This window comes from Brachycentrus maculatus, unplaced genomic scaffold, assembly GCF_059751285.1.
Source record: "Brachycentrus maculatus isolate JH-2025_06_01 unplaced genomic scaffold, ASM5975128v1 h1tg000090l, whole genome shotgun sequence".
In the NCBI taxonomy this organism is placed as follows: domain Eukaryota; kingdom Metazoa; phylum Arthropoda; class Insecta; order Trichoptera; family Brachycentridae; genus Brachycentrus; species Brachycentrus maculatus.
Window position 1 is genome coordinate 208,556 of NW_028280844.1, and position 144,179 is coordinate 352,734.

The following is a 144,179-nucleotide window of genomic DNA, read 5'->3' on the forward strand; positions in this document are numbered from 1 at the left end:
AAAAAACGGGTGTGTTTTGCCTTACTCGGGGAATTAGCTAAATATGAACCCCATTGAAAACCTTTGGGAACTAACGAAACGTGAGATTGCTAAAGAAGTCATCATCACCAAGCGGCAAATGATAGAAACTCTTAACAGAGTATGGCATAATAACCCTAATCTCTGGCACAATGCAAAAATCTGCATTAAAAAGTATGCCCTGACGTTTGGAGGTTGTAATCGGAGCAAAGGGTGTTATTACTAAAAATTAAGATTTTTTTTGAAATTGTTGAATAATCACTTTTTATGATAAAAATAAATTAGTATTATTAAAGGCATGATAATAAAGTTTCTAAATTCTAAATAAAGCACCCCAATCAATAAAAAAATATTCAAAAAACCAAATTATTTGCTCATTAAATTCATTTAATAATGAAAATTACAGGAAATTCGAAGTGTCCCTAATAATATGGCCACTCACTGTATATATATATATATATATATATATATATATATATATATATATATATATATATATATATATATATATATATATATATATATGTCTGTCTACCTCTGAGGAGAAGTGACTTGATGGTTGGTTATTTTATAAACATTTTTATGTCAGGTACAAGTATCAAGTTGTCCTTCCCGCTGAATGTCCAACACCTCTAATTAATGAACTCCCAAATTGTCAATAGTGCGGTCATAAAACATTTAAAAAAGTATGTCAAAAACGTTCAAGTAACTTCAAGTAAAATCATTAAAAATAAATGTTTAAATAAAATCATTAGTATGGCATGTATCAATCAATTTTGGGTGCTTTGCCAATAAAAATAATATTAAAAATAAATAAATAAAAAGTATCAAGTAGGTATGAATCAGTATTAATGTATTCCCAAACCTCTCGAGACATTATTCAGAAGCTACGCCGTGTAATGATAATTTTATTATTGGAGAAAATTTATGAAAATGGTTTAGTGATTTGCTAACTGGTGTTTCAAAGTTTTACCGGCAGGTGGAGTAAAAAGTTTAAAATAATAACTTTTGGGGGGGTCGACGGTGGCAATAAGGTAGGGGTCGTATCGCCGGCATATTTTGTGGAAATTAAAGATTTCCGCTCGACGAATCGTGATTTGAGAAAAAATCTTTTGCATTTATTTCCGCAAAGAAAGCAGTAAACTTATTTCAACTTTATCCATACTTCTGACTTATGATATTTTTGTTCATTGAATTGGAATATTTTACAGTATTTTAGAAAAAGAAACAATAGATTGAAAATCAACATAAATATTCCAATGAAATGAATCTACATATTTTAAATTAATTCATCTCATGTATGTACTAGCGCAAAGTATTACCCCAAAAGGAATATAAGTTGATATCATCAAGAATTTCAAATACTTGAAACTGAACAAGTTAGGGGTCGGAATAATGGGCGGGTATGTATGAGGGGATTCATGAATGTGAAGGAGGCGAAGATTGTTTCTAAAGACAGGTTGGTGTGGCGTTCTCTTCTCTTTGTCTACCCCTATGGAGAAGCGACGTGATAGTCCGTTGGTTAGTTTCGGAATATAACATTTCTACATTTGTTCGCCTCCGTAGTGTAATGGTCAGCACGCTCAGCTACCGTACCGGAGGTCCCGGTTTCGATTCCCAGGGGGGGCGTCAAATAAATATAAGTGACTTTTCACTCTAATATTTATTTAATGTATCCCTGGACTGGTACCTTAAGCGGAGGGCTGATCACCTATCTTTTCATGTGTTAATCGATCAATATGACACTGCGTTTATATAATGCAGTGCACTATGCACCATTGGGTGCGGATAAGGGTTAAAAGAACATACATACAAAAAATATATTACAATGAAATAAAACAACATTTTCGCATTACAGCAATGTTTTTATTTGAAAATGATCACATTATACAAAGCATTTTTTAATCCTATTTCATAATGAAAAAATACTTGATTTCACATAATTATATGAAATTATTTTTATTTTGATTCATACCTAATTAATTTGGATGGTAAATATCTACTACGTACATTGTGACTAGATATTAAATATTATCAATACAACATTTTTTGCACCTGCAGTAATGGAATGTATTCTGAACACTTTTAGAATCTTGCATTCCTAGTTCGATTGATAATTTTACACGTAATATAACACGTAATACAAAAGTAATATAATGAAACAAAGACATCTAAAAAAATACCAAAAAAATCACGGATACTACAGAAAGATAATATGATCAAAGGCATGGCCTAGGTTTAAGACCAACAAAATCAAGGATGCTACAGAAAGATAACATGATTCGAAAGCATGGCCTAGGTGACGTTGTATATGACAGAAGGACCTGACGACAAGGAGAGCTGACCCCAACAATCTACAAAGACGTTACGAAATAAGTTGGGATAGAGCCAGGAAGAAGAAGAAGTAATATAATATGTAATTAAATATTTTAATCAGAAATGAAAGAATTGTCTTTTATAATATTTAACATTAAATTGGACAACATAATTTTAGGGATATTCCAACAAAAATATTTAATGAAGCTAATTGCCTTTTTTTAATAAATACCACAAAATTGTTCAAAGTCTAACTCTGTAAAGAGTTTCTTTGTCAGTTTTCTCTTTTCTTTAAAAAAAATACTGAAAATATGCCAGTAATGAATGGTAACCCTATTAACTGGAGCAGGTATTATAGTTTCACTGTGGTGATTGGGGAAAATTAACAAAATTAAATTTTTGAATCCTTTAATCGTACTTTTCAATGAGATGTTATGGGTATATAATATTTTATTACTTATTTTTATTTTTTAATGTTTCGCACATTTAACAAAATCATGTTTAACCCTTAATTTGTACTTACTTATTGTAACTGCAGACAGTTGGTAGAATTTCAAATTGAATTGTTGGGTAATATATCCAAAATAAAACAAGGTTTTTGTTGGATTGAATTCTACATTTATTTATGTATATCTTAATACGTGACGCGTTTCGTCTTCTTAGGACATTATCAAACACCTATGTTTAATAATGTCCTAAGAAGACGAAACGCGTCACGTTTTAAGATATACATAAATAAATGTAGAATTGAATCCAACTGAAACCTTGTTTTATTTTGGATATATTACCCAACAACTTAATTGGTACGTTTGAAAAAAACGTAAAAAAACGTAATAAGTAAGGAGCGTCTGTCAAATGCCGATTTCAAAAGTCGTCTTATGAATTTGTACACTATAATTAAAAATGTACTTATTATCAATGAATTGAAGTATAATTTTATTATTTTTAAAATAATAAAAAAATTCAAATAATACAAATTAAAAATGATAGAATTATTCCATTTAAAAAAAAAACATTTTCATCGAAAGTTTTTTATCATATAAAATTTAAATATGATTAAATTTCATATATCATTTTGTTAGGTCCTAATGGCAAATATGACATTTTATAATGTTTAGTGTCTAAATCATTGTACTACTTGCACACAAGTGTCCAGAATTTATTCCACTAGGGTACATATATGTACTTGCTTCTGTGTACGCTTATCAACATACACTTTACAAATTGACTAGATTTTTTTTGTTCATTTTGTTTTACTTGAATAACGGATGGCCTGAATATAAATGTTACTATAAATGTTACCTTGATCTGACTAATGATAGTTTTTCCTAGTGAAAACTAGATTTGCTATATGTTTTTCTTAGGACAATTTGTAACCGGGGTAAACTAAAATGACTGTTAATTTTTTTAATGTAACAATACGTTAAGACAAGTTGTAAATTGTTCACGTTTTGGATAAAACACCCAAAAACAAAGACATTTTGTCACATATCGCTCACTCCTTTCAACAACGTCAAATATCAAAAATCGTCAATTTTCAGTTGTACATGTTTTCGGATTGCCCAGAAAATGTACTATATCCCAGCAAAAGCGGTATATTTTTAACTTAATATTTACCCGCTACATGGCAGAAAGTGTTGTTTTTGCATTTTGAAGAAAATGTATTGTTAAATTATTTTTTTAAATACTAAATATTTTTCAAATAAAGAAAAAACGTTAAAAACAAATTTAACCTAAAAAGATCTCGGCTGTCCAAACTTAAAACACAGTAAGGGACTTTTTTTTGGAGTACGTTTTCTTTGCATTTTTGAACTAAGTAGATTCTATAAAGTCCAAAAAAAATGTCCCTTACTGTGTTTTGAGTTTGGACAGCCGATCTGTTGCACGGTAAAAGTTCAATAAGTGGCTTGATATTTATTTTTAATACATTTTATGAAATTTTTAAACTTTAAAAACGATCTCCTGAAAATTCAAGTTTTTTGATATATATGACGTCGTTGAAAGGAGTGAGTGATATGTATATCTACATTAATATTTTACATCTGTCATTTGAAATAACTACTTAACTACTACTTTTAAGAAATAATATTGCTGATCTCAAGTATTTATTTGTATTCTTAAGTTATTCTCGTTTTTTAACAATATATATATACAAGATAACAGTTTTTTTTTTCAACTAAGAAATTTTATTTATATAATCAGAAAGTCTTTTTTGTCATCTAGTGATGACTGAATAAAACAGTAAGGTATTTCATATTCTTTTTTTATGAAAATGTTGTTAATACTACGAATTTAAATACTAATTTGAGTCACATTTTATAAAAGAAACTCTAATGACTAGTTTGCATAATTCTCGTGATTTTGTTCAATAAATACTAACATCCTTATCATAGACACCACATAGAAAAAACCGTCCTATGCTAAATATCTTTGGCTTTTTTTTCTAAAAAAAAAGTTTTTCAACGATTGCAATATGTATCGTGACCTTATTGGCTGACTTCTGTTATATTAGTAAAAATACTTACAGTTACAATGTTATTTTATGTTATGTTATGTTATGTTATGTTATGTTAGTAAAAATCTTCATCCAGGAGACCGCATTCCACTGCTACTTGTTCTGCCGACACAGGATTGAGGAACTCTGAAAAACGAATTTTCAAAAATATAAAACGAGCTTAAAAAACCATTTAGGAGCTTTCAATGTGAAGAAAGTGCTTGGAGAGGACCTTACATTGTTGTTAACTGAGATTGCGTAAATGTCTTAATTAAAAAATAGTGTCACACATTCTTTAAAGGGACATTCAGTAAGGTTTAACCTATATGTATGCATTTGAAATAGGATACATTATGTATTTAAATCGTAATGTATTACTTCAAGTACATTAAAGTGCCTTTATGATGTGAAATGGTAAATTTAATTAAAATATTTAAAAAATTAAAAAATAAAAAATAATTTCGTTTTTATTATTTACACAAATATTTCAATTTCATACTACATATTTCTGTGAGCCTAAGCGGCTCATTATTAGAAATGGGTATCAAATTGTGGTACAGTGGGTTCGAACCGAGAAACTCTGACTTAAGAGTCCGCGACACTAACCACGAGACCAAAACCCGACACAATAAATATTGTAAATATAACATATTTTAAAATAAACTGTATCACAAGTATGCGCTTTTTTGTACAAAACAAAATCATGTCCATTTTTTCAAATTACGTATTTGCGTTTTACAAAAACATTGTGGTTCTATAAATAATTATTTATTCAATATTACCCTGGACTGGCACCTGAAGCGGAGGGCTAATCACCTTTCCTTTATATGTAAACGATCAAGATAACACTACGTTTATATGATGCAATGCCTTACGCACCATTGAAGTGCAGATAATGGTTTGATTTTTTATTTTGATTTAAAATAATTGGAATAATATTTCAGTAGAACGCATATTTGACTAACCGGGTCATTTCTATCACAGGTTACCGTTGGATTTTATAATGTGAATGTATATTATGAATTCTTATAGTCGATATACATACGCGTTTGTGTGCGTGATACACGAAAACAACAAAGGTACCTGCTACTCTTGACCTGTTTATTATTTATTTAGTTTTGTCTCGTGAATTCCCCCCAAATTTATATGTTTTCTGAAAACAGCTGTCTTGATTAGTTCTCATAAATTGTTATTTTTAAAATATTATAGTAAAGTAAATAAATGAACATCGTCACTGTAATTTATTACGTTCGTGAATAAACAAATTATTACATAATTCGATAAACCCTACAGCAAGCTGAATAAATTTAAAATCGCCAATCCAGCTAAAATAGCTTTATATAAAAATCAGTAAATAAATTATCGTAAGTCCCTTTCCATTTTGAATCAAATATGGCATCATTGTCTGTGCTCAAATCATTTTATTAATTTAAATAATTTATAACTTTTATATTTACACTGTATCTTTTTACTGTCTCTACATCCGATTATTTTTTTATATCTTGTAAGTACCAATAGGTAACCAAGCAGTTCTTATTTCGATATCGGTGTGAGGCTGAAAGGTATTTAATATTATGTAAATTTACTCGTATTTCATAAACTTACATTTTTTTTACGAGCATTGCATAACAATATCATTTTGCCCTTAAAGTAGTATTTTATAAAAATGGCACTATGTAAATTAAACAAATTTATTTTTACAACATTTTGAGTGTGTCCAATTTATTTTTACATCTCACCAATAGATGTCTCTAGTGAAGTTCTAGTGATTCAAGAACAAGGTTTTTAAATTGGTTCATATATATAGAACTTCCAAGAATTTGAGTAGTGTGATTGTCAATTACGGGCGGAATTGGTGAATGTTACACGTGTGTAAAGTGATCACCTAAACCAGCCTATGACGGTCGTCAGCCCCGTAAATGCCCAAACATCCATATTCTTCTTCATCTTTGATGAGATGTCAAAAGATAAATTTATTTTTATTTTTATTACTTTAAAGTCTCCTCTGAATATCTACTCGTGAATTTGGAGATACAAGGCTGAGAAAATAACACGGCCATACGAAACAATGTCACGTACGACACAAAAATATTTTACATTATACCATAAGTACGGTAATTGTCTGGTAATGCTTTCCTCTGTTATTATCTAGTGTGTCGTTCGCACTTGTTATTGGCCATATGTCGGACCCCACTGAAAATTCAACACTGGTTTACAATCCCAGGGAAAACCAATAGTTTTGCGAAAACTAGTTTCTGAAGACAACTCGACAATATGTAGGTAAACCACGTTTGTGGCAAAGGATCAACATATATTACCTCGCGCCATAGGTACAATAATTGTCTAATAATGCTTTCCTGGGTTACTATGCCGCGTGCCATGAGCACGTCTTGCCGGAATTTCAGCTACCACTGTATAAATGTAGACACTGGTAATCATTTCCCCGTGTTTCGTCAAGATGAAAATTATATTTTCTATGAAATTCTATGCTTGTATATGTTAAATATCCTAAAGGAGAATAAAGTAAATTGGTGTTGATGTCAAAACCTTTTTTTCAGCATAAAAAACGGAGAAATGGGAATAAACGATCATTTAAAATTAAAAAAAACTACGTCATTTGCATAGTTTTTAGAAGATTTTATCATATATTTGATTCTAAAACTTGTGTTATTTGAGCAGGGTTGCCACATATTTGATCTTAAAATAAATTGGTGATTTTCAAACCATTTTTCAACATCGAAAATAGCAAAATGGGCTAAAACGGTACTTTAAAAAAACTAAGTCATTTCCATAGTTTTTCTAAGATTTTATTTGCATCTATGTTTGATTCTAAGACTTGTGATATTTCTGCAGGGTTGCGTCATTTTTGATTTTTAACCGGATTAATTATTTAAAATCAAATCCAATTTTCAATAAATAAAAAAGGTAATATCTGTATTAACATCAGCATACACAACAGTTCCTAGCTGTCTCGAGTTCACTGGGAAAAATATTGTAATTTCTTGAAGCAGTTTACTTGGTATCGGACTATGAAAATAGCTGACAATATAACGACAGCTTGAAATGATCTAATGAGATTAGGTTCGGAATGTTAGAGGTGTCAGGTTTGAATGCGACCCTGACCGCTTCAAGCTGCCAGTATACTTTTGCACTTAAGGCCTAGTATTCGTTAAATATCAACTTAATTTTCTTTAAACCCAGGTAACATTTAATGCACTTGTTTTTTTTAAACATCGTAAGTATTTGTATTTAAAAAGATAAGTTTTTTAAAATTAATATCTGGTTTTAATTTAGTAAAAAAATGCATATTCTAAAAAACAAAACAAAAAATCCAAAATGTATTCCAAATATAATATTGGTGTGAACTGACATCCAGCACTATACATTGTCAGAAGCTAACTAAATTTGTTAATTGCGAATATGGCCTCAACTTCTAATTTTGGTTTCAACGTTGTTATATTATATTATATCGTTTCGAAATACGTAAATAGACACCAAATACTAAAAATAAAAAAAATAAATACTGAAATGTAACTATTAAATACAAACCTGTAGAGTGATGCTGTAATATGCTGGCTGCTGCCGCAGCAACTTCCTGCTCCAAATTCTGTGAAGCCTGAAGTCTTCTCTGAAACATGAAAAAAATGCAACTGTTATTTTTCAATGAATTTGTTTCAAATTGTTTTTTGTTATTTTTCCGATAATATGGGAAGAAAATTATCAGTGTTAGTCAGTTGTGATCCCGTGGTAGTGTAGCGGCTTAACGATCTTAAAATCTTTTGTTCGATACTCGCTCTGCCACAGCTTTGTTTCATTCATTTTTTTAACAGTAGGTATACTCAATTGATAATACACTCAAAAGAAAACAAATATTTGTTGTTTTCATATTCGTTTAATGTTTTTTTTAATGTAACAAAAGTATTTTAAATTTAAATATTTTTTTTATGACCGTATAACAACAATTATGTTTAGACATAATTAAACGTATTAAATAAATATCTAATAACTGTTATGTGTTACTTACTAAATACCACTTTTTCTTAAAATCTATTATGACACGTATTTTGATGTATTCCGCATCATTTTCAAACACTGTATAACTTACTACTACGGAAAACTTAAATTAAAAATGGATAGATTTTACAACAAAGTGACTGCCGAATTAATCAATGAAACTATTTTGTAATTTTAAAATGTGTTTGGGGACATTCAATTTACAAGATTATTCGAATATAAGTAAAATCTAGTACTTAAAATTTAGCTCCGATTCGATTTTCCATTTCGACCCCTACGTGAAAAACTTATTGTAGTAAATGTCTCTCTTCACATTTCCTGGCCTGGGTCAAATTGGGGTAACAGTAAGGTGACCAGTCGTTTAAAGATCACCGAAAAGTAAGAACATTTCCCAAAAGAGATGAGTGGGAAGTCGCTTCATCTTATTTAATGTAGGTACCTGTCTGGCGTCAAATCGCTGCCCGAACTCACGTGAACTATCACGAAACGTCGTATTTCATTGTAGATAGGGAAGAAAAATATATGTCTTTATTTTATCACCCTGTCTTTTCCAATTCCGAACTCTTATTTTTATCATTTTTCTAACGCAGTAGCCATTACCATGAAAAAACTACCCATTTATTGAACTTAGGACGTTCATAGTCAGATCAAAATTTATACCCACGAGTTGTAAATGTAGGCTAAAGGATCTTCAAAATGTAAAATCTTTTTTTATTAACGAAAGCCGAAAACTTTAATATCTTTCAATATGATTCTGACCAATATGTATCTATCATTAGAATCCTTACTATCCATCAAACCTCCTCCCTTAGTTTTTCCCTCTACCTCCTTCCCTAAACTCCCTTTTTCTTTTGCCTTCCTTATTATCATCAATTTGTAACTTGTGTTTTTTTTAATGTTCAAGTACTGTCTACCCTCTGAATACAAACAGCTATATATGGTATCAAACATTTTGACTAATATCACTAGTCTGTTTTTGTTTTGGTTGGAAGATATGACTTTTTAGCAATAAACACTCGCCAATGTACTTATTTCTTTTCTGTACATAAAGTTTAAATAAATAAATATTAAATGGTATGCAATGCGAAAAATTAGAGATTGGATAACATTTGCTAAATACATTTCAGGAGTTTTTGTTGTTGTTAAAAATTGATTTTCAAAACATATTTTTAAAATACCTCCAGTATAATTATGTCTAAATTAGTAGATTTTGTAAAAGCACATGTCGTTGAACTCTGCACTGTTGTGGATGTACGTAATGAAATTGAAAATGAATCTTCTCGCCTAAAGCGTTCAAAAGCAGTTAAATCTCTCGGTTTTCTGTATCATTATCCCACCTTCACAGTCCTTATCGTTCATGGTATCAAAACGATTACTCAACAAAGCGCCTACTCGGGAAAGGGAATTGTCAAGATAAGTACGTAACACATCCGATAAATGGATTCAGAATAATGAACACATAAGACAAAATCACATATCTTCGAGGGTACAATGGCCTTCCCGACAAAATATGCGCTTATTCAAAAGAATTAAAGTTAGATCATCAAACCAACATTACTTTCAAGGACTTAAAAAATATCCGAAGGAAAAATATCGCGTAGAATAAAAGTTTTTACATTTAATATAAACACATAACCTAAAAATAATATTGTTGAAAATATGAAAAAAATAAAAAATAAAATAAAATAACAAAAACAAACAAAACAAGACGAGACATCTAGATATGTCGCATATTGGCGATAGCTAAGGGAGCTGTTGTGGCCAATTATGTTTTTAAATACATGTGTGTGTGTGTGTGTGTGTGTGTGTGTGTGTGTGTGTGTGTATATATATATATATATATATATATATATATATATATATATATATATATCTTTATTTATATATATATATATATATATATATATATATATATATATCTATATTTATATATATATATATATATATATATATATATATATATATATATATATATATATATATATATATATATATATATATATATATATATATATATATATATATATATATATATTGAAATAGCGGTAGCATTTGAATTTTCCAATCTTTGAAAAAGTGAGTTGAAATGCGTGTTGATGGAAACTCAACTCCTAAATATTGGTAGCTACATATTTACTCGTGTATACCGATCAGCGGGCACTTGATAGGGCGCGCACTCAACCTTGCAAACCATTTAGGGGCGATTTGCCGACTTATCGAACCGAATCCGTTACACACCAACCGCCATATCGATCATAGACAGATTAAACATTAATATGTCGTACTTTGATTACAATACATACTGATTGCCTCAATTCGCCGATACTGGTCTCATTCCGCCGACGGCTGATTGCTGATTACTTAATAACTTTGAATTTATGACAAGCGATCGTTATGCATGTAATGAATAGAATATTAAATATTGCGTTTCTCATGTGATTAAAATCTATTAAAAGAGTTTCTGCTTAGTAAAAGGCTTCATTCTTCAGTCTCTAGTGAAGTTCTAGTGATTCAAGCACAATGTTTCGAAATTGGATCATGTATACATATATAGAACTTCCAAGAATTTAGTAGAATAGAGTAGTGTGGTTGTCATAATGAGTAGAATTGGTGAATGTTACACGTGTGTAAAGTGATCACTTAAACCAGCATATGACGGTCGTAAGACCCGTAAATGCCCGAATTTCTATATTTTTCTTCACCTTTGTTGAGATGTCAATAACTCCTATAATTGGAGATAATCCAGATCTCTGAACAAGTATTTGGACACACGCTGTAGTAAAAGAATATTGATGCGAAATTTTTGCGCACGGAGACAATCTAGAGAGTAATGAAGATTTTTTTTTTCAAAACAAAATAACCAATTAATTTTTTTATTTGTATTTATAGTGAAAACAAACAAATTTTACTAGTGAAAAAAGATGGATTAAAAATATTACTAAACATAGAAAATATATATACAGTTAATATAACATTGCCACTGTTAATACGAGGAAGTAGTAAAAAAATATTTTTGCGTGAAAACGAAAAATAATGAAATGTGAGATGGCGAATTCTGACCACATTTGACGTATTTTTCTAGAGAACTTTCAGTTCTCTAGAAAAAAATGTACTTTCATAATGTATTGAAATCTATTATTCATTGTCTAAATAATCCCAGCTTACATTTTTTTTTAAATCTTCTTTGGAGCTCTAAATCTTTATATAACATAAAACTATAAATATAAAATAGAACCTTACCTTATACTGTCTAATCGTCATAAACTATAATCTACAAAAAAATGTGATGTTAATTGCACAAATAAAAATCCTTTCTCAAAGCTTTCACACTAAGCTGAGCAATAACACGGAGCCAAGTAAAGAACAATAATTGCGCATGAAAGCCTTGTTTGCATCCAATTAAGGATTTTCGCCTTTTATGCAGGAAAATTTTCACTGATTTCACAAATTTCCTGAGCAGATACGATAGATATAACGAATTGCAACTTGCATTCGACAATATCTTCGATCGACAACAGCGAAATTGAAAATCTTGTGGATAAATCTAATAAAAATCCCATTTCTATGTCACAGATAATTTCATCGAAGTATTTCGGCTAGTTAATACATTTACACTGGTTGTATTACATATTTATATATATTTATTGTATGTATCACCATTTTAAATGTTTATTTTTTTTACACTTATATGTTTTCTTCTTCTTATTATTTTTGTACATCCTAAGGATCTGTGCCTCCGCCTGTCGCTCTTGGGATGTTGACTCCCAGCTGTCCTTCCACCTTTCCGGAGGCCTGCCTGGGGGTTTGCTTCCTTCAGGGTTTTCTTTGAAGGGCGATACTTGGAAGTCTGTCTTCTGACATTCTGTTTATATACTCATTCCAGTATCTACTTCGTTGTCGTCCCCACCTCACGATATCCTCCGTCTTACACATGCTCCGGATGTTGGTGTTTCTTACTCGGTCTCGCAATGTGTTTCCGGTAATAGATCGGAGAGTCTTCATCTCGGAGGCGGAGGTTCGAAGTCGAGATTTCACTTATATGTAAAGAGTCAATAACTAGTACGAAAAGTCTTCTTTATTCTCTTGAATGCATCTTTATATTCCTATTTATTGTAAAAACAGCAATAAAAACTCCACACCCCCTACCCCTCTAACTCCAAACCTAACTTAATTACCCATTCCTTACACCCTCCCACTCACCTTACTATGAGTATTTCAATGTCTTTAAAATTAGTACATGTTTAACCCTGATGATGACAAGGTTCATGTCGAAACCGGTTGGAGAAAAAATGTACAAATAAAAAAGTGGTTAAAAATAAAGTTGTTTTTTTTTTTATAAATTGTTTCTTATAATTATATTTTATCTTAATAGTAAATATGACGTTCAAAATAAAAAGTATAATGAATGAACTGAACTTTGTCCAAAAAACAGCAATTATTATGTATTATATAATGAATAGTTTAGTCTCCAATCATTATTTATGGAACCAAAGTGCGAATAAAGAGGCATGTCCACTACCCGGAATTACACGGAATTTTACCGTCCGGTACGTCAGTTAGCGTTTTAAAACGACGATTGGCTTGGATTGGCTTGTGCTTTTGTCCATATTTCTTCGGATCGTTGCTCTTGATCGGTGCGTGAGTACGTTGCGCGTAAATTCGATCACGCTAAAGTAGTCGTTTTCATTTTTTAAAACCGGACTGCCGGACGGTGAAATCCCGCGTAGTGGACAAACGCCCTAACAGTGTCTTTACCCTGATTGTTTTACATTAAAATTCAGAATAAAATAATTAATCATTTAAGTTAACTTTTTAAAGAGGAACGGTCGTTGCTTTCTGAACACCACTCGTAAGAACTGCCGAATAATGGAGTACGGCTCTAGGTATCTAATACAAATAAATTGCGGTCAAGTTTATTTCAAATTAAGTAAAGTATGTAGCCTCCGTACAAGAATACAGCCCCGGCTAATGAGGAACCGTAAAACTGCCTCCAAGTCGTATCTAATTTTGTAAATGTTTTTACACGCTTTACGGCATTGGGGCTCACTCGAACCGGACCTAAATGCGACATTTATTAACCTAAACGAAGTAAACTTGATAAACCGTAATAAAATGAAAACATTGTTTAGTAATCTGGAAACGTCAATAAGAATACAAAAATATCCAGAGTTATTTTCACAAACAAAAAAAACACATTTTGCATAAAACCCACCTAAAATGACTCAATCCACAAATCGTCTATAATAGTCTGATTCAACCTCTTTTTTTTTTTAATATATAAAGCGAACAACTCGGAAATTTATCATCCTTTTCATGTTTCTCGATTTGAATCCACTATTATTTTACTTATTTTATTTTATCATTGGGAATATATATATATATATATATATATTTATATATATATATATATATATATATATATATATATATATATATATATATATATATATGTGTGTGTGTGTGTGTGTGTGTGTGTGTGTGTGTGTGTGTGTGTGTGTGTGTGTGTGTGTGTGTGTGTGTGTGTGTGTGTGTGTGTGTGTGTGTGTATGTGTGTGTGTGTGTGTACAAAAATATATCCTCACTGAGTTTTGTTTGTGCCGAGGACATATTTAACAACATTTTAAAACAAAATCTTTATTAGCTTCTTTCCTGTCATAAGTCATCCAATAATGGATGACGTGGCCAAATGACACAATCTTTCTAGTTTCTAACCATCTCCATTTTACATGTTTCCATACGATATGTACTGTTTTCTGCACGAGTAAATCTAACTCTAGGATTTGATACAAGTAACCTACATGATTGTTATACGATTGCAAGAATGGCTAAGATCATTAACTAATCATAAAAATGGTATTCAATTTTTACATTTACAAAAAAAGTTTTTAATCTGTTGTCATTTGCAGATACAGAAACCGACATTTTGTTTTCTAAAATCTCTGTATACTGTAAAATCTACAATTTAACGAATTAATAATTTTACAAAACTTTTTCAACCACAATTTTTTTTAAGATACTTATTTGAGAACTTATAGCATCACCGAGAAAATGTAACAATTTCAAAGCAATGAACAAACTAATATTCTTAAAATATTCAATAAAAAGCAGCTTGAGTATTCTGCAAGACAGGAAAACTATGCCTTTATGGTACTCTAGTGGGGATGTGATCCTGGTAAACGTTTTTACTCCAAAATGTTGCTAATTTTATTTCGGAATATCAAGAAAATAGAATTCAGTTTATAACGCAATGAAGAAGTTAAGCGTTTTTGTTTGCTTGTTAATAGACTATCTTAATAACTAAAAAATATTTTTAGGTGCGTATTAAAGTTTTTTTTACTGCGGAACTTAACATGAAAATGCGTACAACGTCCGCATAACTAAAAACTAATATTAAGTTATTTGAGTCAATTATATCAAAAGGGAACTTTTCCTTAAAAAATAGTTTTTATGACCGATACTTAAAGTGTTCCCTTTTTTGGAAGACATTTTCACTTGGTATAGATACCAAGTAGGACACATCGCTCACTCCTTTCAAGAACGTCATAAATCAAAAATCGTTAATTTTCAGTTGTGCATGTTTTCGAAATGCCCAGAAAATTTACTTAATCCCAGCAAAAGAGGCATATTTTTAACTTAATATTTACCCGCTACAGGGCAGAAAGTGTTGTTTTTGTATTTTGAAGAAAACATATCGGTTTTTTTTTAAATACTAAATATTTTTCAAATGGAGAAAAAAACCTTCATGTTTTAGCTAAAAAGTTCAGTAAGTGGCTTGATATTTATTTTTAATACATTGTATTATATTTTTAAACTTTAAAAACGATCTCCTGAAAAATCATGTTTTTGATTTATGACGTTCTTGAAAGGAGTGAGCGACATGTGACATCGCAAATTCAATCAGAAATAATTTGTTCATTTTATCGTACATTTCGGAGAACTTTCACGATCCAATAAATCTTTAAAAATACCATGCGAAGAATTTTTTTTTAAATACACTTTTGGTATTTTTGAACTTTCTCACTTGATTTAGTCTATCTAAATTATTTAGTCATTCTCGTAAGTTCAAATCACCTGCCCTAAGCCGGTAATTGGCAAAACAAAGAGAGGGCTTTCGATTCGATTAGGGATACTTAATTAAGTACATCGGGAGCAATGGGATAGATAAAGGACTAAGGAACTAACATAAAATCAAACCAAATTGCCCACTTATCCGCACAGGAATAAAATCACCGCTCTTTTATGAGTTTTCCGAAATACTTCACATCAATGTACGAGAGCTTTGCGTGAAGTGTGTTGCGTTGACTTTTATTAAGGTACGCATGACTAAGCATTTGGTTGCTTCATTTCATTAACACTGATCGACATCAAAATTTGCAATTTATAATTTATTGTTTTTCTCAGGAAGCTCGTACGTATTCGCAGTACCTTGTAATGCCAACATTCACAAGCTTGTGCGACTTTGAGTAAGCAACCCCGAATGCCATACTAATTTCTGCTATTTTCCTGTATTACATTTTCCATAAGACAGTAATAATGTATTTTTATTCTGAACTTCTTCAATTACACCATCTGTATCCATCAAACATATTCCACTGCCAGAGCAAGACTGATTTACCTTGCCCTCAAATAGTTTTGATCATTTTATTTTTTGACATCTCATCAAAGATGAAGAAGAATATGGAAGTCTGTGCATTTACGGGGCTGATTACGTAAATTACGTAAATGCCCAGACTTCCATATTCTTCTTCATCTTTGATGAGATGTCAAAAATAATATGAAAATAACTCCTGTGATTGGAGATAATCCAGATTTTATGAACAAGTATTTGGACACACTCAAAATGTTGTAAAGTTATTGATCAACTTGACACTGCTTCCATCCTGTGTCCTGTGTACCATCTGGGCGTAGATGAGGATCAAAGAAGAGGAAGAAAATAGATTCATTATACATATTACTAGGCTCGGATTAAACACACCTCTATATATTTTAAGATACCGCGTATAAATTTTCAAAAACAGATAAACCTACCTTTTTTCGATCAGCGCTATTATTTAGTACCCATTTATATTCGTAACCCTTAGAGCAGTGTTCCGCAAAGTGTGTGCCGTGGCACACTGGTGTACCGTGGTGATTAGTTGGTGTGCCGCGGAAAAACGTCACTTACCGATAAACGAGCAAGATGAATTCATGGAACTAAAAACTGATCGGACTTTAAAACTCAAATTTTCCGAAACACAGCTTTCACATTTTTGGTTGCATAAAAAAAATCATATCCACTGCTTTCAAAGCGATCTATTGCAATTATTTTACCATTTGCCACTATTCTTACTGGTGCGGATCGGGATTTTCGACTCTAGTTGCTATTTTTTTAAAGAGAACGCCTGTGGACGATCAACGAAGAGATGAGAGCAGCCTTATCAACACTTGCTCCAAAATTTAATTAGTTAAGTATATTTATTAATATATCGTAGTCATACAAGACAAAGTGACCGAGTGCACTTGTTTACAAAAACGTGATCATTGACTATTTGATATCTTACTAGCCTTAATATTACCCTGAAAAAATCCCAAAGCGATTTTGAACTTGGAAGTATAATATATTGATTTGTTAAAAATGAAAAACTGCATTGATGTTTTTTTCTTGTCAAGCAAAAGTGACTTACAATGATTAAAAAAAAACACTTGTTTTTTACCACTTGAGTTTTATTATAGACTACATGTTTCAGAAGTTAAACTTCCATCATCGTCTAATATAACTAAAATATAAAATATAAAATTGTTCTATAAATAAGGAGAGGGGAAAGTATATTTTTCATATTACTTTCCCCTTTCCTTATTTATAGAACAATTTTATATTTTATATTTTAGTTATATTAGACCTGAATGATGGAAGTTTAACTTCTGAAACATATAGTCTTTAATGAAACTCAAGTGGTAAAAAACAAGTGTTTTCTTTAATCATTATAACATGTCTTACCACAAAGTTAATGCCGAAACAATAAATAAAAGTGACTTAAATGACCCTCCTGAACATTTTATGTTTTGTTAGTTGGTAACTTTCTCCTGTACGACTACGATATGTTTTCGCATATTATTAATTTTAATAATTAATCAATATTAAATAAACTTTGTTTTTATCTTTGGTGTACCTCTAAAATGTATTGATTTGGCAGGTGTACCTTGAACAAAAAAAGTTTGCGGAACACTGCCTTAGAGACCAAATTTTCGTAAAATAAAATAAACAGTGTAACCGTCGGTAAGTATCTTATCTGCAACGAACTCGCATAAGTTGGTAAATGTCTGTGGAATGTTTATCAGAGGTTCTGAGAATACTGCGACGTAAACAAACTAAAATATACAATATTATGTGCATGACTTATACGGTACATATACATCACAGTCGGGTTGCCTCGGAGCAATGAGCTTTGGGAGCTTTATCGCATCTCTCCAAATATATTAATATTTTTACACAGCTTCTGATAACTTTTCTCTTGTTGGATGAATGTTTGCGGTCGAAGTTCAAATATTTCTTATTATTTTGTTAATTAACAAATACCTGTAACTACAATAACTTCTTACGAAATCTTTACAAATCATATCGTCGTTCGGCATGCTATACCGCGAATTCTAATTTTTTTTCAAAAGTGACCTTTTAATGCCGTTCGATTTGTTATCCTTTTCTCCGTAATTGTGTATACTCAGAATATCCTAATTTTGTATGAATCGTCATGTTTAAGGGCAAAATGTAACACTGCGTATGTCGTCCGCACTGCAAATATGGTATGTCAATAACTTTTTTCGCTTCCCTGAAAATTTTGTTTTTTGTCACATACGCGGTGTTGCATGCCGAACGACGATATTATAGAGAGTTTAGTGAATTAGCAATTTTAAAAAAAATGACAAATTGCTCCGTTATTATATTTATTTATGGCAATCATACTTGTATTCAGAATTCAAATTTGCAAGAACGTTTCTTTTCTGAGATTTCCCGTAACGAAGACATATTTCAAAATATATTTATACGTAATAAAATTTAAAAAAATAGTCACTAGTTTGTCAAAAGTCATGCTTAATTAACGTTTAATCAGAGGGTAACTTAAAATTTACACAGAAGAAGAAAATAGCTAAACGATTTAATTTGTTATAAAAATCGTTGATTTCAAAACGTGTCCACATATTCTCTTAATTTAAAAAAATATATATAAATAATAAAAAATAATAATAAAAATTGTGTTGTTAACAACATTTTGAGTGGGTCCAAACACTTGTTCACTAATCTGGATTATCTCCAATAATGATTTACAAATTTCGTATTCTTTTCAACTATGTTGAGATGTCAAAATAATGTAAAAAATTATTCCTAATTGGAGATAATCCAGATTTATGAACAAGTATTTGGACACCCAAAATGTTAAAATTTTAAATTAAAATTTGTCATTCTCACCGCTTCGCAAGAGGCTAATACTCTGTCCAGGGTGGCGCTGGAGGCTGCGATGGTCCAGAGGTGCCCCGCCCCCCGCGCCGCCTTGGCCCCCTTCCTGAAGTGAGGGTTGATGGACAGATTGTGCCGCACCGAGTTCTTCCATCGATCATCCTGCGGCTTGAAGTACGGAAATCTCTCGCTGCAATAACACATTTATTTTTGTAAAAGAAAACACTTGCTTTTTACCACTTGAGTTTATATTATTATGACGACTAGTTTCGGTACTAGCTTCGCAAAAAGGATGCCAGCTGACGGATTGTTGCTTTTCTAACATGAATAATAATTTGTGGTACCTGAATCAGTGCACATATCACTTAATCCTTTCATCAGCGTCATATATCAAAAAACTTGATTTTCGGGAGATCGTTTTTAAAGTTTAAAAATATAATAAAATGTAATGAAAATAAATACTAAGCCACTTATTGAACTATTTACTGTGTAACAGATCTTTTTAGATAAAACCTGAAGGTTTTTTCTCCATTTGAAAAATATTTAGTATATTTAAAAAAAATCATTAAACAATACATTTTCTTCAAAATGCAAAAACAACACTTTCTGCCCTGTAGCGGGTAAATATTTAGTTAAAAATATGCCGCTTTTGCTTAGATACAGTAAATTATCTGGGCATTCCGAAAACATGCACAACTTAAAACTGACGATTTTTGATAAATGACGTTCTTGAAAGGAGTGAGCGATATGTAGTTCCAAATAAGCCAATTATTTTTCTACGAAAATACAAAACATAAATACAATAAAATAAAAAAATTCTCAACACAAGATACGAGGAATTAATACGCCCAACAATTTCAATAAATATCATGAAACAAGTTATATAAGTCGGTTTTATAACTAAGTTTATTGGTTTTATCAGCTCCGCTTGAGGCGGCTTTTGGTTATACCATACAAAATTCCATACGAATTGCGCGTAAGTAGGTTCTCCTAGTAGAATATATTTTTATAACATACTCACTACCTTAAAATGCTTATAACTGATGGGACCAATAAGTACGGATAAAGAAACTCATTTTTCTAAAATGAGAAAATCACAAATATTGTGAGGCAATCATAAGTTTAAACTCTTAATAAAATCAGTATTTTTCTTCATAAGGCGTCTTACCTCGACCTTTTTCAGCAGTCCTATATATATGTACAAACCTATAAAGAATTTTATCAGTTCAGCATGATTGAAGCTAATGCTTTAATCATACTTTAATAAGCAAAAGTAAAATTCTGAAAAACGGCGTCTACTTTGACCCTAAGTCAACTTAGGTTCAACCACCCATTGATTAAAAGGCAATTTCGACACACTTTTTTGCCTTTGACAGAAAACCGACGAGAAATGCGTCATACTAATAAAAATACTTCATTGCGTTCACATTTTTATTTTAAAAGTTAGTTGGTACAATTAGTAAATGTTGATTTATTAAGGCCGAGCATTCTTTAAGTCGCAACTTAATTTTCTCTGAATCCAGGTAACATTTTAAGTGATTGAAGTTTTTCTGCGAATTAATTTTATGGTTTTGAAAAGAAAAGAGAGTTATTGAAAGTTGAGGAATTGAAAAATACATTTTTTATGTATATTTTTGTAAAACAAAAAAAAACAATGTAGATCAAAAAAATCGGTCGTGTACAGACATGTGACCTCTCTGGTGGTCTCCGGTGGAATGAATGCGACTTAACGAATGTTGGGCCTTTGTATGCAGAGTGCATTATACCACTATCCGCACGCTATTCTTTTTCTTCGCTTTTTTTCGTTTTTTATTCTAAAAAAATATTAAATTAATTATCTTTTAATATCTCTTATTATGGATGCTCTTAGTATTCATTTATGAAGCTTTTTATCATTTTCTGCTAGCTCTGTCATCCCCATGAGTTTCCTCAAAATATATTGTTAGACTTCTCCTTTATTCCTTTATACCCATACCGAGAATTTATTGAATGTCTTTCGTGTGTCTTTATATTTTGTGTAAGTAAAGAAAGAATGCTCTTAACGTTTACGCAAGTTACAATTAAAGTATTTTTTCTAATGCAATCAAAATTCTGTTTTAGGTTTTTAAAAAGAACGCAAAAGTTATAATTAAACCATCAAAACTTTGGTCATATCTTGTGGTATTAATTAAAAATAATTATTTACTTCAACTTGATTTTTCCCAGAAACCACAATACAATATAAAGTATATAAATGTAGGTACCAAGTACCTACTATTCCCTTTTGCGCAGTGGCCAGATATTATACAGGTTTTCTAAGCCGAAGCGCCAGTGGTATCAAACCTGCATTTAATTTAATAGCGCTTGTCCTTAAAAGTATTTTCAAAAATTAAGAATACTTGTTAACCCTTAACCCTTTGTACTCCGTTGTCGCCGTCACAGAAAATGTTCTAACTCCGATGGCGCCGCAGTGGCGACATAAACAATAAATATACATTCATCAAGAAAATCGCCAAAATAATGGCGTAAACTCTTTTTAAAATCCGGAGAAAGACGAACAAGTGCACAAGCCAATCATCCGTTTTTTCATGCTAACCGGACTGCCGGACAGTAAAATTCCTTGTAGTGCACAAGCGCTCCAAGGCGGCCGTAAGCCCTGTAAATGTCCAGACTTCCATATTCTTCTTCACCTATGTTGGGATGTCATCAAATAATGGAAAAAAATCTTGTTTATTAATTGAAATAAATCGCGACACACAGTTTGATAGTCTGTACTACGATTCATTTTACGTCTTCGTGGGGTTTCGGAAATAAAGTTTAGTTTAGATACGGTATATCGTGCTAAGCGAGTCTCCCTAGTCTGCCTGGTACGGACTGCTCTGTTTATTGACAACTAGCCTCGCAACCCCCACTGAGAGCTTAAAATTCCAATTTATGTCTCCCATAAATCAAGGAACAGAAAATATATTCATTGCATCAGATAGTATTTTCATAACTGTTTTACAGTGGACACACCCGACAGCATTAATAATTATATATTATATTAAAAAGAAGGAGTCGGATTAAATCTCGCATATACACAGGGTGGCGCAAAATTAATCATCCTATCGGAAGATGTTATAATTTTTGCAAATGGCGTAATACATCAATCATATTTGAAATTTGCGAACTAGACAGCTGCAGCATACAAAAAAATTGATAAAATGGGCACAAATGTGTATCAAAACTGGCGGCAGCCACCTGACGGGTATCAACTTTTCCTCTTAACAGAAAAATTATAAAAGTTTAAATAAAGATTTACATCACTCAAAATCATTTTTTTATTCAATAAAAAGCTATTTAATAACAAAATTATGATGATTTATTTTCGCCACTCTAAATTTGCTTGTATACTGCAGTTGTATAGTTAACAAATCGCTCACTCCCTTCAAGAACGTCATAAATCAAAAAACTTGATTTTTTAGGAGAACGTTTTTAAAGTTTAAAAATATAATACATTGTATTAAAAATAAATATCAAAGAACGTCATAAATCAAAAAACTTGATTTTTTAGGAGAACGTTTTTAAAGTTTAAAAATATAATACATTGTATTAAAAATAAATATCAAGCCACTTATTGAACTTTTTACTCTGCAACAGATCTATTTAGGTAAAACCTGAAGGTTTTTTCTCCATATTCAGTATATTAAAAAAAATATATTAAACAATACCTTTTGTTCAAAATGCAAAAACAACACTTTCTGCCCTGTAGCGGGTAAATATTAAGTTAAAAATATGCCTCTTTTGCTGAGATAAAGTACATTTTCTGGGCATTCCGAAAACATGCACAACTGAAAATTGACGATTTTTGATTTATGACGTTCTTGAAAGGAGTGAGCGAAATGTCAAATATGATTGAAGTACGACGCAATTTGCAAAAATTATTACATCTTTCAATAGGGTGATTAATTTTGCGCCACCCTGTAGTAACTGTAATCGATGTAATGCATTAATGGTCTCAATCCTAGTATCCCTGCCATAACTTGATTCTAATTTTCAAGCAAAACCGCATAGGCCTCCCTGCAAATAGTATGAAATTGCAATTCTGTGTATACTTATAATGACACAAATATTTCGTAGTCATACAGGAGAAAGTGACCAAGTGCATTTTTTTACAAAACGTGATCATTGGCTATTTGATATATTACTAGCTTAATATTGCCCTGAAAAAATCCCAAACGATTTTAAACTTGGAAGTATAATATATTGACTTGTTAAAAATGACTAACTGCATTGATGTTTATTTTCTTGCCAAGCAAAAGTGACTTAAATGGCCCTCCTGAACTATTTATATTTTGTTAGTTGGTCACTTTCTCCTGTACGACAACGATTTACATTTATAAAAAAAAGCTCACTTAAAAAATGTATTAATATAAGTATATTTTGAGAGTTCTATTTTTGTATACATAATTGAGTATTATTTAAAATTGTGGCCTAGAATAAAAGGTATAATACATTTTTTTTTACAAACTATAATAAAAAAATAAGCCTTACCATCCAGTATTATTATCATTGGAATCAAGCAATTCAATTTTAAACAATAAAATATTTATTTATTATTAAAAGAAAAAGTTTATTTTTTAACTTACAATATTAATTATTAAGAAAAGGTAAAAGCAGTCTTTGTTATTTTAGTTTTAATATTTCTAATTAGCTCTAATATTACGGAATATTTTTTTAAAAGATGGCAAATTAAAAGCGAGTGCATAATATTGAGAAATGGTCAAAAAATGTTTTTTCCTATAATATCCTATAATATATAATACATTCGTATACTCACGATATCCAGTTGTAAATCCCTGAAACAGTCAACTGTCCCTTTTCTCTCAACGCCAACTCAATAAGTTCAGTGTATGTGTATGGTGGCTTCTTATCAGGAATGGTTGAAGGGTTGCTAAGAGCCGTATCCTGGTGACGCTTCGGGCTGTTAGAAGCGAACTTCCCCCCGCCCCCACCTCCCCTGCCGGAAGGCGGATCCTCGCCGTACGAGTTGATGAGGTCATCGATCCTGAAGTTGAGGAGCCAGGAGAGGTTGGCGCAATCGTCCGAGTCTTCCGGGGTCTTGGGTCTCTCGGGCGTCTCGTGGCAGAGGGGTTCCACACTGATCTCCGCCAGAAGCTCTCCTTCCCCGTCCCAGTCCTGCGCCTGCTCCTGGTCGACCACTTGCTCCGGCTTCCATCCTTCGACTATGACTATATCGTACCAGCCGTTCTCTATCTCCACTTCGTCCACCGGCGTCAGGTCGAAATGAAAGAACCGCTCTTTTTGGCCTTCGTCTTCGTCGATGAATACTTCTGGATTTTTCCTCAATTGCAAATCCGAATGCGCGCATTCTCGCATAACACCTTTGGAATAATCATTCGTCTCGAATTTTATCATGACTTTTCTTGTTTTGACAACAGTCGACTTTGGGATTTGTCACGTCACGCTAAACGTATTTGATTGTTTTATTTCGATGGAACAAGTATTTTGCGTTTATTACCCGATTTTTAGAGCAGGTACTTTTTATTATAACGTTATTTTGACAGTTAGTTAATAAACAATGGCACGTGCCGATTTTATTTATTTGGTCACTAAGCTACTTAACTGATAAATAATGTTTGTTGATAGGACTAATCGGCTTGGTGGTGAACTGCAACTAAATAAGCGGTAGTGATTGTAGGCGATAGCTACCTACCGTGCTACCGCTACCTCTTCGCGGGCTCCTGGCTGGTCATATTCGTACCATCCTGTACCTCTGTACTCCCCTACCCCCGACCCCTCCCCACCCCAGACCCAAACACATATCCCTCCGACAGGTTGGAGATACGATACCCACTCAGTATAAAGTGCTATAAATTCAGGTTGTAACCTTGTTACTTTTTTGTAAAATATCCGCATCCACAACATTATTTTACGGTTATTTTACATCTCTTTAGATCTCACTAACATTGCCTACATTTTTTTTAATAAAAAGAACTGATATGGCTATTTCGTATTTTTGCTAATAGCGTGTTTGAACGATACTTTACCTCATGCTCTATGCACCAATTTTTACGGAGAGTGATCAGACAATATTTTTCGTTTTTTTATTATTTTTATTATTTTTATTAATAATATAAAAAAATAAAAATTTACATCCAAAAATTTCATGTGATTCGCTAACTACCGAAATCAGTTAGTTTGTTAGCGAAAAACTTGAAATTTTCACATTTGTATTCAACCTTTATTTTATATAAATAATTAATAAATACATTGATAACTCGATGTATTCCCGGCAGGACGAGGTAGGGGTACGCAAATGCAAGAAATTTATAATTTATAAATGAAATGTTTAAGCGAATGTTAATAGTTTTTGAGATTTTTGGAATTTAGCTATTTTATGAAAAATACCCATTTTTGGGCGTTAGTGACAGAATAAAAACAATTGGCTAGTTGAATGCCATAAAAAATTGTTGGTAGGTGACCTAATAACAAAGGTTTATATGCAATAAAATACCAAAAAAAAGTTTTGATTTGATTACTATGAATTTTAGTGTTTTTCATTTTAATAATATTTTCACGTTACTTGTTCAAAAATTCATACAAAAAGTTTAAAAAAACACTAAAGCATCAAACGAACAAATTACTTGAAATCGAAATTTAAAGTTTTCGTAAAAGTTATAAAAACCTTGGAAAAAACACAGTAAACACTAATTTTAACTACTATAAAAATGCGCTCTTCTGCTTCCCTATGCACATTTTCTGCCATACATATATATATATATATATATATATATATATATATATATATATATATATATATATATATATATATATATATATATATATATATATATATATATATATATATATATATATATATATATATATATATATATATATATATATATATATATATATATATATATATATATATATATATATATATATATATATATATATATATATATATATATATATATATATATATATATATATATATATATATATATATATATATATATAAATATATATATAAAAATATATATATATATATTTATATATATATATATATATATATATATATATATATATATATATATATATATATATATATATATATATATATATATATATATATATATATATAAACATATACATACACTATGCCAAAATTATTGATCCCAGGAGAAATTCTTTCTTAAATCTTTCAATATTCTGTTGAAATTTTATACAGAAATTTTAATACTTACAAAATGGTCAGATGTAAAATTCTCAAAAAGATGAAATTTTACTCATGTACATTCCTTCCTGTTTGCTTCTACTCACCCCTTATGACAGGTGAATAGAAACACTTGTAAATTATAACATTTTTTCAGTATCCCGATAGACAATCAATTTACGACGCAGAAAAAGTAAAACACAATATGGAACCACTTATATAAAAATGTATTTTTGAACTTATATATTTTTAAACAAAGTTATTACGTTGGAAATAAGAAAAACCCGTTTCTATTCACATCAAATTACGCATTTAGATAAGAAGGTAGGTACTGAAAATATGGATTCATTTGTACCAATCAAATGTTTTCCCTCCTTTTTATCTGTCAAATTTGGTTAAACTAAACATGGTCTTCCAACTATTACAAAAACTTTCCCCATACTACGCATGACGTCAAATTTATTTCAATATCCACACTGTTTAAAATGTTGATATCTCTCAAAGACGTCATCGAAGGTTCCCCAGCCTGAAACACATATACAATCTGCGCACTAACATACTAAGCATATTTTGACCGAGAACGTTTTAACGTCATTAGTATTTGGTTATCGAATTTGGTTTTATGAAGGTTTAAATTGAAAATTATAAATAAACATCATTAGAAATGCCCGGCCATAATCATTCTTCAGAAGGGGGTGACAAAAATCACGAAGAAAACCAGTACCTCGATACAATTCGCAGGATTATAGACACAGGTGCACTAATTTTATCTAAGTGGCATTTTGATAATCTACATAATTAATTTTGCGCAAATTATATACCATACAGTCTCCTAAATACATAAGTAACGACGTTTTTAAGTTAATGTAGTCATGCATTATTTCCCAAAAATGTCATTGACTCCTTGCTGATTCGATCGGGAAACTCTAACCATGCCAGCTTTTTTTAGAGTAGTATGAAGACAACATAACACCTTTCTTTCATCAGACATGTAAATATCTTTAGATTCCATTGCATTTTCAATCGGTTCTGAGAAGTCATTTAGTACATATCAAAGAATTTTATAGACAAATAAAATTATATTATTAGAAAAAGCACATAAAGGATGAACCTCTGTGTCACTCTAGATCTTGACGATGAACAACATTTCATCTTTAATGGTCTCTTCTATGCTGTAATATTCTAAATACCTTTTTTGTATTCTTATGATATGTACACAAATATTTAAATTCAATACTATTAGCAGATAAACCTAAGCGGCTTGTGCTTAAGGATAAGAATTGCAGAGTAGTGGTCGAACCTAGAATAGCTGACTCAAGACTCCGCTACACTAACCACGGGACCACAACCTGACATATTACACATATATTGCTTCCACACAAAAAATAAAAGTACCATACAGTGAATCTATCGTTCCTCGAATAATCGTTTTCCCGGATGCGCCATTTATTTGTTAATTTCATGCAAAAATAGATCTCGCGTCGATCGTTTCTTTATCACCATTTTACTGCATTCATCGTTTGGATTACTTTTTATTTTATTTTTATTTATTTAGAAATTTAACAGAATATTAACATAAATATATTAACAATAATGAATAACAAATAAAACAGGTAATTGTAACATTCCAATTACAAAATTTCACAAATGTTAAATGAGCTAAAAGTAAACAGCAAGAATAAAATATAGCAAAAGTTAAGAAGATTACGCTGCATATTTGATATATTTTGTCTGTTTTTTACATTTTTCTCAATTTTGTTACATTCGACGACAATATTCCAACGTATGAGATAGAAACTATAAAAAAAAACTTGTGTGACGCAAGGTTGACGGATACAGCAGAAAAGGTCGATTGATGGAGAGAAGCTTTCATTTTCAGAAGCTTGCACACTCTTTGAAAGATTATAGAAAACATTCTACTACGCACATTAAATAACTAATACTGAAAAAATATCATTTCTAAAGCTGAAAATAAACTGTTGGCTTACAGAAATACAACAGTAAAAATAAAACTAATGTCGTTTACAGATTATTTACAATGCAATAAATTAAATATATTTACGGTTCTGTTCAGCTTTGTATTTTTTTAAAATAAATAGATTTATTTACATTAATTTATTCGGCAGTCACTTTGTGGTAAAATCTATCCATTTTTAATTAATGTTTTACTTAGTAAATACCACCTCTTCAACCTTCAACGTCCCAAGGACCTAACTCTAAAATTTAGAATTAGCTTCACGTACGGTGCTTGAAAATGATGTGGATTGCACCGAAACACATGTCACAATAGATTTTAAGAAATAGTGGTATTTACTAAGTAAAACATTAATTAAAAATTGATTTATTTATATCTGAGACTTGTAATCATCTTAGATTTTTTAACCTTCAAATGGTTATGCAGATTGAGAGGACAGTATCTTTACTCTGTCGTATTTCCTTGTGTATTGACTTCTGAATCCCGCATTCATAGTTTATTTGAAAAGGTCCCTTTAGAAATGAAAAGAGGTTTCACTGTAGTTTATATTCTTTAGTTGAGAAAATAAATAACTGAAAAATCCATAACTTCTTGTTATTTAAGGAGTGACGAGAGGAGATCGCACTGGAGTGGGCACCATATCTTTATTTGGCACCCAGAGTCGCTGGTCTTTGCAAAATAAAGTTCTTCCTCTGCTCACTACTAAGCGAGTTTTCATCCGGGCTGTCATCGAAGAACTTCTCTGGATTATTAGCGGCAGTACAAATGCCAATGTTCTCAAAAATAAGGGGATTCATATCTGGGATGGAAACAGTTCCAAGGAGTTCTTGGACTCCATGGGATTCACTAATAGGGAGGAAGGTAAGTCTTGTCACTGGAGTATTCACCCGGGAAGAATATCAGACTTAACATACTCTATCCAAAAGGATTTTACTCTCTTTGCATTCATAAATATCTGAAAGATTTATAATTTCACTCAACATTTTTATTTGCAAAATGCGCTCATTCAAAAAACAGCATTTTAAATTGGTGATATTAATCCGCCTCCGTTGTGTGATGGTTATCGTTTTTACCTACCGTGCTGGAGATCCTGGGTTTGATTCCCAGGGGTGGGTGTAAACAAATATTAGGGAATTTAAACTCTAATATTTATTTGATATTACCCTGGACTGGTCCTTGAAGTGCAGGAGTGATCAACTTGCCTTCGTGTGAGTAATGATCAAGATGAACTGTGTCAATGCGATCCAGTGCCCTATGCACCATTAGGTGTGGATAAGGGTCAGAAGATATTACATCATTACGAGTATACATGTTTTGAAAACTTTGTGCCAATTCCATTAAAACTAGTGCAATAAACAATTTACGCCAGTCAATTTCCGCTCCGAATACCTTATTGTCGGAACAGGAACCACAAATACCGCAGTAACAGTGGGTGCAGAGGTGAGGCTCTCAATGATGTCTGATGTGATGTCACGATTTAAAGGGTTTTATCGTTTATATATATATCAGTCTTCCCCATTTGTTGAACATGGTTCCCGTGTCCATACAAATATTGCAACCTCGCATTAACGGGAGTCGTGTTGAATAAAGATAAGGATTCGTAGCCAGTTTTATATATTTTGAAAATACAAAGGAATCACTTATTTTTATGATATTTAAATAGAAAGTAACATTTGATTTTGAACAAAGTTATAGGATTTCAAAAATTTGCAGTTTTCGACATTATTTTATATGCATTGAACATGTTTAACTCTTACCACTCTGTAGGCCAGACATTCTGGCCTGTATGATTCTAGTGGCCCACGGAGCTGCCTACTAGAATCATACAGGCCAGAATGTCTGGCCTGTATGATTCTGGCGCAAGTATAACTTTGATCACTGATTTCTCTATCACCCAAGTATATTTTACCAAAAAATATTTCAGATAAATACAGTTAATCTTCATTAATATGGTCATACGAATTGCCAAACAGAGTGTCCCACAATTAGGGAACCAAAATATATATTTTCATGGTAGAAAAACGTCGCATTTTTTTATCAAAGTAGCTGATCAATTATGAGAAAAAAAAGTCAGAGTGGAACGGGTTAAGACTTCAATATTAATAGTACCAATGGTTTTATTGTTGTGACGTGTTGTCAAAACTTTAAATAAAAAAGCATTATCCATTTAAAATCAAAATATGCTTTATTATAAAGACTGGGGTTTACTGATACTAAATTGATAATATAAAACGTGATTATTATTATTTGTGTAAAAATTTTATAGGTGATTTGGGCCCTGTGTATGGATTTCAATGGCGCCATTTTGGGGCAGAATATAAAGATATGCACACCGACTACACTGGACAAGGAGTAGACCAACTTATCAACATTATTAATGCTATAAAGTAAGCCTTCAATAAAATTTACTGTTTATATTCACAAAAGCAGACTCTCGATCAACCGAGATCGGATCAACCGGGATGATTTATAATTAGAAAATTACTAAAAAAGTGGGTCCCAAATTTAAAATAACAAAAATATTTTTCATTTTTATGTCGGTTATACTTGTGTTTGTTTGCATTGACTATGATTGTTAATTATTATTTTTGATTTGTGTTTGTCTTTTTGGTGGAATAAAACAAAATAATCACATTTTTTTTAACATTTCAATATCATTAGGTTAACGGGGAATCAATTATCGAAAATACAAAATTTCAAACAAATGGAAAAAAATTCATGTCGAAACACGTATGGTTGACCTTTTTTGTTCGAAAATATAGATCCCGCCCATTCCAGGACATAACATATATTTACAGGATTTTTTCATATGGCTTACCCGTTGCCGATATTGTTTACGTTTGACGTATGTATACGTCCCACCCGGTTAACAGGTTAAGATAAATGGAATTACAGGAAGAATCCGGAAGATCGTCGCATGGTTCTGTGCTCTTGGGACGCGGGGGCTCTGCCCCTCATGGCGCTGCCGCCATGCCACTGCCTGGCGCAGTTCTACGTGGCGGAGGGGCGCCTGTCCTGCCAGCTGTACCAGCGCAGCGCTGACATGGGCCTGGGGGTGCCCTTCAACATTGCATCCTACTCTCTGCTGACCCACATGATCGCCCGAATCACGGGACTGGAGGTATGATAATTAAATACATATAGTATTATAATACTTTAATGTTATACGTAATTCTATTATGGTAGGGACTGACCAGAGCATTTCGTTATAACGTAACGTCGTAACATCGCTCGCGGCATGTGCTCCTACTATGGATGGAGCGCTCGGCTCTCTGTACTGACTACATATACGAATGCTCGCATCGTAACATGTTACATTACGACGAAATGACTCCGGTCAGTCCCCACCATTACGGAAAAACACAAAAATTCTGAGCCTGTATCTATATTGATATTTTATATTGATATTCTTATTTTTAAAGTCGAGTTGTAGTAAATACACATCACTGAGAGGGAAAGGTTAACTTCTTAAGGTGGGAACTGACCTCCACACTTCCTCATAACGTAACATTCGCGGCGAGCATCTGACTTCGGATGGAGCACTCAGAATGAGCGGCGAGCAGCTAGGCTCGCTGTACTGACTATACGAATGCTCGCATCGAAACGTGTTACGTTACGACGAAATGTCTCCGGTCAGTACCCACCTTTAAATTTTAAAAATTAAAATATGTTTTATAAATTGGTTTTAGGCTGGCGACTTCGTCCACACGTTGGGAGATGCCCATGTATACCTCAACCATGTAGAAGCCCTTAAAGAACAGTTGAAGAGAGAACCTCGCCCCTTCCCCACTCTGCTCTTCACTGATGATGCTCCGACTGATGATATCACGGCTTTCAAATATGAACATTTTATTATTTCTGACTACAATCCCCATCCCAAGATAAGCATGGAAATGGCAGTATAAAGAAACTGATTATTCTTTATTTTGGTGGGGTAGCATTTTGTCAATTTCAATTAAAGTACGCCATAAATATGTATTATAACAATTTGAGAAGATGTTTCAGTATACGTATAAAGTATTAATTTGTAGTAGGTATATACATAAGTATAACTAAGTATTCAACCAATATATTTGTATGTGTTTTAGTATGCAGCGTATATGTAGATGGAATGAGTAAAATACATATTATTAGCATACTAATCATAAAATTTGTAATCCCTGGAGATAATCACTATTTTTTGTATATTTTCAAATAAACATTAATTTTATACGAACAATCAATCTTTCTTTTCCCATCAAGAATCGAACTGCACTGATATCACAACATTTTACTAACTGCTGCATGCGGAATCGGAAAATATTATATTTATCGAAGCCTGGCCATCAATTTTGTATGTTTTATTTTCCTTATCCGCAACCTGCATTTAACACTGCATCACTGTAATATGTAAATTCAATCAAACATGTTATTATAAGTTATTGTAAGTCATCGATAACGGCCTTGCACTCTTTCCTTATATCGCCATTCAAACTCTATCATACATCATTTTGACACACATTCATCTGATAGATCACATTTCGACTGCTTTCAGATCCTTTTCCAACTCGTGTTCACTTCCATACATTAGGGTTGGAACCTAGTAACTCCATTGTGCACTGCCAGTTTAACTTTAGCTGAAAGGTTTTTATTTACTAAAACTTATTTTAGAGCACCATTCACTTCGCCACCAGCATTCACTTTCCTTATCAATCCTCCCATCCCTAGAAAACATATTTCCCAAATATACAAATAATCGGCAGGTATGTATAAGGAGATGCATGAACGTGGAGGAGGCAAAGATTGTTTGCAAAGTCAGATTGGTGTGGCATGCTATTTTCTCTGCCCAACCCTGCGGTAAAGCAACGTGATGGTTAGTTAGTTTATTTCCCTTGATAGGTCGTATATTGTGAAATCACTCCATTATTTTATTTTTCTTATTCTTATTATTTTATTAAGATTATGGTTTTTGAAAGAGAAGAATGCAGATCTGAATGTGAAATATTGGTAAACGGAGAGATTTTGGAACAGGTAGATGATTTCGTGTATTTGGGTAGTATGTTTTCTAGGGATGGAAAGATTGATAAAGACATAGAAAGGAGAGTGAATGCTGGGAACAAAGTGAATGGTGCACTGAAATCAGTTATAGCAAATAAAAACCTATCAGCGGAAGCTAAACTGGCAGTGCACAACGGAGTCCTGGTTCCAACTCTAATGTATGGAAGTGAAACATGGATTTGGCAAAAGAAGGATGAAAGTAGACTGAATGCAGTCGAAATGCGATCTCTCAGAAGAATGTGTGACAAAACGATGTATGATAGATGTGCGAATAGTGAAATAAGGAAGGAATGCAAAGCTGAGATAAGCATTATCGATAAAATTAAGAAAGGTGTGTTGAGATGGTTTGGACATGTAGAACGAATGAGTGAGGAAAGAACGGTAAAACAAATTTATGAGGCGAATGTTAGCGGGAAAAGAAGCAGAGAAAGACCGAGAAAAACATGGCACGATCAGGTATGCCAAATACTTGAAAGTGGTCAGGTTAGGAGTCGTAACAATCGGCGGGTATGTATGAGGAGATGCATGAACGTGGAAGAGGCGAAGAATGTTTGCAAGGACAGAGTGGTGTGGCGCTCTATTCTCTCTGCCTACCCCTGCGGGGAAGCGGCGTGATGGTTAGTTAGTTAGTTAGTTTATTTTTCTGACCGTTATAAGCAATCTTGTTGACGCTTAAAATTTGAATAAACAACCAAAAACTACGAATAGACCCTGTGATGGTGGCCAAAATATCCCTCGTGTACTAACAAAACAAAGCAAAATACCTCAAAAAGCGCTAATTTTTTTTTTCATAGTAGGTAAATATTTTTTTTTTTAAATAGCAGGGTTTAATCATCGGCTCCACTTTCCCCCCTTCAGACTCATTGACGTCATTTTTCTTCAATATTATTTTTTATTTCTCTTTATCATTTTCATATCATAATCCATATCTGTATAAGCGCCCTTGAGGTAGTATTTTACGAAAATGGCACTACATATATAAATCATCCAAGATTATTTTTATTTTTATTAGGGTTCAAAAATCCAAGCAAAAAACAACTAAAATTCAAAGACATATAGATTTAACAATTTATTTAGCACTGAAATTATTACATTTCACAGGTAAAATATCTCAGTCCAGCGATTAACCTTTAAAAGTACATACACAAATTTCGTTAATTCTACTTTGTTTAAATTCATTAAGGTACATTCTACAGAATTTGTTTTTCTGCATTCACCTCACCCCGCGAGTCCTAAAATTTGTGAAATGAACATTCAAATATGAAATTATATTATGTTTGAAAAATTGACAGTTAAAAGAATTGTTGAAACAAAGAAATAAAATATATTTATATATTATCATCCTTCTAAAGCAAATAGTTGTTTTACTTTTCAAAATACATGCGATGAAAAATTGTTTGTGGTATTATACGCAATACTTGCGCTACAAGTATAACGTAAACTAAATGGTTACTAAAAGTACAAAAAAAAATTAACAAAATAGAGAAAGAATTCATAAAAAAATTAACCCCGCAGTGTTAAAATCTAAATCCACCCACTCCACTATATTAAGTTTTTTCAGGCACTGTTAGTCAATCTGCCGAAAGATCATGTTTATATATTGACCATTATTTGTGTTAAAAGCTTTTTGCAGATTTTGGACATGTGGTTGATCATCTCTACTCTCTTATCATTACTAGCTTTTTTTTTTATTTGCTCAGACAAATTTATATGGAGCTAAAATTCCCATATGTAATTAAAAAGTACCGTAATTCAGACAATGCTTAAAGTAAATAGATTATACATTTACTTGTGAAAAATTATTTACAAAGATTGTTAATCTGCCTAAAATCTTCGTCACCATAAGTAATAAAAATAAACGGTATGTTGGGAAAACTGACGGAAATAATATTTCGATAATCAAGATTTAAAATCGGCTATAGTACAGAAAATAAAAACTCTCGATATAAATAATATTTTAGCACATGATGTCAACACATATTCTCATCCACCGGTTGATCCACATTCTGAAAGAAGAAAGAACACAATTTAGCAAGTCATCTTATGAGACTAAATGGAAACATATTTCAGGATGATTCACATAAACATTTTTAGAAGGTGACTCAATTTCAATATAAAGACAACAAGGGTCAGAATGAAACAGTATGTAGCTTTTGTTAGTCTGTAGATACGAACCAAGTTTGTACGTAAACCGTGCCTCAGTCATGAAAGGTAGAATGACAATTTATAAAATTGCCTTAAATGAGAGAAAAAAAAAAAACAAAAAAAACATGGCACGATCAGGTATGCCAAATACTTGAAAGTGGTCAGGTTAGGAGTCGTAACAAACGTCGGGTATGTAAAAGGAGATGCATGAATGTGGAAGAGGCAAAGAATGTTTGCAAAGACAAAGTGGTGTGGCATTCGATTCTCTCTTCCTACCCCTGCGGGGAAGCGGCGTGATGGTTAGTTAGTTACTTTTAGGGCTTATCTATTATTATATTAAGAAAAAAAACTTTTTCTTTTATTGACCTACTTACCTACACATGTGTGCTATTTTTTCTACGCACATATTTTAGAATGACCACCATTTATCAATATCCAACTAACTAAAAAAAAAGTTTTAAAAATTTACCTGCATATCTTGCCGAACACTATCAGTAGCAACATTAGCCCATAATTCATCTGAAATTTAAATATAATTGTTATGCATAAGGGACAATAAATAAAATGAGTCAAACCGAGATACAAATTAGGAAAATAAAGAGGCGCATACCTCCGAATGGCTGTCCCTGGGGAGTGTACAGCCGGTACAGTTGGCAACAAGGGGCCCCCGAGTTGGGGGCAGGAGGGCGGAAGCTCAGCATGTAGAACTCTCCGGGGGCCAGCGGGGTGGGCACGTCGGCCACGGAGCCCGTGGAGTCGGAGGGACGCACATAGCACCCCTCGGGCCACGCGTCGCCACCCGTGTTGCGCACAACCCACGTCCAATCAACACTAAACAACAGTTCAAAGATTATAAAATAACAATACAAACTCAGAGGTATGGGATCTTTCACTTGGAGTGTATAAATAGTATTATTTTATAAATACTAATCTTTGCTTACTATACTATTCCTTCTTATACAAGACAAAGCCAGACAACTCCGAGACTGAAGCTGAATCTACTATGCATAATTTTAGTGGAAATGGCATCGTTCTAGAGTAAGAACCCCTTTTAGGCTTTACATACTTTTTACTAAAATCTTGCAGGAGGCTGGAGATACCACTCTCCTTATCACTCTCCTTATCATTCATCGTTCACATTGTGTAATATCTCTTTAAAAAACACTACTTCGTGACTGTCGGTTTCAGAATTTTCATTCCATCATCGGGTCAAATGTAGATTAAAATGAAATTGTTACGGTCTGACATTTATACAAAAATAAAATTTTGAACACAAAGTGAACGATAGGGAGAGTGTTATATTTCCAATAATGCTTTTAATATACAAAATATATCTGAGTTATGTTTGTATTTCTAAAATCACTAAAAAAGTACGTCCCTAATAATTTCTTTATTTTAAATCTACATTTTTATGCTTTTCCAATATGTAATCGAGTGCATCAACTATTATAATTAAGTCCTAAAGATGATAAACAATGTTCTTACTCTTTTCCAGGCTGCTGCGGGTCAGGATCGGCCAGTTTAGCGAGGACTAAGGACATCTGATAGGGGGCAGGAGGCTCCGCGAGGGTGAGAGGAAGAGGAAGGGGGAGAGAGGACGCAGGGGGAGACATTATAGTCGGCTGGAAATCTAAGTAGCAGCACGTCGCCTCCTGAATGTTCCTGCAAGTAAACCTGGTTAGATGTGCAGTCAATTTCGCTCAACACAGCTGCTGGTTATAGCAAGAATATAAAAAAAAGGGGCAGGCGTTTTAGAGCAGTTGGGGTCTACCCAAGGGTCTCTCGACTGCAAGACTGGCATTGGAGGGTTGATTCCTGGCAATTTAAAAAATTATTGATAATAAATATTAAATTAATTTTTTAAATTTCAGTGTTGTATTTTCTACCCTTTTCTCTTCCTCCTTTCCTATTTTTCTACCTGCAGATAAGTCTAACATCAGATTTTTTTATTTGAAGAGTTTATATAATTTTAAAGTTGTCTAAGGCAAAAAAATAGAATAAATAAAAAATATTGTATTTGTCTAACTATAATAACAACAAAAAAAGAGAGATAAAGTTTGGTCAATTTGAAGAATTTCCAATAAAAAGCGTCAAGTGGCAACTGGCGACCTCAGTTCACTTGTTTATCTTATGTAACGCAAACATGTCAAAACACACGAGCAATGCTCGGGTTTGCGCGATATGACACATGTGCAGTCCGCGAACACTGTTCGTGCAAAAGCATTAACTGGTTAAATCTATTTGACCACTAAACTACTTTATTTAGCCTCTAGCTTTGAGGGTTTTTCCTTTCAAAAGAATCTTACCATGAAATTAGGTACATAATAAATATTTTTAATTTTACAAAATTATGTGTATGAAGGTTAATTATTTATGGAATAAAAAAATTATAATTAATTATCCCCAGCATCAAGTGGGGTCTTTTATATAAATCCAAGAATCTTGCCTTTATATAATTATTTTTGGAACAACCATACATAGGGCATTGCATTCCACCAACAATGTGCTACCTTGGTTGTTATTACATGGAGGCAAAATCCTGCATTTCATGTACCGGTGATGGTATCAAATACATATTTACAATATAAATGAGTGATTCCTGTTAGATTTAGGCAATGAAAACATTGTATGGCGCCATCTGTGGGCGTCGAATGTAAGCAAGCAGAGGTGCGCAAGAGAGCGGCGCAGAGCGAATAAGAGGATCTACGACAGTGGTCGGTCGATTAGAAAAACACGTATATTGTTATTAAATAAACTCAATTAAAAGTTAATCTTTGTTCTCTTTGCATCCTTCCCTATTCCCGTCAACAGGTTATGGGCCCAGGTCGCGATTGATGTGCGGATTGCAAAGATTTTCGTGGATTTAAAAAAAAAAAATTGAGGTTAGCCGGCATTGTGGTCGGAAGAAAAACGCGGGTGTCGCGGTCGTTTTAAGTTTGTGTGTGAATTACGCGTGGTCGAGAGTAAAGACTTATTCGAAATGGTGGAAACTCACGCTACTCATAGTGTAAAGGCAGTGAAGATTACCAGCGAGAACTGGAATCTTTGGAAATTTCAAACGAAAGTGGCGCTAAAGGCCAAGGGTGTATTTGATGTAGTGGACGGTGCGTTTGAGAAGCCAAGGCAGGGCAGTGCGTCAGTTGACTATGAGAAGAAGGCGAAGGAATGGCAAACGTGCGACAATAAGGCGCAGGGCATCATTGTCGATAGGATGGATGAATCCAGCATGGCTCACATTATAACATGTGACACTGCCAAAGAAATGTGGAGGAAATTGCAGGTCGTGTTCGAAAGAAAGTCGGAGCTGAGTCTCCATCTACTGCAACAAAAATTTTATAATTTTAAATTTCATGAGACGGACAAGATGGTAGATTTTATTACAAATTTAAATACGATTACCAACAACTTAGAACAGGCTGGAGAACCAGTTGCAGAAAGCATGATTATAACTAAAATTTTAATGTCACTACCCGAGAAATTTAGACACTTCGTATCAGCATGGGACTCGGTGCCTAAGGAATCGCAGGAGCTAGATGCACTAACATCCAGATTATTAATAGAAGAGGACAGAAATATTGCAAGCATGCAAGGAAGTAAAGGGGAAAAACGTGCAGACATAGTTGCGTTTGCGGCAAAAAGCAAAATAAAATGTTTTAGCTGTGGAAATTTCGGACACTTTAAGAGTGAGTGTAAATTCAGAGGCGGAGGAGGTGCAAGACCTGCAGGGAACGGGGTACAAAGGTGTCACTACTGTGGTATTCCAGGGCATCAAATAAGATACTGTAGAATAAGGTTGAATAAACAAAATTCAGAACCCAGACAGCCGGAGGAGACCAAAGAAACAAATGCATTTATCAATGTGCCCGAGGCATTTGTAGCGACGCAGCGGGAAACAAACTGGTATTTAGACAGCGGTGCAAGTGAGCACATGTGTAACACGAGAGAAGCATTCAAAAGACTTGACAGCCTAGGCAGTTCAAGAAGCGTAAAAGTTGGTGATGGAACAAGCTTAGAGATTGAGGGAATTGGAAAAGTAGAATTGGAGGCATTCAACGGAAAATACTGGATTAAGACAGAAATCGATAACGTGTTATATGTACCTCGACTAAAGGTAAATCTATTTTCACTGGGCGCTGTTCTAGATAAAGGATTCACGTTCGAATCCAATAAGTATGAATGCAAAATAATGCAAGGAAAACGTGTGGCGACGGTAGCAATCAGAGAAGAAAAACTATATAAATTACAATTTCGATACATCTCATCATATGCAAATTTCGCTACCGCAACGTTGAAAGAATGGCACGAAAAGTTGGGGCACCAGAACATTAAGCATGTAAAAGAAGTGTTGAATGTAAATAATGTATCGTATGAAAATGATCCGAACTTCTTTTGCGAAGCCTGCATACAAGGTAAGCAGCACAAATTGCCTTTTAACAACAGTATAAGTAAAACATTGCGTACGGGAGAATTGATCCACGCCGATGTATGCGGTCCGATGGAAGAATTTTCGGTAGGCGGTTCAAGATATTTTCTTCTCATGAAGGATGACTACTCAAGGTTTCGCAAGGTATATTTTTTGAAAAACAAATACGAAGTTAAAGAAAACATTGATCACTTTATTAAGAGAGCAAAATTCGAATGTGGAAATGAAATTAATACCTTGAGGTCAGATAACGGATTAGAATTTATTAACACTGAAGTGAGAACATTGCTTAATAAATATGGGATTAAGCACGAAAAGACAGTACCGTATACGCCTGAACAAAATGGAAAAGCGGAAAGAGAAATGAGAACGATAGTTGAAGCTGCAAGAACACTGCTAAGTGCTAGAAAATTACCGAAAATTTTGTGGGCAGAGGCGGTAAATGCAAGCGTCTATGTAATAAATCGAACAGGCCCAAGTACACAGAAAGGAGTAACACCTTTCGAGTTATGGTTTCAAAAGAGTTTTAAACTCGATCATTTTCAAATTTTTGGCATCGATGCATACGTCCACATCCCCAAGGAAAAGAGATTAAAGTGGGATGAGAAAAGCACAAAAGGAATATTTGTGGGATATGACGAGAATACAAAGGGGTACAGGATATTTTGTCCTTCAACTAATAGCGTGATCCTCGCTAGAGACGTGATATTCAACGAGAGCAATGAGGAAGAACCAAAACTTCAAGAGATTCGAGCAACAATCGACGCAGGTGACATTGCAGAAGAAGAAGAAACAACTGTTGACAACATTACTGATGATGAAGACAATGAAGACGAGGAGCAAGGACAAACGGAAGGGGCAGAAGTCAACAAAAGACGAAGACAGCAACCCAGTTGGCTACGCGATTATGTGACCTACTTCACATCCGAGAGATTTGACATCGAACCAACAACATTTCAAGAAGCCATCGACGGAGTCAATGCAACGCACTGGAAGGCAGCAATGGAAGAGGAACTTGCAACAATAAAGAAAAATAACGTGTGGACTGTTTTAAATAAACTTCCAAGTGATAAGTGCGCGATTGATTCAAAGTGGGTTTTTAAAATTAAGACAAATAGTGAAGGCGAGAAACAATTTAAAGCGCGTATTGTGGCGCGAGGTTTTATGCAGAATAGTGATGAGTTGGGCGAAATTTATGCACCGGTCGCGAGATTAGAGACTTTTAGAATTTTTATGTGTGTGACAAATAAGTTCAAACTAGAGGTACAACAGTTGGATGTAAAAGGCGCATTTTTGTACGGTAAAATAGAAGAAGAAGTTTTCATGTGGTTACCAGAACAACCGGAAAATCCTGACAAACAAATTGTAAAATTAAACAAATCCTTATACGGTCTAAAAAAGTCACCAAAATATTGGTATGAGGAGTTAAATTCTGTATTACTAGAACAGATGTTTGTGCGTTCTAAAAACGATTATTGCTTGTACATTTACACGAAATGTGAGGTTAAAACTTACTTACTAGTGTATGTTGACGATATTCTTATAGCAGGAAATGATGTGAAACACGTTGTTAAAATTAAGAACGAATTAAAGAGTAAATTCGAGATTAAAGACTTGGGTAAGGTGAATTATTATCTGGGAATTAGAGTAAGCCGTAATTAAATTTAGAAAAAAAAATACTAGAAAAATTCAAGATGAGTGACTGTAATGAAGTAGCAACATGCCGTGACTCGGATATAATTTTTGAAAATCTAATAAGAGAAAATTCGGAGAGTGCAGAGATTGAGCGATGTTTAGTAGTATGCGAGTGTTTATTGTTGTTTTTTGTAGGGATTTTTCATTGAGGGGGGGTGTTAGATTTAGGCAATGAAAACATTGTATGGCGCCATCTGTGGGCGTCGAATGTAAGCAAGCAGAGGTGCGCAAGAGAGCGGCGCAGAGCGAATAAGAGGATCTACGACAGTGGTCGGTCGATTAGAAAAACACGTATATTGTTATTAAATAAACTCAATTAAAAGTTAATCTTTGTTCTCTTTGCATCCTTCCCTATTCCCGTCAACAATTCCCATGAAAAATCACTCATTTATTTTGACCTCCCCTTGAGAATCCAATCCGGAACCCCAGCGTGATAGCTAAATGCGCTTACCACTACACAACGGAGGTCAACAGAAAATTCAAACTTACCGACAGGATGCTATATTGACAGAGATCATAATTCCCCCCTGCTTAGTTAAAGAAAAGATATCTTTGTTTCATTTTGAACTTTACACTACTTATTCTAATTGATTGTAAATTTACGGGAAATAAAAAAAGTAATGGCAAATGTACATATTTGAGGTTATCCCTATATTGTAACCTTGTATAATATATGAAATTAAAACTACTCGCTAATTCAATGATTAATCTGAACTATGCAGGTTTACACTAATAATGTACTAGATTATAAAAATGTAATTTAAACAAATATTTGTGGTTTAATAATAAAGTGTCCAAAACGAAACAAAAATAGGATTCGTTAATGGTCATTTCAGTTCCTTTAAGATTATTAATATTAGTATGCGTTTTAATGAGTTAATCATAATAACATATAATTAAGGTCATTATCTCAATAATGGTGAAATAAAAATACGATTTTATTGTGACGTTGAAGCGTAAAAATAAACAAAGTACCTACCAATTATTCATGTCAAGGAAGAAACTCGCAGTGGTATGGTTTAAACCTGGTCCTAAAAGCTTCTGCATTTGATTAATAAGATCTTCTTTATCTGTCGTCCCCATTCGACTAAATTCTTGCAGTAAGCTCTGCTCTAAATCAGTCTGTTGAGAGTTGAGGGGACCTCCGTCCACGTCCATTGTTATGATATATTAAATTAAAAAAGTAAAAAGGTATTTGCTTAAAACTTCTTAATCCATCGATCCTATAAATTTTTGTTCAACTCTTAATAAAGGGCCATTTTAATTTTGATCAAATAAGGAAGAAATATAAACAATTTTCTTCATCGCTAACACGAACAAACATGTCACTCACAAAGTAACACAATGACAACCAGCATTACCAATTGTACGTAACTAATAAATCCACACAATGAAAGCAGGTTTTGATCTCAGCTGCTCACATTAGGTAGGTACCTACAAAAAGACATTTCCGGATAAACGTACCTTACCGTACTTACCTACCTGCTGATAGCAAATTGCGAGTCATGATAATTTTGGGTAAAAATTTTGATTTTGAATCAAAGCTAAACAAAAAAAATGTACTTAGTATTTTTTTGTACGAAAAGGTGCATAAATCATAATATGGTACTGTTATTTTGAAATTTAATCTATGATTTCAAATCAATTTTTATATTTTAGTACTGTACCTAAATGTAATATCTGCCTCCATAGTTTAGTGGTTAGCGCGCTAGGCCACCATAAATTAAATATTAGCGATTTTTCAGTCTAATATTTATTATGACCCGGTACTGGTATCTAAATCACAAGGCTTTATCACCTTTCCTTCGTGTATACGATCAAGAAAACACTGCTTCTATACGATGCACCAATGCACCATTAGGTGCGGATAAGGGTAAGAAGAAGAATAATAAATGTTATTGAAGTAATTAATACCTTTTTTAATATACATCCCATTTAAAATGCAAACATATAAATTTACATTACACTTTAGTGTATGTCCCATTATAAGACATTATTTTTAATGCATTTTTGTAACCTCAGTATTAGACCCTATATAAAGCCCTCTCCCAGCACTATAAATAGTTTGCTTTTGGGAGGCAGTGCTAAAGGAATAATTTAATAAATGTATTTGAAAATTAAAAAGGATGATAACTAAAGCGCTTAAAAAAATGCACGATACCAACATTTCAAAGGATGTTTACCTCATTGAACATTTTTTTCTAAAAAAATCCAATAACGATATTATTACTATGTTTATTTTTTTATAAAAACACATATAGTTACTGGATTATTCTCTTAGAAGGATCGTTATCAATATATATACTAAATGTCTCATGGCGACGATGCAAAAATAAATATAATGGAAAAACGCCATTTTTCAACATGGATTCTTTTTAACTATTTTTACATTTTACTGGATAATGACGATAGAATATCTTGTATCGCTTTATACATCTTATAACTTATGTACTACAATACAACGTACTTAAAAGAAACATTCTTAGCCGAAGCTTCAATAATACTCTCGTCGATATTTCTAATTTCAATTTTATTTTAGAAAAGAACATTGTTTTGACATTTTATAAAATTTTTGTTTGCGATGACAGTTATAATTACTAATTTAATTTCTAATTGTAAATATTTAGGAAAAATTATTGAGTTTAATAAAATTTATCGTAAAGCTCTTCCGAATATCGTAAGTAAGAAGGGACAGTTATATAACATATTCAGATCAAAACATTGTGATTCTAAAAACGTGTGTTCTTTTGGAAAATATAAATACCATCCTGATCTTGAAAACGAAATTAACGTTCAAATCAATCATGAACAAAATGCAAGTCAAACATATTTGGCCATTGCTAGCATTTTTGGAAATGTAAATGTAGCTCGAACTGGATGCTATCATTTTTTTATTGAGATGTACAAGGAAGAAGTACAACATGCTAATAATTTAATAAAATATCAACTTTTAAGAGGAGGTTCTGTGATTATTCAAAATTTACAATCACAGTGCTTTAAAGATACTAATATCCTTCAATATTTTGAAAAAGCGTTACGAATGGAAATTGATATAACGAAAGTATGCATTTTTTAATTGTATTTTTTTTGTAATATTTATTTATAAACAGTTGTCATGTTAAAAACTTTATTTTTAGAAACTGGAAAATTTAATTCAAATCGCCGAAAAACACAAAGATTACCACTGTGCTGACTACATAATCAATGAATTTATGACTGAACAAATAAAATCTATAAATACTTTGTCAAATTTAATAACCAAAATACGCAGATTAGGAAATAATGAAACCAATATGTTCATTTTCGACTTGGAACTGGAAAAAGAATTTTCGAAATCCGTGTTATGAATAAACTGATATATTTTATTATAAAAGATATGCAATTTATGTAAATATAAATGTTACTTGTTTGTGAATTTAGAATTTATACAAAATACAATAAAGCATTTCTTTAAAAAATAAAATGCATATTTTTAACATAATTCTTTTAATTTGACTTCTTTAAATACTTAATTGACACTCTCAACATATACACATTTATCCAAAATTTGAATAATATGGTTGTGAATAAGTTGTACAGTAGTGAAAGTTACTAAATGTATAAAATTATTACTTATACCAGCCAATGGCAGATCGTATGCCCTATAAATCCCAGACAGCCATATTCTTGCATGAATAAGCATATTTGCCTTTGTAGAGATTTTTTATAAGAGAGATTCAAGCCAAAATTTCTGAACAATTATTTAAGCAATCCTAAAATATTGTTAATAATTGATTTTAAATAAATATATGGTATACAGTATAGCATATTATTAGCAATGTAATCTACATGTTTAGTCCTTATCAATATTTTTATCAAACATGTAGACGCCCAATCCTTCTCCAACTCGTTGTAGATTCGTAACGTGATCTGATATTTCTTTGATCGACTCTACTTGCTCCTGCAGAAATTCTGATTCGAGGAAGTCGCAAAGATGAGCATCACATTTATCTGATGCATTCTTGTGAATTTCAAGTAAACTCTGAAAACATACAGTTCATTAACAATATTGAAATAAGATAATATTATAATCATAATAAAAATCTTCTCAAAAAAGGCGATAAATACCTCGTTAACTTTTTTCTCTAAATCTAATGCTGCCGTCATTGCATCGGTAACATTTACCCACTCGTTCTTATCTGGTGCAATAATATCCGAGAGAACTATGCGCCCACCTCGTTTGTTTTGATATTTCATAAATTTCATTGCGTGCTCTCTTTCTTCGTCGGAAGCTTTCTTGAAATATTTATAGAATCCGGGAAGTGCAATATCTGTCCTATCCATATAATACGCCTGAAAATAAAAATTAAATTAAAACGATAAAACGAATATTCATTGTTTTTACCATTTACAACTCGTTTAATATGCAAAAGGGTTTTAGAAGAAGATCATCTATTTAAAATATATCGTAATACGATACTTTATAACGCATTTTTATTTAAGAACGGGGAAATGTATTTTATCAATTTTTAATAATTGCTGTAAAAACAATGTGATATGATGTATAAAAAAAATCCTAATTATTCGGAGTCCAAGTCCCAAGTCCCAACTACCGACAACCTCCCACATATTTTTGCCTTAAAAAGTTTATGTATATTCTCATCTACTTACGAAGCAATTAAAAAATAATTAGTTATTTAAATCGTTTCCGAATCAAATTGCTATTCTTTATATATGTATTTAACCTGCACCTTTATTTGTTTCTGTAAATTTGTTGTGTTCTCATCTAATTGATGAAAAACATTCGAACAATTTGTATTGCACTGTATTTCATTTCTTGTAATATGTTTTTTTATTGTTTGTGAACCATAAATAAATTAAATAAAATAAAATTTACCAGCGATAAGTAAACGTAACTTGCATATAACTCCATATTTATTTGCTTATTTATGTCCTCTTCGCAACTAGCATCATAGTTTTGACGTATTAGACTCATGCTCAGGTAGTTTCAGTATTTATTTTCAAAATGTAATATCTTAACACGACAATATTATGCTCGGTTTTATAATCACCCCAACCAACCCTTACTGTATATGTCTAGACAGAATTTCTGACGACTTTTCAATCGTTATTCGCGTCTGCGCTGTACATTCAATATTATTTTCCTACCCTGAAGTTTAGGTGCCATATACAAAGAATCAATAGGAATGCAAAAAGTGTACCATGAGATTTATTTATTTATAAAACTTATACAATTCGACGGCTTTATTACTATAAAAACAATAGTTTCCAAGGCAGCGCTATTTAAAATTTGTGGGCATACAGTGCTTGTACACACTCATAAGCGAGAAGTAAGAGTTGCAGTATAACATACAATAGATAAAATAATTACAATTTTGCATATCGTTGATAACGTAAATTGATGGAATAGCTAAAATGACAGGAAGTAGATCGAGAAATGAGTTGAGAGGAGGAAGATCCACCACATAATCTAACAAAATTTTGCTCGCCGTCACTTACTAATAAGGGATAGGAAATAACACGTTTATAAATTAATACGAGCTCGTTAACCAAGTGAACTTATGATAGATTCGGTCATGAGAGATTCCAAGGAAGGGATGATGTGATGGACAGTTAGGGTTTCAAAGACGTTTTTGAAATTTATCAGAGAGCGATAGTTGACTATGATCGAAAAGGTAAATGAAGTTCTAGAGGAAGTATTTTGTTTTTTTTTTTTAAATTACCTAACGTCCAAGTGACTCTGAAATATGTAATGAAATAATTTAATTCATGAGTGAAAATTCTAGGCAAAAACACACGCGTATTTTGGTGCACTTATATTGTGAATAATATTATGTAGAAGTGAGAGTGTGGAACGAGGATGCCTTGTTTTTCTGAACTGGGAGCTACATTTCAATTAATGTTTTGAGATTGACTTCTAACAGGATTCTTATAAGGGATGCAGAAAATGGGAAAACTCTCAACGGCAAATAAGTGACAGTTCAACCGTACGCCGCATATTCAATAATTACAAAAATAATATATTGTATATATTTTTCCCAAATTCACGAAAGGTTTCGGAATCGACCAATTTCTTTGCGATCAACCGGTTTGGCATCCTAGATACAGAGTGTAATAAAGTATCATCAAAATTAGATATAAGTATTTTATTTTATTTTGTAAATTTAAAAAATATAATAAGAAAAAATATATAATATGTGTATAAGGTGAAATTCTTATTCAGTGATTCAGTTCATAAAATCGGATATAAAAACGATGGCCTCTGATGTCCTCAACAAAAGGCACGTCCATTATAGGTGGATTTTAGTAAAAAAAATATTTTCCAATGATCTAGCACGGCAGTAGGCTGTGATTTGCACCAATTCTCGATTGATGTTTACGAACGTAACTCAAACCAGAGAAAAAAAGACAAGTACTTTTATTTTTATCTTTGATTTTGTTTATTGAATGTCAGATGGGGTAGTTTCGAACATTCGATAGAAATCTTCGAAGTTTTTTATATCATTGAGACACCGCTTTACTGTTTTAATATTTCTATTTGGCTGAAATTCATATGTTATATTAATTAACAAAATGTCTAATATGTTGGGAGTGATAGTTTCGGGCCGCTTGGTAAGGATCTTAATTTTTGTATACCGACATCTAAAATATAACCAATCTGTTTTGTTATTGTATCTTCACATTGTTTTAACAAAATACACTGTAAAATGCTGTATTAGATGTTTAATTTTTATTTAATTATTGTTCATTTTTTTGCATATCTCTTTTTATTTTAATGCATTATATCTCCCGTATTTTCCTAATACATATTTGTTTGAATGAGCCAACATCCTTCTCATTAACTTTATAAATATGAGTAATTACTTAAAAGGTATTAAAATACACGAAACACTGTTTCCAATATCAATCGTTATTTTATGTTAACACACCTTAGTTAAAAATCTATAAGTAATTATTTTATCGATGTTTTTAGGATTATTTAAGCAAAAAAACAACCAATAGCATAAAACCCCTACATAGAAAAAACAGCCAATAATATTATTTTAACCCCGTCAAGGTCAGACCTGCAAAAATCGAAAGGGTCCCAGACAAACATTATTCCAAGGAATAATTAAAAAATCAATAAATGGTATATAACAGTAATTTAATATGCATTATCTTTCTACATTGAATTCATTCAAATTATGTTCAATTTGTACACTACATGTTAATACTCAGCTTCACAATATTAGGGATGTTTCAATTATTTTGGCAATTTCATAACTTGAAGCAGTCAATGGGCAACTGCTTCAAGCTGCCAAAGTTTGCCATTCGGCAGTTTCAATACAAAAATCTCATTGCACACACACTGTCGTTATTAAGAGCTGCAGTTGATTTTGGTTAGAAGAAATTCGCAAATAATAAATTAAATATGAATATAAGTCCTTCTCCTTCCTGCTAAATCTATTATTTTATATCATACCCTTTTTTTAAATCTCTGAATGTTTTTTAATAGTTTTATAACATAATCGTGGAATTGTTTAATTGGCTTTTTTTTTAACGTAACTATTTTTTGTTAATGTAATGTAATGTTTATTATTGTTAATGTAACTATTGTTTATTATATCTTTTTTTTATATGTAAGCTGTACAATTCCCGAATAAATAAAATAAAATAAAAATAAATTTCAATTAAATTTTCTCCCAAAGGATTCATACACATTTTTCTTCTTTTTCTACTGACCCTCATCTACACCCAATTGTGCATAGGGCATATATCTCATCGGCAAAGTCTTATCTCGATCGTTAATTACATGAAGACAAGATGATCGGTCCTGCGGCTAAGATAGAGTTCAGGGTAGACAAAGTGTAACATTAGCAATGTGTAACTTATACAAACTTGTGGGTATGCAACACTGACTTGCCCTAACCATTGTTGCTGTTATTCTTTCCTGCCTACTTTTCCTTCTCCATTTCCGTTTCCATGAAGTATTAATGTTTTTCACCTTGAGTTTTTTCACATAACGCTCACTCCTTTCAAGAACGTCATAAATCAAAAAACTTGATTTTTCAGGAGATCGTTTTTAAAGTTTATAAATATAATCAAATGTATTAAAAATAAATATCAAGCCACTTATTGAACTTTTTACTGTGCAACAGATCTTTTAAGGTAAAACCTGAAGGTTTTTTCTCCATTTGAAAAATATTTAGTATTTTAAAAAAAAAAAATTAAACAATACCTTTTTTGGCCAACCGGGAACGTCGGGGGTCACCAATATAGCGACCTAAGAACGGCTGGGGTCACCAATTTAGTCACCTCGTGTGTGTGTGTAGCGGTTGCTACGTTGAGGTAGCCATTTATAGCTTGTTGTTATTGTCTGATGCCACGTGAAAGAATCACGTGTTGGTTATTGAAAAGGGAAGCCAGAAAAGGATAATTAAAGAATTCTTACTTACAGATCGTTTATTTATATAAGCTCGTACACTACAATTACTCTTGATAATTACTAAAAATACTTAATCTAATGAATTTATGAACTATGGAAGTAAAAATGTGAAGCTAGACAAACACGTCCGTTCGGACCAAACGGTGTAGGTGGCCTCGTCCTTTTCTTCTCGGCTCGCCGCGATCGTTGATTTCGTTCGGGAATCTCCGTAGCGAATTCGCCATGTTTGTATTTTTCAGCGGTGCCAATTTGGCGGTGTAGCTAGACGCCTACACTTTTCTTCAAAATGCAAAAACAACACTTTCTGCCCTGTAGCGGGTAAATAAAGTTAAAAATATGCCGCTTTTGCTGGGATATAGTACATTTTCTGGGCATTCCAAAAACATGCACAACTGAAAATTGATGATTTTTTATTTATGACGTTCTTGAAAGGAGTGAGCGATAAGTTATTTTATCCCATAAAATATATTCCACATCCAAACCTGAAGTGCAGGGTTATTACCTTGCCTTAAAATAATTAACAACCAATACTGCATCGATACAATGTGGTGCACTATGCAGCACCGGGCGTGGATAAAGATTAGGAAAAGAAATTTATAAATAATGGTTGGTTTCAGGTCCAAACTGATTTTTCACAAGTTGGAGATACAAAATTTCTCACTACAATAACAGATGCTGATAATATAAATCATGTTGTAGTGTTCCTCACCGGGTCAGTTGCTCTTCCGGATGGTACTGTTGGAATGGGTAAGTGTTCATTGTATTGTGGTGCTTATTTATCCGGCTACTAGCAACACCAATAAAATAAGCAGAAAACCGCCTGCAGATAGCTTTACTTAGAATCTGTATATACCTTCCTTCACTTCACTTGTTCCGTCACTCCCGTCATCTACATCCATCAAATACATTCCGTTCCTAGATCGATAAATCTGGAGCACAAGCTTATAAGCTTCTCTTCAAATAATTTGATCAAGTTGACACCGTGTCAATGGGAAGTGGTGCTCTATGTGGTTCAAACAAATCTGTCATCACATAGTATCTTAACAATACCTTAATCCATTTATGTGCTCTAATGTCTGATCTATTTATTTCAGTTTACTACAGCTGGCCTGATCCAAATGCTCCTCCTAATTGGCAACTCTTAGGACACATTTCCAACCTTAAACCATCGGCTATATATAAAATATCATCATTGAAAAAACTCAGTGATTTAGCCGGTAAAGTAAAAATACAATACAAACAATAATAATTTAGTCGAATTTTCACCTGTTTAACAAAGTTTTATCTAACAAGTACAGTGAAACCCCTATGTTCCTCAATAATCTGTTCCCAAAGAAACTGACAAATATAAAAACAATTTTCCCCATATGAACTGAAATTAACCGTTTTAGTGCTATGCTTATTTAGCAAGTATGCATACATTCACCATTCTACCCATGATTTGACCTTACTACTCAAATTTTCAGAACTCCTAGATATATTGATCAATATCATGACACAGTACATATGAGTTCACAACAGCCATCTATGTTGGATTGAGTAAGCAAGAGTAAGTTCTTATGTTTCATTTTTATTTTATTTTAGTAGGTGACAGTGGCTTCATGAGTACATTTGGACAACAGCAAATTTGTCACAATGCTCAAATAGGTGTATCAATTGAACCTGAAATAAATGCGCAGCTGCAAGTTCCCGCTACGGTTAGTATATTATAATATTTTGTGTTATTTTCTCTCCGTTACATTAGATTATAATATCAGTAATATTTTATATCGCTATATTTTCAGGTGTCTACCAATTCATATTTATCATTCGGGCAGAAAATGCTGGAAAATTTTATGAATTTTACTGCAAGTTTTGCCGTGACGCAAGCCGATATGCAACCCTCACCAGGGGTTATATTTGTACCTTTGAATACCCTCCAAACCTGGTATCAAAACTTTGAGAGAAGATTGCAACAGAATCCTAATTTTTGGAAATCATGAGATTTTGGGTTGTTTTGGTGAAATTATAATTTTTTTTAACAAATACAATCCTAGTTTCCTGTGTCACTGTGGCATTTAAATATGATTAGCTTTTTCTGTTATTATTATATGCATAAGTGAGAATATAAGCTTACAGTGAATGTGTTTTACTAAGAGAAGGTGGATCAATCCCTCGTAATAAAAATCATCACAATTGAGTTTATTGTGTGTTTTTTTAATCAATAAATTTCGAATGAAAGGTTTTTTTAAAGTAATAATAATGTTAATTTGGGTTTATTTACACTTAGTATCTTTTACCTCGTAATGTTTTAGAATTAACGTAGCTCTTAAAAAACATGAAATTTGTTCTATAATGAAGTGTGGTAGGTACTATACCATAAAAAAATGTCTTAATATTATTTTTATTTCTAAACCACAATAAAGTAAATTAGTATTTATGTAGTGGTTAAAAACTTTTTCATTAGATAATAATATCGTGCTTAGTATTTCCTAGTCATAATAAATATTTAAATGGGTAATCAGGAATTGTAAAGAAATCAAACTTTACCTTTGATTGTATTTGTTTGAATACTTTTAATATGACTCTTTTTCAATTTAATTTGAATAATAAAAACTAGGAAAGGAATTTTAAAATATATGTATATATAAAGCTTAATTTCCAATCTAAATTTACTTCTAAGCCAAAACCGTGTTAATTGATTGCAAGTGAATGTGACAATTAATAAATTTGTCAAAATTGGGGTACCTACCCAAAACTAAATATTATTCCAATAAATAAACCCATAATAACCTAATGGTGCCTGTAATATTTTTATACATGACTTAATGTGAATAAGCCTTTTTTGTTGCGTGAATTAAGGTACTTTTAAAATGAAAATTGTTTGTATATGTAGTAACATATTTAGGTAAATCAAACCATCCATTCTGCCCTTTTTTCATCTGTAATTAATTTCTACATGCTACTCATCTTTTTATATAAAGAATTAACTTCAACCAATAACAATACTTTTACATTTTATGAATAAAAGCGAATTTTATAATTCAACTAATCATATAATGCTTTTGTTTAATATTCCTCAATTGTGCATAAAACATATTTCATATTTACATTCGCTATTTTTTTCCTCCAGATACCCAATAAATAAACTAAATACGGGTTGATTTTCCCTCTCATATTTATTTCATTTCACCCTGGACTGGTACAAGAAGCGCAGGGCTGATCATCTTGCCTTGAAGCAATTAACAATCAAGATGTTGTACCCTACGCACCATCGGGTGCAGATAAGGGTTAAAAAAATAAGGGTGTGCCCTACGTACATGAAGAAAAAAAGGTGTAAAAAAAGTACTTGCTTTTAAAAATGTTTAGAAATATTATGTTTATTTGTCTTACAACACAATGATCCTTATTCATACAAATACCCCCTCTCTCGAAGAATTACTATCATTATTCAGTGAAAACACAAGGATTACAAAATATTTAGATAGAATTTCAAATGCCTCGTTATGAAGGATACTTAATTTGTCTTGTAAGTTTAAAACGGTTTTATCAATATAATCTTATAAGTATTTTGATTGGACTCAAAACTCCTAGAAGAATTAGTATGCATTATTATAGGTGTTTTGGTATGAAACATCCATCGTTCTTTTTACATATATGAAAGAAGATGACAGTCTGAGTATCCCAGGACTTACAACCTGACATTTGTCTGGCTGAAGCAATCATCTTATACACTTATAACGATCACCATTCTGCCCATTTTTTAACATCCATATTTGATTAATTTTTAAACCTATATATCGCTCACTCCTTTCAACAACGTCATATTTCAAAAAACATGATTTTTCAGGAGATCGTTTTTAAAGTTTATAAATATAATCAAATGTATTAAAAATAAATATCAAGCCACTTATTGAACTTTTTACTGTGCAATAGATCTTTTCAGGTAAAACCTGAATGTTTTTTCTTCATTTGAAAAATATTTAGTATATTTAAAGAAATAATAAAACAATACCTTTTCTTCAAAATGCAAAAACAAGATTTTCTGCCCCATAGCGGGTAAATATTAAGTTAAAAATATGCTGCTTTTGCTGGGATACAGTACATTTTCTGGGCATTCCGAAAACATGCACAACTGAAAATTGACGAATTTGATATATGGCGTTGTTGAAAGGAGTGAGCGAGATATGCAACGGTCTCGGATACCTTCCACGTTAGCATTATTTAATACATTCGGAAGTATGGCTGATTGAAGTGCCATCAGTTGAGAAATTTGTAAAGTAGTTATGTAGCTTGCTCCTTTAAACATAGGTGAGATTCATTCCGTATTAGTTCACATTGATTTTTTAGGAGACAGTCTGATATAAACATTAGCTTTTTTTAGATACTTTTATTTTACCGGTTGATTATTAACAATATTACTGCTATTATTATATCAGGCACTAGCTTATTCACCCTACGGGTGATATGTCAATATAATAGGTGTCTCAACTTAATATGAATTTGTATTCAATAAAATAATACAACATTTTGAGTGTGTCCAAATACTTGTTCACAAAATCTGGATTATCTCCAATTACAGGAGTTATTTTCATATTATTTTTTGACATCTCATCAAAGATGAAGAAGAATATGGAAGTCTGGGCATTTACGGGGCTGACGACCGTCATAGGCTGGTTTAAGTGATCACTTTACACACGTGTAACATTCACCAATTCTACCCATTATTACAACCACACTAATTGGCCAAAACCAAAATAATAGGCTGGTTTAAGTGATCACTTTACACACGTGTAACATTCACCAATTAAAAAAAATTGACATTTTACATTAATTTATATGGAAAAAATTGTTTCACTTAACAAGTGATTCACATAAGAGTAAGATTATAGAACGAATTATTCCTTTTGTGGGAGGTTCCACTATATTCAGACGGAGGTATGAAATCCGGCGGATAAAAGACATTAACATGCTACCTACCGACCAAGAAGATCTGCATATGATTCTTTATAACTAACTAACTAACCATCACGCTGCTTCATCGCAGAGGTAGGCAGAGAGAATAGAACGCCACACCACCCTGTCATTGCAAACATTCTTCACCTCATCTCATATGTACCCGCTGATTTTTTCGACTCCTGACCTGGCCGCTTTCAAGTATTTGATAAACCTGATTGTGCCAAGTTTTTCTTTGTCTTCCTCTGCTTCTTTTTCCAACTACATTTGCCTCATAAATTTGTTTTATGTCCGTTGATTCATTACATTTTTTTAAAAAAGGGTCTTCATAGTCTACGATATTATCGTTGATTGTGAACATTGTCGCACACATCAGTTAAATAAATAAATAAACCTTTTAAGAAATTATACAGTGTGAGAATTTTTTTTATGTGATTATAATTCGAAAAACTAATTAGCAACGTGACGTGTGCGCAAGGCTTATTCGTTTAAGATTTTAATTGGGCAACACTGAAATGTCAATGAATTTGAGGTTAGGTTCGGTCTCTTACGATTCGGTAAAGTGTAGGAATAATTGATATATTTTTTTGTATAAATATTATCATAAAATGTCTACACGATGGTAATTTTAAACTTAATTTTTAATTTATTTGTTTAGTTAAAATTAATTTATATTCCCGTGAAAAAGAAAAATATTTAATTTTGTATCGAATTTTAAGTCGTGCTTATAATTATCATGAAAAAAAAACAAATTTATTACTCTTGATGAAATTCCATTATGGATTTTACAACAGTGTATCAAGAAATATTTATTAATATTGTATCAACGTGAAACAAAAAAAGATTTTAATGATAATGTGTATTTATTCACTAAGAAAATAAACCAAGAGGGCTTTTGTATAAAAAATGAGCAGAATAATGACTTCGAACTTGTTTGCAAAACAGGATATAAAAAAGTGTCCGAGTACAGAGGAAATCTCTTCACCCTTACTAGGATGAAAATTTCAAATGCAAATATATTTTGTCTATGATACAGTTTCATGTTAGAATGTCTGTTTTATTTCACTCGTATCCTAGTTTCAATGTAAATTAATCAATAATATATTCTAAATCATATTTCTATATGAATCTATTGTATAAAAATATAAATCAAATGTGTTTTGTTTCAGGTATCCATTGTACCAAAGAGGTAACCCACAATTACGAGTATTTCTGCCAAATTTTTGGATGAAATTAATTAGACCGATCCATAAACAACCTGAAAACATAGTCACTTTTGCGTGCTCAATGGAAATGACCAGAATGGATATTCGACAATACCTGGAAAAGATTTACAAAATACCTGTTAAAGAGGTGCGGACCAGAATAGCTGCGGGAGAATTAAAAAAAGCTCCAGGTAGAGCCTACATCATCAAAGATGATGATATGAAAATAGCACATGTTACCCTGGTGAGTTTGAATTGGGGTGCTTATTTACCCATCTGTTTATCTATGCCTACAATAATATTGCTCACTCCTATCAACGTCATATATCAAAAAACTTGATTTTTCAGGAGATCGTTTTTAAAGTTTAAGAATATAGTAAAATGTATTAAAAATAAATATCAAGCCACTTATTGAACTTTTTACTGTGCAACAGATTTTTTTTAGGTAAAACCTGAAGGTATTTTCTCCATTTGAAAAATATTCAGTCTATTTTTAAAAAATAATTAAACAATACCTTTTCTTCAAAATTAAAAAAAACAACACTTTATGCCCTGTAGCGGGTAAATATTAAGATAAAAATATCCCGCTTTTGCTGAGATATAGTACATTTTTTGGGCATTCCGAAAATAGGCCCAACTGAAAATTGTCGATTTTTGATATATGACGTTGTTGAAAGGAGTGAGCAATATGACCTTATCACTACATATTATCATTTCTTATATTATCAGTTCTATCAAACTCCATTGCTTTGTTTCTTAACATGATTTGTGCAATAGCGCAGATGAAATTAATATAAAACTAATAAAATTTATTTTTAAATTGTAATTTTTCCATCCACGTAATGTCAATTTTATTAAATACTATAAAGTTGTCACATCTTAGAAATATTTATAATTAAGTCCGATATGATTGTACATAAAAATTATGACTAACTCATATTTACTAGAGTAAGTGGTCGGTATTTAACCAATGTGAACTGAACACCATTTTTTTAATTGTAAATATTATTGGTGTATGTCTGTGCTTGTATAAGTGTAAATTCACAGAATAACTAATATTATTTTTTCTAACAATAAACTTATTCAACACCTTTTTCATATTTGCAGCCTCGAGAGCATAAGTTTGTATTTCCTGAGATGTACTCCGATGCTGATACAAAGAGAGAAGAAGCTGATAAGTCACTGGATGAAAACAAACTAATGTACCGAAAATATCTAGAGAAATGTAAAGATAGACCCGGCCTTCCCGGCTGGTATTCATTCTAAAATGATATTTACAAATCCCAGTGCACTTATTTTTAATATGTTTTAGTTTTATTTAGATCTTGATTAAATAAATTTTAACCCGACTTGTTTTTTTGTTATTGTTATTGATCTAGTAGATTTTCATTTATTTTAATTTTTTAATAACTCAATAATAAAATCTTTGAGGAAATCCTGTAAGTATTGATGTGCAAGTCGCATAAACATTATGTAAAAAGCAAAATTTAATTACATAACTGATACAACAGCTGATCTGTACATACTGCCGATTCAAGTAATGAAATGATTTCCTATAACATTATGTAAATAGTATTGAAAAATACCATGTGCACATTTTGATTGCAAGTTATCTGTAGACTAGTCGAAATTAGAACCAACCTATTTTTTTACATATACATTTTGGTATTAATAAAACATTTATTTTTCAATAAAAAAGCGATACTTGCGCCAATGTAACAAGAGTTTGTCCAAAGTGTAAAACGAAATTGGAAATACATCTACCACTTATAGCAACATGAATTGGTTGCTTATATTTTGATTTCATAAATTTTGAAAAAGTAAAAATAAATTTATTTATTTACTGGCAGGTTTGGAAAACATTAAATACCTGTTTAATAAAAACAGCTGATGTGATGTGGGTACACTCGACTGCCAGACTGGCAAATTTCAAAATGATTTTTAAAAATATTTATTTTCAATTTGTCTTAGTGTGTGTCATGTATTTTTCACATTAACATTCCCCATGCTTACTGTCCTACCTGGAGACAGCCTCTAAAAATAGAGGCTTTGCTGGTGACTCCTTATATATGTATGACTCCTTATATGTGTCCGGTTGTGGTTCCGTGGTTAGTGTCGTGGACTCTTGAGTCAGAGTTTCTCGGTTCGAACTCACTCTACCACAAGTTGATACCTATTTCTAATAATGAGCCGCTTATAGGCTTACAGAAATAGTATAAAATTGAAGTATTTTTGTAAATAATAAAAACGCAAATATTTCTCTTTTCTTTTAAAAAAAAAATCATTTAATCACTACATTTTTTTTATCTTGTCCTGTGTTTAGAAGGATTATGTATAGGCTTGACATAACTTTTTTAGACTGACAGGACAATTAATAATTACAGTATGCTATTTTTCAAATTTGGTATAGTGTATAGGATACGGTCTCTCAAAAGAAATATAGTTTTTAAAATGTTTTTTTAATATATTTCCTTTGATTATATAATAATATCAGTAAAAAATATGGTGTAAATAATTTATAAAAATTATCAGACGTTTGAATGATGAGAAAAGGAAAGAATACATGACTGATATAAGCATTATCAATGAAGAAAGGTGTGTTAAGATAATTCGGACATGTGGAACAAATGGGTGAGGAAAGAATTTTAAAACAAATATATATGAGGCGAATGTATGTGAAAATAAAAGCCGAAAACGACAGGGGATTTCTTGGCATGATCAAATACATAAAAGCGGATAGGTAAGAAATCAAAATAAGCGACGGGTATATATGAGGAGATGCATGAATGTAGAATAGGTAAAGAATGTTTGTAAAGACAAAGTGGTATGGCTTTCTATCCTCTCTGCCTATCACTGTGTAGAAGTGGTGTGGATGATAAGTCACAATAAATTTAAAAAATCATTAACGAAATTTTCTCATTGAAAAACTGCATTTTAGTAAGTAAAAGATTCAAACATATCAGAATCCCAAATTTGGTATGTTTTCCATTCAGAAAAAAAACATGTACAAAGTTTTTGTATAAGTTTTGTGTCATTCAGATTCTGAATCCAAAAAACTGACATGTGCTGCAAGCATTATTAAAATTAGGTTAGCCCAAGACCCCAACATAATTACATGCTAAAATATTATTACCATGGTAACTGCCATTGTTACTATGGTAATTCAATAACTGTAATCTAAAAAGCATCATAAAAGCAAAAAGTATAATCCTTTTCTAGGTGGATTATTATTTCATCAGATATTACTATTTTTTTAACAATAAGATAAAATAATGAACGCAGAAGCTAAAAAGAACATGGCATCAAATCTCTCGACTATATATGGCAGGTAATATGAATGCTTTGTCACGGTAAAACAATATTCACAACAATATATTTAATACTATAGGTGTGTCAAAGGTATCGTTCCTTTTTATATGAAAGAAGATAGAAGTCTTGAGTATCCAAGGGCTTACGACCTGGTATTTGTCTGGTTTAAGCGATTACTCAATACGTAAATGCCAGGTCCTAAACTCTGAGATACTCAGACTTCCATCTTCTTTTATATAAAAAAGAATGATAAATGTTTCATATCAAGATGAAACACCTATAATATTAACATCTCATCCGTAGAGTGAATAATCCAGTGTCTAATATAATAAATAATATAAATTATGTAACAGCTGTCGTGTTTGTCAGTAAAAATACTCAATGGTTTGTAACACAAGGTTTATTCCCAATATAAGCACCATACGATTTTTTGTATGATCTACATTGGTCTCGATCCGGGCAAGAAGTGCGGGTTGCCAATGGTTGTTTTCTAGTACATGTGCTCCAGGCATCATGGCGGGTATCCATTGGCTGACATCAATGTTGTCATGTTACAATATAATTAATATTACATGGCAAAAGCACACGTAATGTGAATGGTTACTCTACCCAGAATGAAACTCAGGATTAATTAAAGGGTGCCCACACCAAGGCACTGAAACACAAAAGTACAACTGTAATTGTTACAGAATTACTTAACACACTAAGGACGAGAAAGGTATTTCTACGCATTCGGTCGATTGATGCTTAAGGACGGAAAGGTTATTTTTACCTTCTGCGCCGGCGTATGAGGCCAGCCTCATTTCAAAGTCAAAATAGAATGAATTATGTACCAATTTATTTGTTTTGGTCTTAACAATATGTGCATAATTATCAAATCCCGTCGCCAGCGATCCGCAGCGTCTTAATCACACTGTGTCGGAAATGTGTTAATCAAAAAATATTTTGTGTATATTAATCCATCAGGATTCCTGGTCCTGCAGCGGAACGTACAAAGGTTTCATTCTGTACAGATTTGGACAAATCTGTTCTGGTAAACAATTTTGAACGTCGTGGTTGGACGCAAGTTGGGCCTGATGACGAATGGAACTTTTATTGGGCCGGCACGCAAACTGTACGTAGTCTCTTCAGTGTGGAAAGTGGCTATCGGATGAATGACAATCAGTAAGTTGTACAATTTTAGTTGATACTAGGACTGATGTGACTGCTTGTACGCCCAGAGCCTAACAATGCATATTAATAAAAATATAAAGAATCATTAAAATTAAACACCTAGATTTATTGTCACTTTCATCGAAAAAGAATATTACATAATCAATGCCTAAAGGGAAAACCACGATTCGTTGCAGTGCCTTACGCCCCACGAGGTGCGAATAGGGACCAAAAGAAATAATATTTAAAACTAATTCTCCATTCCTATAATTTTCAATGTACTAAATCGATTTTCAGAATTATTAACCACTTCCCAAATCATTATGAATTATCAAGAAAAGATCTGTTAGTGAAAAACATCAAAAGGTACCGTAAAGAATTAGAACGTGATGGAAGTACACTTGCTGAGAAGATGGAAGTTGTGTTACCAAATGGGCAACTCGGAACGAGATATGTCCACTTAGATTTCATACCCATTACATTTGTTTTACCAGCTGGTAAGTGTATTTAGCTCCCTGAAGATGATCAATTAATTGTCGCTGATGCTCATAATACTAATAAATGATAATAATTTATTTTATAGATTATAACATGTTTGTAGAAGAATACAGAAAATCACCGCAAAGTACGTGGATAATGAAACCTTGTGGTAAATCTCAAGGTGCGGGAATATTTTTAATAAACAAACTCTCTAAATTACGAAAATGGTCAAGAGAAGCCAAAACACCATTTCATCCTCAACTTGCTAAAGAGAGCTATGTTATATCGAGGTATTTCAGTTTATTTTAATTTAACAATGTGATATTATAGCATAAATTTTAAAACGTATATTCCAAAATATATTCAATAATTTCCAAAATATGTTCAAAATATATTGAATAAATATATTTAGGTAACAGGAACCTATAACATATGCTATTTTTTACACTAAAATTTTTAACAGGTATATTGATAACCCATTATTGATCGGAGGAAAGAAGTTTGATTTACGCCTGTATGTTTTGGTGACTTCATTCCGTCCTTTAAAAGCATACTTATTTAAACTCGGTTTCTGCAGATTCTGTACAGTAAAGTATGACACAAGTCTGACAGAATTGGATAACATGTATGTCCATCTCACTAATGTCAGCGTTCAAAAACAGGGGGCAAGTATATATGCATTTATTTAAAGCCATTTATTTAAGTTTAACTTAATGTGTAAGTTTGTGCTGTGAGATATTTTTCTTGTTGTTGAGATAAACAGATGAATAACTAAGTGTATAACGATAATTTCATTAATTGATTCGGCAGTCACTTTGTGGTAAAATCTATCCATTTTTAATCAATATTTTACTTAGCATATACTACTACATATTTCTTAAAATCTACAGTGACACGTGTTTCGATGCATTCCGCACCTTTTTTTAAACAGCGTACGGTAATTACATATACGGTTTTTGAAAATGATGCGGAATTACATATACGGTGTTTGAAAATGATGCGGAATGCATCGAAACACGTGTCACAGTAGATTTTAAGAAATAGTGGTATTTATTAAGTAAAACATCAATTAAAAATGTATATAGATACCCTGTATGCTCTACTTCTATCTGAATATATATCCCCTTTACCCCAAAACAGAATAGTTCGACATGTGTGCAAAGCGCGTTATATTTAATAGAAGATTTATCTTTGATAGGGTGAGTACAATAGTCTCCACGGAGGTAAAATGAGTGTTCAAAATTTGAGATTGTATTTGGAGGGAACGCGGGGGAAAACTGTAACAGAAAAATTATTTTCTGCTATTCAGTGGCTTATAGTCCACTCACTAAAGGCAGTTGCACCCGTGATGGCCAATGACAGGTATGCATCCCACATTATCACAATTACTCACTATCGTATACAAATGGTATGAATTTGATACTTTAAAAATATATTTAACTTTACCAATTAGTTATTTACTACACTGTATGAAACTGTTGGCATTTTACAGACATTGTTTTGAGTGCTATGGATACGACATCATTATTGACAATAGTCTGAAGCCATGGCTTGTAGAGGTATTTAAAAAAAATACATATGTAATATTTAATTTTTTAAGCATGTCAGCTATTTTTACATGTTTATTTTTTTCCTAAAGGTAAATTCATCGCCGTCTTTGACCTCTACTACGGTTAATGATAGGATATTAAAATACAAATTGATTGACAATATACTATCAGTTGTAATGCCTCCAGACGGAGTTGCAGAGTAAGTATTAGAAGTATTATACGTATTTAAAAATTACTAATTAAAATTAACAAAATGTATTAAAGAAAATAATTCAAATTAACAAAATTTCAGTGTACGCTGGAACAAGATTCCGTCACACGAAGCTTTAGGGAATTTCGAACTTTTAATGGATGAAGAATTGGCTGCTCAAGAAGAATCTACTTTACATTCCAACAGTACTTCGAGCCGCCTCAAGTCACATAATAGATGGAAGTAAGGGATACATGACTAAATCATCCCTCATCATATTATCGCATCATCCAGTTTGCTCCTGAGAAGTTGATATTGCTCATTAATATTCACACCATCACCTACCTTATTTATAAGTCGGATCATGTTTAAATAACTTTTTTTGTACCCTAAATGTCTAATATAATATAATTAGATATTATATCTGCTCAGTACATCCTTCTTATTTCCAATACTTGCCGTCTTCATCATCAATAAATTTCAATATAAAATTACATAAAAATAATTTTATATTTACTTCCAAATAACTGACAGCACAATTGTCGAATTTGTCACTTCTGACCATTTGATGTATTGGATTTATAATTGTTTACCTAATTATTTACCAATATATCCATCCTTGTTCTTGCAGTTTACTTTACAAGTGACTATCGAAGTCATGGGTGGCCAACATTTTCAGTAGCCGGGCCAGATTTTAGAAATGAGATTTCCTACTGGGCCGTAAAAAAAATATATTTTATTATTCAAAGCAAACAAGATAAATACATATACATATATATTATATAAACATATTTACTAGGTTAAACTTATTTGCATGTTTAGCATCGTAATGCCGTTTAATGTTATACTTTTTCAAGATAGAAACAGAATCATTGCATATCAGGCTTGTTGGCTTTGTTTTAAATTCCACGAAAAAATAGTTTATAGTCCATCTGTATTAAAAACTTCTCAGGTCTTCTGTTACTCTTCTCCTCTTTAGTCCAACGTCTTTACTACTTGATGCCATTATGCGTCTTGAAATTGCCAGGATAGTGAAATTCTCCCATATATGGAATATTATACGAACTACGCACAATGGAATGTTCTTTTGGTGGTTTTGTGTACACCAAAGGAAAAAATACGTGATTTGCTCCGCGGGCCGCAAGTAGACACCCGGGGGGCCGCATACAGCAAGCAGGCCGCGGGTTGGCCACCCTTGATCTAAGTCATATTTTCATAATTGTTCACCTTTCAATATTAATTTGAATTAATCGAGATTTGAATTACATTTGTAAAAAAAAAATATGACAACAATAGATAATGGGTAAAAAAAAATTAATTTTATTTGAATAAAAAAAAACTTTTGTTAACAATGTGCAAACATCCTAAATTTATTTTTAAAAAAAAGAAATCTTAAAAAATTAGTTTACTAAAAGTGCTTGATGTGATGTTCCCAAATTGAAGCTATGGCTTTTATTTGATATAGAAGGCGCTGGCTTGCTTTGTGGTAGGGTTCTCAATAAAAAGATCAGAAGTGATTTTATTTTATTTATTGTACAAATGTATTATAATATGTATACATTGGATCTTAAATATAAGGCAATGAATCATCCGTGCGTAAAAACATGTTTGATTATTACTTATAATCAGTCTTAGTTTGCAATGAAAAACATATATAACATGGCAATTGATAAGGAACTAAAAAAAATCTTACGAATAGTCCATTATCATTATGTACTCTAAGATCCAAATAAACTATTTAGAATTTTCTGTTCAGGCTTAATTATTAAATACATAACTATTATGTTGTATTATCTTATAGCGGTATGGATTTTCTGAGGTATTTAAGTGTTAGAAAAAAAAATACATAATGTTATACACACCAAGTTATCGCTCAAATAGACTACATAGAAAAGTGAAATCGTGATTCAAGATCCAATTTCGCAAATTAGAATGTAGAAAAAAATCATTTACTTTATTTACTAAAAAAAAAATGCAAAAATACATTGCAATTTTTTCATCACAATATTCAATAAAAATAACATTAAATAATCCGGAACTTCAAAGTTTACGTAACTTTTAATCATTGATTTTAATCAAGATAATTTTTAATTTACATGCAAAAACTCAATCTTAATAGTTAAAACCCCTTCATGGTAATTTATACATTTGCAGTATTGAATGCCAAATAACGATTCCATATATATGCGTACATATATATAATTGTTGTTCCTGTAATATATATATATATATATATATATATATATATATATATATATATATATATATATATATATATATATATATATATATATATATATATATATATATATATATATATATACATCCTGCGTAATCGATGTGTAAATATTGATCTTTTTTATGTATTACTTTATTTTTATTTTCTATTTTAATAGTGTTTGAAAGATAAAATAAAAATTATGTATACATATTTCTCTGATAATGAAGCCTTTGGCATCAAAATGTCATTTGTAGAAGTTGACTGGTGATATAGAACCGACGACATTATCTCTAGCTTATTGGTAAAACACACAAGTTAAGAAAATTCAGATGAAACCATGAGAATAATGAGAAAAAATACATAAAGTATTTCTGCATGCATGTTTATTGATGAGGTTTAAGAAGTTTTGTTAGTGGAATTAAGCATTTTGTATAACATGTCCTACAGTCCTACTTCTAAATTCCAAGTCGATAAATCACAGTGAAAATCTGATCATTAAAAATGTATAACACAGAATATATGTAGGAATACATTCTGTTTTATTGCACTGTATACTTAAACATTTTCTGATTTTTGTAAATTTTATACTTCTTTGTTCTTCCAAAATTCTCTGATTTTAACATTTCTTGGATAACAATTGACTGTCATAATAGTTAAAAATATCCATTCTATTAGTTGAATTTCTAGAGCATTAGTTGATAAAAAGTTAGCAAAAGAGAAATTAGATATTATTATTAAAATGAAGGGTATCTAAGTTCTAGCTGCAATAAAAAAAACATATTTGGAGAAGTGAATGATTGATTCTTAAGAAATTTAACTGTATATCTAATGCAGCTACTAAATGGATAAAAAAAATATTAAATAAAGATAAAATAAACTATTATAAAAAAAAAGTTTTTGATACTCAACTTTGTACAGCAGACGATATACAAAAGTACACATTCTTATACATTATGACAGTTGTTAATTAGTATGTTTTACCTCTCAACGGCTGATGTATGCGATTCTTTAAAACAGCGGTCTTTGATATTTAGATTATTTCCTATTCTCGCTGATTAGTATTCGGAGGAGTGATTAAGTTGAAAACCACCGCTAAATATTCTAAAATCTAATTTGTTCCAAGTATATTGATAAATTAAGTACATACTCAATGAACAACACAATACATATTATATAAAATATATGTATCCAATACATATAAACGTACATACAATTCTGTGGCATTTATAACTAAAATAAATACATATTCATTTCATGTTGATATAATGATGGTTATAAGTAAAACAATTCACATAGATAAAGCAGTTTTATATCCCGTTATTTGATTTATTTCAGCTCAAGTATGAAAACCAAAAATTGATTTACTAATTTAGCATCAGTGAAAACTGTGTTACACTATTCTGGATTTTCTACCTGGTGGTGATACTTGGTAGTTCAACAAGACTATTTAAAAAAAATAGCATATCCATAATATATTTATGACAAAAAAACCTCTGTAATTTATTTAATAAATTTGTTTCTTCCCTGTTACCATTTTTTTTAAATATATATTTGATTTATTATTTGTTTTCATGCATGCAAAAAAAATTGCTTTCAAATTCCCTACATTTAAAGCTACACTGTAAAAAAAATCTACATGTGGTTATTATTTTTCACATCAAGGTAAGTTGCACATGGAAAGTTATTTTTTCTAAGTGTATATATCAGTGGTGGTACTTCCATAGAAGCCCATAAACCTGGCTTCCCTAACAACACCAAATAAAAATGAACAAATCTGGATCAAACGATTAAAAATACACAATTATCACAAACTGTTAAATTATATAAAAGGAAGTTTAATCGGTCATTACCTATATAAAACTCGTTGGATTGCCGGTTGATTTCCTATCTACAATATACCAAACTGGTGTATATACTTTACCAATCGTTCTTGTTGTATTATATGTGCATTTACTACGTATATTATTTTGCAAATATGCACATTCTCAATCATTCTTATTATATTTATACGTATCTATGAGTTCCGATAATCATTATTAAACACTAGGCATGCCATTATATGGTGATGGTACTTATTGGTGATGGTTGATATCTGTGGTACAACGTTTATAAAATGTATTTTATTATAATGAACATTTTCTTTATTTCTAAGTGATGGCCATTCCTTACAAAAGTTACATAATGCATATTTTAACGCTGATTACAATATATTGTTTTTCTTTATAATGCTTTCTGGGTGCTTAATATACTGGGAATGGTAATGGGCTTGCCTTATTATTTAAAACAAAGCCCAAAAGGATTATCGGTAAATCAATGTTGATATAATGAATATTCAGACGTAATAAACATAGTACATACATGCCTCCATAGACAGATTTGCTTATGCATTAAAGAAAATAAAACGAAGTCATATAAATGTTTAAAAAAAGATGGATCATTCGGTTGATAACATGTTTAAATATGCTGACTTTGCCTATAAAAACCAGTATTCAATCTCAATTTTTTTTTTTTTAAACAGATCCATTTTTAAGTTTATAGTGCAAATTATGAAAAATCATCAGAGCAGTTTATTTATTCATTGTTTTTTTTGTTTCTAACTAACCCATTAGTTCCAAGGCAAGTGAAGCAATAATAAAAAGTCTAAGCGAAATATTGGATATAACATTCTCTACATATAAAGTTTTTTTTAAAGATTCTCTATATAATAATACATATATAAAATGAAAAATAAAACAATAATTTCATTCAACTTTCAAATAAAAAAATCACTCGTCAAAAAACAGCATTCTTGTAAGTTTATAAAATATTGCGTATTTTTGAAAAGTTGGTACCAATGCTGCTTAAGCCAATGCAAAAAAATAGATTAAAAAATTCATATGAAATTGTGTAAAATTCAAATGTTTTAATTTCATTGTAAAAATAAATGAAACCTTTTTTAAAAGTAATAAAATAAATTCGTTATAAATAAAGTCATCTCAATATTAACTTATTTCATATTATAATATATGTATATCTTATTGTAGTAGTATTTACACATAAAGGCACTTATTATAGGCAATTGTTTTACAAATTACGATTATAAAATCTATACATTGTTTTAATTAAATTGTATTATAACAGGTATACAGTGTAATATGGTAAGTAACCACCGATTTACTGTTGCACACGTAACCTCTCGACATTAATTAGTGACAATACCTAAATATCAAAATGAAAATGTATCTTCTAAGTAGAAATGTAAAAAAGAAAAGTTAAAGTAATACTCGTATCTAAACTAAGATATTTATGGGTTTATGCAATTGTGACCATTTAAAGAGTCTTACACTGGTATTTTATTATTAGATTAAAACCAATATTTTTAGCTTTTCCACTTTTTTATTTGACCAGCGACCGGGTTTCGTCGTTACCGACATCATCAGACTGGTCTGATGATGTCGGTAACGACGAAACCCGGTCGCTGGTCAAATAAAAAAGTGGAAAAGCTAAAAATATTGGTTTTAATCTAATAATAAATTTAAAATGCAATTCCATCACGAAGTGTCAGTGGATAATATAAATTTACACTGGTATTATTATATATTAAATACAATTTAAAACAACTACATACAAGTATTTCTCAATATTATGAATTATGTGGATGAAAATCTCATTGCTTCGTGTAAACGATTCAGTTTAATAGTTACGATATTTAAGATTAGACATTTGAACACGCAGGTATTGCAACAGTACAAATAATGAAATCAAGAGGCAACGAGTACAAGTGTCAGCAAAAAGGAAGACACGCCAACACGGCACTATCCCTCGGCTAGGAGTTGTAGTGCGGGACGGGGGAGGGGGGAGGGGGCAGCGGGGAGAAGTAGGTGGAGGAGCGGGAGGAGGGCGAGGGGGGAGAGGGGGGGCAGGGGGTGGGCGGCGGGGCCTCCAGGTACAGGCCGGCGCCCAGCAGCGGGTACGAGCCCGCGCAGTCTGACTCGTCGCACACGTCCGTGGAGCACGGCGTCGGGGGAGGGGGTTGGTTGATGAAGCGGTAGTGCCGGTAGGGACGGTGGCGGGAAACGGCGCTGGAGGGCGCCGTGGTCGCCGGGCTCGGGGGCGGGTTGAGCGGCTCCCGCGGGTAGCGCCCGGCCGCACTCGACCCAGTGGTCAGAGATCCGGACGCCCCCGTCAAGTTGGCACGGTCGTAGCTGCTCGTGCCCAGGGCGGACATGCGCACCGCGTCCGAAGTCTTGGAGGCGGATTTGGCCAGGCCGTCGGGGGCGGGGCGCGCGTTGGACTTGTGGGAGTGCGGCTTGGGGTTGGGCGGTGCGCCGGCGGGACCGGCCAGCGAGGCGGGCTGCATGTCTGGCATGCGGCAGCGGCAGTACACGAAGGCCCACACTAGCAGACAGACGGCGGTGATGCCGACCACGAAGGCTCCAATGATGGAGGCCTTGGAGGGGCCAGCAGCGGGGTCGGTGCGTCGCTGCGCGCAGTACGCGGGCAGCTCGTCCGCCCCGTCCGCGCAGTGCTCCCAGCCGTCGCACAGGAACTTGGCCGTGATGCACACTTTGGTGCCCGGACACTGGAACTTAAGGGGGGCACTGCAGCAGTCCGCCTCGTCCTTGCCGTCCGCGCACTGCGTGATGCCGTCGCACACCATCGATTCCTCGATACATTTCTCGTCGGAGCACTGAAATTTCCCCGGGCAAATGTTGCAGCCGGCTTCGTCGGATCCGTTGGGACAGTCCTGTTGACCGTCGCACCTAAAAATAAAAAATAATTTAGACAACTGTGTTCGCAGTTTGCCGCATATTTTTTTTTCAAGAACTAAAAAGATTGTATAACCGATCATTCTTTTTTCTATACTCGAGAATGAATGGGAAAAACTTTCATTTTATTTATAATATGTAAGTGTACACAATGTAAGTCTAAATAATAATATGAAAGTGTCCGCCTACGTAGTGTAATGATCAGCATACTTGGCAACTGTACTAGATGTCTGATGTTGGATTCGCAGGGGGGTCATATATATTTAAGTGGTTTTTTTAACTTTAATATTTATTCAATATTACCCTGGACTGGTGTACCTGAATCGGAGAGCTGATCACTTTTTCTTCATGTGTTAATGATCAAGATAACACTGTGTTTATATAATGCAGTGCCCTATACATCATTGGGTGCGAGTAATAGAAAAATAATTTTAAAAAAGGTAGCACAAAAAACTTGTCTAAGAGATAAGCGAGTGAGTCTCACCTCCATCCGCTGGGAATGCAGTCGTGCGCGAGTGGGAAGGCGCCGGCGGGGGGCGGCGTGCAGGTGAAGAAGTGCGGGCCGCAGGGGGGCGCGGAGCCGCAGCGTGCGCCGCCCAGCCCGCGCACGCACCCGCACTGCCCGCCCGCCACGCACACGCCCGCGCAGCCCCCGCCACCCATGCACGGGTGCATGGTGTCCACCTGAACACAAACACGGGAATGTTCATTGTCAAAAAATAAAATTCATTGAAAAAATTGATGAGGCATAAAATTGATGAGGACATAAAGATTCAGTGGTGTCTTATTTAGAATATATGACAAGAAGAATAAGATGAATAAATGAGCTTTGTGACAAATCTTGACTGATATAGGATACTGAATCCATTATATATAAAAAAAAAATTATGATCATTATCAAAATTATACTACAGTCAAAACTTGTTAATTTCAAAGGCAAGAGACCAAAACTTTAATAAAACTTCCGACAACTTGTGACAATTATGCAAAAGTAACAAAATTACATTACATCATTATTTTTTAAGTTTTGGCTGTTAAAGTTGCGAAATAACAAAATTTGAGCTGAACAAAGATTTGTGGCCGATATTCCCTCCAATTTTTTTGTTTGCATATTGTGTGGAATGTTTTAGCATATTATTTATATTAGTTTACCTTATAAACGGCCAAAGCATCGTTAATGAAAGGAACATGCAGTACAGGGTGTGCCGGAGCGTCTTTCTTGTTAAGTGGCAGATGCATCATCTGTCTCTCTCCGTCAATCCAATAAAGAAAGCCCGGTAACACTGCTAAGGACATCACTACACCACCCTTCCATATTATTCTCCTGCAAATAATATAATGCATGAATCACATTAAATAAACCAATTAACGTATCGCCGGCTTAATCTGAAAAGTGTCTTAACACATTGTGTACGGTGTGCACATATTTGTGCGTTTCAGAAACCTTGTGTGGTGGCGGGGTGCACATTTTTGTGCATTTCGGCTACCTTCAATTTAGTATACAAAAAACACGTCATAAACTTCTAATCTCTTGGCCTTTTTGCTTTTGTTGTGTAGTGGATAGATGTCGTTGTAATATAAAAAAATAATACTGATATTTACTGGTTCAAAACATAGCTAATGGTCGTAATCTGTTTTGAAGGAAATGTTACAAATTAACTTTAAACAATGGATACAGACGGTGCGTTTTTTTCTTTGTCCTAAAATGAAATAAAATACAAAGATCATTGTCCTTTACTTAAGTCGGCAGTTGGTACTTACAAAGCAATAAACGCGTGTGGGGAAAGCCCATAAATCATTTTTTATTCGCAGATTTTGAGTTTTCGGCGGTTGTTAAACTATTTTATTAGTGTTTTTAACATTTTTTTTACTTTTGTGATTTGTGGACTAACATGATTTTATTTTGAGACGTTAGAGACCATTTAACCGTTTTTGTATTGTTTTCGAGTTCAACCTCAAGTTCAAAATATGAAGTTCACTGACATATTTTATATTTCCGGACAGCTGTCTAATGTCGCCCGCCTCAAGATACAGTTTTATCAAAACATTGCCGTAACTAATGTGTTAATATTAGCTAGGCTTCCTATACAAAAGGGATAAACCATTTTTTAAAATTACTAAATGGAAATTATTAGTTTCTTCATATGTATAAATTTTAACAGAACGAAGAGATTACAAAGTGATAACACAACAGGACCTGGATAATTCATAGATTTCAGGAACAATAATGTAATGGAACAATAATGCAACCACACTAATAATGTTAATACTTAAAATAATAATAAAAAAAACAAAGCATAGCTTTGAAAATAAACTGTAGAAATAATCATTAAGGCATCAGCTCTTATGACATCACCGTTGAAGGCCCATTTTCTAATATTTACAATAAATTAACATAAAAAAATTACAAGACAGAGGACAAATTTAAATGTTATTTTTCATTAAGCGAATTTTGCAAATGAAAATTACGAGTGAGATTTATATTTTTCACAAGCCAAAATTTATATAAGCCAAGAGAATCTTAACCTTTACATATGTAGAGGTCCTCCCCAAAAAGTAACATTTCCAATTGTATTGCACAAAATAATCCTTTAAATGCAAATCTGTTCTGTTTACTGTATTCTATCGAAATCTTAACTAAAGTTGTGACAAAACGTTACCAATCCAGTGTTAAACCAATATAAAATCATTAAATCGCACCAAAACGTAATAATTTTACAAGCTTGAATTCTTGATCACTTAAAATCATTTATAATGGAAATGTAATGTTTTGGTGAGGACGTCCACAAATGGAGTATGTTAAATTTGATGTTCCTTCCAACTGACAGACTCATTCAACAAAATATTCATATTTTTGTGCAACAAAAGAGAGTATTTATCATCTAAGAGGTGTTGGATAGAATGTTGGAAACCAGATGTTAAATAATTACCTGTTTTCACCATCCAAGGAAGAGGCATGAATCTGTTTTGCACTGGCCCAATATACTGTATCTGTGTACGGGTCCACCGCAATAGCGCTGATATTAGGAGCTCGTGCTATTTCCATGCGCTTCACTCCGTCCATTCCAGATCTAAACACTGCGCCGACTCCAATATCGGCCCAAAACAGATATCTAGGGAGGAAAATTAAAGTTAGCCAAGCTAAAAACTTTTGTGCTTAAAATTTAATTTAAAAAAGTATGTTTATTGACTATTGATTTTATTTAATTCAATGATATGTGTGATAACTATAACAGTAAATGGCGGGTCGTAATCTCTACAAATATGTACTCAGATTTAAATTCTTATGAGAAACAGTCTACAAAGACGATAAGTTGGGATGGAGCCAGGAAGAAGAAGACATGTTAAGTAACATGTAACTAAATATTTTTACTAGAAATGAAAGCATTATCTTTTATAATATTTAACATTAAATTGGACTGTGAGATTATAGAAATTTCCCAACAAAATTATTCAATCAAGCTACTTATCCGCTATTTGGAATTGTCTACCTGTCAAAAATTTGGTCAATGTCTCACTTTACCAAAGAATTTTAATAAACTACCAGTAATGAATGGTAAACCCCTTAACTAGACGATAAGTTGGGATAGAGCAAGGAAGAATATGAATGTTGATATGAATGAACACAAAAGATATCGTAGTAATACAGGAGAAAGTGACCAAGTGTATTTTTTTTACAAAAACATGATCATTTACTATTTGATATCTTACTAGCTTAATATTACCTTGAAAAAATCCTAAAGGATTTTAAACTTGGAAGTATAATACATATATTGACTTGTTAAAAATGACAAACTGCATTGATGTTTATTTTCTTGCCTAACAAAAGTGACTTAAATGGCCCTCCTGAACATTTTACGTTTTGTTAGTTGGTCACATTCTCCTATATGACTACGATATGAATGTTGTAAGAATGTTAGTAAATACCTCTTGGTCTGATGCAGCGCCAGGTAGCGCGGCATGAGGCCCTCGCCCTGTACCACGACGCCCACGGAGGAGGCGTTGTCCAGCTTGGTGACGTTGATGGTGTTGGAGTGCGCACAGGCGAGGTAGAGCGCCCGGCCCAGCGCGTCCAGCGCCAGATCGCTGGGCGCGCGCAGGCCGGCCAGCAGCGGCACGGCCGGCCCGCCCGCCTCGGGCGCGTGTCGCACCGCCGCGCCGCGCCCGTCCAGCCAGTACACGCGCCGCGCCACCGGGTCGAACTCCAGCGCGCGCACGCTGCGCAGCCCGCCCAGCGCCACCGCCGCGTCCGGGCACTCGCTGCCCCCGGCCATCACACGCCCCACCCCGTTGCGCTGGCTGTACATTATGAACTCCGTCGGCGCTGAAATCAAATTACATCATGAACTCCATCGGCGCTAAAATTAAATCTCATATTTACACCACATGACATTTTTTGTCATTTTATTTTTGGTTGATAATTGTATTTTTTTTGTTTTATGTAATTCATGGCTATTTTTATTAGCATTATTTTTTTTTATTAATTTATTTAAATCATAATTTTAAACATTAAAAAAAATTCCAGAGACCCACCAAGCCACCTTGTGAGTCTTATAATTGTGTTTTTTGTTATTTTATGTGATTTATGGCCTTTTTTGCTGATAATTGTATTTTTTTATTTATTTATTTTATGTGTTATTCGACCTTCCAAGTTGACCGACCTTGCCTCGGCCAGTTTAGGTCAGATTAATCGAGACTCTACTGTAGTTCTAATTTTGTCCAATTGATAAAAGAGAAACTCAGTACATAATAAGGTATTAATTTTTTCGATTATCAAATGTTTATATATTGGGATATTTATAAAAGTGCAAGTTAAAAATATGTGCGTAGACCTTGAAATTCGTATTTAATTTGTATTTAGTTAATCACATTTATGTGAGAAAATTTCACAAAGTGTTGTTTTTTAGGCCCTTACTGAACAAACAAATATACATACATATATGCAGAGGCGTACATTCTATATAAGCAGAAAAGCAGTGGCTACCCTGGATTACTCGCGTTCCATTTAGAAACACGACCAGTACCTACTATGCCTTATCCTCACTCAACCCTACTGCATACCCTGATTAAAAACTCGTACTACTAGTGTACGCCACTGCATATATGTATACGCAATTTATAAAATAATTTTAAAAAACAAAACGAGACTTTGATTTTAATGAATGAAATACTTTTGTGTACATAATATACGAGTACAAAGTCCGCCTCCGTAGTGTAATGGTCAGAACGCTCAGCTACCGTACTGTAGGTCCTGGGTTTAATTCGCATGGGGGGAGTCAATTAATATAAGTGATGTTTTCACTGTAATATTAATTAAATATTACCCTGGACTGGTACCTGAAGCGGAGGGCTGATCACCTTTCCTTCACATGTTAACGATCAAGATAACACTGTGTTCATATGATGTGGTGCCCTATGCACCATCGGGTGTGGATAAGGGTTTAAAAAAGATGAAGAATAATGTACAAGTACAATATTGTCGTATGTACAGAGCTTCCCTATCAGAAAATTAGCAGTTTACGCAAAGATTTACCTGAGCATGTGACATTATCCTTATTGAGAGTATAGTGGGTGGGGCAAGCACACTTGTAGCCGGAGGGGACCGCCAGACATAGATGGGAACACCCTCCGTTATTGGCGGAGCAGGGACCGCTTCTCTCTTGCTGGTTGAGACGGTCGCCGTGGACTACCATGTCCGATATTTCTTCTATCTTGGAGTATATGACGCTGCGATTCCCGCCCGTCGTCTTTGATGCCTTTTCAATGTTTCCTGAAAAATATTTAAAAGTGAATATTGGGAGCTGGGAATATTTTGCAGTATAAATATAAATAATATTGCCCGCCTCATACTTTTGAACGAGTCACGCTCGAGCGCTAAATGCATTCATTCACTGAACCATGTTATTTTTTCAATTACTTTTTCGACAAAGAATAAGTACAAAATATTGTAGACGTAATTGTAAATTAAATATGCTTAAATTGTTTTATTTTATTTGAAAAGTGGATAAACTTTAAATATATATATTTTTTAATTCTGATGTTTTTTTAAACACTTTTTATAAAAAAAGCCTAAGCATTAAGTGGTTAAATCACTCGTAAACGTGGAGGCTTATTAAAAAATTAAAAAATGTGTCACCTGTGTCCCAATCGGACCAATAAATGTAATTGTTGTAAATGGTTAACGCATATGGCATCTTAATATTATCGGATATCAGCGTTCTCCTGTTGGAGCCATCCATGTTGGCCATCTCAATAGCCGAGGGGTCGAGTGTGATCCAAATAATCTTCCGTTGCTCCGTATCGAGTACCAGTGCGCTGGCTCGGCCGATCTGGTCTACGAGAACAGTCGGATGTGATCCGTCCATTCCGGCCCGCTTGATACTCTTCGAACCCCACTCCGACCAATACATGTACCTGCAAATTAGATTCGGATACTAGATTTAGCGAGGGAATTCTAGTGTGATTAGGCTGCAGTTTGTATTTTGATGGCGTATTGATTCATTACCCTTGAGAAGGATGCAACTGAATGCTTTTCGGTTTCCTCAACCCTTGCCATATTAGAGTTCTTCTACTTGCTCCATCCAACCGAGCGACTTCGATGCGGTGTGTTACCATGTCCGTCCAGTAAATATTGTTACCAAACCAGTCAATAGCCAAACCTGTAAGAAAACATAACTTTTAATTTTGTTCAGAGTAAAAATGAAATTTGTAGCTAGTATTATTATGTAATTGTGTGTATATGTATGTACGCATGCTACATTTAAAATTCTTTAATTTTATTGTATTTTATTTTTAGTATACTGTAACTTCCTTTAATATTTTTTGTAATATTTTTATTTCTTTCATTATGTGTAGTAAAATATATTTCAACTTTAGATCCTTGCACACTTCAGCTCAAGATTTAGGATACCGATAAATAAATAATAATAATTATCATTATTATTTGCTTTATTGAAATTCTGAATTAAATTCATATTTAACTTTTAACTATCAGTAGGTATTAACATTTCAGTACCCATCAGAGCATTTATAAAAACAAAAACCGTATGCCTTAGTATGTCGTATTTTTCCCAAGAAATGTCTCTTCATAAACACTGTCCTTGGCTAATAAAATGAGTTTAAAGTAGTTTGAATACAAATTCATCTTAAATGCACAAAAACGTGTTAACACACTTGTAGAGGTTAATAAGATAAATAAAAATCAAATTGCCCTCAAAATATATATCTTGGTATAACTTGTGAAATATGTTATATAATACATTTTTCTAGATGTGGCTTTGTCAACCAATATTGAATATAATATTATAAATGATATATGTGCTATAGTACATTTAATAAAAATTAAAAATTAAATGGTTTAAAGGGATAACGCAATCGCTTGTATGGAAAATTATTTCATATTAACGTAGGCATTTCATACCCATGTAGTTTTTTCATTACCTTCAACATAACTAGTAAATTCAATAATCTTCTCCGCATTTGATCCATTGATGGCACATCTCCCGATACTATGTGATTTAGGATCGGCCCAGTACAGAAACCCATCTCCAACGTGAACCGCCAGTGCACTAAAACAAATGACAAATATAGTCAGATTATAAAGTCCCACCACTAAATGAGGAATGATCCCTTGTTCTATGGGTCTATGCATTTACAACATAGAAAGGTTCCAGTATACCAATTACAATACTAATTCTGAAAGAGCGTGTATTCAAGTTATTTCACACATATTTATTTTATCGTAAACCCTTTACATACAATGATAACAAATCAAATTTCATTCACCGGCTAAAATTAAAAACCAAGTTATTGATTTGGCTCGAGCGTGTTCAAATCTTTGTTCACACATGCTGGATTATACTACACAAAGGATTTTTCTCAGCATAGTTGAAAAATAATATTTCAAATATGTCATCGTTATAGAAACATAAAAACTGGAATTGGAATTGTAATTGGAGATAATCCAGATTTACTGGAGATTTCAAACCTAAATGACTGCCATCATCTATAGTGGAATTTGAGTAATATTATTTATTTGGAAAGTCAAATTTTGTGAACAAGTATTTGGACACACTCAAAATGTTCTAAATAAATTATCTGGTCAAATTATAAGCTTAATAATAAAAATGAAAATGGTATTTTCTGGCGTTTCTCATGTGTGTGATTATAATCCAGGATTCGGATCTCACATACTAATATAAGAGTTTCTGCTTAATAAAAAGCTTCTTAACATCTCACCAATAGATGTCTCTAGTGAAGTTCTAGTGATTCAAGAACAAGGTTTCTAAATTGGTTCATATATATAGAACTTCCAAGAATTTGAGTAGTGTGGTTGTCAATAATGGGTAGAATTGGTGAATGTTACACGTGTGTAAAGTGATCACTTAAAGCAGCCTATGACGGTCGTAAGCCCCGTAAATGCCCAGACTTCCATATTCTTCTTCATCTTTGATGAGATGTCAAAAAATAATACAAAAACTGGAATTATACACTTAGGATATTGTAATTCACAGAGACAAAACAATTTATGGGAAGGCAATAAAAGCAGAATGGTAGGCAAGCGTGTAAAGTGATATTACTTGCGCCAGATGACAAGTGCATAGTAAGCCCTATAAATGCCCAAGATTCCCTTCCTAAAAAGTTCTACATCTCAGTGAGACATCTATAGTATATATAGGTGAAGAAGTTGTCGAGAAAGGAATATGAAAATCTGGGCATGTATTTAATGACAGGTCTTAAACCTTATAAATACTTGTAAATTTTCATATTCCAGATTTTAATAAATTCTTATTCATTTTATTAACACACTGGACGGGAAAGGTATGTTTACCCGTTTGGTCGATTGATGCTTAAGGACGAGAAGGGTATTTTTACCTTCTGCGCCAGCATCATTTCAAAGTCAGAATAGAAGGTAATTACATATTTAATATTTTTATAATGATATTATGTACCACTCTCTTTTTAAGGTCTTAACTATATGTACATAATTATCAAATCCAGTCACCAGCTGTCTGCAGGCGTAAAAAACACCCATCCGAAGTGTGTCAAACTCATATGAAAGAAATATCTAGGAAATAGTACATTACAATGCTCCTAAGTAGAGTACTTACTTTGCTTCTTTGATATCTTTAATGGGAAGAAAGGCTTTGTTGTTTGAATTTTCAATACTCAGTCTACCGATCTTATCTTTTTTGGCATACAATAGGAAAGCAGATGGCTTAACACATGTTTTATTGTCTTTGTGCAACTCCAAACCTGCAAAACAAAATATGATGTATCAGAATGTATCAGATTTACAAAAGATTCTGCATATTACACATACATATATCTATCTTGCCAAAATTCTTACCTATCGGACAATCGCAAACAAAATCCTTTGGTCGATTGAAACACAAATGTGAGCAGTTTCCATTGTTAAAAGAACAAGGATTGCTTCCAATAGGTTCGCCTAATTTAAAAGCCGTAAGCCCCATGATGTCTGGTACTTGTTCCACAATATATTCACGTTCACCACCTTTAACAGAAAAGAAAATAGATGTGCCATTATCTCATAAATTGATTTGGCAGTCACTTTGTGATAATGTCTATCCATTTTAAACATCGACTCGGTAAATACCACTAATTATTGTACTTTATTCAATGCACTTAACATCTCTATTAAACACCGCAGTTTGCACGGTCACACGGTCACGGTCACAAAGACACTCATTTTTCATAGCTCCAAAACTGTTCAACTTATTCCACAAAGACTATTTGTTAGATGTTAATTCCCTAAGTTCGTGTAAATTAAAAAATTTGCTTAGATTATTTACAAAAGAGACAGATTTAAGTTCCTTTTTCATTTAGAACATGATCGCTAGCTCTTTACTTTTTTACTTTGTCATCTTTTTTATGTTTAAGTTTTAATTAAAAAAAAATAAAATAAAAAATTGCTCACTGAGAGTCTTTATTTTTATTTTTATTTTTTTTTGTATTTAATTTAAGTTTTTTGTATTTTGTATTAACTAATTATACTTAGAAACCTATACCCTTATACCCTGTACTATGACTATTTATTTTGTATACCCACACACAGGCCATGCCTTTGTGGGATCTTTTTTTTGTATTTATTTTTATTTTTTATAAATATTTTTTGTTTTTGAATTTATGTAATGCAAAAGAATTTTAAATAAAGAAAAAAAATATATATATAGTATAATAATAATAAGCGGTATTAACCAAATTCATCTTAATTTTACTCAATCAAATAATAATAATAATGTCAATTCAGTGTCATAAATCAATGAATTATATAATTAAGCTCATTATATACATTTTTTTAAAATACTTTATAAATTTAGCAGTATTTCATTTTGTAAAAACCTTACTTGTATGGATTAACATATAAATATGTTTTGAAGAATATCTAGTCACATAAAAATACAAAATGCATATAAAAAGTGGGTGATATTAATTATTTCAAATTTGCCGATTCAAAAGGTTTTATATAATTTTAGCGCTCTCAATTTTTAATTAAGTTGGTAAACACACCTGTGACTTTATGAACTCTATTTAAGCTTCTTCGTTGCCAGTCGGTCCAGTAAAGATAATCGTCGAGCAAAGCGAGTCCAAAAATGTGGGGAAGGTTGTCACTTAAAATTTCTCTGCGATCTGACCCATCCATGTTGACCACCTTAAAAAAAACAATATGTCTCATGTGTGATTTTTTTTGTTTACAAAAGAAAATAAAAACATTAGTTCAGTTTAAAAACAACGAAAGTAAAACAAATGCATACCTCAATCTTATGGGTTTGTGCATCTACCCAATATAGTTTTTTAGTCTTGATATCAAGAGCAATACCATTCGGCCATCCGAGGTGATCAGTCACAAGCAAGGTGCGTTCACTGCCGTCCATGGAAGATCTTTCTATTTTGGGTTTCTTCTCAAACCAGTCCGACCAAAATATCCAACCCAGGGTTGGAGCAACAGCTATGGCTCTTGGCTCGTGTAAATCCTCATTTATTAAGACCTGAAATTTTTTAATTGACATTCATGAACATAAAAAGGAATACCGTAATTTATTTTGTCAATCCAGCTTCAAATTTCGTATTGAGAAAATTATTATTCTCAATTATGTGATAAGTTCATATTGATAAGAGTAAAGAGAAGATATGAACATAGCCGTCAACCTTAGGATGGAAATTCTAAATATCAAGAAGTAATCGATCTGAGGGGATTTTAAAACCTAATAAAAATTGTAATTTTTAATCCAAAGGCTCATTACCAAGTCTTAATGAGAATTTAAAAATATTTTATACTTTATGTCAATTTCTTTTGTTGCCAGTAATATGTATATTGTCGAATAGGGTATTATCACTCGGAAGGAATATCTAATTTAACATACTCAACCTATAACCATACCCAACCTGTCTTACCAGGATTGGAAAGACTCAATTTGTATTCATAACAGCCGATATAATCAATATTTCCATTCATCATTTTCTTTTGCAAAATTCGCTTTCGTAAAAACGTAAGTTTTTTAAGTAACGTTTTTTCGTAAGTTGGTAACGAATGACGTCACAGAAACGAATCCACACTACTATGTACTATTACAGCTCTGTAAAGCAGATACATAAACGGATACGCCCCATAACACACTCGATGATGTAAAATTTGATGACATACAGCGGTGTCCGTTTTTCGTTTTATTAAAGTATCTTAAGTTTAAACCTTCATATCTCCCTTACTTCTCTACAAATTTCAGAATGTTGCCGATAGTCTTGTGATTTTTCATATTAATTTATTAGCCAATAATAACACATCATGAGAATGATCCGTTGGTCTCACCTTCCTGCTGGAGCCGTTGAGGCGAGCCGTGGAGATGGTGTCCTCTAGCGGATCCGTCCAGTACAGGTTACCCGCTACACTGTCTACCGCCACCCCGTCGGGACTGCCCAGTTCCCCCGATATCACAACCGACTGGTCACTACCGTCGATACGGGAGCGGGATATGGATTTCGCCTATAAAATCAACCAGAAAAGAAAGGAAACTTAGAAAAAAGTGATAAATTATAATATATATTAGCTAATTCCTCTGAAAATAAATTATTGAAACAAAATGTTTGCCTCCGTAGTGTAATGTTCAGCACGCTTAGCTACCATACAGGAGGTCTCAGGTTCGATTCCCAGGGTGGGGTCAGATAAATATAAGTGATTTTTTCAATCGTACATTTATTCGATATTACCCTGGATTGGTACCTGAAGCGGAGGGCTGATCACCTTTCCTTCATGTGTTAACGATTAAGAAAACACTGCGTTTATATGATGCAGTGCTCTATGCACCATTGAGAGTGGATTAGGGTTTAATTATGATGATGACAATCAGAAACCACATACATTTTTTTCTTACTAAAAACTTTACTTTTCGCAGTAAGATTATGTTCTTTTCATTTTGAAAAATTCTGAACAGAAAATCAAATGCATTAAATGGAGTAAAAGACTTGAAAAAAGTAACTTATTTTACACCGGTGTTATTCCTTTCAAATTTTTAGTCATTGTTGCATGTTTTATGTATGTGAATAGAACTAGTGCAAGTTTATTTTGAAGATATAAAATAAATTTATATGTATTTTTGATTAATTATTAAAGAAACATAATTATAAAAGAGAAGTATAATAAGTGTGATAGAAAAGTAGATTGAAAGAATACTGACATCTTCATCAGTCCAGTAAATATATCCGTGGACAGAGTCGTAGTCCACGCACATGGCGTGCTTGATGCCCGTGAGGGGCAGCGGGAAGCAGGTGAAGTCGGGAGAGTCCAGCGAGATGCGGCAGATGGCACGGCGCTGCACCAGCACTAGTTGCGACTGCGGCCCGTCTGCGCACTGCCATCGTGTCAGCAGCTTTACTCCCGTGGGACAGGCGCACGAATACCCTAAAAATGACGTCATGTTTATACAGGTCAAATCTCGGTATTACGAACTTCGCAGGACCAAAAGAATATTTCGCTGTAATGAAAATTTATTACACTGGATGTATTTGATATGACACATTTTAAAGTTATTTTATCACTATATTATACACACTCTTATTAGAAAATCAAAATTAGTTATTACTGTTACACTACACCCGATCTTCCGGCCAGTGATCAATACAATATAGGTACCTACATACTAGAACACAACAGAAATGAAACTATGATTTTCAAACTGTGACTTTATTGAAAAAATAAATTTATAAGAATTGAAAGAAATGTGAATTAAAAAGCAAGTTCAAATAGGTTTTTAATTTTTGATTTCAAAAATCAGAAATTTTCTTTTGGACTTCTCAATGTTTTAAAATGAATTGAAACATCATTTTAAAATTTTGAATAAAAAAGTTCGTTGTTCTGAGATCGGCTTTGCTACATGGAATTTTGGTTCAGTATATTTTATATGGAAGTTTTCTGGGGACGAAATGCAGATTCGTTATACTGGAAATTTCGTTAATTCGGTATTCGCTACAAAGAGATTTGACCTGTAACTTGTTTTCTATATTGTGATAGCACCATATCACCATTGGGAGTAAACAAGGGATTAAATAGAAAAAATTGACACTCCCACCTTCAGTAAAGAGAGTACGGAAGAGAAGATATTGCTGGAAGGCGGGGATCAAGGAGGCCGGAATTGTGGTACCTGAAGCTGACCGAGGCTTCAAGCTTCAGGCCGATTCTCGTGAAAAATTGAATGAATTAAACAAAATATTTTATTATTAGAGAACTGAATTTTCGACCACACTAAAATGGTTCAAATGAAAGTCTTCACTTAACGACCAAACAAATATCTCCCAGACGTAAACATGAATATGAATATAGATTTTCACAATCATAGTAAATTATGGACATTCTTTTTGGGTCGAGCTGTGCAAAAAAGAATCCTTCCAGGGGTAATTTTTGAATAGTAACAGCCATTAATAATGAATAATGAATGGCAACAGCCAATAGTAATTAAACGTCAAATCAATAAATAAGTAACAGCCCTTATTAGGTTAGCTAATGTTGGTGTAGAGATATGGTTATTCTACATGGTTTAACCTAAAAAAAATATGCCTACAATCATCAACAATTTACGATATTTCAAACTATAAGCTGTCTTCCCTGCTAACAATGGGTTACACAAAATTATAAAACAAACAGAAATAACAACAACAAAAAATTACATGGTCAAATAATAAAAAATTGAAGTATTGAAAGGTTTGCTGGCACGGAATATTGACAAACCTGGAGGTTCTGGGGCGAGGAGACATAGATGCGAACAGTTGCCATTATTGTAATAACAGGGATGGGGGGTGGAGGGCGGCGGCTGTCTCTTGGGGTCCCACACTATGATATCGACTGGGGCCAGTTTAGGAAGGGTGATATCCTTAATCGGACCCTCCGTATCTATATCCCAAGAATGTATAGACCTACAAAATTTTAATTAAATAATTTTTAATTACTAAAAGTATAAGAGCAACAATGTGGATATTTTATCATTTCAGATGTGAGTTAAAAATGCAAGTAGGTACTGGAGAGTTTATTTTTTAAACATATTTTTTTATCTATTTATTGTCAAATAGGTAAAAAAAGTTTTTTGATTCAATTACAAGAGATGTAAATGAATAATTCTGAATGAAATAGATATACATATTTTACATAATGTTTTCACCCGTTTAAAAAAAATCCAACAATCCCATTGGGGTGTATGGTGAAGTCATGTAAATATACATTACCTTACTTCAATGTTATATTATATTACTGTGATAATCCTAGCCTTAGCTTTTTGCATTCATTTCATTAATTGATTCGGCAGTCACCTTGTGGTAAAATCTATCCATTTTATCCATCCACCGTATACGGTGTTTGAAAATGATGCGGAATGCATCGAAACATGTGTCACAGTAGATATTAAGAAATAGTGGTATTTACTATGGAAAACTTAAATTTTTGCATAAAGTTAGATTATAATCTGCAAATCATAGGAGATTCCAATTTGACTAAACCTAATCATTCATAATATTGTTTATTCCTTCATTGAACAATATTAAATTCATTTATCAGGGTACAAACATACAACAAATATGTATTAATAATATTACATAGCATTATAAAATGAGAAAGATCTATTTTCAGAAATGGATTATCACAGGGTTAGAAAGAGTAAAAAAATGTGAAAAACAGAGAAGATAAATTAATAAAAAAAACCTAACAATGAAACATGTTACTCACCAAGTTTGCCAATCTGTCCAATAGAGTTTGTTATTAAATAAAGTTAACGCGAACGCATACCGCAATCCTTCTTTAACTATATTTTTCCTGTTTTTACCATCAAAGTCCATCACATCGATGAATTTCAGTTTTGCATCCAGCCAATAGATTTTTTCAGTATCATAATCCACAGTCAGGCCATTTGGCCAGAAAATATCTTCAGTAACTATAACTTTTCTAGTTTTAGGATCTCCATTCATTCCTGCCCTTTCAATTTTTGGAACCTCACCCCAATCCGTCCAAAAGAGCAAACTGAAAAAAATAATATTTAGAAACATTTAAAAACAAACTACTAAATTTCAGATTTGTTCAGGCTATTTAATGCTTTAAGATGAGTGTCACACACAAAAAACTGCAAGGCACTTTAAGATGGTAAAGAGATGCTTTTTTTTAGGTATATTTCCATGAAAAAAAAGGATATCTACATGAATACTATTTTTATTTTTGAATAACAAAAAAGAATTTGCAGAAATATAAAAATAAATCCTAACATTAAGCGGAAAATTGTCATTTTGGTCAAGAAGTCTCAGTTATAGAGAAATTAAAAAAAATTGTTTCATTACAATTCAATTAATTTATTTTTATCATGAAAATTAATCCATATATTTTGATACAAATATAACAACAACAAAAAAACAGTTAACTATAAAAAATGCTAGCCGAGATTGAATTTATGATAAATTATTAGGTGATTTCTGGACTGGCACTCACGTTAAATAATTAATATTACTAGTAACCTGTTTCAGAAAACAAATAGCCCTTGTGACAGACATTACCAGTGATAGATCTCTCCTAGTCGGAGTCACGAGAAGCATTCTTTCGACATTGTTGGGGATAATTATCGGTGACATACAGGTCAAATCCTGAGATAAAGCGGTAACTCACAATCACTCCCTTAAATGAACTTGATGACAATTTAAATAAATATGTCACCAAGATCATATCTTCACATTTGACTTTCCAAATAAATAATATTACTCAAATTCCACTATAGATGATGGCAGTCGTCTAGGTTTGAAATCTTCAGTAACGCAACCTCCACTAAAACATTTATAAATATTGTGAACAGCAATGAACCTAGAACTTATTCTTGCGGAGCTCTCGAAAACATTAAACAAGGCTGCTACTTATAAAGGCAATAAGAAACATAATTCCACTGACGTAACTTATGAACCAACTGTACCATATTTCGTAGCTGAAATATTTGTGTGTGTGTAAGAACAATACCATTTTGTTTTGTGGAGTATGAGGATGAAAATAATAGTATAATTTACCCTTTCATGGGAGCCACTGCTATAGCCCTCGGTTGATCGATCTCTGACCAAAATAAAACCTTACGATATGTTCCATTAATAGAAGCAACTTCAATTCTCATAGTCTCTCCATCCGTCCAGTAGAGTTTCTGAGTATACCAGTCGATAGCCAAGCCATTTGGTGTGTTTAATCCGCTTGTTACTACTCCCACCTAAAATTTTACAAACATATAATGCATAATTCTGGTAATAATCAATACAACACTGAAAAATTTACAAAATTCAAAGATCCTCGTTTGAAATGTGTTTCTTGACTACGACACAATTTTGCAACAGAAAAAATACAACTCCTTAATTTGTCCCATCCAATGGCCGATGAAACAATTTGAATAAATCACATTTCTTACCTTTTCTCCGGTGTAAGTGCCATTGTAAGTCACGCATTGTATAGTTTCCAACTCATGATCAGTCCAGCAAACTAATTGACCTTCATTGTAGAAGTCAACGGCATATCCTTCTTCTAAATTTAGAACAATAGTAACCACCTTCCCGCTTTCCTTGGATTGGGTTGTATTTTTAATGCGTATATCATGAGCTGTTGTATACAAAAGGACTGGACCACTGGATGATGATGAATAACCTATTCACAAAAGATTTCACTTAAAATCATGTTGTGTTTCACGAGAAATTTCCGTGTTATACCGTTGCGAAATAAACTTTGAAATATTGAATCAAACATAAAATAAACATCAGAAAGTCTATAAATATTACAATTATGAAAGAAAATATACGAGATTATTGTTTCTTACCGTCAGCATTCCCAAATGTCAAACATAGCATTGACAGGGAAAACAAGACATTTACGTGGATACAAATATAAATAACCGCCCATATACGACGACTAATATTCATTTCTCAGCCCCAAAATATTAATTCGTTGGTATCATTTACATTATATGTGTTTATTTACATTTCCGATATTCTCGCCCATTAGCTTGCGATGCCTGCGAGTTATATTATATCAACAGACGTTAAACAATCTAAAACTTGTCATATATTTACTAAAATTCTCACATATAAGTAAAATAATTACATTCTACACAAAACAATGAAATTTGAACAAAAAAATAATATATTAAAACAATGTTTACTGTTATTTTGATACGCTAACCATTCCCATTTTCTAAACCATAGAAATCACAATACGAATTATAGATTCTAATGACACAAAAAAGTTTGGGTAAGTACTTAAGGATGTTAGTACTAACTTATAGAAAACTGACGTAGTTGAAGCATGCGTCAGTTTTCCACTGAAAAAAAAACACATTTCCACTGAAAATTTTCCACAAGAAAACCTGTGGTTGTTGTAGGTATATACCTAAAAACCATTTGATGCTAATATTCGGTCTCAAGTGAATACTTAAATAAGCCTTGTCTCATATTTATTTATTGAATAATTTATATACCCCCAAAAACGGCATGCACATTGCATATTAGCTTGGTTGCAGAAGCATCTAGACAAAATTATTATTACTTATATAAGCAGTATTTTCTTAAAAGAAATTAAATTATTGCATAATATTCTCATAATTAGAAGCGTTAATAAGCGAGCGCTTGATGAACCACATTCGATTTTACGAATTGATTCGAGTCATTTTTTTCATTTAATTTTTTTAAATCCACTCATCGGAATAAAGTTTTGCAGAATAAAGTTTATGATAGTGAATCAAATCAGACATCTCGGAATTCCGAAATACCTAGATATATTTTCCGATTACAAAAAAAAACAATTCGTGCATTCGGAAAGCCAAAGCATACGTACGCATGCGTATGAGGCTAGCTGTCAGACCGTTGCTCATTCTATTTTAGGTTATGTTGTCTGTAGCTCGGAATTATCAATAATTATATGTCTTTATATCGTTGATCACATTAAAGTTAAATAGCTCTGTTAGATTTTATTTCAAAATGTTTAAAGTACCTTCTTTACGTATTTCTTCACTTAACTCTAGACTGCTTTATTGTGTCCGAACAATTGCTACCGATCTTGAAGCAATCGATTTGGCTGATACCATCATCCAGGAAGATGTTACAGCTAAAGAATTGGAAATAGAAAAAAAGAGAAACAAATCACGCCTTTCTACTGCTCACTTTAATATTATGCATGGCCTCCCACCTTATCCTGAACCGCAACACAAAATTCACCATTCGCTAAAATATCAGAGAAAACTATATGCAAGATTCGGTTCCAATAGCAATATTGATCCAAGTGAGTTGAAACTTTTTTTTGTTTTATTTGATTTTGATAGCCTTTTTCAGATGTGCCTATATCTAGGCTTAACAGGGAAACTAGTTCGTAGGAGTGTTATTTTTTATGGTGTAAGTCTAAAAAATATTTTGAGTATGTTCTTATATTTGTACAGAAATGATCACTGTTTATAAGTAATAAAATAAAACTAATTTATTTTACCATTGAGAGATTATCATTAAGGTATTATAGATATCTCAAAGAGAGAAGAAAGTTTTGTTTGAATAGGGAATTTGAAAGTCTGTTCATTTATAGGGCTTGCTAAGCGTTTACTTTAAATAATATGTAATATTACATATAGGTGTGTATAACATGCGTATGTATATAAAATATTGTTAGTAAAAAAACTGACATATTAAAAATGGGGAGAATGGCGAATGTTACACAGCATATAAAGTAATCATTTAAATCAACCGATAATAGGTTGCGAATCCTATAAATGCCAAGACTTTCATATTCTCCTATCACAAAACCTTATTTTTGTCGATATCTTTAATATCTTCAAACAGCTTCTTTATGCCCTAGGAATCTGCTGGATGGACAAGGAGGCATTAAAAGAAGCAATTGACTATGAGAAAGTTCTCGAAGATAAGACAATTCCGGAAATGATACAAATGGCACATGAACAAAAGGAGGACGAGAAAAGAAAAATAGCAGAAAGGGAAGCTCTCCTTCATACTAGAGTCGCCAAAATCGCTATTTGGGAGGCTGATCTTAAAGCGAGGCAAGAAAAGAGTTTGGCTATTGCCAATGCAGCCAAGGTATGTTAATTCATTTTATTATAACATTAGAAATCAATAGTGGTAAGTGTCGCGGACTCTTGAGTCAGAGTTTCTCGGTTCGAACCCACTCGACCACAATTTGATACCTATTTCTAATAATGAGCCGCTTAGGCTTGACAGAGTGACTTGGATACGTCTCGTGTTGGCCATATGCTCCACCTAGGTAGCGAACATGGAAAAAGAAGGAGAAGAAGAAAGCTCACAGAAATAGTAAGAAATTGTAAAAGAAGGATAAGTATTTTTGTAAATAATGAAATCACAAATATTTCTCTTTAAATTAAAAAAAATAAATCTATGTTAGTGTGAATCACTACAACATATTACTACATTTCAGATGGAAGTATACTTAATAAATTTTCATACAATACACTGTGATCATAGTGTTGTACATTTAGTATGATTTTCTATGAATAGGAAATATATAATGGCACACCCAGTGGTGTACCATTATGCGATACACAGTAGAAACAGCAAAAATTGGTGCACAAAGTATTATTTCAATATCGTATGTTCTTGATTATTCATGATTAGAAATATCCATCCATATAGATAATACTATTTAACTTATAATTTAAGTTTGAAGCACTAACTTTGTGATTTTCCATTTTATAATTAAAATGTAACTTTGTTTTAAAATCACTATAAATATTTTATTATAACTTAATAGCTTTGAAACCGATAGGCATTATAATTCAGTTATAATAAAATATTTATAGTGATTTTAAAACAAAGTTACATTTTAATTATACTATTTAACTTGTTTACTCATCCATCATTTTGATTCATTAATTTAAAAAACTCGGTTGGATTTTTGTATTTCTTTCTTATATTGTTCTTATTCAGATAGGAGGTGCCACTTAACAAACATTGTATGTAGTGGCCTTTCTTTGCCACATTACTGAATATTGTTACTCGGAATATGAGCTTGTTATCTATACTACGATGTTAATTCAACTGCATCACTATTGTTGATGTGAAAAATCACAATTGTGTCAATTTTGAATTTGTTATTTTTTACCCATTATTCTCTACAGTAAACAAAATAATGTTTTTCTTTTATTGTGTATAATTACAGGCTAAGAAGGAAAGACTGATCGAGGAAGTAAGAAGACACTTTGGATTTAAAGTGGACCCAAGGGATGAGCGTTTCCAGGAAATGTTGGCTGAAAAAGAAAAGCAACAGAAAAAAGCGGAAAAACTAGCTAAAAAGGCAGCGAGGGAAGCTAAACTGTTGGCGATTATGCAGCAGAAGAATGCAGAAATATTGTCTTCTTAACTGGGGATCTTGACTTCTCATAAGCATATTATATGTTAAAAAGTTGTGTTCAATTTGAATACTTTTTTGTTAGTGTACAGATGTTTTATTTAAAGAATTAAAAGTAATTTAAAAAATTGCCTTTTTATTTTTTCACATGCAAAAAAGTCTGTATTTAAAGAAATTTTCCCTTCCACTTGATATGTGCCCATAGATAAAAAGCAGCTATGGGCATTTATGGATATTTATCTATGGGCGCACTGCTTATAAACTGCTCCTGGTAAGTATTTTTTCATTGAGTCATAAATGTTTGTTAACCTTTTCATAGCCGCAAATAAATTACGCCGCAGTGCTCAACAGGCCAAGTATTTTTTTGAAAAAAAAAAGTTGTCTAAAGATTTTTTTTTTTGTTGTTTTTATTGAATTATAATTTACTTACCAAATATTTTATCCCGCATCGATTGTTAGAGTTTTATTCTTGAAGTTAAACCAGTTTCAAATTTTCAGGGTTGTCACACTAAGTCGCACACGCAAGTTTTTATTAAATTTAATATTAACACACAACTATTATTTATCAATGGAATATTTTAAAATAATAAGAAAAACCAAAAAAAATTGAGCAAAATAAAAACCCCTGGCGTTCAAAACAATCGATTAAAATAATCAATATTTCAAGTGGTTTGAGTGGTAGCCCTAATGACATCTGTCAACTGTCAGCTGAAAGTGATACCGATAAATCACTTAAAAGTATTTAAAAACTTTATAAAATATTTTGTGACAACTTCAACTGATGGCAATGTATGTTCCGTTTTTGACAGATTGTCAATATGAGTTAAAACTGCGGAGTAATACGTCATCAAAAGTACTGACGAGATATCTCGTCTCTGGCCATACGGGCACTCCGCCATTTGCCGAGATATCTCGTCTCTGGCAACCATCGGGTTAAAGGCCGCACATCACAAATATGCATCAAATTTTAGAGACTGCTGTAAACCATTTTATTTGAATGGGCATTATAATATGAAATAAATAAACAAGACCACGAATACATCAATGTGAAACAATTTGTAGAAGCTTCGAAAGAACTTATGGCACTTGAATGCCAATGACTTATATTTGCAAATTTTATTTTAAGATACATAAAATATCTTTAATCTTAAATACTGTTTGGAAGAGATCCATTAAATTTGATACATTTTTAGGTAAATTTTACAAGAAAAACGAGTTAATTAGTTTTATAAAAATATATATTTCAGTTAAGGGTACACATTTGAATACAATGTTTATCCAATATTATTATATTTGTGCACATTGAATGAGTTTAGTACACCAGTTATGTTATAATACAAAAACATTTCTTTTATAAAAAATAATATGTATATATAGTCCAACCAATAGGATTTCATAGTATGAAATACATATGCATCTTAATAATAAAATTAATAATTTAAATAATACCGCCCAGATATTTTTTTATTGTTGATGGAATTAAATAAATAATTTAATGTCTACTTTGTTTATGTACTCATTAGATATAATTTGAAATGCAACTTTCATAAAACATTGTAATTATTATGGTTATTAAACAGTCTGAGATGTTTTGTCTGTTTATATTGCTTTAATGTTGGCAACATTATTATTTCTTTTTTTAACAATATCGCAGTCTGTATGTATATTTGGGGAAGTTTTTGCATGATTGAGTAAAATATGGAAATTTACATGTTACATGCGTGTCTTTCATACTAAGTAAATTTTTTTTAAGGGACAAGTATGAATTAGCGCAATTGCAAGTCAGTATATAAATACGAGCAGTGGATGTTATAGTATATATGTATATATATATATATATATATATATATATATATATATATATATATATATATATATATATATATATATATATATATATATATATATATATATATATATATATATATATATATATATATATATATATATATATATATATATATATATATATATATATATATAGTACCTACAATATGGCACATATTCCATATTTATGGGCAAATATATTTATTTGTAAAAAATACATCTATATATCTAAAAATATATCTACATTATACTACGTAAGGGGAGCTAAAATATCACATTGAAGTCTTGATGAGTCAGTGATCAAAAAATAAATAACTTCTTTATTGTATACCAATAACTAAGGCCAAAGCCTTTATAAACATTTAACAGTATTTTATTTACATTTATTTATTATTTAAATTGCAAGTTACTCTTGAGTAAAATATTTTGTGTCCTACTAATGGAAGAAAAAAAACTAAAGCCTAATAATATATGTAATTTATTTTGAACTTATAGATATAAGGTACATCCATAGCACAGCAGACTCAATTGACCGAGATGGATTGTAAGTAAGTCTCTCAGTTAATTTTTTTCCTGGCAAGTTCAACTATATTGAAAAATGAACAAAAATTACAATTATTTCGCTCTATTATGTATGAAATAAAATAACTAAAACCTAAAGTAAGAATAAAAATTTTGAACAGCTTAATTCTTCCCAATGGACATAAAAATAGAAGTTAATAATATTCTTATAATGCTTAGAAGTTCACATGTTTATAAAAAAACATGTAATATTTTTTAAAAATAATTTTGGAATCTGCTTTTCAACAACATCATAATCCAAAACAACCCGGATAATCCGTTTCTCAGTTGATCCAATTCCGGTAAATCAAGAGTCTGCTGTGCTTCTAAGAATACTCTTCGACATGGAATTTAATACAAATACACCTTTTATTATTTTAGTTTATCATGGTTTACATCATTTTTATGTAACCTGGTTCAAATGAAGCTTATTCAATAATCTGTCAAAAAAAACATACACAAAGTTTCATTACTACGATTATAATTTACATGTTTTTTTTTCAGGAACTAATCTAGTATATAAGTAGAGAACATTTGTATTTAAATATAATTGTAATATTTTACGATAAAGCAACAACCTTTAAGCCATTTACTAAATTAATGTAAATGAGAAAAAAATCATGATTTTTGCATCAAAAATATTCATCAAAATACCAAAGATAATACAAAAATATAGATACATATAATGCAGTTTGTCGCCTCGTTTATATATTTTTAAATAAATGGCTTACAAGTTGTTCCTTTATCATCAGTGATATGTGTAAGTATTTTATCATCACACCAATGCCGGTCGCGAAATCGCATTTCTTAGTTTGGAACAATGTGATAAATAAATCTAAAAATGTTATATACTTCATGTTTTCATGGTATGGATAATGGGTAAAGGGAGCCATTGAATGACTTATAATTCTCAATAATAGTAAGTTTTTGTTCCAAACAGAAAACTTTTATATGGGCACTGAATATTTGAAGATCTATAATTGTTACTTTCCTAGAAACTAATTATACTCAGAATTAATGCATGCATGCTTTTAACACATTTGTTATTATTTTCTAAAAAGATATGTTCCAAAATACTTACATCAATCGTTTATTTGGAATAAAATTTATATGAAAATAGGTTAACCGACAGAAATTAGAGACTAGTTTGTTTAATGTATAATAATTTCTTCCATGCACTTTGGTAAATTTTTAATTGTGGACGATTATAAATTATTTCATTTGAAAAAGAAACATGTCATATATCTAAATCTAAAACTTGTACATGTTATTAATAATAAACCATTTTGAATTATTAAGAAAGTGTAAGCGTTCAATGTACTTTCATTAAGCGTTCATACACTTTCGTTAGGACATTTTAATTTTTTAATTAAAAAAATAACTAGGAATACTCAACAATGTGATATTGGAAATAACAATTATAACAATAATGATAATTCTATCTAGATAGGAATAATAAATATTAACATATTCTAAATAAAATCTTAATCCATTTTACATAAAGTGCAAATTGTTTCTAAGATATTTAGGTATAGGTCCACTCTACGAAAACTCTGCCAATAAAATATATATAAAGATAAAGAATAAACCTAAATTGTTCACATTGAAAGAGTGCAGAAGTTAAAAGAAATATAGGAAAAATAGTTATGAGGTGGTGTATACATATAAATAATTAACTTTTTTTGTTTATCTGCACTCAATATTGAAAAGATTGATTAATTATGTCTCCTCTTTCTGGAGGATAATGTCTTATCCCTATCATTTCTCTCGAGGCTGACAATAGAAATTATGTGATGCACCATCATCACTTACTTAACTAATGATTATTCAAATAGCCATAATCAATGAGGTAATTCGACACGACTTAAATAATATACACTTAATATTCTAGCATCTTACAGGCAACATATCACAATCTTGTTTAAATTCAGATTAAATGTCTGCATTTTTACAGAAAATGACAGGATCGGTAATCAGTTCCCACCTCTTTCTTCATTTTCAAATGTGAGATGAATGGGAATTCACAAGGAATAAAATATCGGGATGACAAACAGTGTTGTTAATTGTTAGTGTTAGTCACAGAACATTTAAGATAAACAGTAACAATCGAATAAATAAGGTGACGGGAGTCACTGAGAGAGGCGGTACATATTTGGGTCGGGACAAGACACGAATTTGGATAATGGCTGATCGGACTCCGGTCGGTCGGAATCTTCGTCTAATTGGTGAACATATCCCGGAGATTTGGGACGACCCCATTCACTTTCCGGATCGGAGAATATATTTCTTTCATTAATGCAGTCTTCCAGTGACATCTCTGACATTCCTTCTAATTCTGGAATAGTAAAAAGAATTTTTTTTATTTACATTTATCAAAATATATACATATTTATTATGTCTACCAACGCCCCGAATGATTAATTATCATAAAAATTTAGAATGTTCCTTACCATTGTCGAAGAAGTTGATTTCATTTTCTGGCCAATCATTGTCAAACTCTAACTGTTTGTTGACTTCCCTTTCTGTTGGAGACTGTAGTGTTTCTGCTTCAGCATCCGTGACATCGTATATTTCTGTTATTTTGACCTGTAGATTAAAATAAATTAACGTTTAATAATCGAAGTCTGCTAATTATAAAATATTTAATAAAAGGTAGACGGACTTTTTGCAAATAATTAAGATAAAATTTATCTATCAGCTTATTAGAGTATTAAAAATATATTGTAATCAAAAGTGTGAGCGAGAAATGCAGAAAGTCAAACCAATGTCTCAATGTTAGTGCAAATTATTTGGAATTTGACCCTAAATTAGATTAAATCATATTTTAAATACAATTTAATTTGACATGTGTCATAAAGATGATCACCAACAGTATCAATAAAATTGAGCGCAATTAATTATTCTTGATATATTGCGGCAACATGGAAAAATAATATGCATAAATAACAGCATAAAAATCATTAAAAAATATTGATTACTGTTTTATTTCAAAAGAAAAAAAGAAGTACGCACCTTATTGTTGCAGTCAGTATAATAAAATGCCATAAGTGCATCATGTTGCGATGTCACATGAAGAATTTGTTCAAAAGTGTCGTCATCTAGCGGCAAATTTTCATCAATTACGAAATTCGAAGTACTCTTCTCCAGTTCACCGAGTCTTGAAACCATCGAATGTGACCTTAAAATCAGAGAGAAAAATTAATAGAAGCGTTTGACTGGAATAGAAAAAAGCAAAAAATGGACAAAACATTTGGTTTTATATATACACAATATTTGAGGCACTAACTTTATGATTTTCTTTTTTATGACTTACAAATTAACTTTGTAATAAAATTGCTAAATATCTTTACATATATCTAAGGAAACACATTCTTAAGCCTTGGAGAAGAATTATTATGAAGTTAAATAAAGTGTACAGTTTTATATATGGTTAAAAAGCTAACGCTTGGACAAACAATTATTAAAAATTCAATACATACTTTAAAATATTTAAAAAAAAAAAGGATTGTTTTTTGTTATATTTTATTGTTTTTTAGTAATTTGGTTATTCAAGCGTATATGGATTAGGTAGTAATATCTCAAAATAGGGGGGTTTCACATTGTTTTTCTTCAATTACTTACTTGGTAACATGATGTGGTTCTCCATTTTTGTGATATCCGTGAAGATTGGACATGTCTGTTTTGTAAACCATTTCCTGGGCTTGGCGTACCAATACTCTGCACACTGCCCAGAATGATAAGTTCATAGTTGGTTTATAAGCTAATATCCTACAGAACAAAAAAATTTAAAAAAAAACATTAGAAAATAGTCAAAGGATATACATTAATTATGCGTTTAAAAAAAATATTAAGTCAATTTCAATTCAGTCAAGCTAATTTCTTTTAAATACTTATAAAATTTTAACTTATAATTTATAAAGAATGATTATACATTAAAGTTGTAATAATTTATAGAAATAAGTTTTTTGACTTATGGTTTAAATTTATCTTTCAATATTACATAATTGTAATATTGAAAAATAAATTTAAATTGTAATAAATTAAATATTTAAAATTTGTAAACTAGGATACTGAATGATATGAAACTCTAAAAGATTACTCGGAAAATTGAATATTATCAATTCTTCAAAATTATTCAATCAAAATTGAGTACATATTTCACATTTAATAAATTTATAATGTATTTCTTATGCTAATGTCCACAATAGAACAAAGATAAACACTTCAAATAATGATGTGGTTATCTTGCATATGAAATATTGAACAAAAATTTGAACCTACACGTGCACATATGATATTATTCATAATTATTATTATTCATACATTACTAAACACCAAGTAACAAACGAAAAGTGTTAGATAAAGAGAGATATTTTTAAGCAATAATTATGTAGAGGTATAACACATAAGATTTATGACTAGCTCAAAAATATTGCATAAAATCTAACGGGAGACAATACTGTAAAATAAACAACCAATAAAACATACAGACATTGATTTGAATATACGTAATACAAACATTTAATGGACAAAGAAAAAAATGATGAAAACAGAGAAACTTATAATAGGTTTTGGTATACAAGAGAGTTTGAGACTCAAATAACACAAATGAAGTGAATATTTTATTATTTAAAAAATTTAAAATGAATTTCCTAGACGTTATACATACACACAGGATGTCATTGAACAAGATTTACACTTATAATGAAATAAGGGTGTTAGAAGCAAATATGTATAGCAATCTCCGAAATAATAATTACTGAGCTACATGACTACTTCTAGATGTAAGGCCAAAATGGCGAATATAAAAACTAACACACATTCTTTATAAGTTGAGTACCGTGTGACTGTGCAGTTATAAAAATTATACGCACAAATATTTTGTTGAAGTCAGATGGGAACTAACTGCAAGCCTTATATGGTGAACTAAATATCTGTCTGATTATGGGGTTGTGTTGGATGCCTCTAGGGAGACGTAAAGAAAGTGGGGCAATAATGTGTGAAGAGAGGCGGCGAATATAAAGATTCTAGATCGGATGCCGCCTGCGATGACAGATAGCAATATTAAAGCTTGAGGAGGAGTTGATCCTTAATAAAAAGTGTGGAAATTTTTCCCACTGTTCAAATAAAAAATGGATTTATATGGATTAAATTATCACCATGAGCAATTAAATAAAAACCGCATTAAATAAGCTCAGAAATTCAAGATTCTACTGTAGCTCATAATTAGTAGTAAGGACATTACTGTAAGGACATTATTTTTATGCTTTTAATGCACTCTATGAACAAATAGCAGTATCTGAAATATGTAAATATACCAACGTTAAAATTTTAGACACAACAAATATAATGTCCAATAACAGATTTACCTTGATCACCAAACAAGCTTATTGATAAAGCCTAAAGCAACGGCAACATTTGCGCTGTAAGATATTTTACCTCTTTTTAATGCTCGGGTGCTTTCCACATCCGCGTCGTGTGATCACAACATTGGATATGACCCTGTATTGAAGAGTATGAGTCTCAATAGAACCACCGATACAACTAAACATATAATACTCTCGTTAAGAAAACCTATTATAAGTTGAGCATTGTAAAACACTCACTGAAAATCAATGCAAGAAAATGAACAAAAAATATGCCAACCATACTCATATTTTAATGACAAATTTCAGTGAAAATTAAAAGGATTTTAAAAAAAAAAGTCACTTATACATGGTAAGTTTTAGAAATTTACCAAGCAGTAAAAAACTCACACATTAAAAAAAAATTACTTGCTTTGTCTCATTAAATAGATATGTATGTATGTAGGTTTGTAACACATGATGCAAATAAGTCATGTAAGTCAATTCAAGATTGCTTTAGAGAAAAGGGGACCTCTATTTTGCACTCTTTTACTGCTTTTTATGCTATAATCTCTACCACTGGGAAGTGCATTCGCAATTATACAGTGGCACAGCACGAAACAGCCATACACATTGTGATGTAGGTAAAACAAATATATTGTATAGCAAATTTCTAAAATAAAAACCAATGGGCTGTTTGTACAGAAATAAATTTAGTAAGTACTTTTATAATATTTTTAATTTTTTTTATTTACAGGCTGACTATTAGATTATTCTTTTTTTTTACAGAAGTGTTCTGAATCTTTATTACTACTTATTTAAGAAAATATGGAAAATTAAAAATATTTTAACATTGCGAATACAATACCGAGTGTTTTGAGAATTTAATAAACTACAAAAAATACATAAAAATGAATACTTCCACTATTAAAAAATATATATTTACTTTGGTTTAATAGACTGTTTTAATTTCACCTGACTAAAATAAGATTAAAATTCTCATTTTCATTTAATCAAAAAGTTTCTTTATTTTCATTTTGTGAAATAATAAAAAGTATTAAGATTGCAGAAATAATAAAGGTAATTTTTTTGTTGTTTTTATATTCTACAATACTTTCAAATGAAAATAAATGAAAGAAGAATAAATATAAAATTATATAACGGGAATAAAATTTCAATCAATCACTTGTTTCCAAGAAGTAAATATATTTGCTACATTATGTATAATATTTATCATTCATTCCAAATACAAGTCAAATAGTGATGTGTAACTTCATTACTTTTGTGAAACACAAAATATTTGTTTATATTTGATCAAACATTTACAAATGATAAGTTTAAACGAGTGAGTCAGGTATTTGGGGCAATTCATTGTGCTCGTGCTGGAACAACGATTGTATGTAAATTGGTTCAACGACCTAAATCAGGGTGCTCAGAGGTACTCACTTGGTGAATGTCGCGTACACTATGTCCACAGGCAGCGTACACGGCAGGGTGAGGAGAGACAGGAGCTTCATGCTTCGATGTTTGAAAACCCAGTTCATCAAACCTTGATTAGCAGAGTCTATGGCATTTTGGAACACGGTAATTACTGTATCTGGCAAGTTAGCGACCAATGCTTCCTGCAAAATAAAATAAGTTGATCTGGAATCTTGACAGAACTGTTGACTGTAAAAGAAATCACAGTAAAGGGTTTCCATATCAATAGTTACGACAAGATAAGTTCCAATTACTAAAGAAAAAACTTGTTTTTTTTCCACTTGAGTTTATTTTATGACGACTAGTTTCGGAAGCTAAGCTTCCATCTTCAGGTCTAAATGTAAACTTATATTTAGACTTACATTTAGACCTTAAGATGGAAGCTTAGCTTCCGAAACTAGTTGTCATAAAATAATCTCAAGTGTTAAAAAAACAAGTGTTTTCTTTAATAATTTCAACATGTCTTACCACAAAGTAAATGCCAAAACAATAAATAAAAAGACAAGTTTGAATTGTAAAAAAAAACAATAGAATTAATAAAAGCTTGAGAAAATTTGCACTTCACCTAGAAATCAAGTGTGTTCATAAGCTTCAATGAATAAAAAAATGCACCTATGTTACATATTTGAATCAACAAACCTCTTACAAAATTAGGTGACATGAAAATATAATGAAATAAATTGTATATTACACAGTAAAAAATTCTTTACAAATGTGAGAGAGGAGCACAAAGGACATTGCAAAGGTATAAAGTAATGCTATAAATACATTACTTTTTTTAGATTTCTGTATTCTACCTTAAAATAAATGTCAACTTCTATCACTTGCTTATAGCGCTCTTTGTTTTTCTCTCCCAAATACCTAGTTTATGCTCTTACTACGTTTAAATTTTTCTGTATGGCAGTATAATGTACACAATAACAATTGAAACATTTCAGAAATTGTGAAATAAGATTAGAAATGAATAACCTGATAGGCAATAGTGTTGAAATGAATGAACCTACAATATGATGAAGTCAATATTTATACTGATAAAATTCTAAATGCAATTGTAAACATGGATTGTTTGGAAAAGAGGCATACGTATCAATAAATAAACATACAATCTAATTGAAAGCGAGATAAAATTTAAAAATGCTCTTGAACCATAGCAAATCTTTACATTTCTCAGGGTTTATAATATTATATTGTGTAGAAGGAACACAATAATATCTATTCAAATAATACGGAAAATTGAGGCAATTAATTTGAAATACACATATAACGTTAGAAAGATAAAGCATTGTGTAGATTGCGAAATAATCAAATCCACTTTTATGGCACCGAGTCACCTACAAAGATCAAACAAAAAACATCTTGAAATTGATATTCGAGTTGAGTGTATTATAATAGATTAGATGATAAATAGTATATTTATGACGCGCAACTTGAAATAAAATAAACAAATACCCCAGTGACTGATAATTTTCACTTTGATAAAAAATATAATGATAAAATACAAATATTTTTATATAATCATTGCGATATCTTCGAGCATGATTAATTTAACATGTGTTTGATTAACGGGAATAAACTTGAGACATAGTGGGACTTTACTCGGTGGAAAATGCATTTGTTGTACATACATAATTATCTGACATCAGCTGACTAAAATTTACTATACATATTTTTCTTTGTGTATCCACACGAAACTGTTTCGAGTATAGAAAATAATTATTGAAACTGAAAAAACATTAAATATTGTAAGCATTTTTACAATGAAAAAAACATAAATATATTTTTATTTATGACATTTCGCGTGTGTCCAAATCCTTGTTTACAAAGTTGGGTTTCTCCACTGAGGAGTTATTTTTAGATTTAATTGTAAAAATAACTCTTAATGATATATTAATCTCACTCCTTTCAACAATGTCATATATCAAAAAACTTGATTTTTCAGGAGATCGTTTTTAGTTTAAAAATATAATGAAATGAATTAAAAATAAATATCGAGCCACTTATTGAACTTTTTACTGTGCAGCAGATCTTTTTAGGTAAAACCTGAATGTTTTTTCTCCATTAAAATGAAAATATTTAGGATAGTTAAAAAAAATGATTAAACAATACCTTTTTATTCAAAATGCAAAAACAACACTTTCTGCCCTGTAACGGGTAAATATTAAGTTAAAAATATGCCGCTTTTGCTGGGATATGATACATTTTTTAGGCATTCCGAAAACATGCGTAATTGAAAATTGTCAATTTTTGATATATGACGTTGTTGAAAGGAGTGAGCGATATGTATGATTCCCAAAAATTGTGTGGTTGTCAATCATGGGTAGAATGGTGTATGTTACACATGTATAAAGTGATCACTTAACCATCTTATGACAGGTCATAAGCCCTGTAAATACCCAGACATCTATATTATTCTTCATCTTTATTGAGATGTAAAAATGTGTATATTTATTAATACATCATTTCAAATAAAATAATCAAAGAACTTTCAAAAAATATATAAATCATTCCCTGTGTATTTTTAACTATGATCTGAAAGTATATTGTCTTAGTTTTTAACGGTCATTCAAATATGGATAGCATTTTACTTGGTTACTGTCCCATATGTTATCAGGACATCATTAAGGACACAACACTGTAGTTTTCAAGGTCGGTAAGAAGTTCTGATGACACACGGCACACTGACCCAGAAAAACACTATGAAAATGGTCATTTGATAGTTATTCAGTTATGGTTTCATAAGCATAATTTAACTTCCCAAACTATATAATAATATGTATAATGATGATGATTAATCTGATAAGGATTTGACATTATATGAGAGAGTGATCAGAATAAAAGATTTAAATAATATATAATCGCTTTACCTGTCTGTGATGTTTGCACTCTAGGCATTCAGGATCATAGTCCACTGAGTCATCGAGGGATTCTTGTATTTGGAAAGTGGACTGAACTGCGAGGCAGCGAGTGCAAGAGATAAGATTGTTTCTATGCAAGAATCGGAGCGCATCATCGAATCCCTGCTTACACATGTTGCTTAATACTTCCGGATTGGGGGGAAACAAAATTCGAGTAAACCTGTTTATATTCTGTCTAGAGAGCTCGATACTGGTATTGGCTACGTTCACCTAAAAATGTATTTAAATGATTACTTGTATATCAAAAGAAGATAGAAAATTTCCTCAAACAAAGGAAAAAAATTAGTTATTTTATTTTTAATTTGTTCGGGAATTGTACAGCTTTACATTTAAAAATGTATATAATAAACAAGTTACAGTAACAATAATAAACATTACATTACATTAACAAAAAAAGTTACATTAATAAAAATTAAGCCAATGAAACAATTCCACATTTATGTTATAATAACTATTAAAAACATTAAGATATAAAAAAAAGGTGTAGGGTACTATCGTGGTTATATGACTGGATTATTGAGAGTTTACTATTTTACATATTTTAACATACTTAGGACGGGAAAGGTATTTCAACACATTCGGTCGATTGATGTTTAAGGACGGGAAGGGTATTTTCACCATGTGCGCCGGCCTCATTTCAAAATCAGAAAATAAGTAATTTTTTTAATGTTTTTATATAAATATTATGCACCAATCTTTGTTAAGGTCTAAACTATATGTACACAATTATCAAATCCCGTAAAAATGCCCGTCCGAAATGTGTTAATATAATGTCAACAGATAAGTATGTACTAAATTGCACTATAATTTGTTAATGAGCTATAAAATTACAAAACTGTACAGTTTAATTAATCATCATTAATTGCATGAATTTTCAAAGAATAACTAATGTGCATTATTATCTTAAATTTCAAGGTGCTGGCGACCCAGATATTGAAGTAATTAGTTCTAAAAAGTGGAACGCTTTAAATACAAATATAAAAGTGGAAAATGAATTAAATATTAAATATTACGTTTAATTTGATACATTACATAAACAAAATCTAATAAAGTAATCTTGATAAACTATTTATGAAAATATTCCATTTTATATGCTTGTCAAGCATATAAACAATTAACTCCCAATGACTCCCAATGTCAATCAGTTGTCATTGAAAACATTTAAAAAGGTAATAAATAGTATAGAAGAATACTTATTATATAATATATATGTACGTCAATATCATAGTATGACGCACATGTAGGATGGTGTCCTTCAACTTGTGATGCGTGAAAAAACATGTTAAGATTTTTTTTTGTCAAAATAAATAAAACAATGATAAGATATTATATAGTAAGACAAGTCTTACGTGAAACAGTTGAGAGCTCAGATCCCTTGGGCATATGTCACTTTCCCCGCAGAAAGGGCTGACAGTGATGGTGTTCTCATCCAGTATAGGCAGGTTGTCACTAAAACCACCATCCATGTAACGAATGCCATGAAACCTCGGAGGCAATAGCCCCGAGAATACGGGAATAAAGCAGGAAGCTAACAATGCCTGAAAAATACAACCTTTTAATATTGGAAAATAAAAGTAACAATTACTAAACAAACAAGTAATATTTTTGATGCTATATATTGAGGTTATATTTGATGCCATAATTGGCTTAAGCAACAACAGTTGTTTGCATTTATTTTTTAATCACTTTCAGAGAGTTAAGATGTGATAATTTGAATTAAGTGATGTAATGTCAAGGTTTGATTTGGCCAATTAAGACTAGAATCTAGGAAGGTTTGTAAATGTTTTCTAATCTCGAATGTTACATAATAACAAGTGTATGACATAAGAACAAATTTTTGTAATTATTTAATTTTTTAAAGTAAGACATATCTTTAATATAGAAACTGCTGAGATATACACGGGACAATTACACATTCCATAGCAATTTCAAAAGCAATAATGTATTTTAGCTAGTAAAGTTGCATCTGCTTAGCCACTTAACTGGTGAATTTAAGCGAGAAAATTTGCCAGTGCATGAAACGTGACCGACAAGTCGAAACAAGACTGTCCAATCACCTGTTCGGGTTATTCCATAAAAACAAATGGGTGAATATTTGACTCTGGCAAAGCAGGATTGACGGGTCGGAATATGATTCACACGAGTGGTCGGGCTCGTCAATGTAATAAAAACACCTTGCCCGAGCCACGCTCGGGCTAGTCAGGGAACTGGCTAAATACTTTTGATTTAAAGTTCATTATACCTGCTGAAGATCTTGCTTGCTGTTGAAGTGAGAGACGATGACATTCTTTCCGTCGTATACTCTGGTGAGGGATATATGCAGCTTGCCGCTGACTCTAATGTGGGCATCGTCGGGCAGGAACTTGGCCAGACCTTCGAGAAGGACATTCTGCACATTGAAAGAAGGGCTGAAAGGTCCCAAGGATCCCGATCGAGCCTCACTCACAACACGCAGCATATCACTGGTTATCTCCCCTGCAAAAACATATTATTTAAAACATTTAGTATATATTGTTACAAATTTTGAATAAGGAAGTATTTATAGCCGTTTTGTCGATTGATACTTAAGGACGGGAATAGTATTTTTACCTTCCCGCCAGCTCATTTCAAAGTAAGAAAAGAAGCAATTATTTAATGTTTTTATATGAATATTATGTACCACTCTCTTTGTTCAGGTAGACCTGAGTTTAGAAACTATATATTTAGTTTAGAAACTATATGTACACAATTATCAAATCCCGTCACCAGTGGTCCGCAGGCGTAAAAAACACCCGTTCGAAATGTGTTAAATGATTTTTTTATTTGTAAATAGGCTAACGATGGTGTCTTATTAAAGCCGCAAGGATTTTTAAAGCATGAACTTGAAAGGGAGTGAAATGTCAAGATAATTTAAAATATAATAAAAGGCACATGTCAAGCTAACGTAAAATATTACAAAATAATTGTTGCTAACTAACCTAGTAAATATGACCTACATATAAGCTGTTTCTTTAGTAAGTAGACATATTCATATTGAGCAAATGTAAATATGAGCTTGTAATATCCTATATTTATGTTTTTATTTTTTTATTTTACACTTTTTACAGAAATGGTAAATACCACTCAACTATGTAACCATTTACATATACAACAAAAAGTTAGTCGAGTGAGATCAATAATATGTAACATATAAAAAGAGGAGAAAAAAACAATTAATTTTTATTTAATGCTGGGAATAATCTATTTATAGTTCAATATTTGAATCAACACAACTTATTGGAAGTAATTCTCAAAAAATTGCTTTGTAAAAATTAAGTAAAATCACCATATATTATGTACATATATTAGTATCAAGTTATTATTTTTTGTAAAATATGTTTTAATTAATACAATGAGCAGCTGACCTAAAGTAATCGATACATCACATAGTTCATGGTTTAGTGAAAAAGTGAAAAACATAATACAACTTTGTTATGGTTACTGATAAATAAATAAAAGTATCCTAAAAGTTATTATTTTTTACAAAATATCTATTAATTGCTTCAGTACGCAGCCGACTTCAAGTAATCAACACATCACATAGTTCTCGGTTTAATGAAAAATTTAAAAACATAACACGACCCTGTTATGGTCACTGATAAATAAATAAAAGATTCCAAAAAGCCCATTTTAAATGAAAAGAAAATGACCTTTCAATTTTGATGAAATTATGTAACCGAGGAAGTGCATAAGTAGAATCATTTTTTCGGTTTTCCACTTCTCCTCTCACTCATTCGTTCCACATGTCCAAACCATCTCAACACACCTTTCTGAATTTTATCGATAATGTTATCTCAGCTTTGCATTCCTTCCTTATTTCACCATTCGAACATCTATTCTTATGAATAACAATAATTTCGTAAGACGATATTGCATATTTATGTAAATAAATTATAGTCTAGGTACAGTTTTATTATTTTAATGGTTATTACATGTTATTAATATAGAAGTATACGTTATGGATATTCAGTTTAACTAGCGAGTTTTCATATATACTTATACTTATTTCTAATATTCATTTGTTACTTATGCGTCTGGACCAGTATATGAAGCGCAGGACTGATCACAATAACATCACTATGATATAATTAGCTGAGAAAAGCCATTAAAAAAATAATAATAATAAAATTATATATATATATATATATATATATATATATATATATATATATATATATATATATATATATATATATATATATATATATATATATATTCTTAGTCACACCTTATAACACTTTTTTTTACTCTCTAAAAAGAAAATCATTGTCAACTCAGGCATCAACTTTAGACAAGATTGTAGTAATTACATGTGTTAGGGCTGTCCATTTTGTTATAATTCTTGATAAAAACATTTTATTTGTAAGCAATAACCATGTCCTTAAAATATTAACCTTTTTTTCCATTAAATGGAGTATATTCATTAAAATGTTTTCTCTTATACAAGTAGGACCATTAGATCAAAAGCTTAAAATGAATTCTAAGAATTTTTGGATATACCTAATTCCTTAATGAAAAGTGTCATTTGTTACTTGGGAAATTTAATCCTGTAGAAATTTTATGACTACTGCTAACAATTCTTGGAAGGACGAAATTTGAGCTATCATAGAGGATTATACTATTAGGTGTTATTAGAGTTGATATCTATAATACATAATAGGGAATTTCAAACAACAATGAAAATAGTAAAGTTTGAATTTCAGTGGGTATTTAAAATATAATTTTTGATACATATATCATTTTAGAATTCACATTCTTCTTTGTCCCTCATCTGCACCAGACATAGAGCACATGATGCCATGTAATTTAGATTGTAAATTACATGATGGCAAGGTAATTAGTATTAAACTTTAGGTACTTGTATATGAAAGATAACTAACTAACCATCACACCGCTTCCCGCAGGGGGAGGCAGAGAAAATAGAACGCCACACCACTCTGTCTTTGCAAACATTATTCGCCTCTTCCACATTCATGCATCTCCTCATACATACCCGCCGATTATTACGACTCCTAACCTGACCACTTTGGCATACCTGATCGTGCCAAGTTTTTATTGATCTTCCTCTGTTCCTTTTTCCAATTACATTTGCCTTATAAATTTGTTTTACCGTTCTTTCCTCACCCATGTATATGAAAGATGATCAAACAAACTCTAAAGCAATACGTACTTCGTTGTGAAATACAAATGAAACATAACTGGAAGTTTTAGAAAATATTCCGAAAACAAATGAAATACATTCCATTTTAGCAAAATAATAATGTATTACATAAAGTAGTTATATTACTGCATCTATTTTTTAACACCAAAATCGTAGTCATAGTAGTTTCCGCTATCTTATATTTCAGGCACTTCAGGTGAGAAGTATAAGATGGCGGACACCAGTGGCGGTACTTCCCTAGAAGCCCAAAAGCCCGAAAACGCCAAATAAAAATGACTAAATCTAGACCAAATGATTAAAAATACATAATTAATGTGTGACTGTTTTTAAATTATCGTGCGCTTATATGTTTATTAAACACCATGCATGCCATTATATGGTGATGGTACTTATTGGTAATGGTTGATATCTGAGGAAGATATTTTATTATAGTGAACATTTTCTTTGTTTAAAGGTGATGGCTATACCTTACAAAAGTTACATGTATGCATATTTTTACAATGATTACAATACATTGTTTATATTTATAATACTTTCTGGGTGCCTTCTATATACTGGGAATGATATGAGGTGAAGAAATTATAGGTACATCATGTATTCACGAATGTGAACAATAGTGGGTTTGCCTTACTGGTAAACCCTAGGCACGCCACTGGCGGACACTACTTATTTCTGAAATACATAATTTTTTTTGCTAAAATGGAATGTATTTCACTTGTTTTCCGGACATTTTATAAAACTTTTAGTTGTGTTTCATTTTTCTGTTTGTTTCAAGTACATATTGCTTTAGAGTTTGTTTGATTAACTTTCATGTATCTGAAGAATTGCTGTTACTTTGAATCAGCATTATATAAATATTTATCAGAACGTATTGATGTCATACAAATCAAATAAATAAATTGGGTGAATATTTATTTCGGCAATACTTACAGTATGATAAAATGATCATTATCTAGTTCATTAAAACCAATGTATGAATTGTGATGTAATAAAAAAGTGAGTGAAATATTTATTTATCGTGTTTGTGTAAAGGTCGCTGATATCCGTATCAATAGCTTTAGTAAGATATATGACGAGAAAAAAATAATAATATTCATTGTTTTCTTATCTTACTTTATAGTGATAATATAATTCCTTCAGATTACGCATAATCTGTATTGGTACATATTTTAATATTAAAATGTCCAACAAATGCTCATCAATCACCTTTGTAACATCGTAGCATTTACAATTATATTTATATATATCTTCTTTTTCAAACCCTCATCAGTACCCGGTGGCGCATAGGGCACTGAATCAACTGAATCTTGATCGTTAACACATGAAAAAAGGTGATCAGCCCTCCGCTACAGGTACGGTAATACGGTAATTTGAATAAATATTAGAGTGAAAAAATCACTTATTATTATATTTATTTAACTCTCCACGGGGATCGAGCCCGGGACGTCCATTACGGCAGCAGAGCGTGCTGATCATTACACTACGGAGGTGGATATATATATATATATATATATATATATATATATATATATATATATATATATATATATATATATATATATATATGTAATATGGTCAAAATGAATAACTCCGATACTTTTTTATATCACCCTGGACTGCTTCCTGAAGCGCAGGACTTGTCTCCATACAATGATCAATAATAACACAATGTCAATACAATGCAGTGCCTTTTGTACCATGAAGTACAGATAGGGGTAAATAACAGGATTTTGGTGTTAAAAAATAGATGTAGTAATATAAGCAATGCAGTTTACATTTCAGCAGTTCGATTATATTGCAATCAATACTACTTAATACGGCATTAAGTCATGCAATATACAACACATGATACCGACTAGAATATACCTGTTTCAGGAGAGAATTAGAATATTTAATCAGTATGCTATACTACATAGAAAAAATAGAATAATAAAATATAAAACAATTGATAGATAAATACTGGCGAAAAAGCTTTTAAAAATATGTAAACTGATTTTGAAAATAAATAGCTCTATGTCAAAGAGGAAAAGAAAACTATATGTTATATACAATTGGTTAAAAAATCTAATTAAAATTTAATATCATAAGAAAAGTACACAGGAAAGATGCTGTTTAAAAAATGTTCTTAAAATTTTAGGAATCACTAAAAAAAAGTCTTTACTCCTTCACCAAAAGTGTGTAAATCAATTTGAATATAAAACCAATGATTTAGCAATAAAAATGTTACTGTAATTTACTTGAATTTTTAACATGTCAGAATTAATATCGAGGATAAATTGAATTAATTAAAAAATATATGCAAATACAGCTTAACTTAATTTAAATATTGCAGGACCTATAATGTTATTATAATGGCAAATCATGATGCATTGCAATAATTTTTTATGTAAAAAAGTATGTCTGCAAAAAAAAATTAAGCTCATTGTAACATTTTTTCACTAAGGAAAAAAATAAAAAAGCACACTGGCTGCTTTTGAACCATGTATAGAAAGTTGAATTAATTAAAAAGTAAAAGTAAAAGTTGACATTGGCGTCGTGCGGAGAAAGGGGAGAAAGGCTTGATCACCAAAATTAAGATATTTTCCTTGACAATCACAAGATGAAAAAAAGATTAAATAACTTAGTAAACAAAATACAAATAGGATAATCATAAAACTAAGTAATATAGTTTACGTCATTGATAAGGCATGACATGACGCTTGTTTACGCTCTAGGAAGGTTACAAAACAAAGCGAATTTTGTGACGTGACGTTATTGATAGTTATACTATATAATAAAATATTACCTAAAGGAAGATCACAAAGCAAGCAGCATGCTGATATAGCTCCAGCCGAAGCTCCCGATATCTTTTCCAACAATAAATGTGGGGCATATTTTCTGAAGCATACAGCCACCCCAACATGATAAATTCCTAGGAAACCACAGCCTGCGAATGATAGATTCATAATATTCTCTTATTTTTAACGAAAACACAATCACTCCGCACTGAACCGATGTATTTCGAAAACTATACTGGGAGAAACCTCGGCGGGCGATTATAAACGGACGAGCAATCGCCAGTGACAAAATGTAAACAGCTGATAACAGTCATAACATTCGCATGCAATACTGACATCTAGCGATCGTTAGTGAAATACCTTTATAGCGCTGGCCGTTAAAACTAAGTTGATCGATAAAATAGCATTGATCGATTTAAAAATACAATATAAGTGGGGAGAGTTGTTCACCTTTTTCACGCACTTATCCGATAATGTCGCATACGAATAAAAAATATTTTGTAAGAGAGTAATAATAAAATTCATCCTAGGTTTAAAATTTTATTAGAAAATATATTGAAATATGAAAAAAATCCAACAATTATTCAAATAAAAAAACACCATTGTAACAAATGATAAATTAACAAAAGGTATCAATTTAATTCAAAATCAAAGTGCTTCGTGAACACTTTGAGTAAAAGTGTGCATGCTCTCAATAGGAGTAGCGGGAGTGATTCCATGTCCTAAATTAGCTATATAGCGGAGTTTTCCAAATTTCTGCACCATTGAAGTGGTTAACTCTCGTATCTCATCCTAGTAACACAAAAACAAAACATAAATACATAATATTTGCAAATTGACAAGCTTTGAATCTGACGCAAGGGAAGTTAAACGTACTTGAGGTTTGTACAAATCTTGTGGATCCAAATTCCCTTGAAGTGTTATATGTGCTCCAACTTCTGATCTTGCTTTTTCGGGATCAACAGTCCAGTCGATTCCAATGACTTCATATCCAAACTCGGATTGCAATTTCAAAGAATGCCCAGCACCCTTAGCAAAAAGTGTCTGAAATATACTTTTATTAATGAAATATCTAAAACATTTATTAAAACCATATTTTATTGTTATAAAAAAGTCTATTTATAAATATTTTTCAAACCAGTATTTTCAAAACTTTGCCATGCAAATAAATAAATAATGAAATTAAAAAAAATATATATCAGTTAAAATAGAAATATATATTACTTAATAATGAATTATTTAGTTTATTGTTACTTAAATTAAGTCAATGTTCATGAAATTGTATTAGATTAAATGTACAATTTTTATTTAGTGTTTAAGAATGCAGGTATAAAGTACAAACCATTGGCAAAGCAGTAAGTCCCTTATTTTTCAGACCCTCTTTAACACCAGCAGATATTTGTTTTAAATATGGTGCAGCCATAGAAGAAAATTGTTCCTGTGATAAATGTTCTGCGCTAGATTCGAAGACTTGCAGAAGTTGAGCTCCTGCTTCTGCCTGAAATATAATATAAAAAGTTATTAAAAAAAATGAAATTGTATTGTTATAACACAGAAAATAATGACATTCTTGTCGTGCTTTTTTCAATAAAATAAAAATATTATTAGAACAATGAGTTACATAGAAAATAATTGAAATACAGTAACATCGAATGCAGAAAGGAGTGTATATTAATTTTATTTAATGAAATAATATCAGATAATATTACCTGCATCAGTAAATATTCAATGATCACAGTTGTGAGAATTTTCAGTAGCGTATGAGATTCAGTAAGATGATTTTCAAGCCATTGCTTCGATTTTTCCATGGTTTTACTGCCACCTCCTTCAATCATGTATCCCATCAAAGTCCACTGGAATATGTTAACATGTTTTATTATTTCAATTTCATACATTTTCATGAGTGATGTTATTTCTGTAATTTTTACGCAAGTTAAACTTCATGTTTAAACTTCATGTACAGAAAATAAAAAGTACATTGGCGGGCTTATTGCTAAAAAGCAATATCTTCCAACCGACCAAAGACGGACTAGTGATATTGATCAAAACGTTTGATACCATATATAGCCGTTTGCAATCAGTGGGCAGATAGTACTTGAACATTTAAAAAAACATAAACAAGTTAGGGTGCTGACACATTTTACTATGTTATTAAAGCATGATAAAAGCAAATACTTTTTTGATATAAAAGTTAGTTTTTAAGTTTTGGAACTGTGTCAAAGCAACACAATATTTGTAAAAAAAAGATTTTATTAATTTCTTGGACTGTGTTATATAAAAACAACATAAAATCAGATGCAACATTTTGAATGTGTCCAAATACTTGTTCACAAAATCAGGATTATCTCCAATTACAGGAGTCATTTCAGGTGGTCAGTCCCGTAAATGCCCAGACTTCCATATTCTTCTTCATCTTTGATGAGATGTCAAAAAAAAAATTATATATATATATATATATATATATATATATATATATATATATATATATATATATATATATATATATATATATATATATAATCAGATCATGTAGAAACAAAATTGGGTATATATCTTTTTCAATGTTTTGTAAATCACTTACAGAGATAGAGCCATAATTAAAATATGTACACTTATCTTGCAATATGTTTCTCAACAAAGGTTATTGCATAATTTGGTATGGAAAAGTGTAATATTGCAAATTGAATCGCAAAAGTAAACAAAATATACTGAATAAAATGTAATATTATAAAATGTCGATAAGAATAATTAAAAAGCTGTCGGTTATAATAATCTCCACCATATTTGTAATTACATCTGTTTCTTTTCAGATTGGAAGATATAATATTTAATATTTACAATTTAAATTATGTTTTAACTTAAGAGAGAAATTACATAATAAAGATTACAATTTAATATAAACAATATTAACTATACTAAAACCTTGATTGTTTTGACCTTAATCATCTAAATGTTTAATTGTGCAAACAAAAATAATTGAATTTTCTAATCTATTATATAATATCATCATTCAATAACAAAACTAAAAACATTTATTTTACTTTTAATTAAATTAAAAAAGTATCTGATTTAGAGTAAAAATTATTGCATATTTTTAATGACAATAATATTAACAATCAAAATAAGATTTTCAAAAAGTTTGCTTCAAAAATTGATATTTAAAAACATAATTTGATAGGTGTCATGGCGTAGTTCAGTAGCCAATTGACTATGAAACTGGCATCACGGATTTAATTTCCGCCAGTTGCAAAATGAATCCAATAAATATTTATTTCCAACTGGTCTAGGCATTGTCTTGAATTATTTACGAAATTATCTTCTCTGTCCTTTTGTTCCTTAAACACTATTTTTATTAATTTTTTCGTTATTTCATTAATTGTTTATCTTTAATAATGTGATTTAAATTCAAAACAAAGAAAAATATCATACGTTTATATAGGGTGACACAGAATAAAGGGAATTTTTGAAAATTGTAGTGGTAGCCATTCGGGACAGTGACCTAAGGCAAGTAAACATCTTGCTATTTTAGTAACCATGCAACATGGAACGGGCAACAGCTTACGTTGCCCATAATTTTTTTTTATAAAAGCAGTGATAGTTTGGAATCTGTGCAGAGACAGTTCCGACGTTTTACAACATATGTCGTCATGGTCACATCAAAACATGCGATAAATAAAATTGGATTCATAGCTTTGAAAAGACTGGATCTAAAGAAGAAACCAACGACCGCAGATAGTGCAACAGCTGAAGGAAAAGCCACATCACACACTGGACGGCAATCAATCGAATTTGTGCAAGAATTGTTCGGTAATCGAGTGATTTCAAGATGTGATAGCGTTCACGACTCGACTAAGATATTTGAATGAGTTAAAACAGAGAATACAGTATGAAATTTAAAATCTCCCAGCTGAGATGTTGCAGCGGCCAATGAGAAATCTCAACAGAGTATTTCAGGAATGCAGTACAGGAGGATGGCATCTAAAGGACGTAATTAAAATTAAATTAATAAATTCCTTTATGTTTCTTAAATTGCAAATTTTGAGGCTTCAATAACTATGAATAAAATGTTTTTTTTTGTATTGCTTCTGTTTGTATTAGATTGTTAAAAAGTTCCCATTTTTTGTGTCACCCAATATTTATGCAGTTTCATAAACGACAGCCTGTAATTTCACAGGTATTGAATTCCGAATGGTAAAAAATATTATCAATCTTTTACAAGATTATTTAATCTTTTAAAGCATCTTTTACATATGGTTTTATTATTTTTTCATTACTCACAAGGTGACAATATTAATTAAATATTTTTCTATAATCTTGATAATCTATTACAGTTATGCAGACAATTTTAATTATTCCCCTCTAGTACAAATAACTAAGTTTTTCATAATAATTATTATTACCGGTGCTCCGGTGAATCCAATCAGAGGAACCTTTCCTTCAATCTTATGTCTAGTGAGAGTTATTGCATCTCCAACATATGTAAGTCTTGAAACAGCACCTTCAATGGTAAGTTTCTTCAGATCGTCCGGTGTATTTAATGGATCCGGAAACACTGGACCCTTCAAGTCAAATACACATTAAATTTATAAATTATTCATTAAAATATCATATCAGTAGTTACATAATAGGTCAAACACAATGTTGGATATGTCAAAACTTCTGAGATAAATGAAATTGTACATCATATAATTGAACATAATAACTTTCTTCCATACAAAAAAGGCTAAATAATAAGTTGTTATATTCATTTAAATGGATAGGTACAACATGAAACAATTTAAAAAAAATATTTATACAATCTTCAATTAGATTAATAATAATTTATAGATTAAGTAAAATTATACATTACTGACAAAACACCAGATTTAATTTTATTTATTAACACATTGTTGGTGGGAAACGCTTAAAAGCATCTTTTACATACTGCTGATAGAGAGCGGGAAGCAAATACAATGTTTAAAAGTGTTCTATTTGCTTACTTTTGGTAAAGCGCAACAGGCGCTAAAAAACATTGTGCAGATTGGAAATGGTTTTGTGGTTGCTTATGATTAGTATACTGAAGGTCGGACGGCAGAGTGTCTTGAGTATAATTGGGATCAGGGTTGATGAAAAAACCACCCGACAACAATGTGTTAAAAGTTATAATATGATGAATATGATTTTATTTACAAATAGGGAAATGCTGTTTATAGTTTTGATGTTGTACATTTAAAAATCGTAATTATTCAAAAATGAAATAACTGTGAAGTTAAATAAAATGACTCACTTTTCCAGGGTGCATTTCTACAATCATTCCGAGGGCTTGTGGAATAACCAGAATATCACTGAATATAATGGATGCATCCAAGTGTTCGAATCGTCTTAACGGCTGCAATGTGACTTCGCACGCCAACTCTGGGGTCCTACACACTTCGAAGAAGTCATGTTTAGCTCTCACGGCTTGAAACTCTGGCAAATACCTTCCAGCTTGCCGCATGACCCAGACTGGGATTTTATCTACCTCTTCGCCTCTAGCAGCTCGCAGCAGCCTATCATTTTTCAGATCAGGGAAAATCTACAAAAGTAAAAGTTAATAGGTTATAAGAACACCGGTAGATTTAAACAACTCAATATAAAAGACATTTTTAAAAAATCTGATTTCTACCTTGTTGTTTGTCGTCATTACGAATAACGAAAGAAGAGAAAAAGTTACTTTTAAATAAATAATTAATACGATATGTGACTGGAACACAGACTACCAATTACACAGACCGTACAGCTTGATTTGACACTTTGACATTTGACATTTGACAGTTGAGCCATATTGACGATTGCGCATGCGTATGAGGCATACAGCATACGCGAGTTTTTCGTCAACGTTTTCGGTTGGGTTTTCTTCCAAAAACTACACAAAAATTGTCGTTTTTCATAAGTACAAAAAACTCTAATTTTAAATAAAAATATTTGGAATGTAAGTTTTTTTTATTTGATATTAATTCGAAATTTTGAAAGAGGAAATTACCAACGGAAAACGTCCGCAAAAACTTTCGTGTGCTGGCAGCCTAATGTAAAGAAATCAACCAATGAAATGGAGGAATGACTAAATATTAGTAGGTATGAATTTGGCTGTATCACATTGATACTACGGCGGCAAATTCAAAACATTTTTTTTAAACTGTCGACTCTACTCAATTTCAAAACATGCAAATTGAAGTTTTAAACAAGACGCTTAAATAGACAAAACTGATAAAATGTAACAAACATTTATTGCTGATAAAAGGAAAAAGAAATTGTGTACTTAAAGGAAACTTCTAACATATCGTCTGGAAAAAAATAGTTCCTTAAATAAATAAATTCTTTTTTAAAATAACCTCACTGTTTTAAGAACTTATTAAATAAAATTGGCGTCAAGTGACAATCCTGCCAAATACAAATTAGATAAATCGCTGCTTATGTATATAATAATATCGAATCTAAACATTATATGTAAATAATGAACATAAATAAAAATAAATAACAGCTAACTATATTATAAAATATCACACAAAGGATATATTTATTATCTATCACTATTCTCATGACTTGTAGTTTTCAGTTTACTTGTAATCTACAATAGTTAGAATGCAGTTATATATTGTCATCCCGTTTACTGCGAATTCTGCGTCACAGATAAAAATGATTTTCATATTATTTTTTGACATCTCATCAAAGGTGAAGAAGAATATGGAAGATAATCCAGATTTGTGCACAAGTATTTGGACACACTCAAAATGTTGTAAAAATGATTTTCATGAAATTCGTTTATAAATAATAATTTTGACTAATATGCATACGACACGTGTTATCAATATAAAAAAAATATAAAACACAATAAATGATGATCACCTCAGTTTCATAAAAAAATAGATTTAGTGTTTTCTTTTGTTAATTTGAAATTATTTCTTGCTTTTCGAACAAAGTAGAATTAAATGGTATGTTAAAAAAAAAACAAATACACTAAAATTGGGTAACTTTGGTTTTTTGTATTCTTTTGTAATATGTATATTAAGGGCTTTTTTTCATGTAACGCGGTGGAACGACGTTCCGGCACCTTTTTTGAGGGATACTTTTTTTTAAATTTCAAAATCAATTAGACGAAACAATGTTTGTGTTTACATAATTACAACCCATATTTATATAATTCGTTAAAATGATGAAATATGGTATTGCAATAAATATTTAAACGATATTTTAAAATGCATACATTTTTAGTAAAAAGCTTCACATGAAGTGAGTTCCGGGACCTTTTTTAGCCCTGTGTATATTTAAAAAAAACATGTGCACTGCTAGTTTGGATTTCGCTGAAAGGTTTTTATTTGCTAAAACTTATTTCAGTGCACCATTTATTCTGTTCCCAGTATTCACTCTCCTTTCTATATCATTATCAATCTTTTCCGTTTATTTCCATCCTTAGGTACCTACCTACATCCTTTTTGATATCCAGATATCTACATTTAAAAAATACTAAACTTGTGTCTTCAAAGCAAAAAAAATAGTAGGCTCCGTTTCGTCTCTGCGAGACTATGAATCTTAGTATAATTGGTTCAGTGACCAAATTCCTATTTTTTTTCTCACTTTGATTGAGAAGATGTCCGTGGGATCGGCTGCAGCGAGGCTGGATAGAATTGAGTATATCCTCGACACCTGTGTTGGGGGAAATTTATTGGCCAAATTGTTTACGATTGCATTGGTCTAAACGGGCTCACGGACAGACCCTTTTGAGCACTAACAAAAGGATATTAATGGTATCTGGCAAAAGTTTGACGTGATCGCATTGCAATAATTCACTCAGGTACCGTTAGAAGTTAAGGTATAATAAAAAAAGGATCCTCGATGAAGGATGCGTCTCAGAAAATGTTTAATTCGTGGGAGGATCTAGGATCTAGGATCGGGACATTCGTGCGTAAAACTATTTGTGGGATGATTATTTTCAAAATAAACTGAGCCAGATTATAATCTTATCTTTAATATGTATTGGCGTGCAATAAAACGTAATTAAAAAACCCCTTTCCAGGTATATTGAATGCAACGTAAGTACTTATTATTACAAATTAATATCGTGAAAATAGGAAACCTTTTATTATTATTATTATTATTTTCTATTAAGATTTGGCGTTTTGGAAATTTTTAATAACCAAAGTAACGAAATGTGAGTCAATAATTTACATTCTAAATCGTTTTTAATCTACCAAATCACATTTGAGAAAAATGTTGGTAATCCATCTTATAATACATTGATTTTTTTGCTCAATGTATTAAGTGGGTGTATAATTTTAATTTTGCCAATATTGCAGCAGGAAATATAGTGTACAACTTACACATTGTACGGGTATGTAATCCCGAGTACCCTTTCCAATGCTGATATTCTTATTTTTTACTTGCTAACCCTCCTCTATTTTTCTTCCCATATAACGATAATGTCCTTTACCCTCAGCTCCTTCACTTACATCATCTATATCTGTAATCCCATCAAAAATATTCCATTCCTAAACTGGTAAGAATCTGGAGCGCAGGACCGCGGGATCACCTTGCCTTCACATAATTTACGATCAAGTTAACACTGCGTCGGTCCAATGTGATGCCTTATGCACCATTTGGTGAACAATGTGTAAACTAAAAAAAAGGAGCCAAAAATATAAATTATTTTTTACGACCAAAACGACCAAAGCAACAATTTAGTATGGATGAATGCTACGAAGCTTAGTTCATAGTAGTTTGAAGCTTCGAGGAAAGATGGCGGTAGAAGTCGTATTAGATACCGATTAGTTCAATTTATTATTGGATACAAAACGATCGCCATACTGCCGAATTTTTCGTTCACATTTACTAACTGTAATACAATAAAATAATAATAATTTACAAGAATACCAAGATTGTAAACTATTAATTAGTTTACTTAAATTTAATTTAATTATATTCTTTTAACCCTTATTCGCACCTAATAATGCATAAGAATATCGAATAAGTGAAATTTTATCAAGACAAGGTGATCAGTTTTGCACTTCAGGTATCACTCCAGGGTGTCGTTAAATAATATAAAAGTAAAAATCACTTATGTTGCTTTTGACCCTCTGGAAATCGAACCCGTTATTTCCAGCACGGTAGTCAATCACGCTTACCACTGACATTTGAATTAAATTATAGGTAAATATTATGTATACTTTTAGATATGGACCGACTTTTTTATTATTTTTTAAATACGATATTAATCTAACTAAGTATCATGATTATTTGTGTAACTCAAGTCAACAAACTAAAGGCTCTTTTAAATGGATTAAACAGTATTTGTTTTTTGTGGTTGTTGACAAAACGAATTCCTGGAAAACACACATCTCAGACCTAAGGGTTGTCCCGGCGACACCTGTATGTAGGTACTACGAGTATTATTCTTTAAAGAAATTAACATTTCTAACTATTAAATTTAGTTTTTTAATTTGTGGTTTAATGACTTCTGGAAAGTCCAATTTTTTTTTCATATTTTTTTTTGTTTTTTCATTTCACTTTTTATGTACCTGCTTTATTTTTATGGACAATGCAATCACAGGATTTTTAAGAATAATTTATTAAAATAAAGAGTCTAATATTACTTGACTTTGATGATCGATTTCAAATATTTAATGAATTTGGCTCGATAGTTAGTTTTTCCATCGACTTCCAATTATTTTAAAAACACCAAAAATTGCACAATTTTCCAATAATAATACACATACTCGTATGTTCAAATTTGTCAAAATAAGAGGAAACGAAAAAAGAACCATTATTAAAAACTTGATATTTTTTAAAACTATATTTCTTCTATGGCTATATTTGCCAAATACAATCATTTAATAAATAATTGAGATAGGTAAGGAACACAAAGAAATAAAAAATATTTACTGAAGATATTGTTTTTTCATTAATTTTAATTACGATACATATATACTTATTGAAGTATAGGTTATATACGATACGAATTCAAAACTTCACGCTTGAAAATTTCAAAATAATATATTTACACATTTGCAATACTAAGCTAACGATATGAAAACAATAGACGCTGATATGTATACCTTCTATAATATGAAAACTAGAAGCATGTAGGAAAAATCGTAGCTGAAACCTTATAATTACTTTAAAAGTTCTTTTTAGTATTACAAAGAAAACAAAAACAGGTAAAGAAGTATTTGCTTATAAAGTCATACTAAATTTATTAGGGATTAAATTTCTTAGGGAAATTATTCTTTTTTAGGGGCCTAGAATGAAATACCAAATAAGCAAGAAACCAAGGTGTTTAGCAACCCGTGGTTCTTTCGCTCCAACCCCATTTTTTTGTTGAAATCAACCCTCACTTATTTAACATGACAAAAGCCACGAAAAGTAAAATTTTATGCACACCTTCGCTGGACGAATTTTAAATTCCTTGTGTACAATATGTAAATTTTATATCCAGTCGAATATAATCAGCGGCTGATAATTAAGAAGGTTGGGTCCTATATTTTAGGAGGCGCGCTTGACGCTGAATATTTATTTATAATTATTTTATAAAAAGTTTCATATTTATACAAAACAAAGAGTATTTTATTAAATATATCACAATTATTATCTTTTATTTTGGAATAAATTAATGTTTTTAAATGGAATTATATACCCAGATATAAATCATTATGCTTTCTTTGAATATTTTGAAACGAAAATGAATAAAATACTTTAGTATGAAATATTTTTTGTTTAATTTTTTACCTTGCAATTTTGCCTTTAAAGTATTAGATAGCTTTAATTACACATAAGTCGTAAGGTGAAGAATGTCCAGCGAATTTAAGTGACTATGCCGAAGTTTTGTTTTACAAAAGCTATTTTAAGGGTTGATTTTTTTGGACATTCGTTCGACCAGTTGACTTCTACCTCCGTGGCCCCGTCAGCTCTAGCCAGTTGACGTCTACAACTATAAAAAAGGCAAGGAAAGGATTTAAATATTTTGATTCTATTTGTCATCGCAAGAGGTAATGTTACAAATAAATATTTAGGAAACAATTAAATCATATATACATTAAATAAACAGCTCAAAAATAAATCAAATATATAATTCAAAATCTGTGTAAAAATCGGTGTGTGTTGTGTACATGTTTTTTTAATTGTTATGTTTAGTCAAGCGTAAAGTCGAAATATCATTTAAAAACCCTTTAAAATAATAATAATCATAATTTAGTATGCAAAGAGTAAGCGTTGATTTAAATACACATGGAAATAAAAACACATGTACAAGACCACTTTTTTGAGTTTATTAATGTAACACGACTAGTTTTGAAAACATCTGTAGTTCTCGAAACTAGTCGTGTTTACATTAATAAACTCAAAAAAGTGGTCTTACACAAGTGTTTTAATTGTTTAAATCATTACGTTACTCCACAAAGTTAATGTGAAATCAATAAATGATATACATAGGTACGTGTTGATTCTTACAGTCTAAATTTTATGGTTTTCACGTTTAGAATTAAGATTAATATAAATATTTTCCCACAAATCTGGGGTCAGTTATTTGACTAGACTTCTGCATATCAAAATGTTTCTACCTGCCATTGTGTATCTAAACATTTTTATCCGTTTTTTGTATTTACAAATCGCATTATGGTACGCACACAAGCGAGCAACCGCGGCTCTAACCAGTTCCAACTTCTAACGATGAACAGACATAATTCTTTTGGCTTTTATGTCACGGGGACTATGTATTTGGTAAAGGAATGCATAAATATGATCGTTTTATTTATTTATTTTATACATTGGCGGACCCATGAGACTATGCTGATGTCACATTTAGCAGCTTAGCCTACTCAACACAATTAAAAAAACTAAAAATATGTGATTAAATATTTGTATATATAATTTTAATACATAAATAGTAAATAATATTAATTTTTATTTCATTAATCATTGAGACCTGCTTGTCAGTAGTTATTTTTAAAAATTGTTTACAATGTAAATTAGTGCATAATATAATATAAGTTTAATAGCAAAATAAATAATCGTAAATCGTTATATTTCTTAACAATTCCATTCATTTTTCTTCAACGCTTTTTTCAAATGTTGTCTCATAGATATTTAATAAAATTACTTGTAATTTTAGTAAATATCCTAGGTATTACATGTCATTATATCGAGCAATCATATTTGATAGTTATTTTCTCTCACTTTGTGTTAATGTATACTAATTTTGAACGATTTGCAATTAACGTGCAATTTTCTAACCCTTGCTAAATTATTCAGTAAGGATACCTTATTTTGTAAATGGGTAGGCACCCCTTATACCTACCTACCTACTTTGTAAAAAAATGTTTTATGAAGCACCAAACTTTAAAAATGATTTTTCTTTCATTTTTAATGAGTTCCTACTTACTAAGAAGCAACCTAAAATAAAAATCAAGGAGGCACTTTTTATAGAAAGCTTATCTACTCACCTCGAAATTTTCGGAAGGATTTCATTAAATTGAAAATGTTTTATCGTAATTTTCACAAAATGCTCAATATTCTGAAATCTGAATTTTCGCTGCCGCTGCATTCTTGGCCTTGGATATGCTTGGGGGTAACAACCTTACTGCACTCTTCCCCAGCCCTCTCCTTACCCCTCGGACCCTGTAGCACGATCACAAAAACCCACACATACATAACGACTTTTAGATCCATGCATGCCATACGTCGTGCTGAAAATCGAGAAGGCTGTTTCACAAAACGTCATTTGCCTGTAACGTAAGACAATATCTTCCTGTTCATTTTCCCACCCTTTTGGCGGCCAACCTTCACTTTTTCAGCATGCACTCATTGGGTGTGCGGTGTTTTCCTTAACTACACACACAACCAGAAGTTTCGGCGATACACGGTGAAGCAGATTGTAAATTTAATAGGCACTAAAGTCAAACTTACGCGGGGTACGCAGTATGAAGTCAGCTCTTTTATAAGGGTATCCAATTATTACAAATTGTGAGGTTTCTTTCACAGGCGTGGGTTGCAGGTGAAAAATTTGGCTGTTCGTGAGTTTTACATTAGATCGCTTAAAATATTTATTTAGGATCGATGGCATAAATTTCAAATCATATAACTGTTTCTATTTCCGAATACTTACACAGTTTTTCCCATATTAATCAATACGCATTTATATGTATATATATGTATATATATATATATATATATATATATATATATATATATATATATATATATATATATATATTATATATATATATATATATATATATATATATATGTGTGTGTATATATATATATATATATATATATATATATATATATATATATATATATATATATTTATAAATATATATATATATATATATATATATATATATATATATATATATATATATATATATATATATATATATATATATATATATATATATACATTTACAATATTCTCATGGTTTTTACACAAAAAGTAAGCTTTTTTTATTGAAGACAATAACTACATGAAATAAATATTTTGTTATTACCTAGTAGAAGAAATATTACATTTGTTTGGTATCAATATAAATATAAAATTGGTTAGTAAGCTCTGATTTAAAAAAAATACGATATTTCGTTGTCTTAACGCATACCTATACGTATTAATTAGAGCGATGGTTGTTTTGATTGTTTTGCAAAGTTCTTGCAGTTTTATGTTAGAAACATATGTTTTTTTCAATAGTTCAAAAAATGATCACGATAGTAATCTGTTTTTACTCTTATTGTTTTGAACTTTTTTCTAAATATTTTTTTTCTAAATAGTATTGGCTTTAAGGCATGGATTTTTATCCATTTTTAAGAGTTCATCTGTTAGCTCGTTGTAATACATATTTTTAATATTTATATTTAGAATTTATGAATCCTGATTCCCATAATTTTGATTTTACCAATGTTATTGTCATTTGAGCATAATATTTAAATTATTTAAAAAAATGTTGCTGTTCTAAAACTAAACATAATGTTACAGAATATTAAAATGAAATATGATTTTATTTTGACTTGTTTATAAATTTTATTTCATAATGCAAAACCTAAACAAAAATAAGATAATATTTTATTCACTGCTTTAATAGGTGGGAATTAATACTTAAAATAGCCATTGCGTTTTTACTTCCACTAAAGTCAGTCCTGTTTTTAGGAAATAATAATGAAATAGGTACCTTTGTAGCAATTCCCCTTCAGCACAACTCACCTGCAGCCATTTAGTGTAATAATTCGCTTTCCCCAAGGTTTAGCCTTATCATCCCTTAGTATCGATCATTCTTCCCCTAAATATCTTGCCCACCCTTCGAAGGGTTTGTATTTCGCCACCGAAAACAAAGGTAAACGCGGTTTGCATTATTTTAATGAAAAGGTGCAGCGGGCAAGTAGCAATGCAAGTCCGAAAGTCCACCCGGAGCGTGTGTCGTTAATGGGTGTAGGCTATTTTTTCACGTGCCATTAATGGCATTATTGATTGCCTGCCTCTGCTCAATACATTATGCGAGAACGATGCCATTTGCATCTTAATACCTTGTCGTTGACGTCAGATGCATAGTAATTTACTGATAACAAGATATATACGACACATATTTCATTCATTTCAAACCCTTAAGGTGGAGACTGGCCGGAGCATTTCGTCGTAACATAACGTCGTAACATCACTCGCAGCGAGCATCATCGAGCATCCGAAACTATGGATGGAGCGCTCGGCTCGCTGTATTGACTATACGAATGGAGTGTCACACTCTATGGACACCTAAAATATAATATGTTTGTACTGATCATAGTACATAATTTAATTGGCCAGTGTAACACTGTGTGATTTGATAAGAATTTTATATTTTTAAATGTATTTTGTTAAAGGCAAATGAAGAGACGAATACAGATTTGGCGTATTCACTAATAATTCCACCTTAATATTCTATTTTTAGAATACATGCTTTTCATCACATGTTTTATTTATTTATATTTATTCTTAACCTTAAAGTGTTGCATGCAAGCCTCTAAGTTTTATATGGCATATACAATTTATAAAGTTCATTAAAAAAATACAAATATATGTAAAAATAAGATCATAACTTAAACGATTAAAAGAAATAACGTTAAAAAATGGCAAAATGAAGTGAAATCAATGAATGTATAGATATATGTACAATATATACCTATTTTTAAAAAATTTTCAGGTCCATTTCAATAACGAACAGAAAATGTATTTACAAAGTTATGAAAAAAATGATAAAATATATTTATGCATTACCTTTATGATTTAGTGAACGAATTGATTTGGTGAATGGTTAAGAAATACCATAAAAAACAATGTTTCCCGAATGCATTATGTGGTTTACCAAAAAACGAAAAAGTCACAAAGAACAATAATGGATTTCGATTCGGATTTAGGTCGTGATTTATTTTCTTAATTTTGTTAACGATTCTTAATATCTTCCTCTACCAGTATAAATTACAAATAAAATGTTTTCATTTTTCTTTTATTATATTTTTTCAAACTTTTCCTCTTTTGGTATATAGTACGAATCTAAACATGCAAATAAGAGCAATCGCTAGGAGAAAAATAATATATTTTTAAAATTTAAGTATTATTTGGTAAAGGACCACTATTAATTAAAATCTATAGTGACACGTGAATCGATGAGTTCCAAATCATTTTCAAACACCGTATTATGCGGAATGCATCGAAACATGTGTCGCAATAAATAGATTATATATAGTGGTAATTACCAAGTAAAACATAAATTATAAATGGATAAATATTACCGCAATGGACTGCCAAATCAATTGATGAAAAAATTTTAAAATATATTTTGCTCAAAAAATGGTGGATATCAACCGATTTTGAACAATGAGTAAGTTAAAAATGTGTTAATATGCGATAACACAATAGTATTATTTTAATCTAAAAAAATAATGAAGTGCTGACAACATTGATTGATATAATAGAAAATCAAAGAAGATATTGAAGGCGTTTTTTTTGTTCTTCTAAAATCCTTTTCTGCATCAAAATATTTATGTTATATATCAGGTAGCTTTGCAGTAAATCTTCCACACTCATTTAGCTCTCAGCAAAAAACTAATTAATGTTCCGAGCTAAAACTTAAGGGTGTGCATTAAAAAATCAAACAGGACCTTTTAGATTACGCAGGGGCGGTGCAGGGTTCAGTATTAGTTCATCTATTCACTTCTCTCCCACGGTATTCGCCAATCAGTCGACGCTTCGTGTGGGAACATAGTTCTTCATAGTCTATAGTCCGACCATCCTAGTTATCGCCAGTTCTCCTGCTGTCAACCGCTGCACCTGTTGTCTGGAAAGGTACCGTTAATTCGAATTTCGCTTATTATTTACCGGTTCGCCAAGCCTGTCTCCCAGGGCTCATTTTAACCAGACAATTATTTGGATAAATTAGGCGATTTGAAGAAAAAAATGGGACGGTGCGGATGTCGGTAATAATTTAATACCATATTGCTGATATTGGTGACTATCACATAAATCAAGTGCTTACAAAACTTTCTTTTATAAATGACTTCCTATTGCGTCTGACTTTAACATTAATTTAGATAAAGGTAAAAACCTAATTATGTAGTATATCAACGTGTGATAGTCGTGATGAATGTAGATCCCTCTTACTTGGTGTAAAAATAAATAAATAATTTTTCAACAAAAGACAGACTTTTCTTTTCTATGAAAATACACCTAATTATGTATTCTTCTTCTTCTAACCCTTATCCGCACCCCAATGGTGCATATGGCACTGCATCGTATAGAAGCAGTGTTATCTTGATTGTTAAATACACGAAGGAAAGGTGATCAGCCTTCCGCTTCAGGTACCAGTCCAGAGTCATAAAATAAACATTAGACTGAAAAACCACTAATATTTATTTTGACCCTCTTGGGAATCGAACCCGGGACCTCCAGCATGGTAGCCTAGCGCGCTAACCACTACCCTATAGAGGCGGACAGACGAACAGACGGGACAGGATGGATTATGTATACCTTTTATTAAAAACATAAAAATTTCATCATAATAAATAAAATTTGTTTGAGTACATTACGTCTTTGTCTTTTTTTTATTGAATTATTCAAAATATACTCGACAAATTTTTATTTTTGATCATATCAAAACTTATATTATTCATTGATTCGGGATTAACTTGATGGAATGACATGTTAATTTTTTTATATAATTAATCACTTGTATAACCACTTAATGAGTTTTATTTCATTACATGCGACTAGTTTCGAAAACTAACAGACATTTTCATCTACAGTTTTACTTTTCACCTGTAGATGAAAACGTCTGTTTGTTTTCGAAACTAGTCGTGTGTAATGAAATAAAACTCAATAAGTGTTTATACAAGTGTTTAATTATTATTTTATAAATAATATCAAAACTTACGACCCGTGGAAAAGTTTTGTTTTATCTTCCCAAATAATTTCACCGGTGAAAAAGAAGTCATCAAATGATTTACATTGGGAGTGACCATTGTGACCATCAGGTAGACACCTACAATCACAAAACCTAGAAAAAATATAGCTGCCTCATAGCAAAAACATTCCCAAGATTTGGGTCGCGGGGCCTTGTTGACGATTTAGAGACAAGTGCATTATAATACTTCGCGGGAGATTACCACCACACGCGCGATTAACACACATAACGCATACATTCTCAACTCCGTTGGTGTCGCGCTTGTACATGCTGTATCAATAGGGTTGCCATACGTCCCGTATATACTGGACTGTCACCTTATTTGACCATCTTGTGCCGTATTACTTCTTCTTCAAACCCTCATCCGCATCCGATGCATAGGAGACTGCATCATATAAACGCAGTGTTATCTTGATTGTTGACACACTAAGGAAGGGTGATCAGCCCTCCGCTTCAGGTACCACTCCAGGGTAATATTAAATAAATATTACAGTGAAAAAATCTTCTTCTTCTGCAAATCCTTATTCGCACACGATGATGCATAGGGCACTGCATCTAAAAACAGTGTTATATTGATAATAATAATAATAATAAATATGGATAATTTATAAAGCACCATTTTCGTAAAATACTACTACGTCAACACATAAAAGAAGAGTGATCAGCCCTCCGCTTCAGGTAGGTACCAGTCCAGTGTAATATTGAATAAATATTAGAGTGAAAAAATCACTTGTATTTATTTGACCCCCCCCCCTGGGAATCAAAACTGGGACCTCCAGTACGGTAGCCAAGCGTGCTGGCCATTACACTATGGATGCTGAAAATTATTCCTACATGTCCCGTATTTCGATAAAATGCGGAAATAGAGGTGAGTCACTCACTCTGTACAGACCATTGAATCCATATTGATTTGTAATTACAATTTTAAAGTGACATGCGCCCAGTCCTTGATTATATAAAAAAAGTTATTACAAAAGTAAAAGCAACTTTAAAATATAAAAAGGCAATAAAACAAATGAGTAATTTGGTGTTAATTTAGGTTGTAAAATTTAAACTCGTAACATTTCGAATAAAAACTTTGATGTTATAGTTATAATGTAGTTTTATTTATTTATTTGATTTATTTTGTACTTTTGATAGCCACTTCGGTTGAGATCAGAGGGTATCTATTAAAAAACACATAGTTTGTCTCTCACTAAGTACACATGCGTGATACGTATAGTGTAGTTGAAAAGCTGTGTGTCGGCGTAAAATGTGTTGAGTTTTAGGCAGGGCTTCCATGTAATGCGGTGGAACGGTGTTTCGGTACCTTTTTTAATAGATAAATATTAAAGAAAAAAAAAACAAAATCAATTAGACGAAACAATGTTTGCGCTTGCGTAATTACAATCTATATTTATATAATTCTTCAAAACGATAAAATATGGTATTGTAATGAATATTTAAATGATATTTGAATACATATATTTTTTGTAAAAAGCTTGACGTGAAGTTCCGGGACCTTTTTTGTTTAAAAAAACCCTTGTTTTAGGGCATCGGAATAGAAAACGTCCCGTATTGGTTTCTAGAAGTTATGGCAACACTATGTATCATATTTATTTATCACACACATACACAGCCAAAAAACATATACTCTCAACATTCTCGCTTTAGAATACGAATATGAGGCGAAAAAAACAACTCAGGCGATAGTGACCCTTTTTTGTGCGCGAACAAAAAGGCTGGTAACAAAAAATCGGCTTGCATCTCCGAGTTACCAAAGTCGAAATAAAAGCATAAAAAAACTCCAGACTACCAAAGGGTTGGACTCGGATCGCTACCCTCTGAGAGTCCAATAAACATTTTATAGTTTTTGGCGTGTTTAAATTATCTCCCGGCCGTGTAAGAAAAAATGCGACACATTTTGTCGCTAACTAATCCCGCGTTCTTCACTTATATAATTAATAAATATTTAAAATATGTATGTAGCGTTAGATATGAAGCGTACGAGCGCTATTATGCAACACAACTGCCCTGGCCATTGCTGAAGCGATTTTACGAAAATAGCGCTATTTAAATTGTCCATTGTAACAATTTGAGAAGCGTGGTTGTCAATCATGGGTAGAATTGGTGAATGTTCAATACGTGTGTAAAGTGATCACTTAAAACCAGCCTATGACGGCCGTAAGCCCCGTAAATGCCCAGACTTCCATATTCCTCTTCATTTATGTTGAGATGTCAAAAAATAACATATTATTATTATTATTATTATTATCCTCATTTCCTCTCCGGTAGTACTTTCTTTTCCTACTTCTTTTCCTTTTCCGTATAGTTAAGATGTCTTTCACATAAACTTCCGAGTTATGAACTGAATATCATTATGAATATGATCACTTTATCACTTAAAACCAGTCTTTGACGGTCGTAAGCCCCGTAAATGCCCAGACTTAAAAGTTCTTCTTCATCTATGTTGAAATGTCAGAAAGCAATATAATTTTATTATTATTATTATCCTCATTTCCTCTCCTGTAGTACCTTCTATTCCTATTTTTTTTCCTTTTCCGTAGAGCCAAGATGTCTTTCACATAAACTTCCGAGTTATGAATTGAATATCATTAGTGAATCGTGTAATCAAACAAGCAGACGGTCATTTAGTTCAAAAGTCATTAGGTTTTATATACCTCCTTTTATTTGTACGAACTGCCACAAAAAAACCCGGATAATAAATCAAAATTGATTTTGTAGTTCTGTAAACCCACCTGTTGGGGAATGGTTCAACCCTTTTTGATAAATTCAACCCTTGAGCTTAAAAAATTAAAATAAAAAAATACCCAATAGTGCGTTGCATCAACGATCTTATCATAGACATGCAACGTTGAAAACATAGGCACCAAACTAAGTTTTATTTTTTAATTCATAATCACCGTATATTTGTTTGAATTTTCAACAGGTATATTATGTACCAATTCCCACATGTAAGAAATCTAGTTGTTCAATGATGAGTAAGGGGATATTCGCGACATTGGTAACATAAACCAAAGTAGGACACAAAATGCCGAACCCTCTTCTAGTGGAACGGAAGGTCTGCTGATGACAGTCAACAGTCCGCCTTCTCCTGAGGAGTTTTACGTGGTTTCCTCCCAGCAATGAGCAAATGCAGAGAAGTTCCTATTTGACCCACACTAGATGATCCCTCCTGTTCCCAACACAGATTCAAACAAAAACATTTTTAATTAGCTAGAAGAAACAAAAATCCACTAAATGATCTATAAATCTTGTACATAATAAGCAAGGTAAATAATAAATGCAATTCCCATCTAAAAAAAAAAAAAAACAAAGACAGAGAACTCGGTAACATATTTTTCCACGCCCGATTTTTTTTAAGAATGTAAGTATGTATATTGGATATTTTTCGTTATTTTTTTTAACTACTTACCTTTCGAAAAGTTAATTTTTTCAAAACCATATAATTATTTTTAAGAAAAACTAATTTTTCAAATACAAAAACGGTGTTTTAAGAATAAAATTACGTAAAATGTTACCAGGGTTTAGAGAAAATCAAGTTGCGACTCATCGAATACTGGGCCTTAATAGTAGATATTTATTATACGGTAAATAAAATAATTATTTTAACCAGGCTATGAATAATTAAAAGTCCTATGAATGCATTGATTTCCATAATAATTTTTCAAAAAAGCTCTTCGTTTTGTTGAAAATTCATAAAAATAAGAATACTTGACTAAAAGTCATATTGTACAGTAAAGGCTTTTTTAACCTTAAACTTTTAAAAGCATCCCATTTGTGGCGAGCACCAAGGCAACACATCACTCACTCCTTTCAACAACGTCATATATCAAAAATCGCCAATTTTCCGCTGTGCATGTTTTTGGAATGCCCAGAAAGTGTACTATATCCTAGCAAAAGCGGCATATTTTAAAACTTAATATTTACCCGCTACAGGGCAGAAAGTTTTGTTTTTTGCATTTTGAGAAAAGGTATTGTTTCATTATTTTTTAAAAATACTAAATATTTTTCAAATGGAGAAAAAACATTTAGGTTTTACCTAAAAAGATCTGTTGCACAGTAAAAAGTTCAATAAGTGGCTTTATATTTATTTTTCATACATTTTATTATATTTTTAAACTTTAAAAACGATCTCCGGAATTTTTTTTTATATATAACGTTGTTGAAAGGAGTGAGCGACATGTAAAAAATATAGTGAGAAATAGCATGTATCTTAATGTATGCCGATATTTTATGTTTGTATTTTACATAAAGTTCTCAAAAAACATATTGCACTCATTTTTAAATGTTTTTGTAAACGTTTTTGGTAAAATGTGAGTTTTTCGATAGTCCCATATAAAGGTACATTGAAACAAGTCACGTGGGTTAAATAATGGAAAGATAATATTTTCAAAAAAATAACTATGATTATTGTGGATGACTCATATCACCATTATTAGTAAATAATAATATTCTTAACCGGAAATGATTTCATCGAACACAAATTTGCATGATAAAATTGATAAATGTAGTGTTTTCACAATAACCAATACTTAGACGGGCCTTCCGTCTTCCTTTCAATCATCCGAGACAATACAACCCTTGAAGTCGTCAAGTGTCGCATAAATATTCACCCCGTGTAATATCTTCTATCTTCACGACAACCCTTGAAAGCCAAGTAGTGGCCGTGAAAGCAAAACGTTTGTTAAATATTCACGACATGGTTTTCACATATAACCTTTAAATCATAAGTGGTATAAAATTATGTTTCTATCGATATCATATTTTACTTGCAAAACGGTTATACATCTTATTTCATTTGTTTTTGTGATCGTGTTTCGCCTTCTAGGTGCAATTTATACTTTTGAAAATGAAGTCAGAATGTTATACAATATTTATGTAAATGAAACACTGGAAAGCTTTTTGAAGATACACTCATATGAAGTTATCTAAATAAAAAAATCTAAATATGTGCCTTTATATAAATTATTCGTTATTCTAATTTATATTTACATATTGAAAGTAAAAAGTATTTGAAAATTTTAGGAAAAATTATAATTTTAATAAATTTTTGTGTAAAAACTACAGACATTCAGGGATTTCTAAGGGTTGGGTTTTGCTACTTACGTTGCCGATATAAAAAATATATAAAAACAAACAAAAATTCAATAATTGTGGTCATGGTCAGCTAAGGGGTGTCAATTTTCGATGGATTTTATATTTTCTTTTATAAGAAAAAAATAATAATTCTCGCTAGTCATGAACAGGTCTACCCGCTTGTGCTCCCTTATCGTTTAATTTTGGGACACCATGTAAAAAATTTTAAACATAAATATTTATGTTTTTATTATTTACAAAAATACTTCAATTTCATACTATTTCTGTGCGCCTAAGCGGCTCATTATTAGAAATAGGTATCGAATTGTGGTAGAGTGTCGAAACGAGAAATCTGACTGAAGAGTCCGCGACACCAACCACGGGACCACAACCCGACACGAAGTACCTTCATATCTATCTATCTATATCATTTAATTATGTACATATCTACATATATAGTAAATTGAACTCGATATCATTTCATGTACAATAATACTAACCCCAAAGTTGTGCTTTGTATTATTTGATGAACAATGAAAAAGAAGGATAAATATGTTGAAATGCCTAACCTCATACCTTTTAAAATTGCTCTACTTCAATAAATATTATATAATGAATACCGCAATAGGCCATCACGATAATAATACAAAACGCAATAAATAACCATTTATGTTCTATACCTCCCTCTTTATCTACGTTTAAAAGATCATAATTGCGTGATTTATCAAGATGAGCGATTAATAGAAATTGAAAGTATTTTCGGGGTTATAGGGGTTTTCTTATTGCCAGTATACCGAGGCTTTCGTATTTCGATCTTTATAGTTTTTACTGCCTGATATCGATATAAAACCCTTCGTCCTTTTGTATGCAAACATTTTATTTACTTTTCGTGACAGCTCTCGCTTCTAATCAAAATAGATTTGTCTGGCAATGGTCTTAGTATAAAAAATAAAACCGCCCATGTGAACGAAAGGGGAGAGACCCTACGTGATTTTTTTTGACAAAACTTCCATCACTTATGCATAAGATTTTTTTCTTTTCGATTTAGACACTCAAAGGGGAGATTATTCAAATGGCGTAATTGACACGTCGTCTTTGTAGTTATTGAAAACTAAATTCTTTTTCAAATATCTGAATGGAGTATGCTTGTATTGCATTATGTAGACACGCGCATTTACTTAGCATGTTAAGAATTATAACCCAGGTATTTTATGACATTTTTATACACACATGCACAGTTGCATAGATAGACTATAGGTAGCGGATGCATTTGTAATATATTTACTTACGTATGTTCATATTACAATATATACAATAAGGCGTAAACTATGCTCGTATCTGTGAACCGTTTTAATGAAAAATAAAATTGTATTTTGTATATTAAAAGCATTGTTAACATTGTGGTATTGTTATATAAAACTCTCCTCATCATTTAATCGTTCACTTTGTGTAATCCCACTTTAAAAAACACTACTTCGTGACTACTGTTTTCGGAATAATCATTCTATAGTCAGGTCAAATGTAGACAAAAGTGAAATTGTTACGGTCTGATATTTAAATAAAACTGAAATTTGAAAGAGATAGAAGACAAATGAATCACAATGGGATTTTTTTAAAGTGGACTTGTAGTTAAATTAAATTGTTTATTTATTATGGGTAGGTCTTTATTCATTGCTTTACTTATTTTTAATTTTTCTAGATTATCTAAACGAATAAAAGTTTTATTTACATGTAATATTTCTATACCTGTTGATTTATTAAAATTTTAAGACTCTAGACTACTCATTCAGTGATTCGACTCATCGGTTGAGAAAAGCTTGGACCTTGTCTTTATGTTATAGTTTTTGTCATGGCTTTGGTTTTAAATTTTCTGCACAGTAAATATCACATACCTATACTATTTATTTATTTAGTGATTTTTTCACTTTAATATTTATTCAACATTACCCTGGACTGGTACCTGATGGGCTGATCACCTTTCCTTCGCGTGTTAACGTTCAAGATAGCACTGCGTTTATATGATGCAGTGCCCTATGCACCATTGGGGTGCGAATAAGGGTTCGATTGAAATGAATGAATATTATTTATTGGATCTAGTCCGTAACAAATTAATAAAATAAATAAAATAACCAACAACATTTTGAATGTGTCCAAATACTTATTCACAAATCTGGATTATCTCTAATTATAGGAGTTATTTTTCATATTATTTTGTTGTTGTTGTTTTAAAACAGCTCTCCTGTAAAATGTAATCAGGTACGACAGTTCGTTAGAAGAGCGACGGCATGTACCTGTATGTACAGCTTATCGATTTGAATACTGCATTGTATGCATGCTTGAATACGTTTGCGATTTTCCCATTACAAAAATTGTCTTGCAGTTGATAGATGCAGATTGCAGATTGCAACGCGACAAATCACGGTACGCACGCACACACACAGTTGACATAGCGACCACACCACGTACCTACTCCTGCTCGCTGGCGATTCATTACTTAGTCATGGACGATTCTGCGAAAGGGGAAAATCGATAGTCGCAAAACGTGACTGGATAAAACTAGATTGCATGCAGAAAAATAAAGATAACAAATGTGAAACCAGTTGGTAACGCCATTTTTTTTACCTCTTTCCATACTCCTTTATTTATATTAATGTAACAACAAAAATATGATAACCTACTGTTTTTTTAAATAAATATTAGAGTGAAAAAAACCCTTATTCAATATTACCCAGGTCTGATCATCTTTCCTTCATGATTTAACGATCAATATAACACTGCGTTTATATGATGCAGAGCCCTATGTACCGTCGGGTGCTGATAGATTGATGGGCATCGGGAGCCCTATGTACCATCGGGAGAAGAAGCATTCGCATATTAAAAATTTAAGAATGTAGAACGAAGAAAATAAAGATATGTAGGTAACATAATGTGATCCTTTAGTAAACCGTTTGAAAAAATAACAGTAATTTGATAACAAAATAAGAGCAAAAAATAAGATTATTTTACATAATTTCATTCCTAATATTTTTTTAACTTCTTTTATAATCTTAGATCTAAGTAGTCAATATCTGTGTAAATAAATATGTACCTACACCCTACACCCTACACCCTACACCCTACACCCTACACCCTAAACACTACACATATTTTGCATTATATGCAGTTGAGCTTACAGGGTTACTGCAGTTGAAAAGTAAATTGCACATTTTACCAGTCGGTAACAGCTTACCCACGTTACTGTATCACGCGACTTCAATTGCCCATCGCGTTCATTTGTTAGTAATAAAATGTTATTAAAAATGAATAGGTGCCTATTATATTTATTAAATAATAATGATTATAATTAAACTACCATTCTCTAACGTACGGTTATATTTTTTCATGATATCCGAGAAAAATGTTCCTTAAAAAAATGTTTTAGGTATAAGTATGGCAATATTAGAAATTGCACTGTTTTTACGGATCAACCTTATTAATTTATTATCATCTGTAGGTACCTACACATTCACTATCATTTTTAAGACATATAAATCAAATATGTTTTAAATCCTTGTACATAGGTAGGTGGTACCTTCATAATAAGCAAGGATAAGTTTTGAGGCAACTCATATATCGCGCACTCCTTTCAAGAACGTCATAAATCAAAAATCGACAATTTTCAGTTGTGCATGTTTTCGGAATGCCCTGAAAATGTACAACATCCCAGCAAAAGAGGCATATTTTTAACTTAATATTTACACGCTACAGGCCAGAAAGTGTTGTTTTTGCATTTAGAAGAAAAGGTATTGTTTACTTATTTTTTAAATAAATTCAAATAAAATAAAATTTAAAAAAATAATTAAATTAAAAAAAAAATTTAAAAAAAAAAAAAAAAATTATATATATATATATATATATATATATATATATATATATATATATATATATATATATATATATATATATATATATATATATATTTATATAAATTTTAGTAAATATGAATAATGTTTACATATTGAAAACTTCAAATAAAAAGGAGAAAAAATAATAAAAATATATTAAAAGTTATATATTCGTAAATACTTTTATATGTTTGAATATAAATATATATTTATACATATATATATATATATATATATATATATATATATATATATATATATATATATATATATATATATATATATATATATATATATATATATATATATATATATATAGGGTCCGCCATCTAAAGTTTTTTTTTTCAACTAGTGCTTATTTCGTGAATGGTAACATTTAGCTCATGTCTGATTTGACAGATAATTAGTTTTATCCTTCCGCTGAGCGAATATGGTTGTGTATACGCTTGAACAACGCTGGGAAATATTGCGACATTACTTTGAAAATCATGGTAATGTTGCAGAATGTGTGCGAAAATTGCGTACGGTTTTTGGAAGAAGAGAAGCACCGTCAGCTCCGTATGTTCGTTATCTTGTGAAAAAAGTGAAAGAAACTGGCATCCTCATCGATAAACCAAAGCGTGAAAAGCCAAAAACAGTGCGTACACCCGAGAATATCGATGTTGTGGCAGAAAGTGTGCGTGAAGCGCCATCAACATCAATTCACCGTCGTTCTCAACAATTGAACATTTCGGAGACATCATTGAGACGAATTTTGCATAAAGACCTTGGTATGACGCCATACAAAGTCCAATTGGTTCAGGAGTTGAAGCCAACTGACCATCCAATGCGTTTTCGCTTCGCTGAGTGGGCCTGCGATCGACTTACAGAAGATGCCGATTTTGCCAAAAAAATCATCTTTTCGGATGAAGCTCATTTTGATCTTGGCGGGTATGTAAACAAGCAAAATTGTCGTATTTGGGGCACAGAAAACCCGCACGCATACATTGAAAAGCCGGTACACCCAAAACGAGTCACTGTTTGGTGCGGATTTTGGTCCAGAGGCATAATTGGGCCATTTTTCTTTGAAAATGAGCAAGGAGTGGCCGTTACAGTCAATGGCGATCGTTATCGGGCCATGTTGAACGGATTTTTGTTCACAAAAATTGAAGAGGAGGATATTGGCAACATTTGGTTTCAACAGGACGGCGCTACGTGCCACACAGCCGAAGCTACACTCGACGTTTTGCGCCCTGTTTTAAAAAAAAAAAAGTTATTTGGCGGACCCTTTATATATATATATATATATATATATATATATATATATATATATATATATATATATATATATATATATATGTATAAATATATATTTATATTCAAACATATAAAAGTATTTACGAATATATAACTTTTAATATATTTTTATTATTTTTTCTCCTTTTTATTTGAAGTTTTCAATATGTAAACATTATTCATATTTACTAAAATTTATTTTACTTTTCAATTTTATACGGGAACCATATTGGCACTAAACTATAAACGATTGAAAAGCAATCAAATAAGTTCACATGCGATTATAACGATGCAATATACTCGTATCTATATGGTTAGGTCGGTAGGTTCAACTAATAGCAAGGGCAAATTGATTATTATTTGATCATGGCACATTTGTATAGTTAGGTTGTTAAATGCATTTTTAGCTGAAGGTTACCTATACTAAATTGGTTACTTTTTTTACTAACCATAGCTATGGTAATACATGGTTCCTATGCTTTATATTTTCAAGGTTTTTTATTATTATATTTTATCATCCCGATTTTTGACTCCCTTTCCTTCATTGATTCGATCTGAAATTTCGCATTGGTTTCGCATATTTCACCCACCCCTCCGTACATACTTATGTATTTTACTGAAATATCATTTCAGAACCTTAAATGACGTAAATAAATTGTATGAGTAGGTACGTACCTACATATTAATATTTTAAAAGATTTTTGACTCTAAAGTACGTACCCATATACTATATACTCTCAAAATATTCCAGCAAAATAAATATAAAAATAAATAACGACCTATTTTTAAAAAGCTTTTGTCATAAATGTCATAGAAAAAATGTATTATGCAACTAAATATGAAAGCATTCTTGAAATAATAAAACAGAAAATTTCTTAAACTTCATGATTATTTTTAATTATCTAGTCACATGAAGAATTTATTCGGAAAAAATCGTGATTAAATTCATTATTATTTTTATTTTTATTAAACAAATATAATAGTTCGATTCGTAAGAACCGTTTTACAAAAAATATTTCAATAATTATAAGATAAATAAAATTATACACAGATAATTCTTGAAATACCAGAATGTATAGAGCAATAGGTACAAAATGTTAAATTTAATCCGCGAATATTTTCGCTCGATACCAGGAGCACATGAAGTCACCGAGAACGTTATTACCGCTCGGTGATATCTTATCTTACGACATTGCGCACGCGCAAATGTTCGCCAATGTGAGTTTTCGCGATGTTACTCCGCGCTCGGATTGGCTGGCGATTCCCTCCTCCCAAATAATTCGCGATCCACTGAGTGTCCTCTCTCCTAGGGTAGCCATGGCAACGCGACAACAGAATGCAAATTTCAGCCTCACCCTACAGTATCGAAGGGATAAGGGCGATCCAATATGCAAATTAGGGTTGCAAGTGCCCTTGATATGCGAGAGAATAAGGAATGATGTATAATTTATTTATTATGGAGATGATATGGGGATTTAAATATGTTTAGAGGAGGGAGGGAGTGAGTTGCGTGCAATGTATCGGAGGGAAAGAGTTGGAAGAACCTGTTTCTACATCGGGGCGGTCGGAGGCTGTGTACAGTGGGTAAAACTGTTTCTTCTTATTACTGCTTTGTATACGGTGCTCCTATATAATTTCTGCACAGTTTGCGATTTGCGAACGGCTTTATCCATACAAGGAGTCGCGGTTTTAGCAAATTACCAATCTACTCGCCGTTTTATGCGGGATGGGCGGGTATTACATCGCCGACCACGCTCAGTTGTTACATTCTATATCGATTTAGACCTTAACTGAAGTTACTGTCACATTGCACAAAATATGAGTAGGTAAGTACCTAGGTAGTGATGATTAAGGTAGGTAGGTACCTACTGATTCAAATTTGTAATGATCCCATCTTGTGGATTAGATAAATGTGAAATTAGATATAAGTATGTGTTTTAAATACTTCGTGTCTCGGATAAAGGGAGCAAGAGTTACATTAGATTTGTTTGTAACTTCATTATAATTTATCTTTTAAAATATCCAAATATCACCTAAATAATACATAATTTACCTATTCAAGCAGATACGTACATACCTTCATTAAGAATGAAAAGGGAAAGGTAGGTACCATTTCTCTACTCATCTACAATACTTTCCAACTGAAACGTTTTTACACAAATTATGATTCTGCGTTCACTACACGTTTTCGCAATTTACAAATGTAGCTACATGTACCTACACTAATTTCTCCTCAATTTTCACGATCAGTAACTACCTCATTTTGAAAAATACACTTATTATCTGAATGAGAATTGAAGCATCAACTTTTTCGTGTTGATTTCTCTGGTAGGTATAATATTATAGATATATCCACGAACTTTTTTTTAAATTTATTGGCAAAGCACCCAATTTTAGGTGATACCTGATATCCACGCACTTCAAATGCATTGGAAATGGGACACTTGTGACGTCGCGACGTGTGACACGTCGCACGATTGAAAGCAGAGGCGTGCATTCTATATACGCAGAAAAGAAGTGCCTACCCTAGTAACACGACAAGTGCCTAGGTACTATGCCTTATCCTTACCCAACCCTACTGCCTACTCTGATTAAAAACTCTGTGCTCGCCACTGTTAGAAAGTAATAGTAATTTGTACATTTTTTTGTTAAATTTATCTCATATTTTAAAATAATTTTGATGTAGAACGGAATGAATTTTTTTACCATGCAAAATATTTTTTAGCTCGTTGTTAGAAAGCCTTGAAGTCGTTTATTGCAAAAGAGGTTCTAGGTAGGTCCTTTTTTACCTACCTCCCACGTAATGAAGTTAATATGTCTATTTCACAAAAAGTGTAAAAAGTTATGATATTGATAGGTACTCCACTAAATATTCAGATTTTTAATCTTCATCTTTATTTAAGACGTGTTTTTTGCTGTTTATTTTTATTTTATACCTATTTTTTAATGAGTTGAAGGGCATAGTGCATACTTTATTGATGTACCTACGTATTATAATAATTAAGCTACCTTGTATCTTGTTGTTTAAACGTGCAGGTATAAATGTACCTAGACAAATTGTTGACTTGGTGTAGTCATGTAACACTGGTTTGGATGTGTCTGTGAGGACAGACGCAATGTGTCGTTGAATTTCAAAGTTAGCCAAATCCAAAATCGTATCGCAAATATACGTGTGCTGAAAACATGTTTTGTATTTATTTATTTATATATCTAGGTAAGCGGCATGATTTAGAACTTGGCTTTAGAAGATGATAAATTTTAAGGTTTTCATTTCATAACAGCATTAAAATGGGGTTTGTATTTTTTACCATACCTACTAAATACCATACCTAAAATGAGAAATATGCAGATATGTTATTGATTTTCTAAATGTCTCCTTCTAACCCTTACGCACCTAATGGTACATAAGACACTGTATGGCATCGATAGTGTTATCTTGATTGTTAATTACGTAATAAAAGTTGATCAATATTGCGCTTCAATGCCAGCAGATATTAAATACACACACATATTTATATATTTATATATATATATATATATATATATATATATATATATATATATATATATATATATATATATATATATATATATATATATATATATATATATATATATATATATATATATATATATATATATATATATATATATATATATATATATATATATATATATATATATATATATATATATATATATATATATATATATATATATATATATATATATATATATATATATATATATATATATATATATATATATATATATATATATATGCACCGGTATACAAACACACACACACACACACACACACACACACACACACACACTTTACCTCAAGATTAATAAAAATAAAATATAAAATTTGGGTTTGTCTGGATTTGAAATCTGTCGACGCGTATCATTCCAGTTATCAGTAGAAAGCCAACATATTCGGCAAAATGTGTTTGTGGCAAACATTTCGAAAGAGCGATAAACCGAATTGCAGCTGTAAGTGTGTGCTCGTTTATCTTTCCAACTAGTGAACCAGCCATGTACCTTTTATACCTAGGTATGCCAGAGTAGATAGATACTGGATAGGGATAGTACTACATAGTTAGGTAGGTACTGGATAGGTACCTACCCAGGTGCCTTTGAATTATGTATCACACTTACGGTGCAAAGTGGAATAATTCATTATCCGCAATCAATGTCTGCTTGAGCGCCAAATAACAGACTTTGTACGAGAGCCTACCTATGTACTATCAGTTGGTTATCATTCTACGATACACACTTTTCAAATATAAATAAATATTATTTTCATAGGATTATTTCCAGTTATCATCAATTTTAATGGGTTTATTAAACCTTTAACATTGCTCATTTGGTGCAACAATGACGAAATTACACCTTTTTTTTAAACAAGTAAAATATGTCAAAATGTGCAGAAGACTATTTACATCGGAAGAAACATGGACAGATTTGATTTTGTGGTGAAATGCTGCGAGATGGCGCGAGTGTCATTGTACCTACATATAATTGAGTAAAATGGCGCCATTTCTTTTACTACAACATCTAAATGGCATCTCCTGTAATATTTCTAAAAGTGTAATTACGCGATTGCTGCACCAAATGAGCGATATATTATTTTTTAATACATAAAACCGTTATAGGATTTTTACATTACGTGATTTTATTAGCTAAACATATGTACACAACACTGTTTTTATTACTGAAAAACGTAAAATAATACTTTCTACAGTACACAAAATTAAAATTTGTGGCATTTAGAAAGTAATTTTTAGTACAGATTCGTTTTCACAGCAGAATTTTACTGAATTTTTACATTGGATTTAAATAAATATATTTTTTTTAATTTTTAAAGGAAATACGTGACGCCTCTATTTTATGTATTTTAGAGGCTTGTTTGCAGGTAGGATGGTAAGGCAAGAGAAGGCAGATGTGAAAAATACATCCCAAACACCTACACCAATTGAAAATAACTTTAAAGGAAATATTCGTGAAGCCTCTATGTATTTCAAAGGCTTGTCTGCAGGTAAGATGGTAAGAGAAGGCAAATGTGAAAAATACATCCCAAACATCCACACCAATTGAAAATACCGACATGCATATTATAAAACCTATAACAAATTGGAATAATATCTTTTCTTAAAATCGATATTCAAGAAAAACTAAAGAAAATTGGAAATCACTGAATAAAAGAGGGATGACTTTTGTGTATTAACCCAATATTGTTTGCTCCAATTTTATTCTTATGGGATATGCGATACGATATATATAAGTGTTTAAGAAAAAGACATTTAAACAGGTGAATATAAATTTAGACAGCTTGACTGCGAAACTGGCGTCGCGGGCTCGATTCCCTCCAATTGCAAAATGAATTCAAGAAAGATTTATTATCAATAGGTCTGGGTGTTTGTGATGTATTTTTCACATTTACTTACCTTCCCTATCCTTACTATCCAACCTACAGACAAGGCTCTTTAAGTAGAGGCATTGCGGGTTATTCCATTTAAAAATATGAAGGTCAGTGGTAGGTGTGAATTTTTATGAACTTTTATGTCTGAAGGGATGCTTGCGACAATGAAC

General features: G+C 31.7%; 12 protein-coding genes across 14 annotated transcripts; 6 read left to right on the plus strand and 6 right to left on the minus strand.

The window, feature by feature from the left end:
- Nucleotides 1-4,897: 4,897 nt before the first annotated feature.
- Nucleotides 4,898-24,793, minus strand: LOC148310618 (uncharacterized). Its single transcript, XM_088258121.1, has 4 exons — nt 24,073-24,793; nt 19,287-19,464; nt 8,378-8,456; nt 4,898-4,975 (listed from the first exon to the last, which is right to left on the minus strand). The coding sequence occupies exons 1-4, from the start codon at nt 24,669-24,671 to the stop codon at nt 4,905-4,907; spliced, it is 927 nt and encodes a 308-aa protein (XP_088114247.1). The 5' UTR covers nt 24,672-24,793; the 3' UTR covers nt 4,898-4,904.
- Nucleotides 24,794-27,036: 2,243 nt separating this feature from the next.
- Nucleotides 27,037-32,669, plus strand: Ts (Thymidylate synthase). Its single transcript, XM_088258030.1, has 5 exons — nt 27,037-27,230; nt 29,054-29,311; nt 30,717-30,837; nt 31,346-31,571; nt 32,140-32,669. The coding sequence occupies exons 1-5, from the start codon at nt 27,140-27,142 to the stop codon at nt 32,353-32,355; spliced, it is 912 nt and encodes a 303-aa protein (XP_088114156.1). The 5' UTR covers nt 27,037-27,139; the 3' UTR covers nt 32,356-32,669.
- A 1,874-nt stretch (nt 32,670-34,543) lies between these two features.
- On the minus strand, nt 34,544-43,099 carry LOC148310620 (protein ILRUN). The gene is made up of 5 exons (XM_088258034.1): nt 42,730-43,099; nt 37,118-37,294; nt 36,243-36,463; nt 36,102-36,151; nt 34,544-35,493 (listed from the first exon to the last, which is right to left on the minus strand). The coding sequence occupies exons 1-5, from the start codon at nt 42,906-42,908 to the stop codon at nt 35,458-35,460; spliced, it is 663 nt and encodes a 220-aa protein (XP_088114160.1). The 5' UTR covers nt 42,909-43,099; the 3' UTR covers nt 34,544-35,457.
- Nucleotides 43,100-44,278: 1,179 nt separating this feature from the next.
- On the minus strand, nt 44,279-46,888 carry LOC148310621 (soma ferritin-like). The gene is made up of 3 exons (XM_088258036.1): nt 46,627-46,888; nt 45,858-46,082; nt 44,279-45,771 (listed from the first exon to the last, which is right to left on the minus strand). The coding sequence occupies exons 1-3, from the start codon at nt 46,723-46,725 to the stop codon at nt 45,583-45,585; spliced, it is 513 nt and encodes a 170-aa protein (XP_088114162.1). The 5' UTR covers nt 46,726-46,888; the 3' UTR covers nt 44,279-45,582.
- Nucleotides 44,332-45,097, plus strand: LOC148310622 (ferritin-1 heavy chain-like). Its single transcript, XM_088258035.1, has 2 exons — nt 44,332-44,811; nt 44,888-45,097. Exons 1-2 carry the CDS (start codon nt 44,332-44,334, stop codon nt 45,095-45,097), a joined length of 690 nt encoding a protein of 229 aa, XP_088114161.1.
- A 1,304-nt stretch (nt 46,889-48,192) lies between the features above and the next one.
- LOC148310623 (protein OPI10 homolog) lies at nt 48,193-53,211 on the plus strand. 2 transcript variants are annotated; one of them, XM_088258089.1, is made up of 5 exons: nt 48,193-48,362; nt 50,793-50,922; nt 51,270-51,392; nt 51,760-51,872; nt 51,960-53,211. In XM_088258089.1, the coding sequence occupies exons 1-5, from the start codon at nt 48,324-48,326 to the stop codon at nt 52,155-52,157; spliced, it is 603 nt and encodes a 200-aa protein (XP_088114215.1). In that variant the 5' UTR covers nt 48,193-48,323; the 3' UTR covers nt 52,158-53,211. The 2 variants fall into 2 exon arrangements, with proteins under 2 accessions (XP_088114215.1, XP_088114216.1); XM_088258090.1 differs by having other exon boundaries at nt 51,763-51,872.
- Nucleotides 53,212-55,593: 2,382 nt separating this feature from the next.
- Nucleotides 55,594-57,664, plus strand: mRpL23 (mitochondrial ribosomal protein L23). The gene is made up of 3 exons (XM_088258091.1): nt 55,594-55,732; nt 56,280-56,559; nt 57,423-57,664. Exons 1-3 carry the CDS (start codon nt 55,719-55,721, stop codon nt 57,579-57,581), a joined length of 453 nt encoding a protein of 150 aa, XP_088114217.1. The 5' UTR covers nt 55,594-55,718; the 3' UTR covers nt 57,582-57,664.
- Nucleotides 57,665-59,491: 1,827 nt separating this feature from the next.
- TTLL1B (Tubulin tyrosine ligase-like 1B) lies at nt 59,492-68,571 on the plus strand. The gene is made up of 10 exons (XM_088258031.1): nt 59,492-59,643; nt 60,591-60,788; nt 61,074-61,273; nt 61,360-61,546; nt 61,720-61,921; nt 62,455-62,618; nt 62,749-62,815; nt 62,896-63,005; nt 63,099-63,239; nt 66,553-68,571. Exons 1-10 carry the CDS (start codon nt 59,588-59,590, stop codon nt 66,575-66,577), a joined length of 1,350 nt encoding a protein of 449 aa, XP_088114157.1. The 5' UTR covers nt 59,492-59,587; the 3' UTR covers nt 66,578-68,571.
- A 304-nt stretch (nt 68,572-68,875) lies between these two features.
- Nucleotides 68,876-87,682, minus strand: arr (low-density lipoprotein receptor-related protein 6). The gene is made up of 20 exons (XM_088258120.1): nt 87,293-87,682; nt 86,891-87,123; nt 86,505-86,695; nt 85,192-85,482; nt 84,205-84,389; nt 82,658-82,881; nt 81,793-81,966; nt 80,741-80,974; nt 80,496-80,637; nt 79,315-79,479; nt 79,076-79,220; nt 77,406-77,533; nt 76,471-76,624; nt 76,102-76,379; nt 75,499-75,735; nt 73,893-74,289; nt 72,896-73,078; nt 71,118-71,289; nt 70,450-70,649; nt 68,876-69,959 (listed from the first exon to the last, which is right to left on the minus strand). Exons 1-20 carry the CDS (start codon nt 87,393-87,395, stop codon nt 69,023-69,025), a joined length of 4,773 nt encoding a protein of 1,590 aa, XP_088114246.1. The 5' UTR covers nt 87,396-87,682; the 3' UTR covers nt 68,876-69,022.
- Nucleotides 87,683-88,325: 643 nt separating this feature from the next.
- CRIF (growth arrest and DNA damage-inducible proteins-interacting protein CRIF) lies at nt 88,326-90,958 on the plus strand. Its single transcript, XM_088258057.1, has 3 exons — nt 88,326-88,749; nt 89,314-89,549; nt 90,646-90,958. Exons 1-3 carry the CDS (start codon nt 88,449-88,451, stop codon nt 90,844-90,846), a joined length of 738 nt encoding a protein of 245 aa, XP_088114183.1. The 5' UTR covers nt 88,326-88,448; the 3' UTR covers nt 90,847-90,958.
- Nucleotides 90,959-94,146: 3,188 nt separating this feature from the next.
- LOC148310628 (1-acylglycerol-3-phosphate O-acyltransferase Pnpla3-like) lies at nt 94,147-111,250 on the minus strand. 2 transcript variants are annotated; one of them, XM_088258116.1, is made up of 10 exons: nt 110,926-111,211; nt 105,204-105,436; nt 104,311-104,499; nt 102,911-103,171; nt 100,014-100,189; nt 98,662-98,766; nt 96,844-96,990; nt 96,235-96,400; nt 95,673-95,808; nt 95,210-95,557 (listed from the first exon to the last, which is right to left on the minus strand). In XM_088258116.1, the coding sequence occupies exons 1-10, from the start codon at nt 111,083-111,085 to the stop codon at nt 95,352-95,354; spliced, it is 1,779 nt and encodes a 592-aa protein (XP_088114242.1). In that variant the 5' UTR covers nt 111,086-111,211; the 3' UTR covers nt 95,210-95,351. The 2 variants fall into 2 exon arrangements, with proteins under 2 accessions (XP_088114243.1, XP_088114242.1); XM_088258117.1 differs by lacking the exon at nt 98,662-98,766 and having other exon boundaries at nt 94,147-95,557; nt 110,926-111,250.
- A 193-nt stretch (nt 111,251-111,443) lies between these two features.
- Nucleotides 111,444-116,686, minus strand: Urod (uroporphyrinogen decarboxylase). The gene is made up of 7 exons (XM_088258028.1): nt 116,562-116,686; nt 116,184-116,471; nt 115,318-115,476; nt 112,627-112,770; nt 112,260-112,415; nt 111,794-111,961; nt 111,444-111,709 (listed from the first exon to the last, which is right to left on the minus strand). Exons 1-7 carry the CDS (start codon nt 116,577-116,579, stop codon nt 111,566-111,568), a joined length of 1,077 nt encoding a protein of 358 aa, XP_088114154.1. The 5' UTR covers nt 116,580-116,686; the 3' UTR covers nt 111,444-111,565.
- Nucleotides 116,687-144,179: the final 27,493 nt, after the last annotated feature.

Excerpts from the sequence above, each read along its gene's own strand:
- LOC148310618 (XM_088258121.1), bottom strand. The coding sequence starts at position 24,671 with ATGATAAAATTCGAGACGAATGATTATTCCAAAGGTGTTATGCGAGAA. Across the intron at positions 19,465-24,072 it reads GGGATTTACAACTGGATATC|CGAGAGATTTCCGTACTTCA; the intron begins GTGAGTATACGA and ends GTGTTATTGCAG. Across the intron at positions 8,457-19,286 it reads TATTAGCCTCTTGCGAAGCG|AGAAGACTTCAGGCTTCACA; the intron begins GTGAGAATGACA and ends TTCATGTTTCAG.
- Ts (XM_088258030.1), top strand. The coding sequence starts at position 27,140 with ATGCCCGGCCATAATCATTCTTCAGAAGGGGGTGACAAAAATCACGAA. Across the intron at positions 29,312-30,716 it reads ATTCACTAATAGGGAGGAAG|GTGATTTGGGCCCTGTGTAT; the intron begins GTAAGTCTTGTC and ends AAAATTTTATAG. Across the intron at positions 31,572-32,139 it reads CCCGAATCACGGGACTGGAG|GCTGGCGACTTCGTCCACAC; the intron begins GTATGATAATTA and ends AATTGGTTTTAG.
- LOC148310620 (XM_088258034.1), bottom strand. The coding sequence starts at position 42,908 with ATGGACGTGGACGGAGGTCCCCTCAACTCTCAACAGACTGATTTAGAG. Across the intron at positions 36,464-37,117 it reads CCGCAGCAGCCTGGAAAAGA|TGTTGATTGGACGTGGGTTG; the intron begins GTAAGAACATTG and ends ACTGTTGTTTAG. Across the intron at positions 36,152-36,242 it reads CCAGGGACAGCCATTCGGAG|ATGAATTATGGGCTAATGTT; the intron begins GTATGCGCCTCT and ends TTTAAATTTCAG.
- LOC148310622 (XM_088258035.1), top strand. The coding sequence starts at position 44,332 with ATGACAGTTATAATTACTAATTTAATTTCTAATTGTAAATATTTAGGA. Across the intron at positions 44,812-44,887 it reads TGGAAATTGATATAACGAAA|AAACTGGAAAATTTAATTCA; the intron begins GTATGCATTTTT and ends CTTTATTTTTAG.
- LOC148310621 (XM_088258036.1), bottom strand. The coding sequence starts at position 46,725 with ATGAGTCTAATACGTCAAAACTATGATGCTAGTTGCGAAGAGGACATA. Across the intron at positions 46,083-46,626 it reads GTTACGTTTACTTATCGCTG|GCGTATTATATGGATAGGAC; the intron begins GTAAATTTTATT and ends TTTTATTTTCAG. Across the intron at positions 45,772-45,857 it reads TAGAGAAAAAAGTTAACGAG|AGTTTACTTGAAATTCACAA; the intron begins GTATTTATCGCC and ends GTATGTTTTCAG.
- LOC148310623 (XM_088258089.1), top strand. The coding sequence starts at position 48,324 with ATGTCTAATATGTTGGGAGTGATAGTTTCGGGCCGCTTG. Across the intron at positions 48,363-50,792 it reads TGATAGTTTCGGGCCGCTTG|GTCCAAACTGATTTTTCACA; the intron begins GTAAGGATCTTA and ends GGTTGGTTTCAG. Across the intron at positions 51,393-51,759 it reads AAAACTCAGTGATTTAGCCG|TAGGTGACAGTGGCTTCATG; the intron begins GTAAAGTAAAAA and ends ATTTTATTTTAG.
- mRpL23 (XM_088258091.1), top strand. Across the intron at positions 56,560-57,422 it reads AAATAGCACATGTTACCCTG|CCTCGAGAGCATAAGTTTGT; the intron begins GTGAGTTTGAAT and ends TCATATTTGCAG.
- TTLL1B (XM_088258031.1), top strand. The coding sequence starts at position 59,588 with ATGAACGCAGAAGCTAAAAAGAACATGGCATCAAATCTCTCGACTATA. Across the intron at positions 61,274-61,359 it reads TACATTTGTTTTACCAGCTG|ATTATAACATGTTTGTAGAA; the intron begins GTAAGTGTATTT and ends TTTATTTTATAG. Across the intron at positions 62,816-62,895 it reads TGAAGCCATGGCTTGTAGAG|GTAAATTCATCGCCGTCTTT; the intron begins GTATTTAAAAAA and ends TTTTTCCTAAAG.
- arr (XM_088258120.1), bottom strand. The coding sequence starts at position 87,395 with ATGAATATTAGTCGTCGTATATGGGCGGTTATTTATATTTGTATCCAC. Across the intron at positions 82,882-84,204 it reads CCTCGCCCCAGAACCTCCAG|GGTATTCGTGCGCCTGTCCC; the intron begins GTTTGTCAATAT and ends CGTCATTTTTAG. Across the intron at positions 73,079-73,892 it reads GCGCTGCATCAGACCAAGAG|ATATCTGTTTTGGGCCGATA; the intron begins GTATTTACTAAC and ends TTTCCTCCCTAG.
- CRIF (XM_088258057.1), top strand. The coding sequence starts at position 88,449 with ATGTTTAAAGTACCTTCTTTACGTATTTCTTCACTTAACTCTAGACTG. Across the intron at positions 88,750-89,313 it reads CAATAGCAATATTGATCCAA|GAATCTGCTGGATGGACAAG; the intron begins GTGAGTTGAAAC and ends TTTATGCCCTAG. Across the intron at positions 89,550-90,645 it reads CTATTGCCAATGCAGCCAAG|GCTAAGAAGGAAAGACTGAT; the intron begins GTATGTTAATTC and ends GTATAATTACAG.
- LOC148310628 (XM_088258116.1), bottom strand. The coding sequence starts at position 111,085 with ATGAATCTATCATTCGCAGGCTGTGGTTTCCTAGGAATTTATCATGTT. Across the intron at positions 103,172-104,310 it reads TGAGCTCTCAACTGTTTCAC|GTGAACGTAGCCAATACCAG; the intron begins GTAAGACTTGTC and ends ATACATTTTTAG. Across the intron at positions 95,809-96,234 it reads ATACTGACTGCAACAATAAG|GTCAAAATAACAGAAATATA; the intron begins GTGCGTACTTCT and ends TTTAATCTACAG.
- Urod (XM_088258028.1), bottom strand. Across the intron at positions 115,477-116,183 it reads TAGAAATGCACCCTGGAAAA|GGTCCAGTGTTTCCGGATCC; the intron begins GTGAGTCATTTT and ends TTTGACTTGAAG. Across the intron at positions 111,710-111,793 it reads AAGATTTGTACAAACCTCAA|GATGAGATACGAGAGTTAAC; the intron begins GTACGTTTAACT and ends TTGTGTTACTAG.